Source organism: Macrotis lagotis, chromosome X (assembly GCF_037893015.1).
Source record: "Macrotis lagotis isolate mMagLag1 chromosome X, bilby.v1.9.chrom.fasta, whole genome shotgun sequence".
NCBI classification, from domain to species: domain Eukaryota; kingdom Metazoa; phylum Chordata; class Mammalia; order Peramelemorphia; family Peramelidae; genus Macrotis; species Macrotis lagotis.
In genome coordinates this window covers 48,092,343-48,236,521 of record NC_133666.1, presented here as the reverse complement: position 1 = coordinate 48,236,521, position 144,179 = coordinate 48,092,343, and the positions used below count along the sequence as shown (strand labels likewise).

The 144,179-nt window shown below is 42.3% G+C and overlaps 1 protein-coding gene across 4 annotated transcripts; it reads left to right on the top strand.

Annotated features, from left to right (window-relative positions):
• The first annotated feature begins 62,196 nt into the window (after positions 1 to 62,196).
• ZDHHC15 (zDHHC palmitoyltransferase 15) lies at positions 62,197 to 142,348 on the top strand. Of its 4 annotated transcripts, none has more exons than XM_074207085.1 (12): positions 62,197 to 62,360; positions 73,583 to 73,609; positions 87,702 to 87,796; positions 91,697 to 91,817; positions 94,671 to 94,740; positions 96,002 to 96,034; positions 96,804 to 96,924; positions 105,462 to 105,594; positions 107,901 to 108,027; positions 111,319 to 111,422; positions 129,898 to 129,976; positions 135,351 to 142,347. In XM_074207085.1, the coding sequence occupies exons 1-11, from the start codon at positions 62,225 to 62,227 to the stop codon at positions 129,942 to 129,944; spliced, it is 1,014 nt and encodes a 337-aa protein (XP_074063186.1). In that variant the 5' UTR covers positions 62,197 to 62,224; the 3' UTR covers positions 129,945 to 129,976; positions 135,351 to 142,347. The 4 variants fall into 4 exon arrangements, with proteins under 4 accessions (XP_074063186.1, XP_074063187.1, XP_074063188.1 ...); XM_074207086.1 differs by lacking the exon at positions 135,351 to 142,347 and adding an exon at positions 130,079 to 135,339; XM_074207087.1 differs by lacking the exon at positions 129,898 to 129,976 and having other exon boundaries at positions 135,351 to 142,348.
• The last annotated feature ends 1,831 nt before the right edge of the window (positions 142,349 to 144,179 follow it).

The window sequence follows — 144,179 nt, the reverse complement described above, 5'->3', positions numbered from 1 at the left end:
AAAGAGGCAGGCATAGGAATCATGATCTCAGACAAAAACAGAGATAAGCAGGGAAACTACATTTTACTAAAAGGTACCAGAGACAGTGAAGTAATATCAAAACTTTTTACAACAAGTTTCCTTGAGAAAGGCCTCATTTCTGAAATACTTAAGGCTGTATGGGTCAGATGTATAAAAATAAAAATCATGCCCCAAGGGATATAAATGCAGATTTTGGGTAAAAGAGATAAAAGCTAACTATAGTCATATGAAAAAATGCTGTAAATCACTATTGATTAGAAAAATACAAATTAAAACAACTCTGAGATAGCATCTCACAACTATCATAATGGCTAGTATGACAGAAAAGAAAAATGACAAATGTTGGAAGAGATGTGGAAAAACAGGGACACTAATACACAATTGATAGAATTGTAAACTAGTCCAACTGTTTGGGAGAACAATTTGCAATTATACTCAAAGGGCTATAGAAGTATGCATACTCTTTGACCCAGTAATACTACTACTAGGTCAGAGATCAAAGAAGGGAAAAAAGGACCAATGCGTACAAAATTATTTACAGCAGATCTTTTTGTGGTGGCAAAGAATTGGAAATTGAGGATATCTAATAATGGGGAATGGTTAAACAAGTTATGGTATAGAATTGTGATGAAATATTATTATGCTAAGAGAAATTATGAAGGGAATGGTTTCAGAAAAATCTGGGAAGACCTAGATGAACTGCCATAGAGTGAAGTCAGCAGAACCAAGAGATCATTGTTTACAGTAATAATAATATTGAAATGATGATCAACTGTGAAAGATTTAGCTCCTCTGATCAAGACAATGATCCAAAATGATCCCAAAGGACTCACAATGAAAAATGCTATTCCCCTTCAGAGGAAGAACTGGTGAACTCTGAGTGCAAAATGAAGCAGAATTTTTCACTTTATTTTTCTTGCTTTTTCGTGACATGGCTAATAGGGAAATATATGTTTATCATGATTTCACATGTATAATTGTTATCATATTACTTCTCAATGGGTGGAGGAAAGCTAGGGGAAGGGAAATAATTTGAAACTCAAAATTTTAAAAAATAAATAATTTTAGGATAAAATTTTTAAAAAAGGAAAGAAGAATGAGCTCATCAACAAAGCAATTCCAAAATTTATCACTGACTTTGCACCAGCAGATGTTTGGATAGCTGAAGTCCCACATCACTCTTATATCATGCCTCTTTGACAATTTTGTGATTGCTTCTGGAATTCATCATCCATTTCCTTCTTCTGGCCAGGCAGTCCATAATATATTTCCTACATAATATCTTATGGGTTTTTTCCTTCATTAAACCCTTCCCAAATACTTTCCACCATGCTTGCCCTCTCTGACTCATGGATTTCCTCACAAGAGTATATCTTTTTGTTATATAATACTACTCAGCCACACCTTTTATCTAATAGCTATTATTATTATTAATATATTACTTTTGAATAAGGCATTGCCTTCCATTGCCATATTCTAGTCATGTGTCATATCTCACCAAGTTTCTGTGATAAATACGTGGATCATTTTACCACATCATATCTCTAGTTTACCCTCTTATCCATATCTTGTATATTTGCACATAGATATCTGAGTGCCTTTCACTGGTAATTATCTCCTGTAAATCACTGGTCTTTTCTGCCAATGTTCTTCTTGCTGTATGGTACTTTAAGTACCACAGATACTCTCTGTGGTGTCTAATTTGATGGCTGGATGTAGGCAGTTTCTTCTCCTCCTCGATTTCCAATTTAGTGTTGTTTTGATCACATTCCCTTAGTCTTGAGGCAAACATTTTACTGACTCTTATTAATTCCACTCTGTCCCTGGCCAAGACCCCATCATTCCTATAGCTTAAGCTATGTCCCAGAAAAATGAATTTTGTTCTCGAGCACAACCTTTATAACCAGCTGTTCCCAAATCTGTCTCCCATCAGTCAGTAGCAGTGATGGAAATACCACCTGTGATGTTAAAGCCTTCAATTTGTTTTCTAGGTTCCACATGGCCCATGATTTACCCTCACATGAATCACCACATCTTGGAATTAGTCATCAGATTTGAGAAGTCTTAGAGGCTTTCCATCACATCCTAGACACATGCCCCCAAACACTGTCTAGTTGTGTCATATGACTGTACTAAAGTGACATATGGCTGCACCCAAGAAGATTAGTGCCAAGTTCACTCCCAAGGAAAATGTGAATTTCCAACGTTTTGGAACTCTGCTATGGCAGGTGATAAAGACTGATCCTCAGGAAAAGTCAGATGTGACCAAGTCGCCAACACAAGTACCTCAAAGACTGAACTCTATCCCTTGTATCCCTTTAGCTAAGAGTCAGGTTTGTGACTCGTCTTTTCTAACTATTGGCTATGTGACCTTAGATCAATTGCTTAAATTCTCTAGGCCTCAGTTTCTTTGTAAAATGTAAGATAATTTCTAAAGTCCCTTCCAACTTTATGTACAATGACCCAAGTTCCTCCATCTCTCTGAGTTTCAGTTTCCTTATCTGTAAAATGGGGTTAATCATACTTTACTTGCCTTACAGAGTTTTAGTCAGGTTCAGATGAGATTGGAGGAGTCCACATAGCCTAATGGAAAGCTCGCTGCAATGGAAGTCATGTACCCACCATCCAAGCACATCATTTACCTTCTGTGAGCTTCAATTTTCTCCTCTTTAAAATGAAAGACTGGATTAGATGACCTCTGAGGTATTTTCCACATTGAACAAACTCTATTCTAAGCAGGGGGGGCACAGTTACTAGTTCAGGACATGGTTGCCTTAAGGAATCCCTGGGAAAGTGTTCATCAATTCTTGTATAATAGTTCTGATCTGTACATGTTGATGGACATTGGAGACCCCCAAGAGAGACCTCATGTTTTGAAGTCACCAGCAACATGACTCTCTGTGCATCTGTTCTTGTCTGAGGCCTGACCAAAGACCCCACATTTCCTCAAAAATAGAAGAGGGTTTCCAACCAACTGCCAAAACACTTAACCAGCCTGCATAGAATTTCCCTATGAAAAACTGGCTTCTCTTAAAGTCCAGAATTTGGAAAATTCATTTTGCTGGCTTCTCTTTCTCAGACTGATTTCAGGATATGTTTTTATATAAATATTTTGTTTTCCAATTATATACAATGGTAGTTTCTACCTAACATTTTTTGGTAATGTTTTGAATTTTACAATTTTCCCCCACCCTCCCTTCCCTACCCCCACTCCCCACAGAAGGCCATCTGATAATCTTTACTTTGTTTCCGTGCTATACATTGATCAAAATTGAATGTGCTGAGAGAAAAATCATATTCAGGATATATCTTGAAAGGAAATCATTCTACTTTTGAAATGATGTCAAGAAGTCCTTCCGGAAAGTCTTGTTCTTCCCCATGAGGGAATAAAGAGGATGAAAGTGATGTCTCTCAAGCACATTTGTCTTTTATAAGCAAATGGGGGGTCCCTTCTTCAGGAAGTAAAGTCTGGTCCAGAGAAGGCCTCCCTCTGGGCCCCTTGGAAGGATGCTTCTGAGCAGTCTTGATAATAGACTCTGGCAGGGGTAAAAGAGAAGAGCAACCAACACCAGATCTTTGCATCATTGAGCCTTACCAAAGAGGACACTAATTAAGCCCCAAAGAACACTGAAATGTCTCTGTTTCTTGGAAGCCTCCAGACAAGCTGGGGCTGCAATAGATGAAGTCATAGCCTACCTGGCCATCTGGTGAACTGACTGTTTTATGATATCTAGATCCCAGAACTCCTAAGGTATCATGCTCTTATATATTGTTTAGAAGGGGTTCTATGTGTAGGGATAGGGTGGCTATGGCAACTCCCCCTGCCTTTTATTGGTTATTGAAAAGGAGTTATTAGGATCTTGATGCCGAGTTACTCTACTATTCCTCATCTCTCCCACCCTGCCCCCTCCTCCTGTCCCATTAGACAATGCAATTCCACAAACTTCTATTAAGTGTTTACTATGTGCGAAGAAAACTGTGGTGTTTGAGCATCACATGGGACAATGGAGAGGCACGTGGTTAACAAATCAGGAATGTTAAAGAAAAATCAGGGAAACATTTCATTCAAAAAACCAGGGACTGGCCATACATGAAAGAATAGGGGTCATTAATGGATAGTCACTAGTTCTCCACTTTCAGAAGGATTTTTCAGTAAAGTACTTCAATTTTAATAGAATTTTCCAATAGAGTCCTCTATTTTCAGTGACAGAAGAAATAGAGGAAGGACCCCCTGATGTGAACTTATGGGAGGACTTGGGCAAGGGTCATTCAAGATGAGTGAGCATGAATGGGCTGTAGGCTGCATAATCAGAGGAAATGTCTATATTCATGAGATCAGAGAGTCATCTGACAATGTGCAGGGGACTTTACTGGACTCTAGGGATACAAAGGTAAAAAACCCTAAAGACCCTCCTGCCATGTAGCTCCTAAGGCAAGACCAGGCCATACTAGTAAACTTGGGAAAATCTCTGGTCAGGCACTGGAAAAGATGGTCCTCAGGAGAGGAAGAGGAGGCTAGGAAGAGGAAAGGTGGAAATGCAAAAAGCCAAAGTAAATCAAAAGCCAGGCTGAGTTAAGACACTGAAGTGACTGCAGCAGGGTGCTGGCATTGAAGGGTTAAGTCAAGCAGATGAGTTCATCAAAAGCGGAGGAAATTTGTCAAAGGTTAAGAATTCAAAATAGGGGCTATAGAGAGAGATACTACTTTGTCTGAACTCATGCAACTTTCTAGAAGCTAAATTCTTTTTCTTTAGAAGATGCTCATATATCCATGCTACTTTAGACTGATGCTAATAATGCCTATTCCTTGTAGTACAGGCAAGCCCTGCAGACTCACTCACACACCCTGAATTGTTGGCCCATTCTTTGAGCTGCTATGAAACACTTTGCAAGCTTCCAGAGGAGTAGGTGGACAGAAACCCACACACAGAGAAGTATAGCATAAGGTAGAATGTGATGAGGGCAAAGAAAAGACTCAGAGAAATTGCTCAATTGAGGAGGAGAAAATACTTTCAAAGGGAAATCAGACACATCCCTCTGGGTACCTCTGGGCACAGAATCAAAGAAGACCTTGGAGATCATCTAGTCTAGTTCATTTCTTTTATAGACTGGGAATCTAAGGCACACAGAGAAAAGACTTCCTTCCTCCTTTCCTTTTCCCCTTCCTTCCTTCCTTCCTTCCTTCCTTCCTTCCTTCCTTCCTTCCTTCCTTCCTTCCTTCCTTTCTTCTTTCCTTTTTCCCTTTCTCCCTTCCTTCCCTGCTTTCCTTCTTCCCTCCTCCCTTCTTACTCCCTCTTTTCCAAAGTCATATAGATCATCCTGTAGAGATAGAGAGGATGTAAACCCAGGGCAACCAGTTCCCAGGTCCCATGAATGTTTATGTAAGGAAGCATGCCCCTCACCAAGTTTCTAATCAGCAGATGCAGCACCTTCATTGCTGGGATTATCCCCCACCCTGCCTCTTTTCCCACCCTGTTTCCCATCACTTTGCTCTTTTCTCACAAAAAGTTACCAAAGTAAGAAAATATCACTGCCCTTCCCTCCCCATTCTCTTCACATACACTTCTTATTGCTTTGTCAATGACTAAAAAAGATTAAGACACTGAATTATATGACCAGTCCTAATAATGGTCCCACAGTTGTGTAGTGGATACAGTACCTGATTAGAGGGAAGAAGCCTAGGGCCTGATCCTGGGCCTAGATTTCCAGACCCTAAGACCTGATCTCAGCTTTTCCCTTCTGGATATTTTATGCTCTCTCTGGACTCCACTACTGTTAGGAACTGTTGTGTGTGGGAGTGCTGCGAACCTTCATCACCTGGTGTCCTTGAACACAAGAGCCTTATTTTACTAAGTGCCATGGGAGTGGGAGTGAATTAGGGACTGAAGAGGATATTTAAGCACTTGTATTTGGTTCAATGAATGGAAACCTTGGAGACCTTGGTATACAAAGGGAGAACTTGTCTTCCTTGTCTCCTGCCCCTTCAATGCTTGCCTGGGGAAAGATTAAGGGAGTCCAGAAAGAGACTCAACATATGGCACCTGTACAAGGACAGGAAGGCAGAGTTATCTGAGTGAAGTCCAGGATAAGGACCAACAGATACAAGCAAGGAAAAATTCCAGGTGACATCCGAAAGACTTTGGAGAAGGTAATAAGTTCAGCATGGGGCTGATGTTAAGGAAGTTGGTACAAGTTGGTGTGGAGGAAAGCAAAGGTAAAGAGAAAGTGTATTCACATCCATGGCCTGAGGCAGAAAAAATAAAGAAATATTATCAAGAAAATCCTAGGATCAACTCTACAGCACCTAGAGAAGAGACTTCAGCAGTGCAAAAGGCCATCAAAAAAGCAAAAGATCAGGGAGACAGTTTGATGGATCTAGCAGCTGAGTTTCAGTCATATCCTGTTATTGAGGAGCCAGATCCTTTTAATCCAACAAATCTTAGGCAAAAACATAAGTCACTAGATGTAAAATCAGTCAGAGATTTAAAGATTTAAATAAGGCAGTGGGGGCATGCGGGTCAAGATCACCTTTTGACCGGCTACAATTGGATACGCTTGCATACTCCATATTAACACCTAATGATTGGAAACAGATAGAGTATGTTTGTCACCCAGAAAATCTGTTCTTTGGATGATGGAGTTTATAGAACAATGTAGACAGATGATTTTGAGGCATGCACAAGATGCCAATGCCACCACATATTATGAACAATTAAGTGGCACAGGTCAATTTTTCAACAATGCAGACCAACTATATTATGGGTTAGAGACATGTGAAAGAATTACTACCTGTGTAAAGAATGCTTGGGGACATATTCCAATACAAAATGATAAGAAAGGGGGTGGCTAGGTGGCTCAGTGGATAGAGTACTGGTCCTGGAGTCAGGAGTACCTGAGTTCAAATCCGGCCTCAGACACTTAGTAATTACCTAGCTGTGTGGCCTTGGACAAGTCACTTAATCCCATTTGCCTTGCAAAACCTGATAAGAAAGAACCATTTGTACTTATTAGACAAAGAAATGATGAGGCTTTTTATAGATTTCTTTGCCTGGTTACAAAAGGCAGTAGCAAGAACTTTAGGAGATACAGCAGGGCTAATGCAAATGCTGATTGTCAGAAAGCAATGATTGACTTAAGATTTTTTTCTGGGATTGGGAAATTTAGATTTTGTCTTTCAAATGAAGCCTGTGCTGTGGGAATATTGGTTTTTACTATTGTTTAATTGACATTTGTTTATACTATTTTTGAACTTTTGTTTACAACTTATGTGGCATTTATTATGTAATATGTTTCAAAAAAAAGACAAGGGGGATATGTTAGGAACTGTTGTGTGTGGGAGTGCTGTGAACCTTTCATCACCTGGTGTCCTTGAACACCAGAGCCTTATTTTACTAAGTGCCATAGGAGTGGGAGTGGATTAGGGACTGGAGAGGATATTTAAGCACTTGTATTTGGTTCAATAGATGGAGACCTTGGAGACCTTGGTGTAAAAAGGGAAAACGTGTCTTCCTTGTCTCCCACCCCTTCAGTGTTCATCTGGGGAAAGATTGAGGGAGTTCAGAAAGGGACTCAACACTCTACTTCTACAGGTCAATAGTTCTAGTAAAGACTAAATAAAGATTTATTAAGCATCTACTTTATACCAGTTTCTGTGCTAAGCTACCAAGATTATACATTAGCAACTAACCTTTGAGGTAATAAAAGAATCACTACAGTATTCTTAAGAGAAGAGGAATATCAAAAAAGAAATCAACAAACACAGTGGATATTGTTCTCTGGGAGAAAAACTATATAGCAGGAATGTTCATTGATAACATTCTCCAACAGAGGAGCTAAAGAAAATGGGGAAACTGAGGCACAATAAATGAAACTACTGTCTGAGATGACTTCATGGTCCCTCACTGGATGGGTCTGCAGGTCTAGAGAGTCTTTGTTCCATATTTTGGCACAAATTCAAAGAACGGTTGTCCCAGCCTCTAGTCTGGGTGGTAAAGGAGAAAGAGAATTGGACCTAGGATACTGAGCCCTGGATTCAAATCTAAATGACAAATTTATCTTCTAACTGTGTGACCCTGGAGGCTTCTCTGAGCCTCTTTCCCCATTTGTACTCAATGTTCTCTAAGACCCTTTCCAGTTCAAACTTTCATGATCTTAAGTCACTTAACCTGTCTAAGCCTCCTATTTCTCCTGGGGATAATATGTAGATTGCCTACTTCACAAAGTGGTTTTGAAGAAAATGTTTTGTAAATCTTAAATTACCTGAGAAATGTTAGCAACAATCTGGGGAAACTTGATCCATCATTGTGGAGAACTCCCAATCACCAAGCACTTAGTAAGTGCTGACATTGAGTCAGACACTGGGAATACCAACACATGTGTTGTTGTTCATCTTTCATTCTACAAGAAGACCAATGACTTCACAAGAGGGACATCTTGACTTGCAGAGCTGTGCAAGGTCATCAGCCTCACTCTTTCCTCCAGAGTCACCAAAGTCCAGTGATAGGACATAAATCAAAACAACTGGTGATGGCTCAGGAGGCAATAGATGACCTTCACCTTTATAAGCTGAGGTCTTTCCCAAGAGGCCTCAACTTGTCTAGGGCAAAGGTTTTGAATTGAAGGACTGAAATTTGAACCAAGGCAGCTTTAGATCCAGTTTGGGTCCAGGGCTACTTCAAGGTATTTACATTCTAAAAGACATCAACACATAAAGGAAATTGAAAAATGGAGGAGGAGGAGGAGGAGGAGGAGGAGGAGGAGGAGAAGTATCCACAGAACTTTCTGTGGGACATTACAAAGTGAATCAGAAGTGAAGCTGGATATTATATTCACTTTTTAAAAACTTCTTTTATGTTTTTCTTTTCTTTCCTCATGATTTTTCTCTCCCTTTGGTTCTAATTTCTCTTTCACAACATGACTAATATGGAAATATGTTAAACACAATTGCACATGTACAACCTATAGCGGAGTGTTTGTTACCATGGAGAAGATGGAGGGAAGGGAGGGTGATAGAAAAATTTGGAGCTCATAAATTTGTAAATGGATGAATGTTGAAAAAGAAAACAAAATTTCAATTAAAAAAAGGTGGAGTTGAGAGAGTAAAGGATGTTAAACTTGGCATATCCTCAAAAAGGAGGGACCTGAGAGCTAAAGGGACCTTCCAGATTGAGGAGAGATATTCCCACTGCAGAATTCTCTCCTTTGGTGCAGGTCAAGAATGTGTGTCTATAACTTCTATTAGCATTAAGAACTCAAAAGTTATCTGACTTACCCAAGGTTACGCAGCTACTAAGTGTCAGAAGCAGACTTAACTTCTTTCTGACTCCGAGACCAGCCCTTTATTACTACTTCACTAGAACATTTCTATCATATTAATATATCATTGGAGTCATGTCCTTGGCTAGGAGGACCCATGCTGCTCTAATGGACCTATATCAGGCTCATCTGATCCTTCAGAGGTATTAATCATAATTGATAAGAGCAGCTGCTATATCTGAAGGAAAAGTCCTTCAGACATCATTGGTCTCCCTGGTCTCCTCCACTTTGGAAGTGAGGAAGCTCATGTCATATCAAGATAATTAGGAAGGAAAAGCTAAGGGGAGACTCAGAGATTCAATGATGAGACCAAGTTGATGTTTTATTAATGTAATAATATTTTGGAAAGGCTTTGGGATCCTGATGAAATAGATTTTTAACTATCCCCCCAACCAAAGACAACATGACCATATATGCCACATAAGATATGAAAGGCCCCATTCTAAATAAGAAGAGGGTTTTTTTTAAGTTTTTTTTGTAAGGCAATGGGGTTAAGTGGCTTGCCCAAGGCCATATAGCTAGGTAATTATTAAGTGTCTGAGTGTCTGAGGCCGGATTTGAACTCAGGTACTCCTGACTCCAGGGCCAGTGCTCTGTCCACTGCATCACCTAGCTGCCCCAAGAAGAGGTTTGATGGGGGTGGATGGAAGGTGGATACATTTGGGCAAAAGTGAAAAGAGCGTCAAAAAAGGAGCCAAGAAGATTACAGTAAATATTTAGAGCAAGGAGAACCCTTAGAACATTGGAACATGAGAGCTGGGAGGGGCCTTAGAATAGGGAATGTCAGAGCTATAAGGAAAGTTACAACTCATCTTGTCCAATGCCCTCATTTTATAGGTGATAATAACTGACATTGGCATTGCTCTTTAAAGTTTGTATCATTCCTTATGTGTACCTTACAACAACCTTTTTGTGATAGCTAAGAATTGAAAATAGAGTAGGTGCCTATCAATTGAGGCTAAACAAATTATGGTGCATAAATGTAATGGAATACTACTATGCTATAAGAAATGATGGGCATGATAGGTACATAGAAGTATGGAAAAATCTCTATGACTTGATGCAAAATGAAGCCAATTCTGATGAGAGTAAGGTTCAAGCACTCCCACCAGCACTTTTCCATATTCCCCTCCACTGGGGCATCTTTTATGTGAGATAATATAGCTCATTTTATCCCCCTTTCCCAGTGTACTTCTCTTTCCCACCCTTTAATTTTATTTTTTTAGATAATCATCCCATCATATTCAACTCCCACCCATGCCCTCTATATATACACTTTCTAACTGTCTTAATAGTGATAAAGTTCTTAGGAGTTATAAATATCATAATTCCATGTAGGAATGTAAACAGTTTAACCTTATCAAGTGCCTTATGATTTCTCTTTCCTGTTTACCTTTTTATGCTTCTCTTGAGTCTTGTATTTGAAAGTCAAATTTTCTATTCATTTCTGGTCTTTTCATCAAGAATGCTTTTAAGGACTCTATTTCACTGAATATTCATTTTTTTCTCCTGAAGGATTATACTCAGTTTTGCTGGGTAGGAGATTCTTGATTGTAATACTAAGTCCTTTGCCTAATACTAACTCCTTTGCTCTTCAAAATATCATATTCCAAGCTCTCCAATCTATCTTGTGTTATACTGACAGTAGCTCATTGATATTTGAATTGTTTCTTTCTTTTTACTTGCAATATTTTCTCCTTAACAGGGGGCCACTGGAATTTGGCTATAATATACCTCAGAGAGATCTCTTTCAGGAGGGGATCAGTGGATTCTTTTAATTTCTATTTTACCCTCTGGTTCTAGAATATCAGGGCAATATTCACTAGATCTTTTTTATCTTGATTCCAGTGCGTTTTTCACTATTCCATGCTATCTCCTAACCATTACTATGTCCTACTTATCTACTTGTCCAAGGTCACATAACTGCTAAGTGTCAGAGATGTGATTTTAACTCAGGTCTCTCTGATTCTAAGCCTTGTGATACTATGTCATGTTGACTCTAAATGAGGAAATTTCAAGTTGAAAGGGATGAAGGAGGATTGAAGAAAATGGTTCAGGAAATTTCTCTTCAGGAAAAGGGGTCGGGAAGATGAAGAAGGTGGGAAGAATGCTGAACTTGGAGTAAAAAGACTTTTTACTGGTTTACTGGCCATGCAACCTTGAAGAAGGCATTTCTCCCCTCTGACCCTCAGTTTCTTCTTTGCTAAACAAGCTTGTATCAAACATAGGAGGTACAAAGACAATAATTAATCAGACCCTGCCCTCCAGGAGCTTCTATTCTTAGAAACAACATGTATATATGTGTACATGTATATTAGGAGTTTGGTATATACCCAGGGTACCTTAAATGTTGAATTCTATGTGGAGATCATCAGGGAGAAGGTGACATATCTCCATATGGAGGAACTGCTTCTAGGAGAATTGTGATGATGCATAAGGAAAGAGTCTTGGGGACAGACTAGGGAGCATGCTACTGGTCTGCTAACCATATGTTGAAGAGAAGTCTCTTTGGCTGTGAAGATACCAGTTTCAGCTGTCTCTTTGCCTCGTTTGATTCTGAGGGAACTTGGTGACTTCAGTTAATCATGACATCTAGTGAAGGAAAGTGTCTCTAACTGTGGGAATTGTGGAAAGAGAGTAAGCCCCAGGAATCTGAGTCCAGGCTGGTTTTCAAAGCCAGCATAGCACTGATGCCCTGAGAAAGAAGGAATGAACTTCAGAAGTGACCACAAAGACACTATCCTAGTAACAACTAAGAAACATACTCATTCAGCAGTATTGCTACAAATGGACATGAACTTGGTGGACCTTATAGGAAAGTTCTAAGACTGCTTCTCCAGTCCCTCAAAACTATCAAGTAGTTCATCTGGTACTGAGTGGAAGGCCAGGGTATACATGTTACATATTTGTGTATACAAGTATATGCCCAATATAAACGAATTCAATACTATATAAAATAGTTGGGGGAGCAATAGCATATAGGAAGATCAAGAAAGGATTTGTGTAGAGTGGTTTTTTGAAGGAAATTAGGGATTCAAGGAGGAAGAGGTCAAGAGGGAATCTGGGGGCAGCTAGGTGGTACAGTGAATAGAGCATTAGACCTGGAGTCTGGAGGTCCTGAGTTCAAATTCAGCCTCAGACATTTAATAATTACCTAGCTGTGTAACCTTGGGCAAATCACTTAAACTCACTGCTTTACAAAAAAAGAGGGAATTCATTCTAGGAAGAGGGAATAGTCAATTCAATGGCTTGAAGATAAAGGAAGAAGGTTGTGTGTGAAGAACGGCAAGAAGTCGTATTTATCTAGGCCACAGAGCATATGAAGGCGAACGATATATAAGACTTGGGAGACAGGAGCTCAATTGAGAAAGCCTTGTAATGCTAAACCCCAGAGTCTGTGTTTGGCCATAGTGGAAATAAGGAGTTCCTGGAGTTTACTGAATAAGGAAATGACAGAGGCAATCCGTGCTTCAGGAATATAGAGTATGATGATAACAATAATAGCATGCATTTATATAGTACTTTAAGATGAGGAAAAAGACTGAGAAAACTTAAGTGATTTGTCCAGGGTCACATGGCTAATAAATGTCTGAGGCAGGATTTGAACTTGGAAATCTTCTCTTCTAATGGAGCACTCTATCTACTGTATTGTCTGCCATTTACAGTCCCTTGGATAACCTCTGCAGTCCTTTCTAATGCTAGCATTCTGGGCTTCTGAGTGGCAATCTCTGGTTAGGCTGAGATCTGAGCTTGTGATGCTATTGGTTTAGGAAACCCCTTCTGCCAGGAAGATCAGCAGCTACTCCACAAATTACAGGCCTCGAGGGTGGCTTAGAGAGGTTAAGTGACTTGCCCAGTATGTGTCAAAGGCAGGACTTGAATTCACATTTTTCTAGATCCAAAGTCTGATTTCTCTCCACTATGTCCTGCAACCTTCTTTTAGCAAAAGTCTATTGTCTCCCATCTAGTGGCAATAGCAAGCCACTGAGGGTTTTGGAGCAAAAAAATAATGTGGTCAAACCATCCAAGTACTGACCGAGTCTGACCTTGCAGAGTTTGTAAGATCAAACTAGACTGAGTACATTCCGAGAGGCAGGACTATAGACAATCCATAGAAATGGATCAAAATCCTCCATCTCTGCTCTATCTAGAAGGGCAGAAAGGACCATGGAAGCAATGCTCACCCCCCACCCCCCACCGCCAGCCCCTCCCCACCTCTTGGGACTGACTTGCAATGGTCACAAAGGTAACAAAGCCGGAACCTTGCATCTCATTCTGAGAATCTCGGCCCCAAGCATTTATGGCTTTAGAGATTGATTAGACTGCACACCTGGAGTCATTCTTGAACAGACAGGTGGCTGCTCTGGACAGCAAAGAGCAAGAGTTCTTGGAACAGCCTAGGTTCCCAGGGGATAAGAAAGGAGGAAACACACCTGGGGCTGGCAAGGGGAAATCCCTGTCTGGAGAGGGCCTTTCCTCCCAGAAGTCTGGGGCCTTTCACTAATATCAACATAGTATGTGCCAGCTACATGTACAAACACAGAGCCCCAGGGAAGGAATTCACCCTGGGAAGGCAAGTTGGAGTTCTCTGGGTTCCTTGGGATGCTAAGGTCATAGGATTTAGGTTCATACAGTATGCAATATAACCTTCCCTCATCTTACAGAGGATGAAATTTAGGCTTAGAGAGGTCTAACTGAAGGTCACCCAGTGGAAATGGAACTCAGTGGCTTAACTCCAAGGTCAGTACTCTTAGAACCTAGCCTAAGGCAGATGCAGATGGGAGGATCAAAGTGATGAATAGTACAGATCAGTTTGAATGGACCATGGAGTTCATGAAGGAGGACTGTAGCATGAAATAAGGCTGGATAGGTTGAGAGGAGTCCAATTGTGAAAGCTCTTGAAAGCCTGGTAAAGGAGTTTCTATTATCTCACAGGCAGTAGGGAGCCACTGGGAATTATACCACCCTGCTGTTGTATAGACAACTTATAGTTCACCGTTTTGATTCTGGACATGACAGGATAAAAAGATGACTGAGGATAGATAAAATGAGAGCAGCATGCTATTAGAGGACTCCTGAGCAGGGAGTCAGGAGATTTATTTAGATCCAAATTTCAGCTCTAAAATTTATGAACTCTGCCATTGTGGGAAAGTCATTTAATTTCTCCAACCCTAAGTATCCTCATCTTTAAAATGGGGATCACATTTATATCCCTTATTACACAAGACTGTGGGGAAAAGAGTGCTTTGTAAACCTTAAAGTCCTAAAGAAATGTATGATGGTGAAATACCCTCAGATTTTTCAGGTTGTGCCTCTGATCCTTATGCACTATGAACTATAGATTGTCTTGTAAATGGCCACAGAATGTGTAGTTGGGAAGAACCTTTGAGATCGATCTTGCCCAACCCCTTGATTTTATAGATGGTGCTGAGATGTTGTTGGAGGTACATTGACTGGACTATGAGACCTCTAGAACATGAGAGAAAGGGAGTAGTGAAGCACACAAAGATGTTTTACCAAATTAAACTACACCCTCCATCAGGGACCTAGGAAATGGGCAAGTTCCAAAGGGTAATCTTCCTTCATGGATAACACTGAACTATCAATGCATGTCAGTAGAGTTTGAGTTGGGAGTCTCAAAATCAACCATCCCAGCAGGAAAGATGTAAGACCTAAGGCTTGCCTTAGAGATTTCTCTAGCTCTAGTGCATGGATCATCCAGAACACTGAACTCCATCTCGATGGCCATATTGAAGCAAGCCAAACTGAATGGAAAACCACAACCCACTCAGCCTCCAACTAAACCCAAAGAAATCCTTTTGGTAGTATCAGAGGATTTTGAGCTGGATCTAAAAGCCCTCTAACTCAACCCTCTCATTTTATAGAAGAGTGAACTGAGGCCCAGAGAAGGGAAGGGAATTGCCCAAGGTTATTGGCATCAAGTTAGTGGCAGACCCAGAATTGAGATGTTATCGTCTGACTTCAAATACAGAGGGGACTCTTTCCCTTACACTCCTGGATACTTCCAGCTTTGAATTCTTAAGAGATAATGTACCTCTTTCTAATGGAGATACTATCCCAGACTTTGGTTGGGAAGAAGCCCAGAGTTCAAAGAAAGACATTTACATTCTCACCATGTCACCCAAGGCTGCTGAGTATCCTTCATCAATAACATGATGACCTTTAAATATGTCAGAAAGGCAACTGGGATGGGGGAGTTAACTACCGTGGAGGGACTTCCCCAAAGCAGATTGCTCTTTTCAAACCATGGAGTAGTTATTCACTTGGATCAAGATGTGCTCTTCATTTTGAAATTTTAGCTGGAGATCTTAGAAGGAAAAGAAGAAAGAAATCAAAGGACTTCAACCTCACTTGGGGGCAACTGCATTGTTCACCAGGGGCTGGACTACAGCAAAATACACACATACCATATAGACACACACCCACACCCACACATCTACACAGACATACCCACCTTGACATCTGCTACTCCGATCATTTCCCTTTAAGAATTTGTTAGCAAATAGTAACAACTCTATCGCTGCATTTTATGAAGGGGCCAGACTGCCTCACTCTTTAACGTCTCTTCCAAAAACTCCACTTGCTTATGCATTCCCAGAAGGTATTTTTTCTTCTGTAGAAAGGTCAAGCAAAAACATTGATGTAAGGCCTGTTTATGGTGAGGCAGGGTGATTTCCAACAATTACAGTGGAACATCGTTATAACTGAAGTATGTTTTCCTCTAGAGGAATACTATTAGTCAAAATATGTTTTCTCATATTTCCAGAGCACAAACACAAATATGGCTGGAGAAGAGTGCTCTGGGGATTGGAAGCCCTTCAGAATAGCATCTCAAGGATGCAGGAATAGCAGGTGGGATTGGAGAGGGGGAATATCATAGAAGGGACCTCAGAAGCAAGAGAGTCGGACCCTTTCTTCTTAGAAGAAGAAATTGAGGCCTATAGAAGTGAAATGATTTGCCCATGGTCACATACATAAAATCAGAGGATTAGAGCTGAAGAGGACCTCAGAGGTCATCTAGTTCAACTACCTCATTTTACAAATGGTGGAAAGGTGGAAAAGGTCTAGGGAGGTGAAATACTTTACCCAAGGTCATATGACCAATAAACAGCAAGCATAGCGGGCTCAAATAATCCCCTTCTCCCTAGGCTCCGAATATGCTGCACAAAGGGACACCAAAGACCCAGGCACTTCAAGATATCATGTCCCAGAATTTCTACCCCCATCACGGATTGCCTTGGGAAAGGACTGAGAGCATTGATTCAAAATGGAAACTTAATGACTACTGTGGCCAAGTCCCTTTCCCTCTCTGAACTGTGGTTCTATGTCTCTGCAGATTGGGGAGATTGGATTAAATGGATTCAAAGTTCCCTTTCGGTTCTAAGTCTAATGATTATAGAGCTGGAAAAGACCTCAGTGGCCACCAACTATAAACTCATTCCTGAGATAAGATAATCTTGACACTGGTCATCCATTCTTTTCTTAAGACCTTAAAGGAGGTAGAGCTCTGGAACTCACCACCTCCAGGGTTGGCCCAGTACACTCTCAAGCAGAACTCCTTGTTAGGAAGTTTGGATGACAAGCCTAAATGGATCTTTTTCTAGCTTTCACCCATGGCCCCTGGCAAGAGCCTTTCAAGTATTTGTAGATAGATTACAATGCCCTTTCAAGTTTTCTCTTCTCTCAGCTAAACAGCCCCAGTTATTTCAGCTCATTCTCATATGGCTCATCTCAGTCCCTCACCATCCCTATCCTGGTCACCCACTTTTGAATTCTCTGTTTCATCAATGTCTGTCCTAAAATGAGATGTTGAGAATTAAGCATGGTACTACTGCTTTGCTCTAGTCAGGGAAGAGGACAGAGAGATCATCACCTCCTTATTCCTATAGGCAATATCTTGCTCAAGGGTCCCAGCAGTTTTTGAAATCTACTGAAACATCCAGGTTTCTTACACATGAAAGGGACTGCTGCCTAGCCATGCCTCCTCCATCTTGTACTTGTAAAATTGAGTTTTTGAACCTTTGTGTAAGTCTGGAATTCAACTTCGTCATTTAATTTGATTGTGTTCTAACTGGTCGACAATTTTTTGGACCCTTTAATCCAAGTCGTGGATAAAATATATTGGGTAGCACAGGGCTCAGGATTGATCCCTAGGATGCTCCCCTGGAGACTTCCTTCCCAATTAATGTTGATCCATTAACAAATACTCTTTGGATCTGACAATTCTGAAATTGTCTAAATTGTACTTCCATTTTGCCTGCATATTGCCATCTTTTCTAGAGTATGAACTACTTTACCAAAGACTTTGTGCAAATATAACAGCTCCCTGATCTACAAGTTTTGCAACCCTGGCAAGAATGGCAAGGAGAAGGGGCAGCTAGGTGGCATAGTAGATAAAGCACTGGCCTTGGAGTCAGGAGTACCTGGGTTCAAATCCAGTCTCAGACACTTAATAATTACCTAGCTGTGTGGCCTTGGGCAAGCCACTTAACCCCGTTTGCCTTGCAAAACCTAAAAAAAAAAAAGAATGGCAAGGAGATTAGTATGGCCTAATCTGTTCTTGCTCAAGCCATATTGGCTCCTGAGACTCACAGTCTTCCTTTCCAGTGGTATGCCATTCATTCTTTTCATTAAGACACTCTAGAATCTTGCCAGGAATTGAAGTCATGATGATGATGATTGTGAATAGGGAAGCTGGAGAATAGGGCTGCTAGTTGATGGTAATACTGGTTCTTAGTTGAATCTGTTAAAATCCCCAGGAAAGAGGGCACAGCTAGGTGGTATAGTAGATAGAGCACTGACCCTGGAGTCAGGAGGATCTGAGTTCAGATCTGACCTCAGACACTTAATAATCACTTGGGCAAATCACTCTTAACCCCATTGCCTTAAATAAATAAAATTTTTAAAAAAAAGTCTCCTCAGCTCAGCATCCAAGGACCTTCCCAGGTAAGTCAAAAGCTACCTCTCCAATTTTGTTGCCAACTTCCCCTCAACATAAATCTATCATTCCAGTCAGACTAGTCAAACACACCAAAATTTTCCTGCCTCCTCTTCTTTGCTCTTCTTTTTTTTAGGTTTTTGCAAGGCAAACAGGATTAAGTGGCTTGCCCAAGGCCACACAGCTAGGTAATTATTAAGTGTCTGAGATCGGATTTGAACCCAGGTACTCCTGACTCCAGGGCCAGTGCTTTATCCACTGCACCACCTAGCCGCCCCTAATACCACCTAGCCAGCCCCTCATCTGTCAAGGGCCAACTCAAGTCCCATTGTCTCTCTAAAGTCTCTCCTGTGTATCCCCACCATGACTTCACCCTTCAAACTTTTATAGAGGGAAAATTGATGTGGTGCATTACTTTCTGTTCATAGAGAACATACAATCAATGCAGCCTCTGAGACTGAGTTGCCAAACAATATGGACTGACTACTGCTTGTGCTCATTTTGGCCAATTTCTCACTCCAAGAAAATAGAAATTCTCCATCAGCCAGCACCTTACCATCCATAGGTAGAACCATCGGTTACAGCAAATGGAGAAGTTTTGCATAGTTGGATAAGTTCACTTCCCTTGGCAGGGTCCTTTCCAGGGAGGTACACTTTGATAGTGAGGTTGACACACACATTGCCAGAGCTAGCTCTGTGTTTGGGAGGCTCCTAAAAAAAGCTTGGGAGAGAAAGAGGTATTAGACTGACTACTACCAAACTGAAGGTCTACAGAGCCATTGAGTTGGCCTCATTGCTCTATGCCTGTGAAACCTGGACAGTCTACCAGCACCATGCCAGGAAACTGAATCGCTTCTATTTGAATTCTGAAAATTACCTAGAAAAATACAGTACCAGAAATTAAAGTCCTTTCCTGAGCGAAACTGCCAAGCATTCAGACTCTACTGAAGAAAGTACAACTCTGAGCAACTGGTCATGTTGTTGGCCAAACATACATTTGCCTAAAAAGACTTTTTTTTTTTAATTTTAAGCCAGTTCTTGTGTGGAGGCCAGAAGAAGTGATACAAGGACACACCCAAGTTCTCTCTGAAGAACTCTGGAATAGATTGTGAGACATGGGAAACACTGGCACAGGACCACCCAGCAGGGAGTGCCCCCATCAAAGAAGGTGCTATACTCTATGAGCAAAGCAGAATGAGAACAGCTCAAAAGAAATATGAGTTGTGCAAATTTAGAGACATCTCCACTCCAGATGTTCATAGGGACTATTTGTGCCCAAGTTGTGGTAAAACCTTCTGAGCACTTCTTAGTCTCCTCAGTCACAACTGGATACACTATATACCTTGACCCCAATAATAGTGATGTGGTTTGGGGCCTCTTCAAGAAAAGACAACAGTCTAGTGAGAGCTAGTGTGGCAGAGTGAAGAAGGTGCTGGACATCACTGAACTCAAACTGTATTTACTCATTATATAAGCTGGGATATTACTTTATCCTTCTAATCCTTCATTTCCCCATCTGTAAAAGGAAGGTAATAATACTCCATCTCACTTGATGATTGTAAGGAAAGTGCTTTGCAAACAATAAAGTGCTTCAGAAATCTATACTGTTATTATAAATCCATGGGATCCCTATAGTCAAGTGACAACCAGAAGGGGAGGTATCTTAGTAGTAGTAATGGAATGTCTAGCCTGGTGACCCTGTTCCTTCCTCCATGGTCAATGAGGAAAGGCAAGTATTTGGTTTTCATCTGAGAATGTAGTTACAAGGAGAATGAATAGACATCTGAAGAGCTGAAGTGTAGATAATATGAATACACCAGTATTTCTTCATCAGTTACTATGTGTGAGACACCATGCTAAGCACTGGGGCAAAAACAAAACATTCTTGCTCTCAGGAAGCTTATCGGGGGAAACTACAAGTGTACCTATAAATAAATTCCACATCTCTATAAGAGGAGGCCATTTCAGAGGGGAGCCACAAGAAGCTGGAGGGGCATTACTTGAACTGAATTTCAAAGGAAACAGAGATTCTAAATAGTGCAGATATGGAGGGAGTGCATTCCTAGATCTAGTCTGGGACAGTCTAGGCAAAGGCATGGAGACAGGGCATAGAATGCTATTATGGACAGGGAAGCCCAAGTAGACCTTTTTGACTGGAATGTACAGTAAAAGGAGAACCAAGAGTTCAAAGTTCAAGAAACCTAGAAAAGGGGAGGTGGAACCAGGCTGCAAAGTACTTGAAATTCCAGACAGAGTAGTTTGAATGTGCTCCTAGAGGTCACAGGGAGCCACTGACACTTAGTGAGCAGGAGAATACCCTGGTAGTACCAAGCAGCTTTGTGGAGTGGACAGTGAGAGCATTTCCATTCCAGAAGCTTTAAAAGTCCCCTAGTTTGGGGCAGCTAGGTGGTACAGTGGATAGAGCATCGGCCCTGAAGTCAGGAGTACCTGGATTCAAATCCGGTCTCAGACACTTAATAATTACCTAGCTGTGTGGCCTTGGGCAAGCCACTTAACCCCATTGCCTAGCAAAAACCTAAAAAAAAAATAAAGCACTGTCCCTACCTTCAAGCTGATTACTTTCAAGGAGAGAGATAAGACAAGATTATTGTTGTTTGTCCTTCTTCCAAAGAGGATCAATGACATCGTGGTGATAACTTGACTTTCCCATGAATTAGATTTAAGTGAGGCAGAGTTGGGTGAATTTGTCAGCCTCACTCTCTCTTCTAGTCATTGAAGCTGAATAGCAGTACAAAAGTCAAGATGATGGGGCTGACCTGCGATGCAGGCTATCTTGGATGTCTGACCAAACTCTAATATCTCTACAGTCACCTTTGTGGCCATTGGAACAAATTGTTCTCATTCTCCTATTCTGCTGGGGGAAGTCCTCACATACTTTGGGTAGACATCCCCCTGACTCAATTACTGGTTACTCTCAACCTGCCCTTCTTCCTAGACAGTTTTACCGGGTGTGGCCAATGTGCATGCTACAGCTTCTTGGAGTCACAGGTGAGAGGCGGGTGACAGATGGACAGCAAACATGGATGAGCAACCCTGAAAAGGGCTCAGCAGCCAAAGCCCTCACCCCAGAGGCACTAGTTCTCTGAATACCTCATATACCCCTAAGATATGGTAACTAATACAGAATTTGAAGTGGTAAGGGTTTTATTAAAAGGGGGCAGGACTGAAGGAGAAGATCATTCTCAAAACAGCAAGGGATGGGAAAAGAGGAGGCAACCTGTCCATTGGCCTTTAAAGGATCAGTAGGAATTCCAGTTGAAAGGAAAGACCTTGGGACTAGCATGAGCAAAGAAAGGGATAAAATGTGTTTGTAAAGCAGAGGAAATAATGGAAGCCCAGAGAGGGGATGTCACTTATTCAAAGTCACACAGTCAATTAGCTACCAGAATCCTCTTCTTCAGACCCTTAGTCCAGTGTTATTTTCACCATTTAGTCTTTCCTATCCTTAAGGAGTGAAGCATGTCTGCCTTGGAAAATATATGGCCATTTGTCAATGAACCTAAAGAATAGCCCATATTTTTTTCCTCAAAGAGTGAGGAGAATGAAAAATGTACTAGCTACTAGTCAGGCTCCAACCATCCTTCACCTTGTCTTTAGATCTGTTGGAGTTGGTGTCCCTGAACCCCCCCCCACACACCTTCTACCCTTTGCCTATATGGGTCCTTCTAGCCCTGGTTGCTTCTCTGGACCTATGTCTCCCACTTAATAGATCTCTAGTGTCAGGTAGACTCCTCTTGCCTAACCAGAGCCCCATTCCAAGTTCCTCCTAGAGAATATTGCTACCATCTCTAACACCACCACCATCCCACCATGGGACAGCAAGTCCAACTTCAATAAGCTTTGGGTCCAGGGGCCTGAGCCAAAGAAGCAGCCACCAGACAGATCCTCACATTAAGCCACAATGGTACCATTGCTCCCAGGAAATTAAGCCCCATGGCAACTCTCAGCATGGTTAGAGAGAATTGGTGCTTGATTTAAAAAGTCTGAACCGGGAGGAACCTTAGAATACAGAATGTCAGAGTTTGTAGAGAACTTAGAACACAGAACAAAGAATGACAAATCTGGAAGGCATTTTAGAACAGAGAATGCCAGAGTTGGAAGAGACCTTAAAACAGAAAACATTAGAACTCAGAGGGACCTTGGAACACAGTGTGTCAGGGACAGGAAGAGATTTTATTTTTATTTTTTAGGGGGTTTTTTTGCAAGGCAAATGGGGTTAAGTGGCTTGCCCAAGGCCACACAGCTAGGTCATTATTAAATGTCTGAGGCCGGATTTGAACCCAGGTACTCCTGACTCCAGGGCTGGTGCTCTATCCACTGCGCCACCTAGCCGCCCCAGGGAAGAAATTTTAGAACAGAAAATATCAGAGTTGGGAAAGAACATAGAACACAGAACATTAGAACAAAGTATGTCAGAGCTTGGAGGAGTCTAAGAGTTTGATAGTAGCGCTAGAAGGGATCTTAGAATAGAGACTGTCAGAGCAGAAAGGGCAATGACCACAGAATCCAATTCGCTCATTGTAAAGAGTCAAAAACTAGGGCCAAGACAGGGCACATGAATTGAGCCAAGGCCTACACAGCTAGCTGGTGGACCCCAAAAGCTGGACCCCAAATCCAGGTCCCCTGATTTCCAGTCCTGGGCTCCTTCTACCTCTCTCTCTGGCCCCCACCCACTTTGTGACTATTATGCAGAGTATGACACCCCCTATTCAGCCACTTGAGCAGTCCTGCTGGGGGAAATGGAGGCAAAACCCAAGGGGCCCATCCCCTCTCTCTCTCTACCCCAAATCACTTTGTCCCATCCCTATCTTCATTCTTTGTTCACAGGTGTGTTTGGAAGAGGTTGTTTTGTAAGAGTTGCTGATAGCAAATTGCCAGGGTCATGTTCTCGGGTCTGGAGTTGACCTGGGGTCTCCATGATCCACTCTGCTAGTTTCAAGTTTACGTGGCCTAAGTATTTGTACACCTCCTCATAAGAATACAGACCATGGAGTTCTGAGCAGTACAGTAATAAAGCAAGGGAAATAATTAAATACTTTGGGACTAGGGCTGGCCAAAGCCCCCACTCAGCTCTTCCAAGGCCTGGACAACAAAGCAAGATTTCCCCTCTGACAAGCAGTGATTGGCCTCCCTAGGTCAGAAGCTCTAATGTCCCAACAGGCCTCTGGCACGTGACTAGGCTTCACACACAGAAGGAGCCCATCTTCCCCTAGACAGGGTCCGTCCCTCTACCTGCCCTTTTCCCCATCTCCTGGCACAAGTCCCCACTGTCCAATTCTGTAGACAGAGAAACCAGGCAAAGAGGACAAGCAAGAAGAGAAAATGTTCAGGAGCAGAAACTCAACTGACTGAGATCCTGGGCGTTGTTACCCAGCACACATTAATAAAACTAACTCCATCCTAATGGGGAGAAATGTTAGCCAAGCTAAGCTTAACAGAATCTGCCAGTACATCTGAGGGCTCCTGGGTCTCATCAGTATTACAAGGAAAAAAAGAAAACGTGGGAGCCTTCTGAATTCTATTATGTCCTAAGGTTTCTCAGCCAAAACTTAGAGTCTACTCAGGGCTTGACAAAATTCTTCCAGCCCGGTTCAATCTTTCTTATGATGGTCTTTATTAATCCTTCAGTATTATCTTCCTCTAATGTCTCCTTGTGGCATGTGCCCATGTATTGAAGGTTTTGGCAGATCCTGGCAAGCTAAAAAGGTTTTGATTATAGGCCCAGGATTTACAGCGGAAGGGTTCATTAAAGTCCAGCTGTCTCACTTGGCAGAGGAGGAAGGCTAGACTCATGGTGGCTAAGTGACTAGACTAAAGTCACATAGGTCAGCCCAGAGAAGTGTAGAGAGGGTCATGGCAACAAGGTTGGTTATGAAGTGGTGAATTGCATGTGTTTGTAAGAGTGTGTGTGTGTGTGTGTGTGTGTGTGTGTGTGTGATGGGGTGGGAGGGTACAGTGAGACTCAAAGGAGAGGATTAAGGTATACAGAGTCACTAGTAAACTAGAGAATATTGAAGGATGTTGACTGGGGGTGCTGCTGAAGAAGAAGGAGGAGGAGGAGAAAGAAAATATCTTCTCTTGATAATGTGGTATATATCTGTCCTTTTGCTAAAGCTCTCCTCTGAGGTCTTGTCATTGTATAGAGATGCCTCTGAGCTCTCATGGAAGAGTTGTCCTTTATGATTAATTAAAACAACTCACACTTGGCTAAAAATCTATGATTCACAAAATATTTTCCTCACAATGACTCCATCAATTTGACAGAGGGTAAAAATATCATTTGGGGAGTACAGAAGGTGGTCTTCTGCTCAGAGATACCAACTATTGTTTTAAGCCCAGAGGAAAAGTCTGACTTCCTGCTACTACCGAACTGGAACATTGATAAATTAGTACATTTTGGGGGGCTGGTCAGGAGGACTAGCAACACTGGTGTGAGGGCTTTAGCTGCCACCTTTCACTGGCATTCAACTCTCCCCTGTAGATCCAAGAAACTGAAGCATGTATGGCAGCCATTCCCCAGATGGGCTAAACCAGGTCAAGGGTAAGGGACAGACCTCAAATCTGTTGGTTAATTAGAGGATATCTACCTGAAGCATGAGAAGGTGGATAGAACCACATGTTCTAATAGCCACGAAAGTTTGCTGAAGCAGGTGCTGTTGAGGACTTAGAACTTGGTTAGACATCAAAGCTGCTAAGGGCCATCCACTACACCCTGGGCCATTTCCAGTCATCCTGACTTTTTTCTTGCCTCTGGACTTTGATGACTCTGGAAGAGAGAGTGGGGTTGATGACTTTGGTGCAGCTCTGCCTCATTTAAATTCAATTCATGGGCAAGTCAAGACAGCACCATGTAATATCATTGATCTTCTTCAAACAACAGCAACATTTATTTTGGTTGCCTTTTCCCTCAGCTGTTATGAAGTGTGACCTAGTGCCCACCGATCAGGGCAGCCAGTCATTCTAGGTGGATGGAGCTCAGAGCAACTAAGATTGTTATCACCTTTTGGCAAGATTCCATTATAAAGATCCTAGCATTATTACAGATTGAGCTCTTCTATGGATGCTAGAATCATAGAGTGGCAGGAATGCTCTCTTAAGTCTTATTCTTATGTCAGGTAAGCCTTTAAAAGGGATTGAAACCATCCTTGAGCCTAGGTTGGGGGAGCATGAGGAGCAGATCAGTTGAGGGAGCTTCGTTCAGCTGAATTAACTTTAGGGGTCCTCAATGCCTATCCTTGTTCAATGTCCTTCTGTGACAATGGCTAAGTAAAGCCTATGACCTGTATACATGTTGCTTCCCTCCAGTAAAATGTAAATTCATCAAGGGCAAATAACAACTTCATTTTTGTCTCTGGTTCCCTAGTGCTAGTCCAGTGCCTACCACACACCAGACCCTTGTTGATTAAAGAGACTTGGGCAAGACTATATCTTAGGCTTCTTGAAACTGTGCCACTCCGTGTTTGATTCTGATATTCTCTATTTTATGTCCTTAGTCCCTAACAGCCCTCATAGTCTTTATTCTGAGGACCCTTCTAGCTCTACCACGATAGAGAGGGGAAATGTTCCAAAGGCCCTTCCAACTTTGCCATTCAGTTTTATGTTCCATGGTCTCTTTATACTTCAACATTCCATATTCTTTTCAGGGTTCTACCCATGTTCTATCTTGGTTGAGCTTGTTCAGATGATACTGAACTATGTGATCAACTTGAGTAAAGACTGTAGTTCTTGGAACTGCTAGAAATGACTTGAACTTCTTAGTAGGCATGTCCACATTTGTCAGACCTAAATTTAGTCCTCCAATACCTGAAGGGACCCTCTCAGTTCATCAGTCTGGCAGGAGATGTGGTGGGGGTGGAGAGAGGAAGAGAAAAGTGTGATAGACTGCAAAGTCATTTTCTGATATATCTCCTCACTGGCAAATTTCATAGTCAATCTTGGATTTGGTCAAACTCTCTGTCTTCTTCACCTGTGTGTTTCCTTTCCCTTGTATGCTCTCTGATTTGAATCCTTAGCATCAGCAACCGTCTCCCCAGTTCCAGTGCTTCAGAGACTATAAATCAGAGACAAGTGCAGGCTGCTAACTAGAGTGAAGTGAAAGACTATTGAAATCCTTGCCCACTGAAAGATTTCAGTTGACCTCACTAACAAATAACTATGTTCTGGTCCTTGGAGATCAAAGGATTTCACAATTCTTGAGCAATAAGGAACATGGTGGTTCAGAATCAAGGTAGAAGGTGTGGATACTGAAAATCAGTTGGAAAGATTAAGGTGATATCCAGATAAGCCATAAAGGCAGAACAAAGGAAACAAAACAGAATGATGCAGAAACCTGACTGAGCTTGAAGGGACCCAGAGTACACATGAAAAGTGGGGACATTGGTGTTTATCAAGGGATTGATGCAAGACAGTGGAAAAGAAGCCAGCTAGAAGCAGCAAGGTTGCCAAATGTTTAGAGATCTGGATCTGGAGTCAGGAAGACCTGTGTTCAAACCCAACTTCAGATATTGGACAAATCACTTCACTTTCTGTCTGCTTCAAGTTTCCTCATCTATAAAGTATTGCACCTACCCCCCCCAGGTTGTTGTGAGACTAAATGAGACAACATTTGTAAACTGCTTTGAAAACCTTAAAGTGCTTTGCAAATGATAGCTATTATTAAAAGAAGTGAGTGAAGGGTCATGTAGGGGCCTGCAACGTCCCCTAGGTATTCTATCACCAAGTCACTTCATGAATCAAATGTGAGCTGCCCTTCAGCTCAAAAGATGGGTCTTGGGTTTGAGTCCTAGATCTGCTGTTAACTTATTATGTTCCACTGAATAAGTCATTTACTTTCCTTTGATCTCACTTTCTAATACATGAGGAAACTGAGATTGAGAGTACAGTGACTCACCTAAGGTCACACTGGTGGTAAGTGACAGAAGGAATATTTGAACCAGGTCCTCTGACTCCAAAACCAGTCAGTGTAGAATGAGTAGGCTTAGTTAGATAATCCCTAAGTCCTTTCCAGTCTGTTTTTTTGGTTTTTGCAAAGCAATGGGGTTAAGTGACTTGCCCAAGGTCACACATCTAGGTAATCATTGTCTGAGGTCAGATCTGAACTGAGGTCCTCCTGACTCCAGGGCTGGTGCTCTATCTGCTGCACCACCTAGCTGCCCCTAGATAGTCTATGTTATATGCTCTAAGGGCTGTTGAAGACCTGATATTCTATGTTCTGAGGTGCCTTCCAGATATGACAATCTTTATTTTATGTTCTAAGTGCCCTTCCAGATCTGACAATTTATGTTCTAAATTTGCTTCTAAGTCTGATATTCTATATTCTGTATTCCAAGGGCCCTTCCCCTCCAACATTCTATTGTATTATCATTATTATTATTATTATTATTATTATTATTATTATTATTATTATTATTGTATCTCTTCCATCCCTAACAATCTATTTAGATATGCATGTGTGTAACATAAATACATTTATGTAGTATAGATTTTGGCATATACTCATAGAGAAAGAGGAAATAGATGAAGCTTTAAGTAAACAGATCACAAACAGAGGCATAATATGATTGAGATAAGGAAATTCAATATTCCGAGTCTCACCCCTTCCTTCCTCCTCCTCCTCTTTCTTCACTCTTTTCCCCCTTCCCTTCCCTCCTCCCCCCCAAATCAAAACAGCTGTTAATTCCTTGGCTAGCCTTAATGGTAATTTATTCTTCAAAAAGTGAAGGAACCAATAAGGTGAAATTCAGCTCTGGATCTGATTCTCATTAACAGAGAGAAATTGGGTGCTGGAATAGAAATGATGGTAACCTTGAACATTACCAAGAAATGATGGAAGAACAGGCCTTTACCTTCCCATTTCAGAACATGCAGAAGTATTTATTCTCTGTTTCCTTTCAGCTGCCTATGTGGTGATAGAAAACCTTTTAATTAGCTGATGAGTTAGAACTGAGCATACATCAAAAAGGACTCAAGTGAATGGAAGAACTCTTTCTTCTCTGGTAGCTTTCAAATGAAGAGGAAGAAAAAATACAATAAAGCTCCAAGTGGAAGAAGAGTTAGCACCCACAGAAGTGTCAGTGGTCTAATACCTGCCATTTGGGTTTTTCTCTCTCTATCCAGCTGCCATGTGGCCATGAACATACAGTTCCTCCTTTTGCTGTCTCTGTTGGATGTACTCTTCCTTTATCTGGGGTGAATAAGTATCAAAACAGGCCATGTTATGATCTTGTGAGCTTCAAAAGGCCAGAAGAGTCATCAGAGGTTCAGTAACTGGAGTCCAGAGCCAAATCTAATGATAGGCACAGCAGCCAAGCCAGAAGAGGAGCCAATTCTGAAGAATGAGTAACCTGCTTGACCCAACTCAGCAGTGAAATGGCCTGACAGTCAAGACTTTACATCCAGTAAGCAACAGAGTGACTTGAATATACAACCCCTAGAAGTGAACTTGGTGAAGGGAATGATGGGAATTTCCACTTTAAGTCCACTCTTTCTAGGGACCAAGTAGGTGTGAAGACAGAGTGTTCAAGAGGCTGTTATTGTCATCTGGTTCTTGCTATATATTTTTAGTAAATATCGCTTTGTAAAAACTAATGAATATTAAATTCAGGAAATATCAATTATCAAAATGGTATTGAGGTAGAAATCACTGGTGATCAATATTGGGGAAAATACATTGGATGAGGGCTCTTGAGCTATTATATTAGAGATATACCTCTCAGTCCCTCAGGATTACCCCTCTAGAACCCTGAGGGGGAATATAGTAGCCTCTTTCTTGGGAACTGACCTGCCAGTGGAATATGGATTACAAGAGTGAGCCCAAAATCTATGTACTATACATCCTAAGGAAAGGGATCTTTAGATTATAAAGAAAAAGAGACCTGGAAGAATGACACAATACAAAAAATTCGTTCAGCAAGGCTCTCTTGTATAATAATTTGATTAAAGGCTGAGGAAAAGGACAAGACAAAATGGTGATAAATGTATATACAACTTTGAGTTGGGGTACAGAACATGGGTGAGCCTGCAGTTCAATTGCTCTGACTAGGTGGAACCTTCTAAAGTACTGACAGGGGCAGGGGCCAGAAATTGTCTACTAGAACTCTTACCAGGAGCAAATCCAAAGTTGTGTTACCCAAATCTCAACCCAAAGTTGGAAGCCTACAAAGCTCATATCAGGAGGTCAGCGATCAGACTGCATTCTAGATCAGGTTACTTAGAACACTTAAATTTTACAATTCACTGGTCTGAATTTCCCCTTAGATCCTTAAAGAACACAATAGTCAATACTCAGAGAAAGTAGCAATACGATCCCAGATAACATAAATCAGGATCAAACAAGTCTATATACCATTCCCTCCAGAATGAGCCTAGTCCTGACAATAAGTCTTAGTTCAGGATGTAACACTGAAAAGGTCATAAATAAAAGAAGATAATTATAGAGAAATATTGTGGATCTAATGATGCCCCAAACAGAAACCCAGAAGAGAATTACTCTACAGCATCTACAAACAAAGTCTCAAACAAAATCACAATCTTCAACTAGAATTCTTGGAAGAATAAATCAAGAGGGGGGTGGCTAGGTGGCGCAGTGGATAGAGCACTGGCCCTGGAGTCAGGAGTACCTGAGTTCAAATCTGGCCTCAAAAACTTAATAACTACCTAGCTGTGTGGCCTTGGGCAAGCCACTTAACCCCATTTGCCTTGCAAAAAAAAACCTAAAAAAAAAAAGAATAAATCAAGAGACTAAAAAGTGATATAGTAAGGGGAAGCTAGGTGGCACAGTGGATAGAGCCTCAGCCATGTTCAAATCTGACCTCAGACATTTAAGAATTGCCTAGCTGTGTGACCTTGGGCAAGTCACTTAATTCCATTGCCTTGCCAAAAAAAAACAACCAAAAAAAGTAATATAGTAAATGAAATGAGAACTCTAAAGGAAAAAGTAGTCACCTCCTAAAAAATTGAGAAAATTGAAATTCTCAGGATCATCATAGCAAAAATCTAGAACTTCCAGATCAATGAAACAATGCTTCAAGAAGCCAGGAAAGAAAGAATTTGGGTATCAGATAGTGACAGTCAAGATCACAAGTCTTAGCAGCTACCATTCTAAAGAGCAGAAGAGCTTGGAACACAATATTCCAAAAGACAAAAAGAAAAGTTTTACAACCAAAAACAGTTTACCTGGCAAAACTGAATATAATCCTACAGAGAAAATTAACCTTGAATGAGACAAAGGATTTCCAAGAATTTGTGATTAAAAGACCAGAGCTGAGTAGAAAGTTTGAAATGCAAACACAAGAGTCAAGAGAAACAAAAAGGCAAGTACATTTGAGCAATTGGAAGGAACTGTACAAGGATGAAGTGTTTGCATTCTAATAAGGATTGTTTAAGTGTTCCCTCAGAACCTTAATGTAACCAATGTTCATAGAGGAAACTCAATAAGACAGAGGGCCTGAAATGGTTTTATTATATTTTGATGATCTTAAGAGAAGAAAGGAAAAGAGAAAAAGAATTCACTAGGGAAGAAAAAGGAGGAAGGGGTTGGAACTATAATTGCAAGAGGACTCTACATAATCCCTCTATGGAGACTGAGGAGAGGAGAGAGAGGACTTCACTTCTTCACTTAAACCTTACTTTTCTCTGAAGCAAACAAAGGAAAGTAAAATATCTACTTAAAGAGTTTGGTGTGGAAATACATTCAGTTCAGGGACACAGGAGGGAACTGGGAAAGGGGAAAAAGAGAAATAAGAGGAAAAGGTAGATTCAAAGAAGAATTAGTCATAACAAAACAAATTTCAACCTTGGAGGGGATATCATAAAAGGGATTTAAAAAGATCATAAAGAACAAAACAAAAATAGTTAATAGGAAGTTTTTACCCAATATAAATAAGGAGATAAGAAATCATCTAGCTGCCTTTGATAATTCAAATAACTTGCTCCAGATAAACTACATACATTCTTGGGTATTGCAAGAACTGGCAAATGTGATTACTGAGCAATTGTCAGTGATATTTGAAAGATTCTGGAATAAGAGAGAAATATAGCAGAGCTAAAGAAGGGTAAATATTATCCTAATTTTCCAAAAAAGGCAAAAGAATAAAATTGGCAAACTCTAGACCAATGAGGTTGACTTTGATTTCTGGCAAAATTATAGCACATATTATTAAAGAGATGTTTAGTGAACATCCCCAAAAGGAAATGATGATCACAACAGGCCATGCCAGCCAGATTGGCTTTATTCCCTTTTCTGACAGGATTATTAAATTGGTGGGTCAGGGGAATGCTGTCAATTTCGTTTATCCAGATTTTAAAAAAGCAACAAGACAAAATTTATCATGCTTTTTCTGTGGAAAAGTTAGAGAATTATGAACTAGATAATATTAGATGGATTCAGAATTAGTTGAATGGAAGGACTCAAAGAATCTAATGTTCACTTGGAAAGAGACCTCCAGTAGTGTGCCCCAGTAATCAGTGCTTGGCTATTTGACATCTTTTCAATCACTTGGATCAGGGTTAAGATGGCACATTCATGAAATCTACAAATGACACAAAGCCAAGAGGGGTTGCTAACACGGACAACAGAAACAAGATCCACAAAGATGCTGACATGTTAGAGTGCTGGGCCAAATCCAATAAGGTGACATTCAATAGGGACAAATGTAAAGTCTTACATTTGGGCAGAAAAAAATTACTTCCAAGTACAAGATGGAGAATCTATAGATAATAATTTTAAAATAATTTGAAAACAGTCTGGAGATTTTAGTGGACCACAAGCTCAACTGTCAGAACCTGAAAGTTCTCAGGTTTCTCTCAATTCTTAATTTCTCTCTCCTAAGGAACTACCAGCTCTGCCATTCTTTGTTCTGAGGTCCCTCCCAGCTCTAACATTGTTTTCTGCATTTTTTCCAACACTACCATTTTTCCATTCTGAGATTTCTTCCACCACTGTCCTTCTAAGGTAACTCTACTGACCCTCTTGAAGGACAAGTACCCTTGAGTTGTTTCACTAGGAGTTAGGGATGGTTTGTGGAGAGTCTGCATTTCTGTGTTTCATGTCCCAATTAACAAGATAATTTAGGTAACGCACTTTGAAAACCTTTAAAGGGTTATCTAAATGGTCACTATTATTATAAGAAGCAGCACAAATATATTGGATGGAGAGCTAGCCTTAGAGCAAGGGAAGCCTGGACTCACACCACCTTCTGACACCTGTGGGTGCCATTTAACTCTTAGTACTTTAGCCACTACATGTATAAGGAGTAGAACTGTGGCTTCCCTCTCCCTAGGGGAGACATCTCCTTCTCAGGACTCTTAGATACCTCTGAGGGTTTGGGGCTGTCTTTCTCTAATATTATTGGCTTAAGCTACCCTATTGATATGTCATTCCCCCCACTGCACACACAGCCTATTAACCACTAGTGATTATTGCCCCTGCTCCATTTAACATCAATTAGCTTTTACAAACATATTTACTTCTAAGATATTGTAAGAACATAAACAGAAACACTTCCTCTGATGCTGTTGTTGCTGTTCAATTGTTTCAGTCGTATCTGACTCTTTATGATCCCATTTGAGGGTTTTTTGGGGCAGAGACATTGGAGTGGTTTGCTATTTCCATCTCATTTTACAGATGAGGAAAATAAAGCAAACAGGGTGAAAGTGACTTGCCCAGGATCACACAGCTAGTAAGTATTTGAGGCCAGATTTCACTTAAACTCAAGATGAGTCTTCCCAGATCTGGACTCTCTCTACTATATGCCCTCTCACTGCTCCACAAATCCACAGATCTAATTCCTATTGCTATTATTACTTACTAGAGGCCCTTCCAACTTCAGCATCCCAATTCCTGTATTTTAAGATCCCTTCCAGGTCTGACATTTCATTTTATGTCCTAAAGGCCTTTTAAATGCCAGCATTTGTGTTCCAGGTTTGAAGGTTCCTCCCAAGTGCCATTCTTTGTTCTGAGGTCCCTCCCGACTCTGACAATCTGTTCTCGGGGCCCACCTACCTCTGATTCACAGTTCTCAGGTCTCCCTCAGTTCTAAAATTCTCTTTCCTAAGGAACTACCAGCTCTGACATTCTTTGTTCTGAGGTCCCTCCCAGCTCTAACATTGTTTTCTGCATTTTTTCCAACACTACCATTTTTCCATTCTGAGATTTCTTCCACCACTGTCCTTCTAAGGTAACTCTACTGACCCTCTTGAAGGACAAGTACCCTTGAGTTGTTTCACTAGGAGTTAGGGATGGTTTGTGCTGAGCCATCCCCACTCTCTCCACTAATCGCCCATGTGATAAACAGCAAATTGGTTGGTCATCTGGCCAGGGCTAGGAGGTGCAACCTGTGGCTGGAGAATAGAGATGTGCTCAGTTTGAAATCATGACTCTGCAGGAATGTAATGTGATAAGCACCTCCAAGACCTGGCAGGATAGCTATCCTGAGAAGGGAGTCCAGGGTCTTAGGGTGGTCCCAGGGAATTTAACCAGGAGTGATGGGATGAAATGAAGCAGAGGAAATTTTGGGCTTAGAAGCAGGAAAAATCCAGTGCAAAGATCCATTAAGCTGTAGAAAAGTCTCTCCCTGGGGAAGTGGTGGAAGCCCCGTGGCTTGAGTCATTTCAAATTGGCCCAGGCCAAAGCAAAGCAGAATTGACTTTGGGGAGCAATCCTGAACTGGCTGGGAAATGGACTGAATGAGCTAATAGGGTTTTTTGATCTGTCATGTCTCTGAGCTTGGGATGGATGGAAAGGTCTCCTGGCATGCACATCTGCCTGGATTCAGATTCAGCTGGGTATGATAAGGAAAGAATAAACACGAAAGTGAGAGAGACAAAGGAAATTGAAGGAGAACAAGAAACTGGAGGACAGGGTGAACCAGGGGAAGAGAGTGACAAAAAGGAATGTAGAGAAAGGGGAAAAAAAGAAATAAAGAGGGAAAAGAGAAGCAGAAAATTAGAGCTGGAAGAGATCATGAGACATATACTGTCAGAGGTGGAAGGGCCCAGCTCATCTAACTCCCTCAGCAATCAAAAGAGGAAACTGAGGCTCACAGATGGCAAAAGACTTGCCCAAGAGAGAGGGGAACAAGGATAAATGAAGGTCCAGAGACAGACATACACAAACTGACAGATGAGAAGGATTGAAGCTTGGGGCCGGTCATGGCAGTACACAAGAAGAGATGTCCCTTCCTTCTAGATAACCTCCACCATGTCCTGAGGACCCAAGCCGCCACTCCCCAGAAATCGGTTCCTAGGAGCTGATAAATAAACAAGGTCAGAGCCACAGTCAGACAGAGACAATTTTTTTTTTTGGTAAAAGGAACATCTTTATTTTTTTCTTCCTCTTTACTTCAAATGCTAAACAATGTCTGTTTCCCAGCAACAGCTGTGAGGTGTGGGAGGAGAAGAGCAGTGGTCCCCGCCAGCCTCCCAGTTCATCCTGAGGATCCGGTTCCCTAGCTCCTCACATTGCTTCTCCAGCCAACCCATTTGCAGACTTGAAAGCCCAGTCATGCCAAAGAATGGATATGGGAATTCCATTCCCATCTGGGCTGGGTGCTGGCCCTTCCCTGAAGGCCATAGCACACAGGTGCCATCTTGGGCTTTGGGCACCTCTGCCCTCCAATGGGTTACCATCCTCTAAGCCCACCCTCAAGCATTTCTTAATCACCTATATGGGTAAGCAGTCAGCAAGCCTTTATTAGGCACTTACTGGGTACCAGACCCTATGATAAGGCTAGAGATGCAAAGAAAGATTAAAAAAAGTAAATGACAGAGCCAGGAGCAGAGGCTTCCAGTGGGCAAGGTTCTAATCCCCCTGTACAGAACTGCTCTGTAGACTTGGGAGGGGGGACACTGGCAGGGATGGTGACACTGGGAAAATCATGGGACTTTGATGACTTTTGGTTCATCACTGGATTTTTGGGAGGGGAAGATCATCTTTTGGGATTCTTAGGTTGGGGGCAAAGGACTCTGATCCAGCCTGAGTCACTGCAACCTTGACCTTTACTAGGTGATGGCCTGTGGACCCTGGCATTCTCCTGGAGCCTCCCAGTCTTAGCCACCCAATTGCTTCAGGGAGTCAAGTCACATGTAGGAGGCTCAGTTGATGAGTATGAAAGAGTACTGGTTCTGGGGACAGAGGGCCTGAGTTCAAATCCTGGCTCTGAGGTTTACTACCCAAGTGACCTTAGACCATTGGCTTCTGGTTCCTAGGGGTCAGTTTTCTCCTCTGCAAAAAGGAAAGGAAGGCAGGCTGTAGCAGATGCCTCTAAGACCCCAACAAGCTCAGGAACAAAGGCCCCTGGCTTTAATGCCTGTAGTCCTCCAGAAAGGGGCAACCCTGCACTGTGGAAATGGAAAGGGCCACAGCAAAGAAGACCTTTCTGATGAAGCATTCCTCCCCCTAGTCAGGCACTCAGTCATTCCCATAGATCAGGCCCTCTGCTGAGTGCTGGGGACTCCCTGCCTCTGCCCAAAGGGGGATCAACTTCTATGGAGGAGATGCACACAAGCACCCAGCTGTGACCACACAAGATAAGACCAGTAGGAGAGAGCAGGGATCTCAGAGGGAAGGCACTGGCAGTGGGGGAGGGCCTGGGAGAGGCCTTGGCACAAGTTGGGATTGGAGCTGGGGTGGGGGAGGGGTTTCCTGTTTCTGAATCATTTTTTTGAGATTTACTGCTTAATTTTTACAAGTATTTATCACACACACGCATTCAACTATTAAAAGAAAGAAAAAGAAAACTCCCACTATAAACATGCACAGTCCAGCAAAACAAGTTTTCCCATTAGCCATGTCCAAAACTCTCTCTCTCTCTCTCTCTCTCTCTCTCTCTCTCTCTCTCTCTCTCTGCATCTGAAGCCTATCACCTCTTTGGCAGGAGATGAGTGATGCATTTCATCATCAGGCCTCTGAACTCACGCCTTATCACTGTCTTTATCAGAGCTTAAAGTCTTCCCAAGTTGTTTTTCTTTATAACACTGTTGTCATTGTCTAAATTGTTCTCCTACTTTTAGTTCCCTTCATGTTGCATCACATTTAAAATGTCCATTTTGTCATTCCTTCTGGCCCAATAATATTTCATTACATTAATAAACCATCATTTATTTAGCTACTACCCAATCCAATTGGTAGATAACTAACTCCTTAGTTTCCCGGTTTTACTCCAAAAAAAGAGAGCAGCTGTGAATGTGTTCATACCTCTGGGTCTTTCTACTCTTTCTTTGATCTCTTTGGAGTCTATGTCTAGTAATGGTAGAGCTGGGTCAGAGCATAGGTGCAGGCTAATAACTTTGAGGACCTTGTTCCAAACTGCTTACCAAAATGGCAAATTCCCCAACAAACAATATTTGAATGTGTTCGTTTTCTTGGAGCCCCTCAAACATTTGTCATTTTTCCTCACCTTTTTGTTCAGCCTTATGGATAGGTAGTGGAAGCTCAAAGTTGCTTTAATTTAAATTTCTCTTGGAGCATTTTTTCATATGGTTGTTAATAACTTGTATTTCTTTTGAAATAATTTTGAAAACTGCCTGTTCATATCTATTGATCATTTATTTACTGGGGAATAGCTTGAGTTGAGTCTTTGTGTTTTGGGGTTTTTGTGTGTTTTTGATTTTTTGGCAAGGCAATGGGGGTTAAGTGACTTGCCCAAGGTCACACAGCTAAGTAAGTATTAAGTATCTGAGGTCAGGTTTGAACTCAGGTCCTCATGATTCCAGGGCTGGTGCTTTATCTACTGTGCCACCTAGCTGCCCCCTTGAGTTGAGCCTTAAAGGAAACGAGAGAACCAGAAAGTAAAGGTGAGTAGAGAGAACATTCCAGGCATGTAGGACAACCAATGAAAAAAACACTGATCAGGAAGATGGAAACAGTTTCCTGCAAAAGCAATAGCAAATGGGCCAATGTAGCTGGAAAATACTGTGTAGTGGGGAGGAAGTATAAGAAGACTGGAAAGACAGAAGAGGGCCAGGTTGTGTAGAGTTTTTAATGCCAAACAGGATTTTATACTTGTTCCTTCAGGGAACACTAGAGTTTATTGAGTAAGGGAGTGATCTAGTCAGATTTCTGACTATATAAGAGATATTATGAAAGTAGAAATAACAAGACTTGGCAACGGTTTAGTTATGTGTGAGGAGTATGAGTGACAAATAGTAACAGGGGCATTAGAAAGAGGTGAGGCTATGGAGGGAAGAGATAACAAATTCAGTTTAGGGCATGTTGAGTTCTAGGTGGCTAAAAGGTGATGAGATGGGGCATCAAGAGAGAAGCTTCTCAGGATACCTAGATTTGGGAATCACCTGTATAGATTTGATCATTGAACCCAGGGGAGCTGATGACATCACCAAGAAAGATAGCCTAGAGGGAGAAGAGAAAAGAGACCACAATAGATCACTGGGGGACACTTAAAGTTAGTGGGCATGTCCTGGAAGAAGTTTCAGTCAAGATAGATTTAGAAAGAATAGTTAGAGAAGAAGCAGGAGAGACTGATGAAATGAGAAGTAGAAGAGAGTAGTGCCACAAAAACTTAAGAAGGAGAAATATCCAGGAATGAGAAATCAAACAGTATCCAAGACTGTAGAAAGGTCGAATAGGATGAGGACTGAGAAAAAGGTCATTATTAGATTTGGCCATTTTATGAGATCCTTGATAACTTTTGAAGATTGCAGTTTCAGCTGAATGGTGACATTAGAAGCCAGACTGCAGAGGGTTTAGAAGACAGTGAGAAAAAAGGAAATGGAGACCGTAGATATAGATGACTTTCTCAATGAGATATGGGAATGATGACTGTTAGTAGGGACAGGTGGCTCAAATGAAATTTTTTCAAGGATGGAGGATACATAATAGTGTTTGTAGGCAGAAGGGAAGCAGCCAGTAGACGGGCAGAGATTGAACATTACAGAGTGAGGATGATATTGTTAGAAAAGATGAAAGGGGGGGGTTGGCCTTGGCAAGGAGATAGGCCACCTCTTCATGTGAGCCAAAGAAGGTAGTAAAGGGAGGCATTTGAGTGATGGGAGATGAAGAGGAGGGGAGAACAGGGAGCTCTTGATGAATGGTCTCAATTTTTATCAGTAAAATATGAGGCAAGGTTCCCTGCTGAGGGCAGAGAGAAGGGAAGCTACAGCAGGTTTGAGGGATGAAAACCTTTGAAAACTGCTGTGGTGAATGGGCTGGTGAATGGATTAGAAAACTGTTAGAGGATTGCCTTGCCACAATAAGGGCCCAGTAGAGATTTTGTACCATGAATTTGTAGTGGGTCCAGTCAGTAGAATTTCATTCTTTTCTCCAGCTTTGTTGGGAAGCAAACTGAATGATGGCAACTGAGAGTGAGAGTGCTTCAGGGCTGAGGCTTGGCAGGGCAAGATGAACAAAAGACTAAAGATAAGGGAGCAAGGGATTCAAGGGCAGACAGGATAATTGAACTTATTCTCCAAAAGACCAACATAGGGAAGGGCAGAGAATAGAAGTAGTGTGGGAATGATGACTTGGGAAAGAACTGAGAGCTGGAAGGGCTGGAGGTGATGGTGAGGGCAAGAACAGGAGTAGAGATTGGAAGGCAGAGGGAACATTGGAATGATAAAAGATTTTGATCAGATAAAGAGCTATCAAACTTGGCAAACATGGAAAGGGTGATGGGAAGATCAAGGGTACGGCCATCTCTGTGGGTAGCATGGGAAATGAGCACATTGTAGAACTGAAGGGTGAGGATATTGAGTTTCAGTGTTGGAAAGGTTCAGAGGCTAGAATAGCCCCAAATCAGCCAGCAACACAACAAACTTGTCTAGGGCATAGACTGTTTCAGTAGTCACATCAAGTCAACTAGCTTTTATAGGGCCAAATTGTTGAGTGCCTTGGCTGGGGAGAATGATATAGGACTAGGAGCTATGAGGAGTCTCCTAACAGGTCATCTTTCCTCAAGTCTCTTCCCCATTTCAATTTGTCAGTCAAGCTAATCTTACTCATACATAAATCTGCCTGGATCATGAATCATCAGATAATAGAGTTAAAAGGAACCTCAGAAACCATCTGGTCTAATCCCATCATTTAACAAAGGAGGAGTCTAAGGGAGATTAAGTGATTTGCCCCATACTGTATAGGTAGTAAATTTCAGAATGAGGATTTGAACCCAGATCCTCAGATAACCAATAATTTTGCCATGACATTGCAATGTCTTCTCACTCAAAATCCCATGTTCTTGCTAATGTACTCTCTTCCTTCCCAGTTTGGGCAAACTCCTCTGCCTGGCATTCAAGAATCCTCATATTCTTCATCTACTTTCTGCCATGCTTCTCCTGCCCTGCTGTTGCCAGGAGCACACTCTGAGCCCTGCACACATAAGATAGGCAGCAGAACCAACTGGACTAGTGGCTTCTCCTATCTCCTTCCCTCAGACTGGAATCTTCATGAGATCAAGGACTGTGGTTTTCTTGACCACCTTCCATTCAATGAATAAGCATTTTTTTTTCTCTCGTTCTCATTAAGGACTGTGTCTTATTCAAACTTGGTACCTATTCCAAGCCCAGCACTTGTTCTGATCAGCTCCAATCCCAACTTGTACCTAGGTCTCTCCCAGGCCCTCCCCCGCCCACTGCCAGTACCTTCCCTCTGAGATCCCTGCCCTCTCCTACTGGTCATATCTTGTGTGGTCACAGCTGGGTGCTTGTGTGCATGGGCTGGGTGCCTCAGGCAGAGGCAGGGGGCAGCCCCAGCACTCAGCAGAGGGCTTAGTACATGCTTCATCAGAAAGGTCTTCCTTGCTGTGGCCCTTTCCATTTCCACAGTGCAGGGTTGCCCCTCACTGGAGGACTACAGGCATTAAAACCAGGGGCCTTTGTTCTTGACTGATTGGGACCTAAGAAACATCTGCTGTAGCCTTCCTTCCTTTCCTTTAGCAGAGAAGGAAACTGAAGTCACTGGCCCAAGGTCGCCTAGGTAGTGAACCTCAGAGTCAGGATTTGAACCCAGGTCCTCTATCCCCAGAAGCAGTGTTCTTTCATACTCACCAACTGAGCCTTCTGTGTGTGGCTTGGCTCCCTGAAGCAGTTGGGTGGCTAAGGCTGGAAGGCCCCAGGGGGATGTCAGGGTCCACAGGTCATCATCTAGCAAAGGCCAAGGTTGCAGTGGCTCAGGCTGGGTCAGAGTCCTTTGCCCCCAGTCTAGGAATAAGAATGCCCACTGCTAAGATACCCAAAGGGCACTCTTCCCTACTAACAATCCAACAATGAATAAACTGAAAGTTATCAAAGTCCTATGACTCCCAGGATCACCCAGCTCCCTGCCAGTGTCCCCCAAGTCTACTCAGCAGTACAGGGGAAAGAGAACCTTGCCCAATGGAAGCCTCTGCTCTTGGGTTCTGCCATATATGTATGACCTTGACAAGTCATTAGCCTTCCTTGAGTTCAGAGATTGCACTCAATAATGTCTTTAAGGTTCCTTCAAGTTCTAACTTTTAAAGACCTTGTGTTTCTGGTAAAATCTATGCAGCCTGCAAACAGTCAAAAAATATGAACTTCACGGCATTGTAAATCCAAAGGAATTGGATTACAGACATGGTGTTCTGAAGAACTAGGTTTAGCATGGAACCTATTTGCCTGACGGTCTTCAAACAGGGCCAACCTTTGGAGTAAACAAAGACTCCAGAAGGCTCTGTTACCCCAAGTATTCTTCCCACTAGCTTGATATAAATGGACCCGATTAGCCTGCCACTACAATGGTAATCATAGCTCATACTTCCTTAGTTCTTTACAACTTACAAAGCACTGACCTCAAAATAACTCCGTGAGGTAGAAAGTATAAACATGATTATATCTATTGTACAGGAGAGCAACCTGAGTCTTAAAGAGGTTTGTGACTTACCCAAGGTGATACAACTAGTTTGGAAGCAGAGGTTTTGTGGAGCCTCAACTCTTTCCACTGCTCTTGATTATCTTCTAGGCTCTCAGCAGGGCCCAAGGCCCTTTTTATCTCTTCTCTCTTTTACTTCATACCTCTGGAGCAACCTGGTAGAAATTTCCCATTTCCCATTTATGTTTGCTTTTTGTTCCTCTGGTTCCATTTTCTTTTAGCCACACAACAGAAAATCTCTATATTTTTTCTGCAAAAGACCTTGGAGAGGGGAGAGGAGTGGAAGGGGGAGGTAGCAGAATGAAAAAAAGAGCATTTCAGATATACTAGGAAAGAAAATGGGATTTGAAATCAGAACTCCTAGGTTTGAATCCCAGTTCTGCCATCAACTTGGGACTTGGAGTAAGTCTCTGGGTCTTAGTTTCCTCATTTGTAAAATGGAGATGACAATTATCTGGAGGCAGCACTGTGTGCTAGAAAGTAGATGGGTTCTGGTGTTGGGAAATCTGGTTTCCAATCCAAGCTCTGCCATTTAGTAGCCAGCTAGTATTAAGCAATCACTTCCTGCTTTGGGCCTCAGTTTTTCCATCTGTAAAATGAGGAAATTAGATTCTGTTGTGTCTAAGGTTGTGTCCAGCTTGAAATCTATGATTCTAGATGACACATAACGTCTCTTCTTCCTTTAAAATCCTTTGGTTTAAGAAACCTCTGGATAATCAAGAATTTGAAGAAGTTATCTGATTTCCATTGTTCAGCTAAGCCCTTGCCACTTGGATGTTCACTTTCTTTCTTTCTTTCTTTCATTTTTGTTTTTGCAAGACAATAGCGTTCAATGATTTGCCTAAGGTCACACAGCTAGGTAATTATCAAAAGTCTGAGGCTGGATTTGAACTCAGGTTCTCCTGACTCCAGGGTCAGTGCTCTCTATCCACTATGCCACCTAGCTGTCCCTGGGCATTCACTTTTAAGGCCACAGTTCATTAGTGGAAACTTAGATCCTCATCATTAGCAGCCAACCTTCCAGAATACTTTGCCAATGGCACCATACACCTATCCCTGCCTGTCCCATGAAGCATAACTTGGAAAATCTAGATCAAAATTAATTTAGGGAAAAAAAGATCACTAAGGAAATGTAAAAGTCTTCAGGCTAAATGATGCTATTGACCCCATTGCCCTGCTCCCTGGTACCAGGTCCTAAGTCCAAGGTAGAACATCGGGGAGCCCAATTGCAATAAGCAAACCAAGTACTGATGGGAAATGCAGATCTCTAGCAAAAATCATTTCTCCTCTGCACAGGCCTCCAGCATTCCCCTTTCAGACAAGTGCTGACCATCTCCCAGGAGTCTCAAGGAAAGCAGGCAATGAGCCTAAAAGTGAAGGAATCTCCTTTTGAATCTGAATGTGCCAGGTTTCCATGGGGCTCTGGTTCTGTGGGGGAGTCAGTTGGAGGAACAGGCTAAGCAGGTGGGGAAGGACTAAGGAAGACATTAATGGGAATGTGGGACTAGAGGGAATACAGATGTTCTGGCCAAAGAGAACATGGGAAGATCTCTCCCAAAGCTATGGGCCCAGCTTCCCATGGACATCTTCTTCCCCAAAGACCTGGAGCACTTTAGGTCTAAACCTATGTGCTCAGGTAATACTGAGTTAGTTCTCTCTTGTATTAGTCACTAGTTGTATGGGAGTAGAATGTAAGAAATTTCCCCAGTTCCAAAATGAGGGGGTGGGATTAGGAGATGCTGAAATATTCCTTCCATCTCTGAGCTTCTCTGTTCTCTAGGCCTTCTGAGTTCTGACAATCTCTCTGTTCTATGAGGTAGCATATTGTGGGAACAAGAACAATAGATTGGACATCAGAGTACTTGGGTTCAGATTACTGGTGTGCAACCTACCTCACCTCCCTGGACCACCATGTACTCCTCTGGAAAGGGAGAGAGTTTCATTAGGTGACTTCAGATATAGCTCCCAGCTCTGAATCCTATGATTCCTCACCACAAGGTTCCTGTTTAAAAAAAAGTGCACTGCAAATGAGAGCTTTCATCATAATTACCCTTCCCAGGAGGGCTGGCATTTTAAAAGATGAATAATCTCCAAAGAGAGAGTGATCTGTTGCTAGGGAACATTTCAGGATTCTGTGAGAGAGAGATTTGATGGAAGAAAGCATATCTTCCTGGAGTCTTCAAATCATGTTCCTGGATAACTATTTATGGAGGGGCATGGTATCATGGTGAACAGTATGTTGAATTTGGAAGGAGAAGATCTGAGTTCAAGTCTGTCCCAATTGAAGCATTCAGTAGCGTGAGCTTAGGTGTGACAGACAGAAAGTCTCTACAGTTTGGTTGAGTGATTTGGTCACAACCTGTGGGCCTTGGATAAATCAGGGAACTATTTTGGAATCAAGAATGGGAATATCTAACTGATTAATGGTGGAAACCTCCAGCCATGCCCCTGATGAGGAATGGCTTAGGGAAAGGAGATCTCCTTGGCCTCAGCCTTGGTCTCCTCTCTAGCTCTCTCCCCCTCCACTGAAACTTCAGTTATTTTTCTATCATGTCTGACTCTTTGTGACCCCATTTGAGATTTTCTTGGCAAAGATATTTACCAATTTCTTCTCCAGTTCATTTTACAGATGAGGAAACTGAAGCAAACAGGATGAAGTGACTTGGCCTGCTGGTAAGTGTTGGAAGCCAGATTTGAACTCCGGAAGATCCTGATTCCAGGACCAGCTCTCTAACCTGTGCAGTGCCCCATAGCTGACTGGAGGAAGATCTTGTAAATCCAGGAAGGGCTGGAGGACTAGCATTTTCACTGGGGTACAGGGGCTGGGTAACAGTGACTACTTCTAAAGGCAAGGACAAACTGGGAAGGCAGATTCAAGGCTCTGAGTCGTCCATCAGAAAAGCTATCTCTTTGCCACATGTAATCTAAACTTGAGTCCACTTTCCTTTGGATTCTATATGTACTGGTGGGAAAATATATCACATATTTTTGGGGAAATATAGGTACTCACTATTTCACCATAGTAAATACCTATTTCTTTTTTTTTAGGGTTTTTTTTTTTTTGCAAGGCAATAAGGTTAAATGACTTGCCCAAGACCGCACAGCTAGGTATTTATTAAATGTCTGAGGTCACATTTGAACTCAGGTCCTCCTGACTCCACCGCTGGTGCTCTATCCACTGCGCCACCTAGCTGCCCCTGTAAATATCCATTTCCAAAAGCTAATTAAGTCTGACTAATTTATATTAACTTAAAATCATGGCGGAAAGTACTGTGTACTAATGGGAGTTCATGAGTGATAGAATTAGAAAAGTATTCCCACCCTTGAACCCTTAGGGGACCCAGTACCTAAGTTCTGGTGAGCCAGCCTACCAGTGAGAGTTTGGGTAACAATGGGATCCTATGATCCTTATCAGATTACACCTCAATTTGGAGGCTAGAAAAATTGACCCAAATATTTAGTTCACAGAATTCTAGAACAAAAAGTAAATTTAGCATCTAATCCAACTCTCTTGGTTTTTCTCAGAAGTCCTGTGAGAGAGACATGACAGGATGATTATCTCTATTTTACAAATGAGGAAACAGAGGCATAGAGAGGTGGTTATACAGCTCTCTGGTCCACATTTCCCACATTATAAAAAAGTCCAAGACTTCAGCAACTGATTCAGAATTAAAACATTTTGGCCAAATACAAATTCCTTTTGCACCTTGAACAAGTTTAGCTACCTAATCAGATCCTGTCCCCTCTTGTCACTGAACATTTTTCAGACCCAAGAGAATTGGAGAAACTGGAAAGGTAGAGGGTGGACATCATTGAATCAGCAGAGATTTCGACTCAGACCTTCTTTATTCAAATCCGAGCTTGGTCATCATCCATCTGTGACACTTGGGCAAGTCCCTCATTCTCATTGGACCTCTGGAAAATGAGGAAGTTGGACTCAGAATCTCTGAGTTCTCTTCCAGCTTGGACTCTCCATTCTCCCTTCTAACTCAGATATTCTGGAGACAGCACTCCTATAAACACAGTACTGTGGTGCACTCTAGTGGAAATGTTCAGCCCCAGCCAACTCACTGACAAGCTAAATGGCCCAGGATGCTCAGTAAGGGAGCCAATGTCAAGGTCAGTTAGTGCTGAGAGAGAAGGTCTGCAGCCTTGAAGAGTGGGCTCCAACCCTGACCTTGCCACAAAGAGAACTGAGGATTCTGGAGCAGAACATTCTTCCTCTTTAATATTGCTACCATGTCTGGAAAAGCATACTTTGTACCTGTGTGTGGATATTTGGGAATGTATATGTGGGCGTGCATTTGTGGGAGTGATAGAGGAAAAGGAGAATGGAGAGAATCTCTACAGGTCCCTTTCAGATCTAAAGTGCTAAGATTTTCAATATTATATCATAGTGTCCTGTCACAAAGTCCTGTTCTAATGCTTCCTCATGGCTTAGAAGTTACCCTGGGTTCTTTTTGTTTTAAATAAATTTTTGTTTTTTTATCCTTCCCACTTCCTCCACCCTGAACAAAGGATGAAAGAAGGGAGAAAAGAAGGAAGGAAGGAAAGAAGGAAGGGAGGGAGGGAGGGGAGAAAGAAGGAAGGAAGGGAGGAAGGGAGGAAGGAAGGAGGATAAGGGAAGAAGTAAGGAAGGGAGGAAGGAAGGAAAGAAAAGAGGGAGGGAAGGAGGAAGAGAAAGAAAGAAGAAAGAAAGAAAGAAAGAAAGGAAGGAAGGAAGGAAGGAAGGAAGAAAGAAAGAAAGAAAGAAAGGAAGGAAGGAAGGAAGGAAGGAAGGAAGGAAGGAAGGAAGAGAGGGAAGAAAGAAGGGATAAGGGAAAAAGTAAGGGAGGGAGGGAGGAAAGAAGAGAGGGAGGGAAGGAGGAAGAGGAAGAGAAAGGTAGAAAGAAAGAGAGGAATAAAGGAAGGAAGGAAGGGAGAGAGGAAGGAAAGAAGGGACAAGGGAGGAAGTAAGGTAGGGAAGGAGAAAAGAAAGAATGATGGATGGAAAGAATGAAGGAAGAGAAAGAAAGGAAGGGAGGAAGGGAGGGAGGAAGGGAGGAAGGAAGGAAGGAAGGAAGGAAAGAAGGAAAGAAGAGAAAGGAAGAGAAAAGAAGGAAGGAAGAAATGAAGGAATAAAAGAAGGGAAGGATGGAAACAATGTAAAGACTGGCAATTGCCTTCTGTTGGGGGTGGGGGAGGGAATAAGATTAGAGGAAAAATTGTAAAACTCTAAATAAATAAAATATTTTCAAAAAAGAAAGATTTGAAGGAAGGGAGGGAGAAATAAAAAAGAAAGGAAAGAGGAAGGAAAGAAGGGACAAGGGAAGAAGTAAGGGATGGAAAGAGGAACGAGAATGAAGGAAAGAAGAGAAGGAAGGAAGAGAAAGAAAGAAAGAAAGAAAGAAAGAAAGAAAGAAAGAAAGAAAGAAAGAAAGAAAGAAAGAAAGAAAGAAAAACAAAAGAGGGAAGAAAAAAACCAAGGAGGAATAAAGGAAAGAAAGAAGGAAGAAGGAAAGGAGGAAGAATCACATAAGCAATATTCAAGCAAAACAAATTCCCACTTTGCATGTCTAAAAATGTCTTTCTTATTCTGCATATTAGTCCTTAACCCCTTTGCTATGAAATGAAAAGTACTCTTTCTTATCAGTCCTGTGGAATGTTCAACTGCTACATCGACAACAACAGCAGCAACAATACTAATACTAATAATACTTATTACTGTGCGCTAGGCACTGTGCTAAGCACTTTACAATTATTATCTCGTTTGGTCCTCACAAAATGTTAGTATTTTCTCCATTTTACAGATTAGGAAACTAACTCACTCAAGATCAAAGATCTAGGAAGTATCTGAGGCTAGTTTTGAACTCCAGTCTTCCTGACTCTAGGCCCAATGCTATCTACTGTGCCATCCACCTGCCTCTATTTTGATCGTTGATTAAGTTCTTAAGTCTTTTGTAATTGTTCATGCTTACAATATCGACGTTTACTTCATTCTGCATCAGTTTACAGAAGTGAATTTCCTAACTCTCCAAAACTGTTTCTTTCATAATTTCTTATAGTACAATGGTATTCCATTACTTTTAAATACACATCCTGCCGGTTCCCAATAGATAGACACCCCCACGTCATTTCCAGCTCTTTGCTGCCATAGAAAGAGTTGCCATAAATACTTTTCTACATATAGAACCCCTTTTTTCTTGCTCTCTTTGGGGGATAAACCTAGTAGTGATATCTTTAGGTCCAAAGTTATAGTATAGTAACTTTTTAGACAGTTGCAAATTGTTTTCTAGAATGGCAATGTATCCATTTTGCTTCTGTTCCTCCAATATTTTTCCTTTTTGGGAGTCATCTTTGTCAATTTGGATGTGTGAACCCTCTGATGATGAGGTGAACCTTCAGAGCTGCCTTAATTTGCATTACTTTTATTAGTGATTTGGCACATTTTTTTTTCTATTTGGCTCTAAATAGCTTGAGTTTCTTTCCTGGAGAACTATCTGATCATATCCTTAGACCATTTGTCACTTAGGGAATAGCTTATAAAGTTGAATATGTTCCCCTATGTATCTTAGAAGTAACTTTTATCAGAGAAACTTGCTGCAAGGATTTTTGCCAGGCAATTATTTTCCCTCTAATCTTAACTGTATTGGATTTGTTTATACAAACCCTTTTTAGTTTTATGTGATCAGAATTGTTCATTTTACCTTTTGTGATCCTCTCTATCCTTTATTTGTTATGTGAGGTTCTGAAAAGTTGTGCTGTCTATGCCAGCTTCCATTATGTTGGACAAGCCTCCCTTACTCCCTTAGAATCCTGGTGACAAAGGGGCAGCTAGGTGGCACAGTGTATAGAGCACCGGCCCTGGAGTCAGGAGGACCTGGGTTCAAATTCAGACTCAGACACTTAATAATTACCTAGCTGTGTGGCCTTGGGCAAGCCACTTAACCCCATTTGCCTTGCAAAAAGGTAAAAAAAAATCAAAAGAATCCTGGTGACAAGTGAATCTGCTTTTCTTTTCTTTGTTTTTTTTTTTGTAAGGCAATGAGGTTAAGTGACTTGCCCAAGGCCACACAGCTAGGTAATTATTAAGTGTCTGAGGCTGGATTTGAACTCAGGTCCTCCTGACTCCAGGGCCGGTGCTCTATCCACTGTGCCACCTAACCACCTCAGTGAATCTGCTTTTCAAGAATATCTTAGCCCCTTACCAGTAGGTCGGACACTTGAAGATCCATCTGGTTATGAGGGCAGAGGCTTAAGACTTGAGAGGCCTTGGGACATCCACTAAGTCTTGAGGAACTCCACTCCATTTGAATGCTTCATTTTAATCTCCTTGGGTGACCAGAAAGCTGTGTCAATAAAACCAATGGCCATTAGGAAACTGTCAATGGAGACTGGGTGTAGCTTGAGTCTTAATTCCTTATTCCAATCAAGTCCCAGAAATAGCTTTATTACCTTTCAGTAAAAGAAGTAGCCTAATCCAGAAGGGGATAGGGAAAGCCTTGATAGATACTGATCCTATCACACATGGAAACCCACAAAACAAAAATATGCAAAATGGTCATCAAAGCAGTTCCATTACAATGGAAGCTATTATGAATGAATCGATCAAGAAACATTTATTGCCATCATTATTATTAGCTGATTATTATATCAGTCAATTAATCAACAACCACTGCCAGACACTGGGCCAGGTGAAACACTGCCTTTTCTCAAGGAACTTTCATTCTATCAGGGCAATACTATGTACATAAATAAACGTAGTGAAACCTTGTACTCACTCTCCTAGAACAAGCTTGGTTAGATCAGGAATGGAGATAAACCTTGAGGGTTTGGAAAACCTTTTTCCTAATACTATCAGCTTGAGTCCCCATTCAAGCATACTCTCCCAATATTTAATCATCAGTGATTTGCACCCCAGTTCCATTTAACAGTTAATGAAATTAGTTAACACAATTAACTTACTTTGAAGCTATAACAAGAAGTATAAACATTTCTTCCACTACCTAGAGGGTCCTTCTCTCCTACATCACCTGAGTCCCTGGAGAGAGTGAGCTGAAACCTTAAGAAAGTTTCTATATAGTACTCATCCCACAAGGTTCCCTTTCAAAAGCAGCATAGCCATTGGCTGAGTTTTCCCCTCAGCTGTCACTGGTCTGGGCTCGAGTCATTCCACAGGGCCTCATTCCTGGCCATTAATGAGCTCTTCTGCTAGGCCACTTGGTGGCTCACTCTCCCAACCTTTTGAAATTTATGGGCTCACAACCATCTCCAGTCTCCACCTAAAATTAGGAAAGACTGGATGCAACAGAGACAGAAGTAGTACCAGCAGGGCCTTGTGAGCTTGTCTTCATGCCACCTCTGGCTAAGAAAGGGATCAAGGTCTCTTCCCCACCCAAAGGTCAACAGCTGTTCGTCTGCTTTCTCCAGTGGTTCCCAGTCTGGAAAGAGCCAGAGTCAAAAGACTCTGACTAGTGCCTTATAAATGCATTCCAGGGGGCGGCTAGGTGGTGCAGAGGATAGAGCACCGGCCCTGGAGTCAGGAGGATCTGAGTTCAAATCCAGCCTCAGAAACTTAATAATTACCTAGTTGTTTGGCCTTGGGCAAGCCATTTAACCTCATTTGCCTTGCAAAAACCTAAACAAAAACAAATAAATAAATGCACTCTAGTTTTAACTATGCATCCAACCAACAGTCAATCTCTTCATCACATGGTTAGCAAACCAGAACCAGTTACACAATGTATGAAAGACAAAAAAGCAATTTTAGAAGGTTCGGGAAAGGCCTTATGTAAAAGATGGTACTCAAGTTGAGCTTTGAGGAAAAGGAAGCATTCTAAGAGGTGCAGATGACAAGGAAAAGCATTCCAGGAATCCAACCGATTTATTCAAAGACACAGAGGATAGCTTTCAAGATTCTGGGTTTAAAGGCAGCAAGAGTGAAAGACTCTTCCCAGGGGTGTTGGAAAAAACCCAGGGCAGTGACCTTTGAAGCCCCAGAGAATGCTTGCAGTGCTACAGCACTCAAACTAGGGGGTTTGAGATCCTTAACACTGTATCCTGCCATATTAGATAGGGCCCTGAAGATTTAGCATTCTCAACCTCAAAGATTTGGGCAAGGGGAGCACTACCTGCCAAGGTGGAGATCAGTATAGGAATCTAAGTGACGCAGAGCAAAACCAAGCCGGGGAGACTGTCCTACTCAAAGTTCGGCAAGGGCCAGAGCCCAGGCATAAAACCCTAATTCAGGAACTAAAGCTGGAGAGATTATTAAATCAGAGAAAACACCAATCAGTACTTTAAAAAAAATTATATAGAGATCCCCAAAGAGAGAGTCATTCTAAAATCGCAAGCAGAAGCTCAAAGGGGAAAAAAATGGGAAAAAATCAAGATAAAAAAATCAAGAAAAAATCTGAAAGAACAGGAAGGAGAATAAGTAGCTTAAACCAAAAAAATGGCAAGCCTTACCCAACAAATGAACATCCTGAAAACTAGAAAAAAATTCACCAGAAATCAATAACTCCATGAGCAGCAACAAATATTAGAACATAGCTAAAGGACTGGAAAGATAGAAAAAAAATATTTGAAATCAAAAACAACTGACATAAAAAAAACAGGCCAAGAAGGGATAATCTAAGAATCAGTGGACTCCCTTAATTAAAAATAGATCCTGATTCCTCCCAGAGAGAGAATTAATTAAGTCTGAGTGCAGATTGAAGCATGATTTTTTTTTTACTTTATTTTTCTTGCTTTTTCTTGTTATTTTCCATGGCTAAAATGTTTTTACATGATTTCACATGTCTAAGTGATATCACATTGCTTTCTCAGTGGGTAGGGGAGGGATAGGAAGGAGGAGAGAGAATTTGGAATTTAAAAATATTTAATGAATTTTTAAATAAATAGATATTGTTTTGTTTTAAAATAAAGCCTGGATGCTCTGTTTCAAGAAATCATAAAGGAAAACTGCCCATATCTACTGGAACAGAAGTTAAAGTAAAGATAAAAAGAACTCACTGATCATCTCCAGAAAGAAGTACCTAAGAAAAAGTCCTAGCAATGCCATAGCCAAAATACAAGCTTCCACTTCAAAGAAAAATACTTGAGATTTCAGGAAAAAAACAGTTCAAGTACCAAACAACTACAGTCAAGATCACATAAGTCCTGGCAGCTTCTACAATAAACAAGAGGAGATTTTGCAATAAACTATTCTAAAAGGCAAGAGATCTAGGCACACAACCAAGAACAACTTAACCTGCAAAGATGAGAAAACTCCTACAGGGAAGAAAATGAATCTTTAATGGAATAGAGGGGTTTCAAGCATTTTAGATAAAAAGACTGCATAGGAACGAACTTTTAAATACAAACACAAGATTACATAAATATATTTGAGCAATTATAAGAAGCTGTGTGGTGATATAGTGCTAACATTCTTGAAGAAGGAGAAGAAGGAACAAGTGTCCCTTCAGAATCATGTTGTCTTCAAAAGCTATTATTAAAGAAGTTCAACAAGAAAAACAGATTCTGAGGGTGGATTGAGTCTTTTCTGACAGCTCAAGGAGGGGGAAAGAGAAGTAAAAAGAGGAAAAAGGGAGTAGAACTTATTTCTCATAATTGGGGAACATGAGAAGAGTAAACAAAGTTGATGGGAGAGGGCATCAGATGAAATTTCAATCTTATCTAAAATGGAGAAAGGAGGGTTGAACACCCTCTCACAAAGTTTCATGTAGAAACACATCAAACTTAACCAGAAAAAAGATAGGGAAGTGAGGTGAAGAGAGAGCATAATACAAGGGAGGTAATAGTTAGAAGGAAAATTGATTTCCTGATTCTGACAAGGGGATTAAAAAAAGAAAATGAAAAGGAATTAAAAGACTTAGAGTCTAAGGGAGTGCCTTAGATTGCCTCAGACAATTGGGTAACAGCTGAACAAATTGTGGTATATGAATGTAATGGGATATTATTACACCATAAGAAATCTTGAAAGAGATAATTTCAGAGAAAACTAGGTAATACTGAATTGACATAGAGTGAATGAGCAGAACCAGTAAAATACTTTAAATGAAGATAGTAGCATTGTAAAGAAAAATAATTTTGAGAGATTCTATGCTCTCCATGAGGACCTATTGATGAAGCATGTTACCTATCTCCTGGCAGAGAAGTGATGGGCACAAGATACAAAAAAATGACAGTTTGGGACATGAAAAACCAAAAGAGAAAAAAATTATTATAATTGTTATGCCAACGTCCTTTCCTCCACCCATTTCCCAATTTTTTTGGCATCAATAACTTGTTTGAATAGTTCAAGTTGGAGTTTTACTTGTTCAGCCTTATTCTCTCTCTCTCTCTCTCTCTCTCTCTCTCTCTCTCTCTCTCTCTCTCTCTCATTTTATTCTTTATTCTGGTTTTGCTTTAATTTTAATCTTTGTTCTATCTATATGCAGACTACCAATTCATTACTGATGGTGAATCAGTCAAAAGACATTTCCTGGCCATTAAAACATAATTAATTTTTTAAAAGTTAAACTGACTTCATTTTTAACAGACATGAAATTAGTTATTGATTTGGGAAGAATGTAGAAGCACGGGGGGGGGGGGGGGGGGGGGGGGGCGCAGCTAGGTGGTGCAGTGGATAGAGCACCAGCCCTGGAGTCAGGAGTACCCGAGTTCAAATCCCACCTCAGACAATAATTAATTACCTAGCTGTGTGGCCTTGGGCAAGCCACTTAACCCCATTTGCCTTGCAAAAAAAAAGAATGTAGAAGGATATTCGAACTGTCTGGGTGCAATAAATCCATTAACTGGCTAGAGTAAAGGTCAAAATCAACATTAAATTAGAAGAATAAGGATAAAAAGAAGACACTAAAAGCACATACAACAGCTTTGACCTGATACTGATGCCGGAAAAATGGGAAATTGAAAAAGGCAAAGATAAATGAGCTTGATTGTCACCATATTCTGCAATAATCACATCAAGCAGTTATCATAACAAAGAAACTAAAAAATTCTGGATGCCACCTTGGCCAGAAAACTCTTGATCTTCTTGCCAATCAGAGAGATGGTAGTCAATGGAACCATTGGTTTAAACGCAAATTCATTTGTAAAATTCTATGGAGGCTGGCAGAAGATTATGAGGAGATATTGATTCATAAAACTGTGTAGAACCATGGAGACAAAAGCAAGTCTACAGAAAGCTTGGATTAAAACTTCACTAAGTTTTATTGTTCTAAAAATATTCATCAGTGAAACTAGAAGTAAATTCACAGGCATACAAAAAATTGAACAGATTTCTCAATGCTTCTATAGCACTCTATTTTTATCAGGATTAACACGGGATCAGCAAATTTAGACTATACCACCTCAGTCCTACATAGTCTAGAAATGGCACTTAAGATGATGAGGTTGGGACAAATATCTGAACCAAATCAGGTTCACATCAAGAAAATTCATGTTGGGGCAGCTAGGTGGCATAGGGGCAGCTAGGTGGCAAAGTGGCTAGAGCACCGGCCCTGGAATCAGGAGTCCCTGAGTTCAAATTGGGCCTCAGATGCTTCATAATTACCTAGCTGTGTGGCCTTAGGCAAGCCACTTAACTCCATTTGCCTTGCAAAAACCTAAAAAAAAAATTCATGTTATGGAGGCAACCTAATTTTGAAAGCATTGAGGGATCCCAAGTTAAAAAAAAAAGACAACCAAAAGATTGATGGGAAAATTTTTGAAAACATTATTACCAAAAAAAGACAACTAGAAGGATATCAACATCTACTGACTCATATTTCTACCTTGTCATTATTATAAAAAATTTTGAGAATGATTTGCACAAAAAGTAAGATTATCCACGATGAAAATATGAGTTAAGAACACATAGATTTTTATCAAATGGCTCTCTACACCTGACCACATCTGTACGGTCATACTGTAAATTGAGAAGTAGAAGTAATACTATGTTGTGGTTTATGCTAAATAATTCTATACATCATTACTAACATTTGACTCAGTAGTGAAAAACATAGCCAGAAGGACTCTTCCCCCAATAAGGAATCTCATACAGATGTTAAAATTAGAAAAGTAATCACAGATTACTGTTCAATGTCCTTCTGGTTGTTAAAAATCAACAGAGAGGTATAATAGTAAGAGATATTTTTGCCATTGTCATGGAGAATATTCAGTGCAAAAAATAGCACAAAGGCTATTGAAATGATTCAACAGAAAAGATGAAATATAGGATTGTATATAAGAAGATCAAGGGATAACAACTGGATCACCTTTGAAAGTCTCCATCAGTATCTCTAAAATGTAAAACCTAAGGAAGGCCTGCAGCATATCAGATGGGTGCATCCCCTATAGAAGTTTTGCAAAAGAACGCGGACGTGCCTTGTATGGAATAAGAAGTCTTGGATGGACTGCGAATGGTACCAATACATTTAATACCCACATCCATGGATCTAGTGAGGTACTAAAGAAATAATATAGACCTTCCAGGAAAGATGGTTGCTTGAATGTAAACCTACTCTGGCAAAAACTTCAAAAGCACTCCAAATGGAATCATGATCTAGAAATCTACTTCATCTAGCCCAGAACTGCACAGAAAGTCAGCCAGAAGTCCAGGAACAATAGGAAAAGGAGGCCAGCCAGAAAAGCCAGCACCAATGCAGGCTAACAAGATTAAAGACCATTAGCTTAGACCAGAGACAGTCAAGGAATTTTTGAATCCCCATTGTTCTAGTCTGTATCAAGATGAAACAAAGAAAGAGGGCTCTGATGAGGAAGTTCCTATGTGGTGGAAGTGTATATAGCACTTAGATATTTCAACATCCATGAGGGCAAAGCTAACAGAGGCCCATAGACTCGGGATGCCACAGAGATCCCTTGGGCCTAAAACCTCCAAGCATTTGTACATTATTGTTTGCATCTGAATTTGTGTTGAAAAGAAATTGAAGGAATTAGAATAGGATGTATGGTTGTATTGTTGAAGGAAATTTCCAGTGTGAAAACTTCCATCACTAGTATAGATTACTAGCTCCTCTGTAACTTACTGTACTAGAGAGCTACCTGGGCAGCAAGAGGATTTTCCAAGGATCACACCACACCTAGTATGTCACAGAGGTGTGTCTTCCCAACTCTAAAATTGGCCTCTCTGAAGAATTTCTTTGCAAATAGGATGAATAATTTTGGTTATTTTAAATGAAAAAGGGGGTTTACACAGACACACACACAAAAAAAAACCAAGACAGCCAAGATTAGAAGGAAAACAGGAAACTGGAGGGGCAGGGGGGAATTTTACAGCAAATTTTTCTGATAAAGGTCTTATTTTTGAAATATATAATGAGCTGAGTCAAATCTACAAGAATACAAGTCATTCCTCAATTGACAAATGGTGGAAGGATATCAACAGGAAGTTTTCAGATGAAGAAATCAAAGCTATCCAAAGTCATATGAAAATTAGAGAATTCAAATTAAAACAACTCTGATGGGGTGACTAGGTGGCACAGTGGATAGAGAACGGGCCCTGGAGTCAGGAGTACCTGAGTTCAAATCCGACCTCAGACACTTAATAATGACCTAGCTGTGTGGCCTTGGGCAGGCCACTTAACCCCATTGCCTTGCCAAAAAACCCTAAAAAAATAAAATAAATAAAATAAAATTTTAACTTGTTTTTACATGCAATTGAGAAAAATAAAACTATTCAAAAGAAATTTTTTTAAAAAGTCACTGGATTCCCTGAAGACTATGACAAAAAAGGAAGTAATAGAGTTTTCACAAGAGCATCCTTCCATGCTATCATGGTTGGGCATGTTGGTGAAATTGTTGGTGCTAAGTAATGCCAGGAGATGACAATCATCAGAGCAGGACTAGACTAGGCAAACAAGTCAGTCACTTGATATAGCAGGGACTGAGAATGGAGATGCAATAAGAGACCTTTTAAATATGTCTTCTTATACAAATATATGTTTTTTTCTTTATATTTTTTTTAGGTTTTTTCCAAGGCAAATGGGGTTAAGTGGCCTGCCCAAGGCCACACAGCTAGGTCATTATTAAGTGTCTGAGGCTGGATTTGAACCCAGGTACTCCTGACTCCAGGTCTGGTGCTTTATCCACTGCGCCACCTAGCTGCCCCCAAATATATGTTTTTCAAAACAGTTAAATATCAGAAATGATATTAGAATCCAGGTTCCCTAATTCTACGTCAGCTGTTCTTTCTACTCTACTCCTATGTTTCACTTGATTTCTGACTTCCAGATACCACCCCTGATATTTACTATCTTTGGGACTTGGGGCAATTCCCTTCCGCTCTCTGAGACCGTCTTCTCCTCTGTAAAATGAGGGGGTGGGACGAGAGGAAGCCTAAAGTCTCTTCTAGTTCAAAATCCCGTGATCCAGGCCTAAAGTCTTCAGCAGTTGCTCTCATACCGAAGGCCCAAACTTTGATCAGGTTGCAAAAACATCTTGTCCTTGACTTGCTAATCAACATTTATGACTTCAAGTCATGTGTATATTAAGGGTTAGGGCCAGGGTGGGGGACAGGGAGAGAGAGTCATTTCAGTCTCTTGTGGTCTCTCCTGTAGCAGGGAAAGCAAAAGTACAAAGCAACTCTGGGAACTCATTTGCTATATTCCACACAGGGCTAAACACACACACACACACACACACACACACACACACAAACACACACACTGTCTCACACACCTGTGTTCATCACACATACACACACATATACACACACACACTGTCTCACACACCTGTGTTCATCTACACATATGCTCATTTCCATGCAGGCCTATGCAGACCCATACACACATTTACACATATTCCCACATACCTACTCACACATTCTCATACACATACTCACACATAGACACATATGCATAGACTCAAACTCACACTACTCCCAATGCTCACTCATACTCCCATGTATACACATACATACATGCTCATCCATACACAATACAGATTCACATCTTCATGCATGCATATACATGCTGACATAAACATAGCTGCATGCATGTATGCATTCTCAATGAGCACATACCTAATTATCCACTCACATGCCCATACTCACATATGCACATATTCATATGTGCTCACACATATAGAAACATACTCACACATGCTTACAGAAATATCCACGCATACTTGATCCACATCCATACACACATCTGTGCTCACCTCCATGCGACACATACACATATGAGACACAATGCATCCACACACAGGTGCTCACACACCTAACACATTTATGCACACCTGCACACATGCTCATGAATGCTGACACACATGCACAAATACACTCACATATATTCACATACACTCCCTCACAGAATATCTTATCCAAAGCAATCCAGCAAGCGTTTCTTTAATAATCACCTCCACTATGCCAAGGACTATAGTAGATACAAGGACAATATAACAAATAGCAAAAAAATCCCTGCCCTCAAGGAGTTGACATTCTCCTGAGTGTGTGTGTGTGTGTGTGGGGGGGAGAATGAAAGAACATGTTCACAAAATATAAACTAAGGAAGAACAAGTCTTAGAATCTCACTCAGTCACCAAGCACTTATTGAACTATTCTAAGGCACTATTCTAAGCAATAAGGATCTAAAGAAAGGCAAACACTACCCTCTAGAAGCTCCAGTTCCAATGGGAAAACAATAGGCAAATACCTCTGGTACACACAAGATCTATATAGAATCATTGGAAAGAAATCTCAAAGGAATACTCTATTCAGTCAATCAAAACTGTAAACTAGATGTGAACTCTTTCTTTGTCAATTTAGGAGGAGTAAAATCCTTTGGTCAATGGATGAAGGAGCCTCATGATTGAGAAGATCCAACATACACTGGGGTCTCTATCTCTTACAGTAGAGCAGTTTGGTGATACAGCAAGAGCTTTCTGGGAGAAGATTCCAGAACATCATTGCAGCAACTGGTTAGATGAATGATATTCCAATGAATTACCCTTGTGGGATAGAAGATTGACTTCTCTCTCCTCTGATCAACAGATAACGTGGTGAACTTTGAAAGGCAGCTACTTAAGCTAACTTAAGAATTTTATAAGGATACCATAAAGGGACAAAAACCTTCCAATAACCAAAACCTATTAGCTACCTTTTGGGTTCATGTGCTCTCTAAGCTTGAGCCCATTCCCCCATAGATCCTATTCAAAATTGTGGGTGAGTGTGCTCCAGGCTTTGTATTTGCCATTGTGTACACAGGATATTTCATCTCTTGTTCCAGCACTGGATGTTTCCCATGTCACCTGTACCACTTGGAATCCATTTTACCTTCTGATCAGATAAGTTTCTATTTGATCCTAGAAGTAATAGGGAGCCACTGAAGTTTATTGACTAAAGAAGTGACATGAACAGAGCTGGATTTTAGGAAATTTGTAGAAGCTGTACAGAGAATCTACTGGGCACAGACCTGGAGTCAGAAAGACCTGATTTCAAATGTGGCCTCAAATACTTAGTAGATGTGGGACCCTGCATAAATTAGTTAGCCCTGTTTGCCTCAGTTTCCTCATCTGTAAAATGAACTGGAGAAGAAATGGAGAATCATTGCAGTATCTTTACCAAGAAAAGGGGTCACAAAGAGTCAGGCATGACTGAAAATGACTAAAAAATAACAGAGGGTGGATTGGAGGAAAAGGTTCAAGATGGAGACACTCAACGATAACCTAGGAGAGAGATGGTGAGGGTCTGAACTAGTATGGTGGCTGTTAAGTTGAGAAGGGGTTGATTGCAAGAAATGTTGAGGAAGAAGAAACCACAAGATCTGGCAGTGGATTAGATATTAGAGGATGACACTGAATTTTTGCACCTGGTTGACTAAATAGATGTAACATTATCTCTTGTTATGTCCAAGCATGTATCTACCCCCCTAAACCAATCAGGTCCATCTCCTTATTGGGTGGCCCCCAATTCTTTCTTCCTCTCTTCATGCTGGTGTCCCACTATTTGTCCTGGCAATGGGGGTCCTATAATACTCATTCTTACCTTGGTATTTTTGCTCTTATTGCTCCTTTTATTTCCAATGGTGTCCCTCCTTCACCATACCCATGCTTAAAGATCTAATTCAAGTGTGTCCCTACCCTCTTCCTTCCTTGAACTCTTATTATAAAAAGAGTTGCCCCCTTCAGAACCTCTGTTTATTCATCTGCAAAATGGGAATTTCAGTGAATATACTCCCTCATTGATATTCCTTCTAAGGGAGTCTAATTAAAAGAAAAACATACTAACAGAAACAGATAATATGACTAATAAATCCATCAAGGATATTTATTGACATCCAAGGAGGAATTCTCCCAACTGGCCCCAGTCCTAAATTTTTGAACTTTAAATCATGGTTTTTCTATTGGGGGCTTGTCTTGGAACTTCCCTGGATACAGGCTGAGGGGGGGTGGTCTTCCTTACTCTGCTTCTGTGAGCTACTCCTTTTATAATATTTCCCCATGAGACTTACCTCCCTTCTCCCACTGGTGAACTCTTCTTGAAGTTTCTATTTTGTGTCAGAGCCTAGGCAGATCTGCCTCCATCTCCTCCCCAGATTTGTCCCTGGAAGGCCTTTTGGACTTCAATACCATGTCCTGATCCAAAGGACCTTCCCCCTCCTCCTTCCATTTTGAGTGTTGTCTTCCAGTTGGGAAACTTGGTCCTTCAATAGCCTTTGCTCAATACATCAGTTTGTTTACATCAGTGAACCCTTAGTTGGGTCAGCTGCATGTAAAGCTCTATTTCTGTACCTGAAGCAGCAAGCATTTATTTAGTGCTTAATGTATGCATTAAAGATAGAAATGCAGATATTGACATGATTCCTATTCATGGTGAGCTTAATTCTACCATTCTCAACTTACTAGCTTCCATTTTCCCTTGAAATTCAGCACAGGCCCCACAGACCCTCCTTCTACACATTCTTTTCCCATGATCTATGTCCCTGTTCCCTGTAAGTTCTGCACAATGCATCCATCCCATATGTTGAGGGCTGTCCTCTGGTTCTTTTTATATTCTGGGGGGTAGCAGGGTAGCTGTCAGGGGATAGCCATTAGTCTTATGCTTCTGGACAGAAGTCATTACTTAAAAATATACTGTGCCTTTCCTGGCCCCACAATGTGTCTTCCATTGTCCTTTGGGTCATCTTTGATTTGCTGCCTTGAAGTCTAATTATTTAAGAAGTTTCATAAGCATCCAGCATGGCAGGGGAGGAACATTTTTGGTGAAGACATGGGATGTTAAGGGAGCTAGGTGGTGCAGTGGCTAGGGCATTGACTTTGGAACAAGGAGGACTTGAGTTCAAATCTGGTCTCAGATCCTTAGTAATTAGGTAGCTTTGTGACCTTGGGTAAGCAAAAACGACAAAAAGAAAACATGGGTTTTGTTGGTATTTTTTTTTTAAATCAGGGAACATAATTTCCAGTAATAATCCCATTGGTTTACTTTCTTCTAGATTTGGTGATCTGGTGTTGTTCATTCAGTGTCTTCCCCAGAAATATTTTATTAACAATATTGTATGTGGTTTATAGGGTTACCCTGTAGTAGGGCAAGGAGGAAAATCATCTGGAAAAATAAGGAAGTAGAATTGGTTTAGCAATGCTTAGCAACTCGAGCATTATTGCCTTGCTGTAGAAAATGTGGTTGACCTTGGACTGTACAGATGGGTCAGGATGACTCTGTCCTTGGACAAGTGGCTCTCTTTTTTTACATGTGTGAAATGCTGAGGCAGTGCTGATGTTTTTGAATATTCTTTCCATCTGTAACATTGTGTAATCTAAGCTGCTTTGTTGTTCTTTTCTCTAAGTAAGGGATGTAGACTTTAATTACTGCTGTTTAGTACTTGTGTAGCCTTGGGTAAATCATTTCCTTTTCTGGGCTCAGTTTCCTCATTTGTAAAGTGAGGTCATTCTGCGGTCCCATTTGACTTGAAATTTATACTCAGAGCTTTGGGAGAGGCAGTTGTGTAGTAGATGGCATTGTGGTGTTGGAGTCAGGAGGATCTGAGTTTGAATTGTGTGTCTGAAACGATAGAGAGGGTAACCTCCCTGGGACTCAGTTTCCTCAGCAATAAAATATGAAGATTCAATGATGCTGGAAATAAAAGATCCTGTTAATGAAATGCTGTGTGATTGTCAGTTTAAAAATAAATGATAGCTGCTTTCTCTCTCTTAGAGCCGGGGGAGGCCTGCTGGAAACAGATCTAGAACAGATGAATGAATGGATGAATGAATGGATGGAGGGATGGAGGGATGGATGCCTGGATGAATGAATGAATGATCATCTCCAGTACCTGACCCTTTCAGGGGCTTCCACTGCGCTGGCAAAGACTACATGGATGTAGACCTCTCTTCTGCCATGCATCCCTCCCCTGCTGTCCGTGCTCTGGACCTCAGTTTCCACGAGCCTCAGCTGGGGGCTTGGAGGAAGGTGACGTCCGAGGGTCCTTGAAATCGAGGTCCTTTCTCGGTGTGTCTCCACGCGTGTACAATGCAGGGCTCTCGGAGGTCCCTTCCCCCCCCCCCCCTTGGTATCCCAGGACCCCTCTGGTCGCTCACCCTTACCACCTGACTTGATCATTTCAGTGCTGTGATTCCTCCTGACGCCATTTGGGCTTTTCTCGGCAGAGATACAGGAGTGATTTGGCAGCTCGTCTGACAGACGGGCACACTGCAATATTCCGGGGGGAAGTGACTTGCCCAGGGTCACATAGCTCATGTCAAAGGTCGAACGTGGCTTGGGGACAGACTGATTCCAGGTCGTCGCCTCCGGCCGGAGGGGGCCGTGGGCGTGTGGGCGGCCGTGGGCGGCGGAGGCGCGGGCCGGCGGCGGGGGCGAGCGCGCGCGTGTCCGTGTGTCGGTGCGTGTCTGTGGGTCTGCGGCAGTGTGTGACACAGCCCGGGTGTGATTTGTTTTTTGGTTGGGTTTTTTTTTTTGGCCGCGGCCAGCCATGCGAAAGAGCGGTCGCACGGTGGCGCGCTGGCGCCAGGGGAGCCCCGCCAGGCTTTGCAGTAGAGCGCAGCACCAGGGCGCGCGGCCTCCCTCCCCCCGCCTGCCGGGGCCGCTGGGCGCCGGAGCGGCCAGGCCTGCCGGGCCGAGCTTCGAGCAGAGGATGCGCCGGGGCTGGAAGATGGCTCTGTCCGGGGGGCTGCGGTGCTGCCGCCGCATGCTGGCCTGGGTGCCCGTGCTCGTCATCGTGCTCGTCGTGCTCTGGTCCTACTACGCCTATGTCTTCGAGATGTGCGTGGGTAAGTGGCACGGGCCGGGCGCCGCCCCGCCTCTCGCCTCGGCCCCCGCCCCCGCCCGGGCCCCCCCGGGGCCCCCCAGCGCCCCCCCCGGGGCCGCCGCAGCCCCCCGAGGCCGCCGGGGCTGCGGGCCGGGCAGCTCCCCGTTTCTCCCTCGGTGACCTTGGGCAAGGGAGAGGGCTCGCGCTCTGCGGGCCAAAGAAAGGGGGGCACGAGAGGCTCCCAAGGGCCCCTGCAGCCCGAAAGCCAAGGTCCTGGAACCCTCTGACACGGGGGACCCCGCCGTGTGCCAGCGCCATTCCCCAGCCAAGCCTGCTCACTGGCTTCCCCATGCCCTCACACCGGGCTGTCGTCCCCCCATGCCCTCACACCAGGGTGGCCCCCCATGCCCTCACACCACAATGTCGTCCCCCATGCCCTCACACCAGGGTGTCATCCCCCCATACCCTCACACCAGGGCATCGTCTCCCCATGCCCTCACACCATCGTGGCCCCCCATGCCCTCACATCAGGGTGGCCCCCATGCCCTCACACCGGGGTGTCATCCCCTCATGCCCTCACACCACAGTGGCCCCCCATGCCCTCACACCAGGGTATCATCCCTCCATGCCCTCACACCAGGGTGGCCCCCCATGCCCTCACATCAGGGTGGCTCCCCATGCCCTCATATCAGGGTGTCATCCCCCCATGCCCTCACATCAGGGTGGCTCCCCATGCCCTCATATCAGGGTGTCATCCCCCCATGCCCTTACATCACGATTCCCCCCCCATGCCCTTACATCAGAGTGTCATCCCCCCAATGACCTCACACCAGAGTGTCCTCCCCCCTGTGCCCTCACAACAGGGTGGCTCCCCAATGCCCTCACATGACAGTGTTGTCCCCCCCAATGCCCCCACACCAGGGTGTCCTCCCCCCCATGCCCTCACACCAAGGGGTTAACATGATTTATGACACAAAACTCCCCCCATCCCATCAATCATGGCTGCCATCCCTCTTCCCTATCCCCAATATTTGCAGATACATACAATCCCCTCTCCCTTTCCCCCTACACTGGGGAGAGCAATTTCGGGCACTGGTGGCTTATACACAATTTGGGAAAAATAAGGAGCCAGAAAGAGGCTGCCTTCCTTTTCAGCCTTGATTCTGCTCCTTCCCTACTGATTCAACTCTGTATAGCAATGAAAAAAAATTCCCTCACCTCATTCATGTGTACATATGTGTGTTCCCACATAGATGCAAATTTACACATATACCTTAGGCATCGTATTTGGGCAAATCATTCACTTGTCAAGAAATACCCTCCACCATCAAACTTTCAAATAAAACAAAGGGCAAAGAATTGTTTTACCACAGCAGTACTAAATCACATACTACATCACTTTCATTTCTAATGGTTTACTGTTTATAAACAGAAAGTAAAGATTATATTTTAACTCCAGTCTTCAAGAAAGCAGCACTAGCCACTGGATTTGATCCACATTTTATCATCTTCTGTATGTCAGTGTTTTCATCCCCAAATAGAAACACAGGCCTTGCAAGCAAAATATCTACCTTGAAATCCGACACAGGCCTTGCAGATGCTCCCTCCTTGCAGCTAAACCTTAGCCAAGGACCCCTGCAACCAAATATCAACTTACAAACTGTACATTAACATTAGGCATTTTCTGTTCTGTTTTGATCTGTTTTCTTAAATAGTTCCCAGTTATATTTTATTCTGCTTCTGATTCCATTCTGAACTTGCCTGGGCTGTGTGCTTGATACCTCTGGTTTACATGATTGCAAATGTGTAGATTATTCTCTGGCTTTTGCTTGTTTTTATTCTGCATTGGTTCTTACAGGTCTTTCCATGTTTCTGTGGGACTCTTCCTATTTACTGCTCCTTATAGCACAATAATGTTCAATTATAGACCTATCTATTGGCACATAGGAAGCACTTAATAAATAAAGGCTTCATGCTTTTCATTCATTTCTATACTGTAATTTGTTCCCCAGTCATTGGGCGCAAGATTTGTTTCCAGTCTCTTGATACTACAAATAGTATTGCTATTAATATTTTGGAATGCATGAGACCTTCCTCTCTATCATTGATTTCATTGGCGTAAGAAAGCCATTAGTAAGATTGTCATCAAAAGGCAAGAACAATTTTGTGGTTTTTCTTGTGAAATACCAAATTGTTTTCCAGAATCACTGAACCAGTTCATAGCTCATACCCATAGTGCATTAGTGTACCTGTCTAGTGTAACCCCTCTACCATGATTGTTTCCATCGCCCACCATCTTTGCAAATTTGATTGGTGTAAAGAACTAAGCTCCTTTTTAGAAACATTAGGGAAAATGCAAAAAAGAGCTCTTAAGGAAATCAATCCAATCAATTGCCTTTGTCAGGCATAAAATAAGTTTGGTTTCCATCTCATTGCTGAAATTGAGGGTTTAATCAAGGCTATGCAATAACAGCAGAGATTTTCTATATTCAGATTTTACCGTTTCGGTCTTTGAATGAAAAAAATTAAGACTCCAGAAATCTGGACTGCTATTATACTGTCGACATTCTGTCTAAGGACTATTAACACATCAAGGTAGCTATATAAGGTCTTTTAGAATTTGAGGGTTTTGTGATTTGAGTGGCCATTGCAAAGAAAGCTTCCCCCCCCACACCTTTAAATATAAAACCAAGCTAGAATCACAGTCTCAAAACTGAAAGAGACCTCAGAAACCATCTGGTGCAAAGCATGTGTGCTCAGGAAACCACTTTAAAAACAAATATAACAAGTCCTTAAAACCCTCAAATGAGGGGAAGCCTACAGTCTCCCCAACCAGCCAATAACCCCTTCTACTTGTGGATAGCTCAGATTTTTTTCTTTATATCAAATCTAAGTTTGCTTTTTTTGGTTTAGGTCTTTTGGCACTCCATGCCAAACAGAACAAACTGACAGCACATAGCTATCATGCCCCCTCTGGTCATTGCTTCTCCTGACTACATAGACTCAATTCCTTCAGATGATACCTAGAGGATGTGATCTGAAGGCCCTTCAGCATCATGGTTACCTTCCCCCAAATGTTCTTGAATGGACCCATAACCTTGTGAGCATAACACTCCACATATGGTCAGTCCACAGCAGAATGCAATGGGCCCACCATTCCTCAACCCTAGACATTATGCTTCTCTTACAGTGTGACCTCCTTGAGAGTAGAGACTGACTTATTTTTCTAATTTCTACCCAGTGCTTAGTAGTGCCTTGTACATAGTGATAATTTTTTCATTCATTCATTCTTAATATAATTTTAAATCATATTCCCTTTTTATTGTCATATCATACAGTAGATTCATGTTGATCTCTCAGTCTATTAAAACTCCCAGATCCATAAGAGGACCTCCTATCTAGCCCGACTTCACTCATCTAATACTTATCAAGTTAACTTTTTTTTAACCCAGATATTGAAATTAACCTTTATTCCTATTAAATTTTACCTTCTTAAACTTAGTACAATGTTCAAGCCTACCATGATACTTTGAGATATTGACTCTATCATCTATGATTCTGTTATTTCTCCCTCTAAGCAATGTTAACATCTGTAAATTTGATAAGCATGTCTTTGGAGCCCTGATCCAAGTCATTGGTTAAAAGGTTAGCTAGCACGGGGCCAAACACAGATCTCTGAGGAACTCCACTAAACACTTCCTTCCAAATTGAAATGAAACCATTCATAAACATTTTTTTGGGTTCAGCCATTCAAATAATTCAAAATCTATATAACTATATAGCTTCATCTAGCCCACATCTCTCCATCATGTTCACAAAGACCAACACATGATATTTTGCTTAGTCTTTGCTAAAATAATCTATTAAAGTAAATATAAAAATAAAGCAATCTCCACAATCCATATCCAGAGAACTCCCTTGATCTAACATTCTAGTAATTGTGAGAAAAAGTAAATGACATTGATTTGGCAGGATTTGTTATTTTTTTAAGGTTTTTTTTTTTTTGCAAGGCAATGGAGTTAAGTGGCTTGCCCAAGGCCACACAGCTAGGCAATTATGAAGTGTCTGAGGCTGGATTTGAACTCAGGTACTCCTGACTCCAGGGCCAGTGCTCTATCTACCTCGCCACCTAACCACCCCCATGATTTGTTCTTGATGAAACCATAATGGTTCTTGGTGATCACTTTTTTTCCGTTTTCAGATATTCCTTAATAACCAATTAACATTTTACCAGAAATCAGAGTCAAACTCACAGTTTTAAGACTTCTTTTCTCCTTTTGGAAAGTCAAGACACTCATTCTTTTCTTGCAGGCCTAGTTCACATATCCATGATCTTTCAAAGATGACTAAGCATTGTGAGTGTCAGCAGCAACATCCATGAGCCCTCCCAGTGGTCTGGGATGTGCTTCCTTTGAACTTTGTGATTTGAACTCATCAAGGGGCAACTACATTCTAGATCTGGAGGAAACCATTCAGACAATCTAATCTAATGCCTTCACTTGGCAGAGGAGAAATGAATGGCCACGAAGTGAGCAGAGCTGAGAATAGAATCCTGATGTCCCAAGTCCCAGCATCATATTGCATCTACTACTCCCCATTGCTATGTTACAGTTGTTTCATATTGTGATATGCAATATGAAAAATGGTTTTGTTTGGGTTTTTTTTTTTTTTTGCTGTATAGACCACCTCATTGTTGTGAAACAGGATAAAATAAACAAGTCTTGGATTGATTTTGTTAGAAAAGAGTAAGATGAGGGAGTCCTTTGTTCTCTAAGGGTAGCCTCTGATGTAATCTCCCTAATGTCAAATTATCTAGCCAAAAGCAGGGGGGTTCCATGGAGAACTTTTTCTACCTCTGTCTGTGCTGACCTGCTTCCTTTCTGCAACATAATAGATGCAGAGTCTTGGCCTTGGAATTGGGAGGCTTGACTTCAAATCCCAATGGACTTGTCCTAGCTGCCTACTGTGGGAAAGTTATATCCTTTTGGGACCTCAGTTTCCCTTCCTGTAAAATTGAGCTAGCAATATTGTAATGCTGATACCGTAAGTGGCGTCATGAGCAAAGCGTTTTATAAACCTGAAAGCGCTATTGGAGTGTGGGCTGTGATTGCAGAGAATTAACGGGATCTTGTTGGGCACAGAAATAACTATTTTTGGCTTTTGGAGGAGGGCGGAGAACTACAGTGTCTGTATTGAAAGGAAGAAATAAAGGAGCTGGGGTGTAATCCTACTCAGAGCCCAGAATTATTTGATGAGAAAGGGCACTGATTATGTGGGTTAGTCAGGAAAAATGGAAAGCATCTCTGGAGCAGAGAACCAGGGAAGATTTTCTAAGAAACAAGTTTCTGCAGCTGTCCAACTTGTGAGTGTGAATCATTGCTTGTACTGTATGTAAAACAGGTTTGGGAGTTGCCTTCAGGCCAAGTGGTGAGCTGCTGTATGCCAGAGTTGGGAGCCATTCCCATTAGGGCTCCAGAAGGTCAATGGAGGCACTAAGGGAGGGTACTTAACTGAGTTGGGTCAATCAGTCAAAGCCAGAAAGAACTCAGCTCCCATTTCCTTCTCCTAAACCAGGAGAGCTTAAGAGATAGTCCAGGGCAAGGAAGAGGGGCAGATGCATTTCTACATTATCATTATTATATTCATAATACATAGAATTCTTCAAGGTTTGGAAAATATTGCTCTGAAAATCACTAGTGTAAGTGTGATTATTCCCAGTTTTCAGATCAGATAATTGAGGCTCACAGAGGTTGAGACTTGCCTGGGAATCACACAACCAGGAAGTGCCAGAGTTGAACCTGAACTCAAAGTCAGGTGTTCTTTCCAGTATAATACACTGTGACCTACAGTTTTTCAAATCTGTTATCTTTTCTAAGACAGTTGAATTGCCTAAACCTATTGTAAACACCAACCTCACTCCCAGAAATAAGAAAGTTAAGAGAGAGCCCTGAATTATAAGTGAGCAATTTATTCTATCAGTCTCCTTGTTTTGTTTTTTATTACATTTTATTTTTCTCAGTTCTCATTCATGTATTTTTCCTACCTACACACACACACACACACACACACACACACACACACACACACAGACACAAAAAGACTGGGGAAAAAAGAAAAACAAAACCCTTGTACCAAATATGCATAGTCAAGCAAAACAAATCATCATATCGTTCATGTAGGAAAATGCCTTTCTCCTTTTGCATTTGAATTTGTCACTTCTCTCTCAGGCATCAGTCCTTTGGAATCCTGGTTGATCTTTATGTTGATCAGAGTTATTAAGTATTTCAAAATTGTTCATTTTTACAGTATTGATGTTATAATTTATATTGTTCTCTTAGTCCTGCTCACTTGATTCCACTTCAGCTCATGTAAATCTTCCTAGATTTCTCTAAAATCATCTCTTTATTTCTTCTAGCACAACATACACCTACCTTACATGTGTATATATCCTAATTTGTTTAGCCCTTCTCCAATTTATGGAGAGGTTTAGTTTCCATTTCCCCTTAGTATCCATTTCTTTGCCACTAAAAAGAGCTGCCATAAATATTTTTGCACATAGATGGTCAATTCTGCTATAATGCAAATATGCATTTCCAAAATGCCCTCCACTGTGCAAAATTGCACCAAGAAAATCACAAGGGGGGCGGCTAGGTGGCGCAGTGGTTAAAGCACCAGCCCTGGAGTCAGGAGTAGGTGGGTTCAAATCCCGCCTCAGACACTTAATAATTACCTAGCTGTGTGGCCTTGGGCAAGCCACTTAACCCCATTTGCCTTGCAAAAAAAAAAAAACTAAAAAAAAAATCACAAGGAGGGAAAATAAAGTTAGGAGCACAACACTGAAAGACTTCATCAGTGACATATTAAAAACAGAGTTAAAATGGTGGCTCAATTTTAGACTTGTTAAATGGTTAGAAAACACATAAATACTACAATAAATAATGACCGCATAACAATAAATAAGGGGCCCAAGCTACTGCTCAGTCTGTGCTCCAATTTCCACAAGACCTGGGCAGCCAAAGTTGATGGCCACAGGCCAGAGGGTAGCTTCAGTGGGTGCAGGATGTGGGTGTAGACCACCCTTCTCTGCCTGCACCAGAAGATATACAGACAATAAAGATGGTCTTTCATCTGGAAAAAGATTTAAAGTTTGCTTATAGAAATGGGTGACAAGAGTGATTACTAAATAGCCCCCAAAATTCCCATTATACTCTAATTGTTCCCTTTGGAGTAAATTCACATTTTCAAAACAAACATAGTAGACTGTAAGACCCTTTCTTTCTTTGCTTTCTTGAGGGTCTAGACTTCATAGTGGAATCACTGGCCTCCTGGTTTTATTATTCTCCCATTTGTTCCACATCCCAAAAGCCTTCTGATTTTCCTCACCGTACTTTTTTTGTCTTGTATCCTGAGGATTCTGAGGATTAATGGTCAACCTTAGTGACCTCAGACAGTCTTCCATACACTTACTTCATGGATAAACTCATAGTTGAAAGGGAACTCAGAGTCTGCACAATATACCTGAGGAAGCATCCCTTCTACAAGAAGTCAGCGAGCTATCCATTGATGGGGGAATTAATACCTTCCAGGGCTTGCCCATTCTACTTTTGGATAGCTCTCATTATTTAGGTAGTTCTTCCTTGTATGGAGCCAAAATCAGACCTCTGCTTTTTGTGAAGCCTCTTGAATCCTTTTCTGTTCATCTGAGACAGCCCCCCACCATGGGGGGGGCATCATGAGTTGATGTGTGGGTTTAATACATGGTTTTTATCATGAAAAGTCTTAATTGAAAGACATCCATTCTTCCAGCATCATTTTCTCCAAAGAATCTGCAAATAGATAATAGAAAAGAGTCATGTGCAAAGGACCCTGGGAAGTATCTCCAAATGTCTAAGTCACTAAAAGCAGGCTGAAATTTGAAGGACCAGAGAGGTTGGGTAATTATAGAACTCACCATAGCAGACTGTCATCATGCTTGGAGAATTACCTACAGAATGTTTTAAGTATACACTTAGCTAAGACACGAGTGAGAAAGGATCCATTTTGTAAAAGTTACAAATAAATCTTGTAACTTTTTCATTTTGAAAAGCATTTGTAATGCACAAGTGATATTTTTAACCTCTGTCCTACTGTGTAAAAACCATTAGTTAAAAAAGGGGAGGAAAAGCAGAAATATCAAGGGAAATACTGCAACCTTTTAGAAATGGAAGATTTTTTTTTCTTAGAGACATGCAGTTCCAAAGAATGGAGTTTGCAAGGCAATGTTATTGCTTCAGGTTCATCTTGGCATGTTCCAAGTGCCAGATTGTCCCTTTCCTCGCTGTTAGGACTTTGACAAATAGGTAAGGTGTTCTGTAGCCAGAATACCTATAATTAAAAAGAAAAAAAGCCAAAAAGAAATTAGTGCTTGCTTATTAGGAGAATACTTTTTGACATTGGGTAGAAGAAGATATGCCCCAAGCTTGGAGCTTCTACAAACTGGGTCCAGTCTTGGAGACTTCCCTCCCTACCCCACCCCCAATCCAAACCACCATCTTTTTAAGCTCATGTTGCCACCACCCAGAGTTGATTCTGGGAAATATCAGAATCTAGTTCAAATGTAGCTTGTCCAAATACTTAATATTTGTTTGGGACAAGACAACCTTTATTTTAACCCTTAGAAGATGAAAAGACAGCAGTAAAGACTCAATAGTCCCTAAACAATCTATACAGTTCTCCTTTCCCCTAGCTAGTCCCACTTTTCTCCAAGGTTTAATAGTCCCCCAGATTCATGACAACACCCTGAAGTGACAGGGCAGCCCTGTAGTTTATATTAGCCCTGCCCCAGAAGGGTAACATGCTCAGTGCACTGTCCTCATCACTCTGGATAGTAAGAACTTGATGCCCAGGAACACTCTTCTTGGATGACATGAGCAAAAGCATATGTGGTTCCCATGTGCCTCTGCCCTAAGGTGGTTCTAGTAGCTCCACTGGAGAACATTGAGAACATGGAGAACATTCTCCTGATTCTAGCACCAGATCCCAGACTGTACTCTATCATCAGAGGAGGAAAAAAGCCCAAGTCTTCAATTGAAAACTTCCCTTTATAGGGCAGCAAGGGGAGATGGCTGTTCCCACAGTGGTCTGAGTCAACCAATCCATCCTAATCACTCAGAATTATCCTCCATGAGGAACCACCTAGTAAATTAATATCCTCCTAGGAAAATACAATCAAAAGTCCCAAACAAAAGTTCACCACCCTTTTAATCCATCAAGTTGATCAGGAAACTCCCCTGCCCAATCCCCCAAATGATTGCCATCATGATGTTTCACACGTTTATCAGTTCTCCTTCAGAAAAAGCCCCAATCTCTGTAGGACTTTGAAGGGATCCCTTTCCCCTCAGGAGCAAACAGAACAGATGCCAATCGCCAGGACAAATGGGTGCAGCCCCAGGCTGGCCCATCCAAGCTTCCTGCTTCCTCCCCCTTCTTCACTGTCAGATTTTTGAATGGGCTTCTTTCAAGCAGCTAGACCCAGAGTTCTCTAACTGGGGGGAAGCAAAATCAAGCAGCTGGTGTCAGTGTCTAGGCAGGTGCCTTTGAAAAAGAGAGAAGACATTATCTGGAAAGCTTGCTGCTTCCCACTGGGAGAGCCAACTGTAATTGCATTTGGGTAGGAACAGGAAGTATGGGAAGGCAGAGACAAGCAGAGAAGTTTTAACCAAGTCCTGCCAAGCTGGGCATTACCAGGGCTGGCCGTGGGGGTTGGTTGGTTGATTGGCAAGGTTTGTGGGGCCTTTTCAAAAAAGCTTCCAAAAAAAAGACCTAGATATGAGAGGAGAGAAGCCAGACAACTTGCTTAAAGAGAAAGCCCTGGCACAATGGCCTCTTCCCTGTTTGGAGTTTATTGCTGTTATTAGCAACCCATAAATGTTGGCCATTGTTAAGGAGGAAAAACATCCTGATTTATCAGGTCACAGTTAAGATTACTTCTCTCCATGTAGTCCAGTTTCGGGTTCCAACTCATAGGGGTAGAAAGTCCCTCTTCCATCCCATCAAGGATTCTTCTGTAATTTGTAGCCTTAGAGCAAGTCCCATCTTTGACTGTTACCCCCCGGGCCTCAGTTTCCTCCCTTGAAAATAAAGAGGGTGGACTGGATAGCCTCTGAGGACCCTTTACTCTAGATTTATGACTCAGGAGGCTAATGAGAGTTCTTTGATCACAAGAAGCTTAAGGCTTCCTATTGTTAAGAGAGTCGGTATGGATCAGAGTAGAACTTGTACCCCACTCTTGCTAATTCCAAGACCAAACCTCTGTCCAGGACACCAGGCTGTCCCTCAATGTGTCATCCAACATGGAACGCTGAAGCAGTGAAGAACCAAAACTGGTGTGCTGCCTTTGACGTAGTAAGTAGATTCCTGAAAAGCTGTTCTATTAATTGAGTCAGACTTCAGGTATATCAGGAAGCCAACTAGCTTACTATTTAAAGGAACTAGCACTGAAGCATTCAGACATCTGAATAAGCACATGTGAGTTGCCCAGTACTCCCATGGAAATCCTCCTTGGTGCCTCCTGGTCCCTCCAGGCAGCCCTGGGGTCTCCATATCAAGACACAAGCTCTGGTGGGTACAGCTGGGTGGTGACAGATAGGATTTAGCATCATAGGTGTAGCTCAGCTCAGCTGGCAGAGACTCAGCTTCACTGACTTGGTCACCAAGGGATGAGGGTGTTTTTCCTACGGCATCTCCAGAATCAATCCATTGGAGTAGTGGGATCAGTTTCAAAAAAAAAAAATGAGGTCGCTACATAAAAATCCCTGCAGGCCACATCTTGACTTAGAAAACTATATTAATTTGATCTATATTCTACTATATTTTTATTTATTTTGTTAAGCATTTCTCAATTATGTTTAATCTGGTTCACCACATACTACTCCAGTTATTGCTTGTGGCCTTCAGGCTTCACAGATCCTGGAAAGATTAACGTCATTATCCCCTTTCAGTTCAGATTTTCATATAACTACCTCTTCTGCTTATTTGAAGCATGGGATACCAGGATGATAGGTGGATGAATGAATGAATGAATGAATGAATGAAGGAAGGAAGGAAGGAAGGAAGTTGCTCAATCATGAGAAGGGAGGAAGACTATGGGTGAATGATCCAAGCAGGTTAGTAGGTTCCTAGTTCTCCCTTCAAGAGTGGACTAATGACATGTGTTCTTGGATAAGATACTTAAGTAATACTCATTTTTTTTCTCTTTCTTTTCAGTGACTGTGGCCAACACAGTAGAAAAAGGTAAGATTATATTAACTGTTCAGATAAATTATATTGTATTATATTAATTAATTATATTAATTTGGTCAGACCATATATGCTTTCTCTTTCCATGTAAGAATGGATTGCCTGGGGCAGCTAGGTGGTTCAGTGGATAGAGTATAAACCCTGGAGTCAGGAGGACCTGAGTTCAAATTCAACCTCAGACACTTAATAATTGCCTAGCTGAGTGACCTTGGGCAAGTCACTTAACCCCATTGCCTTAAATAAATAAAAAATTTTTTTAAAAAAAGAATTAATTGCCTATTAGTCAACCTATCAATTGAACAACTTACCCATGATATACTGGAATAGCTAGGAAAAGTCTGACATTATTAGTAGGGTGGACCCTGCCTGAGAAAAACAATCCTTCTTGCTGGGGGGGGGCAGTTGTTTTAGAGGGCATTAAGAAGCCCCCTTTGTGCCAGAGGGACAACTGCCAACACCTAGCCATAGAGGTACTGCCAAGATGTCCTACTGATAAGCCAGAATTCCATCTTGCCCTCTGACCAAGCATGCTGTTTCTAACGAAGTCGGAAGTAAATATCTCCTCACAAGAGGCCGCTTGTTCCCCCCTTCCTCTACCTCCCCATGACTGACAGGCAGGATGAAAATTCCCATTTTAGGGATCCTCATACTATTTTACCACTAAACCATCTGCCTTTATGTAGCCCACCTGTGTTTTAAGAAACACTTCCTAGTTAATCATTAATCCCCTTGTCATAATTACTTTCCTGAGTGAATCAACAGCCCAGCCTTTGACTGCTCCCACATTACAGGCCCGAGAGAGAGAGAGAGAGAGAGAGAGAGAGAGAGAGAGAGAGAGAGAGCCATGTCTTAGAGCCAGTCATAACCTTACACAGAATTGAATCTTCTGGATTCTTGCTTCCTATTCTCTTTTGCAGTTGACCAAGTCTAGTGGCAGAATCCAATATAAGTTGGGGGTTTATCGTAATATCCTAGCTTTAACCCTTCAGATTTGACTCATTCCCATATTTAATTTGATCGTTCTGAGCTCAGGGGTAATCAAGAGGACAAATGAGTGCAGCCTATTTGTAGATTTCCTCATTCATTTGTAGATTTCCTCATTAATTAATATTTGTATTATATATTTCTCATTAAAAATAAAATAAAATTTCATTCTTTCAATTAACCAATTAAGCTTAGAGCCCCCACTAGTTCATAGAGTATTTTTTTAATTAACTGTTGAGACTTAGTTACTCTGTATTATTTAATATTCTGTATTAAATCCTTTAATCTGCTAGAATTAGGTAAATATTAGTTACTGGATAGACACTATATCTACAATGAAACTATTCATAAAACAAAAATATAGATAATGGTTTACAACATTTTAGCTATGAGAACAATTAAAACCAGAGTCATCACAAACCCCCATCAAGGGCATAGTCTCACACTACTCCTTTCATTCAGAATAACAAATAAAATCTCTTCAAAAGAATTCCTTTCATCCTCTTTGCAAGATAAGGATTTTAATAGTTCCTTCAAGAAAAGTTTCCCCCTTCCTCCAACTTCTCTCCAATCATGATAAGAAAACAGTGAATTCTTCAAATAAATATTCAAAGTTCTCCAGTCTATTTGGCTCAATTTCCAGATGGAAAAACAGATCCAGAGAATCACTAGTGGTATGATTTGAGTGCTGTATTGGCATTCACTTCAAATCCTGACTCTGACATTTATTTAATGTATGACCCTGGGCTAGTCACTTAAGCCTCTGTCTGCAACAGTTTCCTCATCTGTAAAATGGGAATAAACCAGGGTTGCTACAGAACTCTGGGGAGATTATGTGTAACATCAGACTTGGCAAACTTTAAAGCCTATCCAACTGTCATTTGTTGGTGTTATTACTTGAACTCCCTAATCTGAGACCTGGAGCTGGTGTAGTAGAGTGAACACTGAGCTGGGAGGCAGATGGCCACGTCTCAGCTCTGCCAGTTAGCAGCTTGAACAAGTCCCACAAACCTCTCAAACTCACTTTGCCCATCTACAATAATATTTGCCCTCCCTAATTCAAAAGAGACTATGTGAATAAAGCACTTGGTAAACTCAACAGTTGTATGTAGATGGGAGCCGTTGTTCCTACAATGATTAGATTTGTCATTTCACATGGTTGTGGTAGGAGCAGATGAAATAATATAGGCGAATCTCTCCATAATCAGTCCTTTATTAGCAATAATAGCCATAGTAATAATTATAAATGTTCTTTTCTCATGGGTCCAAGGAAGAATCCAGCTGAGCCATGACGGTGCATTGATGGGTACACCTTGGAGTCTAGAGCCTCCCGAAGGCATCCTACCTCCCAGGTTCTTTCCCGCTGGCCAGCTCCCTGGGTCTGGCCACTGGAATTGGGGCCCCCTCCACTATATGCTGCTCCCACTGGGACTCCTGATCCTTTTTCTCCCTTATTCCTCAGACCCCTGCTTTTGCTAAAGCTAGAATTCTCAAAGAGGAAATTTCCTAAATCAAAATGATTTTCTGATCACAGCAGGAGGGATAGAAATCAGATACAGGATTATGGGTTCTCATGCTAGAAAGATCCCTAGAGATCATCCAATCTAACCCTCTTGTTATAGGAGAGAACCAAGGTCTAGAGAATGGAGGTCATTCATCCAAGGTAATTTAGACAGTAAGCAACAGATCCTCTGACACCTAATCCAGCTCTCTTTCCATTCCCACCCACTGTTCCTCCAACACAAAGGATTTCCTGATACCAGAACAGTTTACCAAGGGAAACTATCCATTTCCTCCCAAAGAAGTGTTCAACACCTGTCAATCAACAGTGCTTAGGCCTGGCTCTTGTCTAGAGACTGAACAGTAGATTTGGTGACTTGAGATCAGAGGATCATGGCTAGAAAAGACCATAGAGGTCTTCTAATCCAATCCCTTGGATGATTTTAGAGATCATCCAATCTAATCCATAACGCAGATGAGGAAATTGAACCCCAAAGAGGCTTAGTGATTTGTCCAAAATCAAACAGGCAGTAATTTCCAGAGTGGGAATTTGAACACAAGCCCTCTGACTCCAAATCTTGTGCTTATACAAGGTGGAGGGGGTGCAGGGGGTGAGGGAAATCTACTGCAAATGGGAGTTCTGACCAACCCTCTGGCCCAGTGACTTTTTTGCTCTCTCAGCGTAGAGGTTTTGTGTGGATGTTATCGACAATGGGAACCATGCTTAGTATAGACAAAGAAAACACGTGACTTTCACAGGGAAAGCAAGCAAAAGGTCTCAAAGCATATAACCTTTCCCTCAATCCCCAAAGCTCAAGAAAGTCCCAGCTCTGCAGCCTGCAAAAGGCATTCATTATTTTCTGTTCATTTCCTCTCTCGGGTGCTATGTTAATATGCGTTCCCTCTAATAAGCAGAATGTCCCTGTCATGCCTTTCTTCTAAGAAGCGTGAAGCATTTCTCCTACCCTAATGACTCTACTTCCTCTGATGTTGCTGTCACTTAGGCACAGCCCCATTTTATCCATAGGTTAACTGAGATCCAAAGAGGTCATCTCTGTGACCTTTCTATGGTGCAGCCCCTCTGACTCTCAGCCCAGTATATATACTGGGCACTAGAACCACCTCCTGGGCTCCAATTTCACTAGCTTTCACCAGAAATCTGTACTGGGAGCAAAATGCACAACACAGAGAATCTCATTTTGCATTAGAGGGAGGGATTATAACAGGAGTCTAGAGCCATAAGATGACAGCCTAAAGGCACTAATGGGAGGGTCAGGGTTCATTATTATGAGTGGATACCTCACTTTAAGGCCAGTGAACCTCAGTATTTTTGTTTATAAAGTAAATATAATAATACTTGCACCACTTCCACTCAGTGTTGTTGTAGAGAAAACTCTTTGTTAAACCTTGATTCCCTAGAGAAATGGAAAGTATCATTTTCTTTTGGGGGAGGCAGCTGTGATATAGAAGAAAACATGTTGGAATTATGATCAAAAGAATTAACTGTGTGACCCTGGACAAGTCACTTAAGCCTGAGCCTCTGTTTTCCTCATATGTAAAGTAAGGATAGCAATATCTGTGGTGCCTACTTTATTCTGGAAAGAGCATTGGCTTTGGAGTCCCTCCTCTAATTCTGACTACTTGTGTGGTCTGTTTCCTCCTCTGTAAAATGAGGAAGTTGGATCAGAGGGAACCTTTGATGTTCCTCCCAACTCTTTCCCTATGATCGCATGATGACGGGGAACAAATGACGTGATTCATCAAAGAACTTTATAAATGAGGTTTATAGAAATGTCAGCTGTTATTATCATGACTGTGCTTTTCCGCCATGATAATGCCCCCACATTCTCTCAGCATGGCCCTCATCATGTTCCTGCCAGAGCCTATAATATGAGGTCTAAGGACAGAATGTCCCAAACCAATGGAAAGCAGATAGCCTTCTGTTCATTTATATGGTGAAAAGAAGCAAACATACCCCCAGGGCTCCAGGACCAAAGCAATCATCTCTCTGGCCCTTTGGGGCCAGATTTGGGGACAATTTAATGTGTCACGTGTACCCCACAATTATGGGGGAGGCCAAAACAATGGCACCAGACAGCCTCCTGTGACACCTCATTACCAATAAGCTCAGCTTCCAGAAAGAGCACAGAGGGGAAAATCAAACAAACTCCTGGCTTCTGGTTTAAGATGAGAAATCTGAAGCACAGACAGGTTAATTAACTTTTTAAAGGTCACATAGATATAAACAAAATAGGAATAATTCCTTGTTCTTTCAACTCATACTATTCATTCTCCTACGTAATGCTATTCCTCAGTGAGGCCTCCATGAGTACCTACTGGGTGTCTGGCAGGCAGATGACAGTTCTATCTGATCCATATCCACCAAGCCAAAGGCCACAGAAAATCATTACAATGTAGGAAGAAGCAGAGCAGTTGAGGCACTCCAGAGTAGACAGGAGATTAGATGCCCCAAAAGAGCCAATGTCCACAAATTCATGAAATACTGGAAGAAGATGAATAAGAGTTCTTAAAGCCAGAAGGCAAAATGGAACTCAATTGGATTCACTGAGACTCAAGATTGCACAGTACCCTTTGAAAGGGTAGCTTTTAAAAAAACCTACCAAGCGATAGAAAAGATGTACCTCTTCCTTTTCTGTGAAGAGGTGGGAACCATGGGTATGGAATGTCATATAATATGTCTGAATCCTTTGATATGTTAATTGGTTCTACTCTTGTGTAAGGAAAGCCTTGGAAGAAGGGAGGGGACATTGAGAAATAAATGCAATAAGAGAACAAAAAGCATTAATGAAACCTTAAATGTAGAAAATGGTTAAAGAAAAACAAGATCAATAAAAGAGATGGGAGCCAGAGTAGCATTATACTTTAAGAAGCTAAACCCATGTGAGAAATTCTAAGAACCATAAGGGAAAAGTCTGGTGGCAAGTACAATGGTAGAAAGAATTATTCTTTTATTATATTGGTCTTGGAGTATACAATAGACCAGTGGTGTCAAACTCTAATAGAAAAAGATCTCTGCCCACATATGACTTAGAAAATGACATTATTTATTTTGTATTGTATTTTAATTTATTTTGCTAAACATTCCACTTCTTCCACACCCCACCTCACAGTGTGACATCTCCACTATAGACCACCCTAACAGAAAGAGGAAATAGATAAGGAATTTGGGAAGACAAGATATAATAGTGATGAAAGATTCATTTTTTCCAAGTTTCTGTTGAAGCTCTACCTCAGAGTGGAGCAGCTAATAATTTTATGTTTTAGTATTTTCATCTTTTGAAAAATAGAGGAAATTCCATTCTGGATCTGATTCCCACCAAAAAGAAGAAATTGGTGACTGAGTGAAAATGATAGGAACATTGAGGAGAAGCGATATTCCATCTTAGAATTTGTTCTGCAGAAGGAATGAAAAACTTGGAATTGTCTGCCAAACACTCATTTCAGTAGAGCATATTTCACAGGATTTAGAGAAAGGATAGATAGATAGTTGGACTCCCGTGGATTAAAATTCTTTTAGGGAAGTTCGCCCAGGAGGGATGTGACAATTCTCACGAATGAAATTCCAAAGATACTTTGAGAAACAATTTTGAGGAAACAAGAAGGGAGTTGTCTAGCAGGCCTAATGTGAATGCAGATCAATAAGGAAAGTCAGAGCTGCTCAGTCCTTATTTTGTGTTGTATTTTTTCTCTGCTAAAGAGAATGGTCTTTAGATTGGAAAGCACTGAACAGCTGATAGCTAATAGGGAGTTGATACCCCAGGATATATAAGGGCATTGTAAGAGATTGCCTTGCCCTCAATGAGTTTAATTCACCCAACCCCTTCTAACTCAGACTACCTTCTCAGGTACTAAACTGTCATATGGGCTTGCTGAGCCACTCTCCATGACCTTCAAAAGATCTTGGAGAATGAGAGCTGCCATAGAATTGTAGAAGAGCAAGCTCTAGGCAAAGGAACCTCACTCTGAGTCCTGACAGAGTTCTGGAATATGTTATGAAAGAAATGGTTAATGAAAAAGGAAGTGATAATCCCAAGGATGTAGTCTAGTTTCATCAGACAGGTCATGTCAAACTAACCTAGTTTCCTTTTTTAATAGCAGATGAGGGAAATACAATAGATATAGTTTACTTAGACTTCTGCAAAACATTAAATATTGAAGTATTCAGATAGAAATTATGAAGATATGTGAGCTAGTTATTCTTAAAATTAGTAGATTCATAACTAGCCAAATGGACAAGCCCAAATCCAAATCATTAATGGTCGGTGTTCTCCAGTGGGGGTCATTGGCTGACTTCCTTTATAGAATTTTAATCCATGCCTATCTTTTCTATGAACTCTCTGAAATCTCCCCAAATCTAGCATCTATGCCATCTGGCAGAGCATTCCTGGAATTCTGCCTCTTCCCTAATACAAAATTGCAAGGTGAAGTTGTTCCCCTTAAATTGCCTATCATTTCTCCAACAGCTCTTGCTTGTTGGTGAGAATCAGATGCAGTTTAAGATTTCTCTTTGTTGGGGCGGCTAGGTGGTGCATTGGATAAAGCACCGGCTCTGGAGTCAAGAGCACCTGAAAATAAAAAGATTTCTCTTTGTTATATAGAGTCAAGAAATCATGAACTGATCTAATTTTAGCAGAGATCAATCTAGTCAGTGTCCAGATAACTGAAGTCTCCCATTGCTATTCTAACCCATCTTTGTGCTAGAGTTGTTGCCTGTTTCCCAAACTCTTCATCTATTCTTTCCCTTGTGGATCTCCATTCAGATGTTATTCATCGGTCTTTCTCCCCTTTGGAGCGCTAGTTTCTCCAACTCGTTCTCAGACATTATGTATTTTTGTCCAGAGATCTGAAGCCATGGATTTCATTGTTGAAAGGAGTCATCCTTTCTTAGATTTCTGTCTCCTGTTAATGATGATCATAATGATAATAACTGACATTTATACAGCTCTTGCTACAGGTCACCTCTTTACAATTATTCTCATTTGCTCTTCATAACAACCCTGAGAAGGAAGTATTATTATTATCCCCATTTGACAGAAGAAGAAACTGAGGCAAGCAGAGATAAAATGACTTGCCCAGGGTCACACAATGAGCAAGTATCTGAGGCTGAATTTATCTCCAACTCAGTGCTGTAGTCACTATAATAATACCTAGTTGCCCTAGCTATGAATTTTGAAGGGTCTCTAGTGTTCCTGTCTTCCCCACATAAGAATTTGAGAAAGAAAAGATGAAGACCATGGGGCTAGGCTGGGGTGAGAACTTGCTTGAAGACTGCAAACTTGCAAATGGAACAGAACAGTTTTTTGATTTGCTTTGTTTTGTTTTTTTATGCTAGAACTAAGAGGATACCCCTTGAAAGGAAAAAGTTTAGGTTAAAGAATAAAGCATAGTGACTGCATTAGCTGCAGGACTCATTACCCCAACGGGTGGTACATGCTGAAGAAATAAGGAGTTTTAAAAGGAAGTGTGTAAATTTGCACAACCCACATAACAGGTTCTGAAGGTTGGCTCGGTTATTTAGAGGTATGTACCTAATATTTGAGGTAAATGTCAGACTGTATACCTCCCCTCTCCGGGTAGATGATTCACAAGGCTGACTCAGTAAGGCAGTTTTCTCCTGCCCAGAGGGAGCCACCTTTGGCAGGAAGTGGTCTCCATTATCCTTTAGGAGCCAGCCAGCTAGGGAAAGGGGAGGGAAAGGAAAAACCAGCTCTTAGGGAAATAGAAAATGTACTCATATAGAGGTCAGAGAGACCTTCACAAAAGAAGAGGTCACAGAGTACTGCCTCAACAGTAAGTGGCGCTTAGATGGCTCATAATTTAGCCCCCAGTAGATGAGCAAACTAATCTCAGGACCTTCCTTAGCTCAAAAGTTTGTGGACTGAGTGTGCTCAGTTTGGCTCCCATTTATTGAAACTGCAGTGACTTTTCATGTTCTAATGGTAAAGGGTGATTATGAAGCATGTTTGGGCCTCCAACCTTCTCCCAGTGCTTTTAGGCATCAATTTATATAAAAGATGCTACAGAAAATAGAGGGCTTTTTTTTTCCTTTTCAAATCAAAACAGTTCCCAGAAATAGCTTTTAAAGCAAAAGATTTGAAATAGAATTTTCGCAATTACAATCTTTGAATGGAACCTCTAACTGAACAGAGCTGTCTCAAGTACAGTTGCATTACTAGTCATCTTTCTCCCTTTTTGGTATAGCCAGGAAAGAAACTGTTGGTTCTTTTATGGTATCTTGGGCTTCTGCTCATATGCCACTGGTCTAACAGAGTGTGCCTCCTGCTCATCTTACATCACTCAAGGCCCATGATGAGGAGCAAAGCAACCTCTTGTTTTAAAATTTTTAATAGCTTATTTTTCCCAATTATATGTAAAAACAATTTTTAATATTTTTTTCAATTTTGAGATCCAAATTCTCTCTCTCTCCCCTCCCTGAGTCAGCATGACATAGGTTAAACATGTGTAGTCACACAAAACATATTTCCATATTATTTTTTGAAAGAAAATACAGACAACGGGGGCGGCTAGGTGGCGTAATGGATAAAGCACTGGCCTTGGAGTCAGGAGTACCTGGGTTCAAATCCGGTCTCAAGACACTTAATAATTACCTAGCTGTGTGGCCTTGGGCAAGCCACTTAACCCCATTGCCTTGCAAAAAGCTAAAAAAAATTAAACAAAAAGAAAGAAAATACAAACAACAACAAAAAAACAAAGAAAATAAGGTAGAAGATATACTTAGAACTGCATTCAGACTCAATCAGTCCTTTCTCTGGAGGTGGATAGCATTTTTCATTATAAGTCCTTCAGAATTGTCGTAGATCATTGTAGTACTAAGACTAGTTAAGTCATTCATTCACAGTTGATCCTTGTACAGTATTGCTGTTATCATGTACTATATTCTCTTTCAATGGGTACGATGTTTTTTTTTTTTTTGTATCAGTTCATGTAAGTTGTTCCAGGTTTTTCTGAAAGCATCCTGCTTATCATTTCTCATAGCACAGTAATATTCTGTCACACTCATATACCACAATTTGTTCAGCCATTCCCCAATTGATGGGCAATTTCCAGTTCCTTGCCACCAGAAAAAAGACTCGCTATTAATATATTGGCGCAAATAGATCCTTTTTCCCTTTTGAGGGAATCACTTTGGAATATTGACCTGGTAGTAGCATTGCTAGGATCAAAGGGAATACACAAATTTATAACCCTTTGGGCATAGTTCCAGATTTCTCTCCAGAATGATTGCATCAGTTTACAACTCCACTAGCAGTTTCTTAGTGTCTCATTTTCCCGTATCTTCTCCAATATTTGTCATTTTTCTTTTTTTATCATATTAGCCTATCTGATAAGTGTGAGGTTTAATTGAGTTATTTTAATTTCCACTTCTATAATCATTATAGATTTGATTTCTTCATCTGAAAATTGCCTGTTCATATCCTTTGGCCATTTCTCAATTGAGGAATGACTTGTATTCTTATAAATTTGACTCAGTTTTCTATTTATCTGAGAAATTATGTCTTTTATCAGAAAAAAATTACTATAAAAATTTTTTTCCAATTCCCTGCTTTTCTTGTAATCTTGGCTACATTGATTTTGTTTATGCACAACCTTTTTAAATTAATGTAATCAAAGTCATTCATTTTACAATCCCATTATACTGTCTATCTCTTATTTGGTCATAAATTCTAACCTTTTCCATAGATCTGAAAGTCAAACTATTCCATGCTCCCTCAATTTGCTTATGCTGCCATTCTAAATCATGTACCCATTTAGCATGAACTGTTAGTCTATGCCAAGTTTCTGCCAAACTGCAAAACTGTCTTTTAAGAGCAAGTCATTACTATATATTACCTACAAAACCCAGCAGCAAGAGATAGAAGGAATAATTCCATTTAAATTGACTGTAGACAATATAAAGTACTTGGAAGTCTACCTGCCAAGAAAAACCCAGAAACTTTATGAACACAATTACAAAACACTTTTCACAGAAATAAAGTCTGATCTGAACAATTAGAAAAATGGTAATTGTTGATGGGTAGCTTGAGCATAATAGTTCATTTACTTATTCAGTGCCATACCAATCAAACTACCAAAAATTATTTTACAGAACAGAAAAACTAATAACAGAATTCATCTGGAAGAACAAAAGGTCAAGAATATCAAGGGAATGAATTTTTAAAATGTGAAGAAAGTTGGTCTGGCTATACCAGATCTCAAACTGTTTTATAAAGCAGCAATCATCAAAACAATCTGGTACTTGCTACAAAAAAGAATGGTGGATCAGTGAGACAGATTAGGTACACAGTACACTGTGGTAAATGATGTTTGATAAACCCCAGATCAAAGTTTTTGGTACAAGAAACTCATTATTTGACAAAAACTGCTGGGAAAATTGAAAAGCGATTTGGCCGAAACTCAGTATGGACCAGCATCTCAGTCCATATGCCAAGATAAGATCAAAATGAGTACTTGTCCAATTTGCAGGCCTCTGGTCCTCCCCACCCATTCCAGTGACTGTGTAGCATTTGTTGTGTTCTACTGGTGGTGTGGGTTGCATTATATTCATGAATGGCTATTGAATTCTGTATGGAACCCGGGGGGGGGGGGGGGGGGGGTTGGGGCAAGCTAGCCCAGAGGAACTAAAAAGTTAGATAGCCCTGATTTAGATATAAAAGATGATAGATAGGAGAGACAAATTAGGAAAAACATGGAATAATTTTCCTGCCAGATCTATGGATGGATAAGAGAAGACTTTATGACTAAACAAGATAGAGAGCATTGCAGGTTATAAAATGGGTAATTTTCATTTTATTAAAATTTAAAAGTTTTTGTACAAACAAAACCAATGCAGCTAAGATTAGAAGGAAAGCAGAAAGCAAGGGAAAAAAATTTCACATTAAATGTCTCTGATAAAGATTTCATTTCTCAGATAGAGAACTAAGTCAAATTTATAAGACTACAAGTAATTCCCATTTGATAAATGGTCAAAGGATATGAACAGATAATTTTCAGATTAAAGAAATCAAATCTATCTATAATCATATGAAGAAATGCTCTAAGTCACTATTGATTAGAGAAATGGAAATTAAAACAACTCTGAGATACCACCTATACCTATCAGATTGACAGAAAAAAGAAAATGATAAATGTTGGAAGGGATGTGCGAAAATTGGAACACTATTGTACTGTTGGTGGAACTGTGAATTGATTCAACTATTCTGGAGAGCCATTTGGAACTATACCCCAAATGACCAAAAGACTAAAAGTGTGTGCATACCCTTTGATGCAGCAATATCATTATCCAAATATACATACACACACACACACACACGTCTTTTTGTAGTGGCAAAGAACTGGAAATTGAGTGTATTGCCTGTCAGTTGAGGAATGACTGAACAAGTTTTAACATGATCATGATGGAATACTATTGTAGTTCTATAAGAAATAATGAGCAGGATGCTTTCAGAAAAACCTGGAACAACTTACATGAACTGATGCAAAATAACATTATACCCATGGAGAGAGAACATTGTACACAATAACAGCAATATTGTACAGGGATCAACAGTGAATGAATGATTTAACTATTCTCAGTACTACAATGTTCTACAACAATTCTGAAGGACTTATAATAAAAAATGCTATCCACCTCTAGAGAAAGAAATAATGGAATCTGAATTCAAATCCAAACATACTATTTTTTTTACTTTATTTTGTGTGTGTGTGTGTGTGTGTGTGTGTGTGTGTGTGTGTGTGTGACACGAGAGGGGTCTATGTTTTCTTTCACAACATGACTAATATGGAAATATGTTTTTCATGATTGTGCATGTATAACCTATGTCAAATTGCTTGCCTCATCAATGAGTGGAGGGGGAAGAAGGGAGAGAATTTGAAACTCAAATTTTTTAAATGAATATTAGAAATTGTTTTTATGTGTAATTAGAAAAAAAAATTTAAAAGAGCAAGTCCTCATAATTGTCAGGACCAAGATGCTTATGAAGAGGCCTTTAGTTCAACCCCAGTCCTCAAGTTGTTACTAGTGCCATCTTGGCATATGCACATTGTCCCCGAGTACCAAAATTCAAACTAGGGCTTGGGGAAGGGGAAGGGGTGTACATATAGGGAGGGTCCTTGGTCAAGTTTCCAAGGGAGGGGCTGCTTTCTGTCCCTTTCCCCTGGCTGCAAAAATAAATGCAGTATTGGAAGGCTCTGTCTGATTTTCATGTGGAATCTTCTGAAGCTCCATGACTGAGGAGCACTACTGTAGAAGCTAAAAGTTCTGTTGGAAGTGCTTGCCATTTTCTCCTGATGTCTGTGAGTAGTGGTAGCAGCAGAAGACAGTTCACAAGCTGTTTGATTTCTCCAGTTAGCTAAAACCCCACCAGAGCAACTGATTTAAAAATAATCTCTCCATGGTTCTTGCCACATGCAGGATCATTCCAGATGCCAAAGAATTAACCATGCAACAGGGTTAGGGACCATTGGAGGGGTGAGAACCCTCCAATCAGTAACTTGACTTCATAGCACATGATCAGGAAACCCCAAGTTGAGATGCTGGCTTTGTGGTTGTCTTCTTGTCCTGTTTCATTTAGAGAAATTTAACTCAACAAACATTTATTAAACACCTCCTGTATGCAGTAAAACCCCAGACTCACCACTGGGTGCGCCCAGAAATAGATTAGGCTTCCAGGGAACCTGTGATCTAAAATAGGATGATATAATATGTACACCAGGAGGAGTAAGGACCTTGTAAAGGAACAGTCTAGGCAGTGTGTGAAGAAGTGAGCCTTCTGCCTAGGGCTGGAAGGGAAGTACAACAAGGATCAAGAACTCTTCTTTCATTGGGTAGGCAGTAGAGAGTCTAGTCTTTGAAAATTGGAATAGACATTAACTGTTACTTGGACAACAGCATGAAGCTTCCAGTAGAGAAGAAGACTACTGTTGTTTGTAGGCATGGGAAAGTTTGACCAAGTTTCTTTTGCTAGTGTGAGAGCCTTTCTGGCCACCTCTCCCTATTGAACTGACTTCAGATTGAGGCATTATTGTGTAATGGAAAAAAACATTGGATTTGGAAGGAAAGGGTGTGGATTAAAATGCTGGCTCTAATGGTTACCACCTGTCCAAATGACTGTGGGTCAGATGTTATCCCTTCCACCGAGTCTCTATTTTCTTACTTCTAAAATGAAGAGTTTTGAGGTAGCTAGGTGGTGCAGTGGATAGAGCATTGGCCTTGGAGTCAGGAGAACCTGAGTTCAAATCCAGCCTCATATACTTGATACTTGCTAGCTTTGTGACCTTGGGCAAGTCACTTAACCCCATTGCCCAACCAAAAACAAAAAAGGAAATCAAATGAGAAAATTGTAGCAACCCTAAATCCTGGAAATTCTATTGTAAAGAGAGTTGAGTCCCTCAGAGGGGCTCTCCAGGAAGGGGGTTGGGTAAGTGCTGGAGTTAGAAATGGATGGGTCATTTTTTTTAAATCAAGTTAAAAAGTAAATAAATCTTGTGATTAAATAAAATTCTTTTTGGAACCATGAGAACTAGAAGCCCAGAGAGTGGCCATTGATGTTTCTTGTTTCAGTTATCTACCTCACAGTGTACCATGCTCTCTTCGTGTTCTTCATTTGGACCTACTGGAAATCAATCTTCACTCTCCCACAACAGCCTCACCAGAAGGTAAGTAGGGGCTTGGGAAGGTGGGAGATTAGAACTGCAGGGACTTTGAAGGATGAGCCAGGCTGATCAGATCTAGAAGCCCTATGTCCTTTTTTTTTTGGTATGTTCAAGGGCAAGCCAAAGGCAGCAAAGGAAGGGTACTAGAGTATCCTCTAATGCATTTTCTCTCTATGTTTCTCAGTGTCTCTTTTTCTCTCTCATTCCCCTTCTCTCTTCTCCTTTCCCTCTCCCCCTTTCCCTCTTCCCCCCAATCTCTCTCTTAACAGTGGCTGACACCTCCAAACTAGGCCAATCTATCCCCTCTGAACCTGGGACTAATATCTCCAGAAGGACCCAGGGAGGCTATAAACAGGGCTGTCCCCAAAAGCACCAGAGCAAGAAGAGGTCCTGGGGACTGTATGAGAGGCTTCCTTCCAGGACTCAGTGTTTCCTATATTAAGCTGGCACAGAGTCTTTGTAGGCTTGGGACCTCTTCCCCATCCATTTTTGGGAGTTCCTCTTTACCTTTTGTGTCAGGGCATCTCTAAATTTAGGGTAGCCACCATATTGTATAAAGAAGGTCTTTGGGGTCCCCCATTCCTGAGGTAAGATGAGCTGGCTAGGAATGGAAAGTTTCTAGTTTAGAATGTCCTAAGTGTAGTTGTTTCCAGATTTGGGAGGGGGGAGTGAGGATGATGTTGGGGGAGAGCTCTAAAATCACTGAGCAAGAAAGAGAGGGTATGGCTAGAACAGAACTGGGGCTATAAAACAAGAGTGCTAGAATCTTTCAAAAAACAAGTAGAGGCAGGCAGACAAAGCAGACTGCCACAGAGAGCTTGGTTGTGTGCAAAAGGAGGCCTGTATTGGCAATAAGAGGCCATCCTCCAGTATAGGCCTCCTCAGACCCCCAGGGTAGCAATCTCTTCTAGTCTAAATGCAAGAACAGACTATATGTCTGTTCTTTTTTTTCTCGGCCTTTTCAGCTATCCAGTTGAACGCAACGAACTGGAACCATTCAGCTCTAAGTCCATGAAAACTTGCTGATTCCAGTAGCCAAAGAAAGTTCCATCTGTGGCTCAAGGAAAGCCTCCTCAGAGAACTCCTACACAACTACTCCAACCAGTGGCTTCCAAGATGAAGCCTTTTCTCTCTCTCTCCTTTGGGAGAATGTGAGGCCATGGCAGGCACATTCATATGCATGTGCACCCCTTTGGCTCAGGTCCCCAGCCCTGCCCCCCCAAATAAATATGAAGATGAGGCCATGAAGACTCCTAACTTAACCTCTGTTCTCCCCCATACCATCTAGACAGAGATTCAAAGTGCATGGTAGAGAAGATAACAGCATGGTAGAGAAGATAACAGGATGGAGACAGGCGGTGCAGACAACCACCATTAAAGTCCTATATCTTTCATCCTTTGGATTAGTAAAGAGGGATGACAACTCTTTGGGGACCTTTTAACTACAGTGAACATTCATTCCTCTGCATCAAACATGGTTCAGGATGATACCAAATGTTGGGGCCCACGTGCACTGGTGACTCATTGTCTGGCACCTGGTCTTGGACTAAGCTATAGAAATGCTGGGCTGGGCTATCTAAACCTCTCTCATTTTGGTTCCCTTTCTCTTTGTTGGCCTTCTTTAGCCTCTGTCAGTTTGCAATCTTGAATAAATTCCTTTCCCTCTTCCCACCCCCGACTTAGTTTCCTTTTCTGGATGAACTAAATTATTTTTGAAACCCAACAGTAACCTATCCTGTGATTCCAAATGCCCACAAAGTATTCTTCCAAGCAAGCATAATACCCCCTAGGTCCTCAAGAGCACCAAGCCAACAGATCATATCCAGGGCTCTCATGCAACCCAGAATTGGGGACAGACCCACTGCTCCTCTCTCTGGCATGGCCTTATGTGAAGGCAGTGAATTCTCATCCCTTGGTTATACCTTCGATTCTATTTCTTTGATTATCAAGAGCAAGATGGATCTTTGAAACTTGCCTAACTTTCACATTTTTCTATTTATATGCTTCATTCTCCCAAGACAATGGAGTAAACCAACTTGATTGGCCAACTTTTTCTGTCTACTAAGTAGTTTTCATTTTTCTGGAACCTCTTCGTAATAAAAAGTTCTCTCTTCCCCCTTTCCCCCCCACCCCAATCTCTCTCTTAACAGTGGCTGACACTTACAAACTAGGCCAATCTATCCCCTCTGAACCTGGGACCAATATCTCCAGAAGGACCCAGGGAAACTATAAACAGGGCTGTCCCCAGAAGCACCAGAGCAAGAAGAGGTCCTAGGGACTTTGTGAGAGGCTGCCTTCCAGGACTCATTGGTGCTTTTTTCTTTTTGCATACTACTAGTGATAGGTGTCTCAGCCCCTTCCAATGCAACACATTCTTCTTTTGGACAGTTCTAATTATTAGGAAGGGTTTTTTTTCCCCTTTATTCTTAAATGTAGTTGAGATTTGCCTCTGGTCCACCTATTGTCCCTCATCCTATCTGTGGGATTAAACAAAACAATTCTAAATTCTTCTTCCATGTGATCATCCAACAAATATTTGAGTATTGCCAACATGGTTCTTTTAAAGTCTTCTCTAGTCTAGGCTCAGTTTCTATAGTCAATCAGATTCCATCGCCATCTGGGTCACCCTCCACTGGACTTGACCAAGTTTGTGAATATCTTTCATAAAATATGCTGTTCAAAATGGAATACAATATTCTAGCAGCAGCTTGACCAGGACATAGTACAGCAGGCCTCGTGTTTCCCAGTTCTGGATGCTGTGCACCTTCATTATAGTGAAGCCCAGGTTGAGCTAGATTTTTGGATGAACAGCTGATACCATTCATTGACCAATACTGAGCTCTTTAAATAATAAGACACCCAGATCTTTTTTTTCTTTGACCTGTTGCCTAACTATGTCTCACTCATCCTGTCACTGTGGATCCGGTTCTTCTGGTTAATTTTTAAAAACAATCTAACCACATTTTTAATAGTTGAAGAAACTGTAAACCCAAAAGAGACTTGAAATTTCTTAATGGCATCCATTTTGAGCAACAGTATCACCAGTGGCAAAGATTTTCATTCCCTTCAGAGATTTCCCCTCAAGTAGCAGAATTTAGTCACCACTTGCCATTGTATATTTCTCGTGAAATTTGGGGCCATGGGTTTTTTTAAGGTTGAGAATATATAGTATCAAACTCTAAACCAGAAATACCAAATGGTTAAGAGTCTTGAGAAGAACTTGCTTCTTATAAGGCTTCCACAGATGAGGGCATGCAAAGGAGTCCCCCTCCAACCTCATAAAGTTTTCCAAGCATCCTCCAGGAGCCATCCTTGCCACTGACTAGCCAAGCCTACTAGCCATCAGTAGGGCTTTGGCTCATAGCCAGCTGGCAAGCAGTAAAGTGATAGTCTTTGTAACCCAATTTAGCCAGGCTAATGGTTGGCTGAGCAAATAGCTTTATTAAAAAAAAAAAAGGTTCAAGAGTGAAAGGAAAGGGAAAAAACCCAGTGCTGCCTGTTCCCATTTTCTACCCAACTTGAGGTGTTTACAGCTTTCTGAACAAGCCATCCCAGCACTTAATTATCTTTGCAAATGGCATCCGAACTCTTTAGTCCCTTTCTTTCATACTGACCAAATCTTATTTTGTGCTTCAGCCTCCGCTTGCAAGATATCAACCAATAGGATGAGCCTGGAACAACCATTATTTATCTCTTTTTAAAAACCATCAGTGACTCATTTATCCTGCAATCAGGATAATTGGTCAGAAACCATTTCCTTGTTAATTGCACATAAAAAAGCTCTCAAGTCAGATTTGAAGTCGGGACAGGTAATTGGTATTTGCTTATGGATGTGATTTTCAAAAGCTTTTCTCTGTACCCTAGACTAAGTGGATGTATGTTTGTGTTCCTTTTCTTTTTTAGTTTTTCATGTCCTACGGAGACAAGGAACGCTATGAAAATGAAGAAAGGCCTGAGGTTCAGAAGCAAATGCTCCTTGATATTGCCAAGAAGTTGCCAGTGTACACAAGGACTGGGAATGGAGGTGGGCTCATGGAAGAGCCAAGAGGAGGGCTAGAAAGGGAAAGCCAAAATAAGAGTGGGTTCAGAAACAGTATACGGGCCAAATCAGAAGACCACACAACCCCTTTCCCCAGAACTTGCTAGCAAGCATCATGAAGTCCTTCCATTGGTTTCTGATATTCCTCATCTGCCCATTTGCCCAAGAACCAGAATAGCTGAGATCCTTCCAAACCTAGCTGCTCCTACTGTAGTTGATATAGAATAAGGTCCTTCCAGCCTGGGAGGGAAAGGGGCAAGGATGGGGTCCTATTCAACATAGCCCCTTGAAACCAGTGTGCCAGGCTAAAACATTGTAGCTGGTGAGAGAACAAGGGTTTATTAGTTTGGGAGAGGGGAAAGGGAGTCTTGTTCAAAACATACTGCATTGACTTTTGTAATGACTGCATAATTTTCAGAACAAATCAAATATCATGTGCCACTCTACATATTCTGATTAATCAGGGGGGAAAAATTCTTTAGGCCCACACAGCAGAATCTTCACCAAACTAGCAATCTGCCTTGTGTTGAGTCCAAGTTAAGAGCAAATGAAAATATGTGCATTCTTTCTTAGAGTTTCATCTAGCTCATTCCTCCAGGACTTCAAATTCCCTTTCGGATTTAAAGTTTTTCCAACCATCCAAAATGTGGTTAGAATTTTTAAAAAATCAATCATAAGAACCAAAAATACAGTGACAGGATAGTAGACACATAGACAACAGGTCAAGGAAAAAAGATCTGAGGGTCTTAGTGTTTACCGTATGTAGCCCATACTGTACCTTTCTGGATGTCTAGTTTCAGTCTCTACCAATTTAGATTGCAATCCTTCCTAGCCTTAATAGGCAAACTTCATGAATTGCTTGGGTCAAAAAATTCACTCCCAGATAGTCAACTTTGTTGTGGAGTCCCTTTGAACAAAGTTGGGTACACTATCATTGTCCCAGACCCTTGAAGCCTAGAAGTCTCTTCCAAAGCTTGTGCCCTATAAACCTGACTCTCAAGACCCTCAGATCACCACAGTAGAGCCTGTCCCTACCATCCTGTAAGATTATAGGACCTCAAGTTTATTTTATTGAGAAAGATCAATAAAATGAAAAAGAAAGAATCTGAAATCTAGGAAGGCTATGGAAGTAAAAAAAAAGATTTTTTCCTTAATGACTAATCATCTAGTACCATGACCACCTGCTACAGGACCTTTGCTCCAGTTTTGATTAAGCAAAATAGAGGCAAGACCAGTCATCTTTAGGCAGCATACTTTGACATTTATGTTGTTGACTTTCAAACATGATTGCATACAATAGTTCTAATTTTATTCCATAAGTATGCATATTTTATAATAATTAAGCCATGTAATTTGACTTTTGCATATGGTTTCCCTTTACAAATACTGCTTTATGGTGTGTCAGGTTAAAAATAATTAGGAATATAAATCGAATTCTTTGTTAAGAAAATAAATGTGGTAGATTTTTTAAGAAAAGATCATAGGACCCAAGATCTAGAGTTGGAAGAGACCTCAAAGGTCTCAGAATCCCACCTCTTCATTTTGCAGAGAGGGGAAACTGAGGCCCAGAAAAGTTGTGACTTGCCCAGGGTCATAGAGGGAATATGTGTCATGTCTGGGAATTGAATGCAGATCCTTGAACCCCAGATCCAGTTTTCTTTCCCCAATGCCATTTTCCCTCCTTAGCACAGGTAATAGCAATGACAAGAACTATGCTGTCATTTAACAATCACTCTTTGTAGAACAGTACCTAATTAAAATTCAGCCTCTAGGAGCTCCAGAAGTAAATTATTAATCTTTCTTTTTTACAAAGGAAAAACTGGGGTGAAAGAAGGCTAAGTAAATTGCCTTTGGCTAGTAAAATCATTGATAGCAGGGCTTGGTTTTTTAAATAGCTTTTATTGATATATTTTATTTTATATCATCTAGATTTTTCCCCTGTATCCCTCCCCTCTCCTTCCTAGAGAGCCGTCCTGTGTAACAGAGTTAAAAAAAAATGAGCAAAACCAAATAACACATCGAAAAAAAAAATGCAGCATTATATGTGATGCTTCCCAGTAGAACCTCTCTTCCACTCACTTCCCCCAGACTCACCTCTGCCAAGCAGCAAGGAGGAGGCAGCTTCTCAGAGCTCTTCTTTGGAGCCAAACTTAATCTTTTTAATTTCACAGTATTCAGTTTCGATTGGTTTGTGGCTATTGTTCTTTCCATTTACATTGTTGCAGTCATCAGGTATATTGTTTTCCTGATTCTCCTTATATCATTTTGTATTAGTTCATATGATTCTCATTTTCCTTTGGATTCATCATGTTTACCATTTTATTTTACAATGAAAATACTCTATTACATTCATGAGCTAGAGTTTATTTCACCATTTCCCAGCCAATGGTCATTTTCAGTTCTTTGTTCCACAGTGATATATACTATGAATATTTGGGGTATTTATGGAGCCTTTCTTTTTCACTAATGTGTGGGCAGTGTCTCCTTAGTGATACATGTCCAGAAACAGAATCTCTGGGTCAAAGGATGCAGCAGGTTTTGTTTTAAACTAAAAGGGTTCCTGGTTCTTCTCTCTAGAGAATAACCTGCCTGGTGGGGGTCTTCAACACTCTTATACATGCAAGTGTGCTTTGCATACAAACATACACACACACACACACACACACACACTCACACACATGCCATCTTATACTCATCCAATCTTCCATTGGATTGCTAACTCGCAACAATCTGGGTAACACTTGCCCATAGCATTTTTAAAGCAACCATTTGTGTAGGGTAAGTGTAGGCCTGGAAGCAAAGCCTTGACCCTTACTGACCACCTCCTATTTCTTCTAGCTGTGCGATTCTGTGACCGATGCCATCTGATCAAACCTGATCGCTGCCACCACTGCTCTGTCTGCGCCATGTGAGTGACAAGAATATTATTTCCCAAGTGCTAAGCTTGCCCACTGCTAGTTGCCTAGGCAACGAGAAGACTGGTCTTTACATGTGACCATGCCAGGGCATCTTCCTTGAATCGGAGATGTCCAAGTTAAACATGCCCTCACGAATGTGATGCTTTAGGCCAGGGCTTTTTAACTTGGAAGCCATGAACTTGACATATTTTTATAATTTGGTAACTATATTTCAAGGTAATCTATTTTTCTTTGTAATCCTATTTTTTTAAATATTATTTTAAGCATTTAAAAACATGATTCTCAGAAGGGGGCCAGAGGCTTCCCCAGACTACCAGAAGTTAAGAACCTCTGCTTTTGGACAGAAAAGTGAAAGAGGGCCCCATTGGGATGGGAAGGGAAGGGGGAAGTGGGGTGGAGGGGGGTAGGAGAAGGTGAAGAGCAAATAGAATTCTAGCCCTTGCTTTCCCTTGGTGAGTTGCTTTGCCTATTTTCTCTTCACCTATGAAACCCCTTTGAGGTTACCCCACGCTTTGTCTGGGCCATTTACTTAGAAAAGAGAGATATGGACTATGTTGGGGCAAGAAAAATGACAAAGAAAAAGATAGAGTAGCAAGAAAACAGATTGTATAAGAGGCATGGTGAGATAGAAGCAAGAAAGCTGCCCTAGGCCTTGACTTGCTTGTTGGAACCTTGAAGCCTTCCGCCCATTCAAAAGGCTATTTTGAGGCCAGTTATTTGGCTTCAATTTGATCCTATGACATGTCTGATCACTTCCTTGAAAGAGCCAAGGGTAGCGTAAAGGTTGTGTTCTGGGGGAAATGGTATGGGTAGTGTCTCAGGAATGGATCTCTGGGACAGGGTGGTTGCGGTGGTATCTCCCTCCTCTTCCAAATGATGCCTCGCATAGTATAACCCAGCAACAGAATCACCCCTCTATAGTAATGATAATAATATGTCAGCACATCAGGGAGCCTTGGTTTTGACTGTGTAGTCCCCCTTTAGGAACTCCTTTCACCAATGCAGATCTGTCTGTGACGCAGTAGCCAAGTCTAAGGGAGTTGCCAGACACATAGAGGGGATGTAATTTGTCCATTGTCTGTCACATTAAGTATTAGAGGTTGGACCAAGGTCTTCCTGACTCTAAGCCCAACTTTCACTCTGTGCTCTCTAGTGATGATGAGAACAAAAACCGATGGTAGCGATGTTTTGCAAAGAAGTTTCTTTATTAGCTTCTTCTTACTCTGTTCTATTGTATTTTGTCTCTTATAGGTGTGTCTTGAAAATGGACCATCACTGTCCTTGGTAAGTCCTCCCAATTTCTTTCTTACCTTTCTAAATGGTCAAAGTTGCTTATGTGTTCACTCTTCTCAAGCACAGTTGCTTCTGCCCCTGTACTTCATTGGGATTTGGGGGACCCAACTCAATTCAGAGTCACAATGAATAGTTGTAGCTCTGCCCAGTCATTCCTAACGTCACAGAGCAGATCGATTCCTTCCTATTCACTGCCCTTAACAGGTGACCACATGGTGAGCATGAGTCCAATTCTTTTCCACATTTCAGATCTGTTTCTATGTGCCCCAATGAATGAAATTCTCTGACCCAGTATTATACATTTCACCTGCCCTCTTGTCATTCTAGTTTGGCAGACATAGTGGGTCATAGTGGGTCAGATTGGATTATCTCACCATGGGCTAGAACAACCTCCCCCCCACATAAACACACACACACACACACACACACACACACACACACACACACACACAGAAACACTCTCTCTCTCTCTCTCTCTCTCTCTCTCTCTCTCCAGCTGCCTAGATCCACTTTGGAGTGAATTCCCAATAGCAGATTTACTTGGGTGTGTCTGGTAGCCAGGGTATGAATTTCTGGGGCTCCAGATGGAGACAGAAATGGCAATGAAACTTGAATTTGGTTTCTTTCTGGTAATCCTATGGAGGCTTCTCACTTGACCCATAGTAAAGCATCAAGAGAAACCTGTTTCCTTTGTTTTGTCCTTCTCAGTAGCCCCAAATTCTTAACATACTCCAATTCTTGATTCCTTTGTGTTTCTTAGGGTGAATAACTGCATCGGATTTTCCAACTACAAATTCTTCCTTCAGTTTCTGGCCTACTCTGTTCTCTACTGCCTCTACATTGCTGCCACTGTTTTCCAGTATTTCATCAAATATTGGGTGGTAAGTTCTGGAGTCCTGAAGGGTTTGTCCCCTCGTTCACCAATAGCCTCACCCATCCCTATTTATGAAAAGTTTATATGTGCTCATTTTCCTTTATGTTTTAGAAAGTAAGTAAGTTATATTGAGAAGAAATGGATTTATACAGAAAGGTAGATTTAAATAAATAGAGGAAAGGGACTGCACCTTGGATTTCGTTGGTGAAATCATATGTGAAAACTCCCTCCATCAGTGCAGGTCATCACCTTCTTCTTAACTTAGACTCCTCAAGAGTTGCTTAGAGGAGGCAGCTAGGTGGCGCAGTGGATAGAGCAGTGGCCCTGGAGTCAGGAGTACTTGAGTTCAAATCCGGTCTCAGACACTTAATAATTACCTAGCTGTGTGGCCTTGGGCAAGCCACTTAACCCCATTTGCCTTGCAAAAAGCTAAAAAAAAGAGTTGCTTAGAGCATTGAGAAGTAAGTTATAAAATTTAAACTGATGCAAAGTGTAGTGAGAAGAACCAAGTGTTGTGTGATGATCAACCATGAAAGGCTTGGCTACTCTGATCAAGACAATGATCAAACCAATTCCAAAGAAACCATGATAAAAAATGTCATCCACTTGCAAAGAGGGATCTGATGAGTTCTGACGTCAGACCAAAGCAGGCTTTTTTCACTTTATTTCTTGCTTTTTTGATGTTGTTGTTATTTTTGCAGCATAGTTTTTTTTTTTGTTTGTTTGTTTTTTTAGTTTTTGCAAGGCAGTGGGGGTTAAGTGGCTTACCCAAGGCCACACAGCTAGGTCATTATTATGTGTCTGAGGCCGGATTTGAACTCAGGTACTCCTGACTCCAGGGCCGGTGCTCTATCCACTGCGCCACCTAGCCACCCCCTGCAGCATAGTTATTATGAAAATGTGTTATGCACGACCACATGTATAATTGGAATAATTTTGCTTGCCTTCTCAATGTATGGAAAAGGGGTAGGAAAAAGGCAGAAAATTTGGAACTCAGATTTTTTTTTTAAATGTTAAAAGAGGTGACTTACCCAGAGTCAAGTAACTAGTGTGTATCAAAAGCAGAATATGAACTCACCACCCTGGCTTGGGGCCCAGCTCTCCAGTCACTTTTATTATAGCCTATTTCATCAAGGCCTTCAAAATCTTACCACTAAAATGGCTCTTAATGACTTGACCTTCCAGAAGCTACTTACCAAGACCACCCTTACAGAACAGAGAATGTGATGAAATGAAATTCAATTCTGTAGTCAAGTTTTCTATGTAGCATTCCTACTTGGCATGACCACATGCTGAAATCTCCAGAGCTGGAGGGCCTAAAATTGAGAACCTGTATGTGCAGCAAGAACTGGGCTGGGGATCAAGAAACCTGGCATCTTGCTCCTTCTAGCTGTGCCTAATCTTAGGAAAGTCACTTCCTCTCTTCATAAAGTGAGGCCTGCCAAGCTTCCTTGCCTCATCATGAAGTTGCAAAGGTCAAATATAGGGACAGCTGGGTGGTGCAGTGGATAGAATGCTGGTCCTGGAGTCAGGAGGACCTGGGTTCAAATCCAGCCCCAGACACTTAATAGTTGCCTAGGTGTGTGACCTTGGGCAAGTCACTTAACCCCATCGCCTTAAATAAAAATAAAATTAAAAAAAAAGAACAAAACAAAGATCAAATGTAGAAATGCATGAACTGACACTTTCCAGCAATAGAATACACTAACAAATACGATTTTGCCCAAGTCCCCTCAGTATCCCTTTGTTTCCTTACCTTTTTCTTATATGAACAATACCTAATGGTAGTGGAATAAGAATGGGGAGGAACCAGAGCCCTGAATGAGGATTGAGGAGAGATGCACACTAGCCATGTGACCCAGATCACTGATTTTCCTGCCATGAGCCTCAGTTTCCTCATCTGTAAAACAAGAGTATTAACTATCTTCCATGATTGTTTGATGGGAAGGTTTTCGGTAAACTTTGAAGCACTAGATTAATATGACCTTTTGTTATTAACAGTAATAATAATAATAATAATAATAGAGAAACAGTAGTGGAACTAGCTCTGCCACTTACTACCTTCATGGCTTTTGTGAAAGGACAGGTCGTTTGAAGTAGTTCATTGACCTAAATTAGGGGTTGGCAGTCTATGTGGTCTATAGGCCAAGTCCAGTTGAACGAATCCTGTTTTAATATGGCCTGTAGGTCAAAAATGGTTTTTACATTTTCAAATAAAGTGCCATACAAAAACAGGTGGAGGATTTGGCCTGGCAGGCTAGTTGACCCTTCCTAGACTAGATGACCTTTCAATCCCATGTTCTCTAAGTTCACATTTACTTCTTTCTGAAGGGCTCACAAATTACTTTCCTTGCCCTGACCCTGTGAGGTAGGCAGTACAAATATGGTCATTGCCATTATGCAGTGAGGGAAAGCAAGACTTGGAGAAGGGCATGACTTATCCAGTCACCATAACCCAGGAAGTGGCTGAGCCAAACTTTGAAGTCAGGTTTGTGAAGCTTACCCCATTCAGTGTTCTCCACCACTTAGGAACTCAGAAGAAATGCCTCCCTCTGGACTCGGTGACAGTTATGCCCAATACTGTTCACTCCTCTGCCAGCTGCCCACACTGAGCTCTAGTAGCAGGGCCCAGAAAGGTGGTCACAGTTGCCACTTACTACTCTTGAACCCAAGAATTTTCAAAAAGGTTATATGAAGAAAACTGTAGACAGAATAAAGCTCTGAATCAACCAAGGATCAAAGGAACCAGGGCTTCCATGTTAAGAATATTTAAATTGCTCATTAGAAAATTGGATGATAGGGCAGTTAGGTGGTACAGTGGATAGAGTTCTGACCCTGGAGTCAGGAGGACAGAAGTTCAAATCCAACCTCAGACACTTAATAATTGCCTATCTGTGTGACCTTGGGCAAGTCACTTAACCCACTGCCTTGCCCCAAAAAAGAAAGAAAGAGAAGATTGGATGGAGAACTAGTACCTGTTCTCCTCTTATCTGGCTGTTGCCAAGTCAAGCCTTGGACCTCAGGTACTGAATCAAGTCAAGAATCCAGCTGATCCAAGGGCTGATGAAGCAGGTGGAGAAACTGGCTTCCGTAGGACCATGAAGAATATAAGCCGAAGGGAAGTTTTTTCATGAATCCCCTGCTAATGCATTCTGCTGCCGTCCCTCCATGCTGAGCCTCTTGGCAGGGAGTGCCAGTTCCCCTTTGGGTCCTTTCCCCAGCTCTGAATACCTAATCTGCAAGTCCATCTTCTATTACATATTTGGCATTCAGGCCACAGGCAAGGCCCCTATTTCAGGGAAAACCCCAGGAGGCCAAAAAGTCACCTCCTCCAATGAACATGGAACAAGCTAATCTTTACAGTCTGTTCCCTGACCTCACATTATCCCCTGAGCAGCATACTTTCTCCCACAGCTCCCCCACCCATTCATGGCCTCTTCACCTGCTGTTTGAGGCCCCCCACCTTGAGTGATGAACTTTGAAATAACTTTTCACCAATGGAACCATGTCTAATGGAGTCCTAGTCACATGGCTAGGAGAACCCAGTCTCAGCTATAACATCAAGGTCTTCTAAAGCTCAATAAATATGGTTTTTCTCTAATACCCTTGGCTATCCCGAGCTTTGGGGATGTTTTTTCTCACTCTACCTGAGATTGGATATCTTTGGTTTAACAGACCTCCATTACCTTGTTTTAACTTTCAAATTCGTAGGCTTTCTGGGTAGGGCAGACCTCCCTAAAAGGCCAGTCTCCAGCAAGAATCTAGCTCCCTTTGAATAATCTATAGAGAATAGCATCAAATTCCTTATTTCTTCATTAGTTGCAGCATGATCCAGTGAACAGGGTGTTTGATTCGAAGTCAGAGGACCTGGGTTCAAATAGCAGCTCTTCTACTTACTGCCTGTGTGACCTTGAGCATGTCACTTGCCCATTCTGGGCCCTAGCTCTTCATCTGTAAAATGAGGTGATTAAACTAGCTGACCACTGTGACTCCTTCCAGCTCTGAAGACATGCTCCAGAAACAGGAAACTTCAGATTTCCCAGATTTGTGGAATGGGCCCAATGAGAAGGCAACAAGCCATGGAGGCAACATGGTCTAATGACCATTTTTTTAAGCTCCTAAAAACCAGTTTTATTTCAGTACTTAATAATTATATATCTCTTGGGAAAAGAGAACAAGAACAAGAACAACTTGGAATTTTTGTGTATTATTGCCACAGTCTGTTCTTGTAAGCTCTTCTCTAGAACTCTAGAAGTTTAACATGATAGTCTTTGAATGGCTTCACCTGTCATTGGACAATCATCACTCATGAATATATTTTACTTTGAAGAGGCTGGGACATTGGGTCTTTTCTCCATAGGAAGACTAGCTATGTGATCCCAATCAAGTTACTTAAACTCCCCCACCACTGTAAAATGATGTGGTTGGACTCGATGGGCCCTTCCAACTCTAAATATCCGTTCTCATGAAGAGATGATTTTGAAGGCAGGACTCAGAAGGGGAATTCATATTTGCTCTGCATAAGGGTTCAGGAACCTTTCATTGACTGCATAGGTTCTGTACAGCTTTAGTATCTTTAAGGAACACCTAGCAAGCCTGAGGAAGTCAGTTATCATCCACCAAAAAGCTCCCCTAGTCTCCATGTTGTTTTCAGTGGGTCTAACTGTCACTTCTCTGACATTATACACCTTGCAAAATCAAAATACTATATCCTAGGACCAAGAGAGAGAGAGAAAAAGTGCAGCCCCCTCCTTTCTCCTTTCAGCCTGGCCCAGAACCATGCTCATATGCTATACTCTAGCCTCCCTTCCCAAGGTACTTTTCCACTCTCACTTTAGGCCTCATAAGAGACATTCGAGATCCAGTTGGTTCAACCCCTCTCTGAGAGGTCACACGACCCAAGGTCACACAGCACAGCGGGAATCTGAAGCCAGATTTTCCAACTCCAAGCCCAGTGTTCTTTCTAGGGTACCACATATATCATCTCATTAAGTGCCATTCTAGAGAAGTTCAGTTCTCCAAAACCATGATCCCCACAGAGAAGGAAGAAAAAAGTAATGGCTGTTGGCCTATTGGCTCCCTCCCTGGATTGGTTCTCCTCATTGTGCATGCCTTAGGGCCTTGCCACCATTTTTGTTCAGAGGTAGGACTGGAGGAACACCACCAAATGTGCACCTGTAATGAGCAGAAGATTATTAGGCTGTTTAGACACTCACTGGTGTGGTAACCTAGGAAACCTGGCAAGTTTGGACAGTCTAAAGGCAGCTCTCCCATATACCGACTCATTCCATTAACTGTTAAATGCAACAGGCCAACACCTGTGGGGGCTTTCATATTGAAGGCCAACACTGAGAAGGAAGCCATGTTCAAAGTTTTTTGTGCATTCCACATAGGGATATAGCATTGGATCATTTCATTTTTAGAGCCAGAAGCGATCTTAGGACTCACCTCAAGGATTATAGAATCAGTGCTTTAGAACTGAAAGGGTCTAAAAGGGTGTCATGGCCAACATCCTCGTGTTACAGAGGAGGAAACTGAAGCTCAAAGGAAAATGACTTGCCCAGGGTCACACTATGTGGGAGTTAATAATGGCGATCAGCTTCCTCACTCCAAAAGCTGTGCTCTTACCATGCCTGGAAAGTGACTTATTCAAGGTCACACAGCTAGTCAGTAACAGAGATGAGACTAGCGGCCACTTCTGTATCACTTTATTAAGCTTTAGGGATCAAAGTGGCCAAAAGGAGCTCCATGTTTAAAGGACTCAGGAAGTATTTGCCATACTGTGTGACTCAGGATCCTGTCAGCTTCAAAGAGTTACCAGGGTCTGTAGACATATCTTTTTGTTTAACTGATAAATGCATCTTCATTACTCATATTCTCTCTTAAATCAGGACCCAGCTAACCATTTATAGGTTAGGTTGAAAACATTCACAGCCAGAAACAATCAGGAGGAATGTCACATAGTTAACAGGTATAGAGGAAAGACAGAAAGGGAAGAGGGAAGAGAGACAAAGGGAGAGGGAGGGAGGGAGGGAGGGAGAGAGTAAGAGAAAAAAGGGAGAGAGAAGGATGGGGAGAGAGAGAGAAGGAGGAGGGAAAGAAAGGAAGTGAGAGAGAGGAAGGGGAAGAGAAAGAAGAGGGGAAGGAAAGAAAGGGAGAGAATGAATGGGAAGAGAAAGGAGGGGGAGAAAAAGAAAAGGGAGAGAGAAGGGATGGAGAAGAGAAAGAAAAGAGGGGAGACAGAGAGAGGAGGGAGAATAGAAAGAAAGGGAAGAGAGAAAGAAGGGTTAGGGAGAGAGAAGAGATGGAGGAGAAAGAAAGGGAGAGAAAAGAGAGGCAGAGAGAAAGGAATAAAGGTAGAGAAAGAAGAGAGGGGAAGAGAGAGAAAAGGAGAGGAAAGAGAAGAGGCAAAAGGAAAGGGAGGGGGAAGGGGAAGGTATGGGGAGAGTGAGAAAACAGATGAGGAGAAAGAGGAAGGGGAGGGAAAGAAAGAAGGGAGAGGAGAGAGAGAAGGAGGAGGAAAAGACAGAGAAAGAAAGGAAAGACAGAAGGGAGGAAAAGAGAATGAGAGAAGTAGGGGAGGAAAAGAGAGAGAAAGAGTGGAGAGGAGAATAAGGGAAAGACAGAGACAGAAAGGAAGGAAAGGATAGAGAGATAAATGATGGGGGAAGAAAAAGAGACATAATGAAGAAGAGAGAGAAAGGGAGGGAGGGAGAAAAGGGGGAGAGAGAATAAGGGGAGAGAAAGAGAGAAAAGGAGAGAAAGAAGGGATGGGAGAGAAGAAGAGGAGAGAAAGAAAGAAGGGGGAGGAGAGAAAGAAGGTGGAGGGAGAGAAGGAAGGGAAAAAGGAGGGGAAGAGAGAAAAGGGGGAAAGGGAAGAGAGAAAGGAAGGGAGGGAGAGAAAGGATGGGGAGAGAGGAGAGGAGGGAAAGAATAGAGCATGGAGAGAAGGGAATGGAAAGAGAAAAGAGAAGGGAGAGACAGAAGGGAGGGAAAGAGTGAGAGGAGGGGGCAGGAAAGACAAAAAGGAAGGGAGAGAAAAAGGATGGGGAGTGAGAAACAGAAAAGAAAGAAGGGAGAGAGAGGAGGGGGAGAAAAGAAATAAAGGAAGGGAGGGAGAGAAGGGATGGGGAAGAGAGAGAAAGGATGGAAGAGAGAAGGGATGGGGAGAGGGAGAGAAAAGGAGAGAGAGCAAGAAAGGGAGAGAGAAGGAATGGAGAGAGAAGGGTAGAAAGATAAAGGAGGAGGAGAAACAGAAAGGGAGGGAGGGAGGCAAGGGGGGGAAGAAAGAAATGAGGAGTAAAAGAGAAGGGATTGGGAAGTGAAAAGGGAGAGACAGAGAAAGGGAGAGAGAGAAGGGGTGGGGAAGAAAAAGAGAGAAAGAAGGAAAGAGAAAGGAATAGAGACAGAGGAGGGATGGAGGAGAGAGAGAAAGATGAAAGAGAGGAGGGATGGGGGGAGTGAAAAAAGGAGAGAGAAAAAGAGGGAGGGAGAGAGGAGGGAGAGAAAGAAAGGAAGGAAGAGAGGAGAGAGGGAGAGAGAAAATGGATGGAGGGAGGGAGGGAGAGAGAGAGAGAGAGAGAGAGAGAGAGAGAGAGAGAGAGAGAGAGAGAGAGAGAGAGAGAGAGACGGACGAACAATAGTTGGAGAAATTTGAAGTACTACTTCTGTGTTCCAGAGAGTTCTGTGGGTGTTGGTATGGGCACTCTCATAGTCCCTCTTGAATCCAGAGGCAATCTTTCAGAGTTGAACCAGCTAAAAGATTCACCTGCGGCCAACCTGGGGAAGCCTCTCTGAACTTAGCTAGACCCAAAACAACAGGCCCAGGGCCCAGGGCCAGACCTGTCCTTAAAGTTTTCCAGCAACCTGAGTTCTATTCCTAAGCCTTTGAGAGAGAGATCATTTCCTCTGACACTGGAGGAGGGTTGCCTTCTCAATTTTCCACACATAGGAGTCAATTATTAAGTTCAGTCCAGCAAGCGGGCAGTGACTTGGGACTAGAGGTCCACAGAGAAGCTGAGGCTGGAAGATCTCAGGATCATCTGCACAGAGATGATCTTTGAACCCAAGGGAGCTGATGAGATTACCAAGAGAGAGAGCCTCCTCTATGATACAAAGATGGAAGCCAAGGGCTGTGGGATTTGAGGGTAGAAGGATCTTGAATGACTAGAGTGAGGTAGCGGTCAAGGAAGGCTTCAGGGAGTCAAGTGAGAGACATTGAACAATTTTTGACAGAGATATGGTGTCCCCCATCTTGGAGCTCGTTGTGCTGAGGCTGGCCGACCTCTTGTTGGATCTCTTCCAGTGGATAGTATTACCGTGGTAGGTGGTCTCAGAAGTCCCTTCTAGTGCTCAAAGTCTGAAATTCTGGAATCTCTACCAGATTTTGGAGGGGGAAAGATGGCTCCAGGCAGCAGAAGGGGTGGGCGAGAGGATGCCAGTTTCAAGCAGAGGTACAACAGTATGACCAAGGCCTGGGAGGATCAAGACTGAGGTTCACCGGTTTCACCTCTTTCTCCTCTTCCTTGTCTGTTTTACCCACAGGGTGATCTGCCCAACACCCGCTCCAAGTTCCACGTCCTCTTCCTCCTCTTTGTGGCTTGCATGTTTTTCGTCAGCCTGATGATCCTCTTTGGGTACCATTGCTGGCTTCTCAGCAGAAACAAAACGACCTTGGGTAAGCTTGGCAAATCGGGACAGCTAGTGGAATCGCCACTCCACTTAGAGTATTCTAGTAGTCCATCAGACCTTCCGAGGAACCCAAGATAATGGGGCCATTTAGTTACTGTGGCATCACTCTGCTTTGCCGCTGAGCCAGACTGAAGACAGCTTTACTGAATGAAATCCCTGAGAGAAAACCTGCTTGCAAATGGCTCTGTCTCAGAAGGTTGCTGTTTGTAGCTCATATAGGGTAATAGCCCCCCCAGAGTTACCATCCAAAAGATAGCTGACAAGGATGTACACACCCAGTGAGCAAAGAAAGAAAGGGACAAAGGGGGAAGCCAAGCAAAAGATATGACAGAAGAATGACTGTTCAAAGAGAGCATTTCAAAGAGGGGAGAAGAAATATTCAGAAACCCAGCCAACCAAATATTTTAGCAGTATTTCTAGGCTAGAGACAATGTGAGGAAACAGGAAAGCATCAAAGATACAGACCTCACCCTCAAGGAGTTTACAATCAGCTTGCTAAGGTAGAATTTAAAGCCAGAAAAAGCTATATAGCAAAAATAAGAAAAGCCAGTTTAAAGCAACAAGATACATGCTATTAAAACAAGCCAGCCCCTGGTTCTTTGCCACATGAAAGTTCCAGAAGAGCTGCAGAGAGGACTATCCCAGGAGGGGATTGAGTTGGAGTTGCATTTTGCCAGATGGGATATAATTGAGAAAAGGGGAAGAGTTGGGAAGACATCTCAGGGAGGTGAGGGACAGCAGTGATTAGGCCTCTTTGACTGGAACCAAGGGTTTGGAAAGTTGAGTGACTAGAGCTAGTGCTTACAAAGGGTGAAGGCCAGATTATGAAAGACACCAAATGACAATCTCAAGAGTTTGGACTCTATCCAGTTGGCAGCTGAGAAATCCTTAAATGGAGCAAGGAATAGACAAATCCCAAGCTGGGCTTCACTAAGCTCAGTTGGCCAATTTGTACAGGCTGGATGGAAGGAGGACAAGCACCAGTCAGACCTGGAGTTGATTAGGACCTTTACTTGGTTTATGGCAGTGAAAATGGAAAAGGAAAGGGCAGAAATGAAAGATGATACCAAAAAAACAAGGGAACTTAGAAACTGTTTAGATATGATAAAGGAGAAAGACTACTCAGAGGCTCTAAGGCTGCTGTCCTAGGTACAGAAGCTAATCTTTGATCATTTTATGGCTTTTGGGGAGACAAAACACATGCAAATATTCACATATGTTCACACACAGAATTAGCGACATAATGATATCTATAAAATGCCCAAGGGAGCAATTTGGACTGGTAGAAAGATTTGTCATCTGAGAATGTGAGTTCAGATCCCAGGTTTGACCTTGATCCCCTCTCTGAGTCTCAGTTTCCATCTCTGTCAACCTAAGGGATTGGACTAGATGCTCTCTTACATCCTTTCTAGCTCTAAAAACATTCAAAAGTCCCTTCTCGCTTTGATCATCTCTGTTTTAAACTTCTTCCCCAATTTGATAGTCTGCATTCCTTGTTCTTACAGCCGTAACATTGGATTTTCTAAGGTCCCTTCCGCTACTGACATTTTGTATGCCCAGATCCCTCCCAGCTGTAACATTCTCTGAGGTGCCTTCGAGCCTTGACATTCTTTGTTCCAAACATCATCCCTTCCTGCAGATTTTTCAGAAATGAAAATCTATGTCGTTCCCCCTTTTTCAAATGTTATTATTTCTGTAGCAGCTCTAAAGATAGACACTGTTTGGCTGTTGCCATTTGGATGACGAGAAAATGGCCTGAAATGTGTTTTTCCCTCCTTCCTTCTGGAATGGAGAGGCGTGTTGGGCCCTGGCGACCCGCTGAGATTTCTGTACTAATAACAATCCCTCCTGTTTCCCAAGCATTTTCCTCCAACCACCCTATGTGGCAGATAGTAGAAGTGTGTGCCGAGAAGGAAAGTGAGACTTTCACATCAGTGAAGTGACTTCCTTCTGCTTACCTAGCTAAGAAATAGCCAAGTCATACTTGAACCCAGGTCTTGAACCTGTTGTAAATTCTCCACTTGCCTATATTTTCAGCTGTAATATGGTTACAATGCACCCGATTAGCTTCAGCCTAACTTTGTATTGGGAAAGCAATCTTTAATTTACTGAATCATCTCATGCTAATTAAGGATCCAGGTCAGCCCTATGACAGCAAAAAGGTGCCTCAGGACAGTTGAATTCCTTGGTATCTATAAAATCCTTGTTTTTCTGCATGACTGGGGGCATCCCATAATTCATTGTCTTTTGTCCCTTTCTCTCTTGTTTCTTCCTTCTATTAACCCACCCTAGAGGCCTTTTCTGCTCCAGTATTTCTGAATGGCCCAGACAAAAATGGTTTCAACCTTGGCTTCATCAAAAACTTTCAGCAAGTGTTTGGTGAGAATAAGAAGCTGTGGTTACTCCCCATTGGGTCCAGGTAGGTAAACCACCAGCCAAGTCAGACACCAACTCATTTCACTTGGATCCCAGGCTTTATTTTTGTTTTATTTAGAATTTAATCTTTATTTTTGACTACAACATAATTCATCTTACCAATGAGTATAATAATAAAATGTAACAATGCCATATGAATGGGCTTTGAGGGGCTGCATGCAGCCTGAGGGTCTCTAGTTGGACATACCTGCCTGGGCAGGTTCTCCATTATCTTCTCTTCTGTCTGCCTTTTCCTAATTCTCCTTTGCTGGTTTTCATCCAGGTCATGTCCCAGGGTTTATTTCACTAGGAACATTGCTCCCTAAGATGTTCCAGTTGTTTCTACTGGCTTTAAAAAACACTAAGCAAACATAAGTAGAGGAGGGGTCGGAGCTTGGTTTGGGCCTTTGCAGATAGTAGTCCCAGAGAGCAGGAGAGAGTTGTGATCAAAGTACTAGTCACCTGCTCAGGACCATAGCTTGCCTCCAACTTTTATAAAGCTCCCCAACTACACTAGAAGACAAAGAGGCATAACTAGACAACATGTGTTTTCAAAGCTAGATAGGGCGGACTAGGAAACTAACTGAGTTAGACAAGGCCTCTGAGGCCGCTGTGTCTAACCGACACTGGAAGAAGAGTCCTTTACACAATGTTATCTGCTAAGTGGTCATCCTGCCTTTGCTTCCTTCCTCCACCTCTCCTCCCACCCAAGAAGGTCCCTGCCACTTTGGGATACCTCTGATTGTTACTGAGCCTAAAGCTGCCTCTTAACATCTCCATCCAGAGCTCCTAGCTCAGCCCCCCTGGAGCCAGATCAAACAACTCCCCAACATGAGTCCCTTTTGCATGTGGTAGTTCTTCAACTATTTGAAGATAGGTATCCTGTCCTCCTGAGTCTTGTCATTTCCAGGCTAAAGAGCCCTAGATTCCTCTACCAGTCCCTAAATGACATGATCATGAGGCCTTTCACCAGCATGATTGCCCTCCTCTAGACATTCTCCAGCTGATAGTATTTCCAAAATGGGGAACCTCCACCTGAATACAAGGTTCCAGATGGGCTCTGCATCTACCTAGTCCTAGACCACCTATCTCTTTGTGCAGTCTAAGAGTATGTTAGCTTTCTTGGCTGCCATATCCATTTAAATTCAACATACATATATAGTAAACTTATTTAATAAACACATAAACCCAGTACTCTGTGCCAGGTCTGGGGAATACAAAGAGGAGAAGAAAACCATAGAAATCCCTTAGTGTTTTGCATGACTTCATATGGATAATGGGTATCATGTAGGAGGGCAAGAAATATCTGGGGCTCCTGGAGCTGTCCACTGGCAGATTTATCAGACTTGGCTCCAGAGGGCAGAACCTGGAGCTCTGATGTGAAGCAGCAGCTTTAGGTTCAGTAGGACAGATTTCTTAGCAATCAGAGATATTCCAAAGTGAAATGGGCTTTTTTGGGTGGGAGGGAGTGGGGAAGGCTTCTTGCTAGAATCTCTGAGTACAAAGACAGAAAGGAAATGGGGCATGTGGAGACAAGTGAAAAATAATGGAAAAGGTAAGTGGAATCCACACTATTGACTTACATTAGCAGTCTACTATGACCCCAGACCCTTTTTTAGATGACCTGCCTCTCACACCACACTTCCCTCGCCTTGTACTTGTAAAGTTGGTTAAGGCTTTTACATTCGTCCTAATTGCATTTCCTGCTATCAGATTTGACTTAATAAACTCGCCTTTCAAGCCGTGTTTGGATCTTGACTGTCATCTGGAGCACCATCCAAGCCTCAGTCTCAATCTTTGATCAAACTTTGAAACTACACAGGGGCAAATAGGGGCAACTGCAGAGCTCCACTGGGAACCATTAATGGCTACTCCTTGGGAACAGGGCAACTGGCCCTGGGGAACTCCACTGGAAATCATTAATGGCTACTCCTTGGGATGAGCCATTTGGTCAATTCCAAAGTCAACTGTTGCTTGTACTTTGCCTAGTCCATATCTCCCCATCTTGTCCATGAGAACAGACTTCCTCAAATGCTCTGCTTCAGTCTAATTCAATTGGCAGCAGCATGTCATATATCGAGATAGTCTAATAACCCTTCTTCCTCTGCCTCCATGACCTTCCTTCCCCACATAAAAGATGTTTGTTGTGTGTCTATATATGTGTGTGTGTGTGTGTGTGTGTGTGTGTGTGTGTGTGTGTGTGTGTTTTAACAAATTAAGTCATTAAGAGGCAGCTAAGTGGCACAGTGGATAGAACATTGGCCCTGGAGTCAGGAGTACCTGAGTTCAAATCTGACCTCAGACACTTAATAATTACCTAGTTGTGTGGCCTTGGGCAAGCCACTTAACCCCATTGCCTTCCAAAAAAAAATTAAGTCATTAAAATGTCTAGCATTAGAGGCCATGGTAATGACCTATATAACCCAGTAAAGATGCCTACCACCTAGAGCCAGAACTTTGTTTTTCCCATCTCCACCTAGGTGGAAAGTTGGAATTCAACTTTTGTATTATGGTCCTATAAAGTAAATACTGACCATGTTCACCCCCAACTGGTACATACCCTGCTAAAAGCAATAGATTTATTTTCTTTATATGTTACCATGGATAGAGCTGTCAAGTTTCAGGTTTCCACACGATGAGCAGAAAGAGGGGTATGGGTAATACCAAACTCTAAGTGGTCCCGAGTCACCCTTATTTCACTTTGCATGGCAGTCATAGGGAAATGCCCAGCCCCAAGCCCTTCTCAGCTCAGTCATGCTCTGCGGGTCCTGGGTGCCCAGGGCACCATGGACAACCTATTGCTCTTGGAGGCCTTACTCCAGAATTTGAATTGCAGTAAGTACCTCTTCCCAGTTTGATCCCCAGTGCCTATGGCCTTGCTGGCTCATAAGCCAGAAAGAGCATGGGGGATGTAATATGACCAGCAGTTTCTTTCTATCACCAAGCCACAGCTGCTTTCTACTCTCAGAAAAGATTTATTATAACAAGAATTCAGAATCAAAACTAAGACAAAAGGATATGAATGGGTGTTGTTTATTAAACACATGTATGTTGTTAGCTACCATCTAATGCATGGTAAACAAACTTTCAGTCCAGAAAAGCCAACATTGATTCAGCTGTCCCTGGGACATTGAACAGGAAGACTATATGGCAAATACAGGTTGCCTGATCTTTTCCATCCACTAGCCCTAGATTTTTTCCTAGAGATTCTCCAACCTTTTCCTAAGTGAGTTGTTTCTCCTTTAAAAGAAGCACAGTCATCTGCAAATGTTCACTGTCTATATCTCCCATACAGCCCAGGTGATGGACATTCCTTCCCAATGAGGTCCATGAATGAATCCCAGAATCCACTGCTGGCCAATGAAGAACACTGGGAGGATAATGATGAGGACGGTCGAGGTAAGTGAATACAGAAGGGAATCTGCCCAGAAAGGGAGATCCCTGACCCTGTGGCCACAACTGGCACAAGTTCCTAGCATGACAAGCTTCTGTCTAGAAAAAGAAGCCTGTACATCCAACCAAGGATGTAGCCAAGTTCGTTGTAGCAATCAGAGGTGGCCTAGCTGAGGGGAGGCAGCAGCTTGGGAAGACAGCAGCAGCCTAGTGGAGGGATGAGCTCAGTTCAGATCAGATGGCAGAACTGGGAAGACTGGGTGAAAGATGCAAAGAGAAGATTTAAGTTTCTTAATACTAACTGCCATCCCAAAGAGAAAGGAGCTGTCTTAGGAAGCCATGACCTCCGTTAAGCTCTTCAGGTGAAGGCTGGATGAACACTTGCTGGGAATTCTGTAGAGAAGCTTCCTAGTCAGCTAGACGTTGGATTCAGTAACACTTCTAACTCTGAAATTCCTTTTCTAAAACCTTCCCCCAAACCCTATAATCCAGGGAGCTACTGTGCCATCCCTCACCTCTATTTTCATGCCATACTCATTGCCTAACCCCACTCCAACCCACGGCTCTTCAATGATCTCTACATCATTAGATCCAGGGGCTTTTTCTCAGGCCTCATCTTCTTGGCCTCTTGGCAGCATTCAAGTACTCATCCACTCTCCCCTTAAGCTGCTCTTTGCTCTTGGTTGCTTCCTTGATTGCTGCACTCTCCCACACTTCTTTTATTCTTTCCTTCTCCTATTTGTCAGCATTTCCCAAGACTGCCCTCAGCTCCCATCTCTTTATATACTCATCCATTCACATGGGTGATGCCCAAATCGATGTCTCCAAACTTCGGCTCTCTGCCAAATTCAATATTCCTATTTCCTATACTCCACTGAGTGGTAGAGGTCTTCCTTTCTAATCCTTCCCTCATTGTCATGGTTCTGAAAGCTTTCCATGCCCCTCATGTCCTATTACTGTTTGAATGGATCTCCAAATAGTTTTCATTCACCGCTTCCTGTTTCCTCCAAATCAATATCTGGACCCCTTGGCCAAGACAATGACTGCTACCAGAGCTATGACTGATAATCCTAAGCAGCAATTCTCAAGGCTGCCAGTTTTACTGAAGACATTGACAATAACTCTTGCCATAGGTTAATGAAGGTTTTCATTTGAGAGGGACAAACTCTCTTAACCACACCATTGATTGAATAATGACATTAACAGACTCCAGAGATATGTAAGGAGAAAACAAACATAATCCATTTGTGGGGGGAGAACCAAACCCGTACTTGGTACCATCTTCCTTCCTAAGGAGCTAGAAGAGAGTTGCTTTCACATTGACTCAATGAAGTCATTTCAAGTGGTCCATAAGACTCAGGTTGGAGAAACCACTGCTCCTCCCCCAAAAAAGCCCAAAGTCAACTCTGATGAGTTCCACACTTTTTGCAGCACTGTTCTGTAAATGTTTGGTCTGGTTTTCCCTAGATCACAGTGCTTAGTAAATCATCTGTGCCCCAAGTGATCTCAAGAGTCCTCAAGAAGGCAGTGGGGGACACAGGAAACCTGAGTTCTCTACCCCGGGTCACCATGAACAAAAATCACTGTCTCTCTGGACCCCAGTTTGTTGATCCATTAAATGAGGGGGTTGTACTAGATGGCCTTGAAGGCCTGTTCTATCTTCGGGTCTTGACTCACTGTTCCAAGGCTTAGAGGATTCAGTCTCTTCTGTTTACAGTTCTTCAATGCTTGTCTACTAAACTGCTTACATTCAGCCACATCATACTAAGGGAATGGAGTGGAGAGCAAAGAGCATTGACTTGAGAACCAAAAAACCTAGATTCAAATCCTGTCTATGCTCTATCCCACTCAAATGACCTTAGGCATTCCTGGGTCTGTTTCACATAAGCAAAATGAGGAGTAGATTAAATACTCTCTAAGGACAGAGCCTGGTGCATAGGAGGTACCAACTGATTCCAACAGTAAACCCCATAATCGTAATCTTGACCCTGATGAAAAACAATTGGAGCATCCTATGCACAAGGTCACGCTTTGTACCAAACACGGGCACGGCAACCAGATTTTCAGAATGTCTTCTACTTGTTGATCCCATTAGACATTTTAGGAAAAATCCCCAGGTTCAAGTTCATGTATCCTGGACATCTCCAACAAAGATGGAATTCAGTATGGCTTTTGTTTAACCACCACCACATGGCAAGATGAATGAGCATCTTCTGGGTCTAACCACATGACCATAATCCCATGGGACTTATATTAAGGACCTTCTAGTAAAGAATGCATCAATGACTCTATCATCTTATTGCAGGTATTCTCTTCACCACTACACATCACAATTCTTCTCATCATGGAGTTTCTTAGTCCATGGGAATCCTTGACCATCCATCAATACCTCAAAGTCTCATGATTTTTTTCAGTACGAGCACTTTTGCCTCCAATACTGATCACTGTACACATAAAATATGATCTTAGGAATTGCTTCAAGAGACTCAGGGAGACGAAAGTGACTTACTAAAGGTCACCCAGCTAGTAAGTGTTTGAAGTGGGTTTTTGGGGGGTTTTTGTTTGTTTTTTTAGGTTTTTGCAAGGCAATGGAGTTAAGTGGCTTGTGGAAGGCCACACAGCTAGGTAATTAGAAAGTGTCTGAGACTGGATTTGAACCCAGGTACTCCTGACTCCAGGGCTTTATGCACTGCCACCTAGCTGCCCCTCGAAATGGGTTTTGAACCCCAATCTTTCTGGCTAGCACTCAGTGCCACATTTCTTCTCTATCCTTCCACAAACCCTTACCAAAGGATTTACCCATCATGTTGGAGGGTGGATCTTTTCATCAATCCTTAGACATTGTCAACTGCTCAGGCCACCCATCTCTTGCCTCTTACTCTTGCTACATGGCCATCATCCTTGATATCTTCTGGTCCACTTATTGCATGCAAATGCATCAAACATCTGCTCATTATTTGGGGCCAATCCAGTGAGTTCCTCAATCTGGTGAGAGTTCCTCAGTTTGGGATCAGAAAGAGGGTGAGGAGAATAACTCGATTGTGCCAGATAACTAGGTTCTTTCAAGATTTAGGGAAAGGAACCACTTGAAGCACTCAGCACAAGCACTGAATAACATTTAATGGAGATAGTAAAGAAAGGATGTACAAGTATCTGTCCCCCATGAGCCCTGTACGCAGCCCTGAGCACCAGGATACTTGCCTCTAGGTCATCTAGCAGTCCCATCCAATGGGGTGGATTCTGGGCTTTTATGACCCAAGGTCATAAGGCAGCATCAGCTAGTCCGGGCCTCTTGTTGCAGTGGTGATTGGCAGATCCACAAGCAGCCCCTATGATCACTCTGAGTTCTCTGCCTGCCCATTCATCAGTCCCAATGCTATTGAGCAGATGTAGACTTCAGGTCATAAAGTCAGAGATTTGAGGGTTGGAAGGGCCCTCGAACCCCATCTTGCCTAGCTTTCGCATTTTTATGGAGGAGGAAACTGAGGCCCAGGGAGGTGAAGAGACTTGCCCAAGGTCCTATAGGTAAAATATGAAGCCATGTCCTCTGACACCTTTCCACCACATGATATCTTTTCCTATTGGGTTCTAAGTGGCCAGAAAGACTCATGCATGAACCAATAGACTTTTCTAGTGCTGGATAATAGGATATAGATGAACGTAATACTATCATGGGCCACAGCTACATCAAAAGTTAGATGAGGGGGCAGCTAGGTGAATAGAGCACCGGCCCCGGAGTCAGGAGGACCTGAGTTCAAATCCAACCTCAGCCACTTAATAATTGCCTAGCTGTGTGGCCTTGGGCAAGTCACTTTACCACAGTCCCCATTGCCTTGAAAAAAAAATCTAAAAAAAAAGTTAGATGAGAATAGATCATCTAACTCTATAGCAGGTTAAATTGTAATATGGAAATCTGCTGTTACCAAATACCAGGCTGTGGGAGAAGAGCCAATTTGCTATAAGTCATCCCCAACATTCCCCAGCACTTCCTGCCCAGGCCTGAGGCCTATTAAGTCCCTCACTACACGTGACTTCACTAACAAGATGGTGTCCAAACCTTGTTATGCAGCACAGACGATTGACCACACAAAGTCAGAGCCTGTGAACATGATCGTCTTAAACATCCCCATCCCCTGCTTTGACCCCAGTTCACCAGCTGTGATGAGCAGAACAAGAAAGACATTAAAGGATCATGATAGAAAAATAAATGAGCTCCCACAAGCTGGCTGGGAGAGCTCTCAGCTCCAGCTGGGGAGACAGAAAGAGGGCCTTTAATTTACTTGCGTAAATTTGTTCAGTGTCTCAGGAAGGGAATTATTTTTCTTATCTAGTGAAATCTCTGTAAATGCAAACCAAACCCTTCAGTCTCAGTTTCTTCCTCTGTAAAATGAAGAATTAGCCCTGCCAGCTCAATAGCTATGAGTTTGTGATTGCCAGCATAGCTTTCTGGTGGGGAGGATATAAAGAGAGGCAACGTGGTACTGTGGAAAGAAGGATGGAGTCGGAGCCCAAAGACCTGAGTTCCAATGTTATTCCTGCCCCTATACCACCTGTGTCATTTTGCACAAAAGTGATACCACCTTCCTAGCAGTTCATCTGTAAAATGAGGGGTGGGGTGAACTAGAAGGCTTTGAAGACCCATCTAAGCTCTCCATCTCAACTCTCTGATGTCCAAGGCTTGGAGGAATCAGTCTCTTCTGCTTAGGGTCCCAGATGCATGTCTGCAACCTACTAAAGGACAGTGTAGATTGGATTGCAAAGCAGAAGGCTTGGGTTGGAATCCCAGCTCAATCACTTCTGCCTCTGGAATGTTTGGCAAATCACTTCCCTCTCTAGGCTTCTACAGCCTGCCTCTTTCTAAGGGAGGCAGACTAACCTGCCCTAATTGTGCCAGCTGTAAGGTGTCAAACCCTCCGAGTGAATATGGAGATGCCAAAGATGCCAACTTGGTTATCAGTAGGTTTTATTAGGATTCATTAGGTTGATTGGATGTTTAAGGGAGTTGATTCACAAGAGGCCAGTCATTATAGATCCCCACACCAACCCTAGGCCAGGTTAGATATTATATAGAACCAGCACTAAGAAGGTAGAGTGCCGGAATGGCCTGGGGTCAGGTGCAAGTTCGCCCATAGGATAGTTGGATATGCTTTTGCTGTTTCCATTTACTTGAGGTGGTTTACATTTTCTGTGAGGCTCCAGATCATGTTCCCACTCCGGCCTTCCCCAGAATTGAGTAGGCAGCCCTGGATGAGCTCCAGAGTCTTTGAACTCCAAAACCTGCTGCCCCTTAAGTAGATCCCCCAGTGCTTGGGATGGAAGGGCTGAGCAATCGATGTTCCCATTGCTGTTATGAACAGCCGGCTACCATGACTGAAAAAGTTGCTCTTTTAGATATTCTGTGTGACTTGGCCTCTCTGAGCCACAGAATAGGAGCTGACCTGGATTGGGAGAGGGTGTTTTCTTACCTGTGTGTTCCTCATACCAGTGGAATCACAGGATCTAAGGGTCTTAAGGACTCTCTTGTGGAGATAAGCTGTGAAAATTTAGCCAACAGAAAAAGACCCCATATGACCATTTCCTAGAGGTTCTCTCTATCAGCAAGCATTTATTAAGCAACAGCTGTATAGCAGACACAATACCAGGTATTGGAATACAAAAACAAAAATGACCCTCTCTGACCTCAAGGAATTTTTATTGTAGGAAGGAAAGCCACATGTTTCCAGAAAAGTCAGTATAGGACATAAAAGATAAATACAAAATGATTTCAGATTGGAGGGCTGTGACAACTAAGGAAATCAGAAAAGACTTGAAGGAGGCAGCAGGTACTAGAGCTGAGCATTGAAAGGCACTTGAGATTCCAAGAAAGACATGAGGAGAGGGCACTTCAGGCAGGAGGTGCAACCTGTGCAAAAGAATTGTTGTGAAAGTTTGAATGGCAAAGTTGGAGAATAGCAGGTACACCAGTTTGGCTAAGATGAAGTATGCATGAGGGGGAATAATGTGTAAGCGGCTTGAAAAGATAGGCAAGAGCCAGACTGTGAAGGTCCTTAAATGCCCAACAGGGGAGCTTGCAGTTCATCTTCGAGGTGGTAGGGAGTCACTGAAGTTTCTTGAGTCAGGGAGTGTATCAATTACATCTCTACTTTAGGATTATCACCTTGGTAGCTGAGTGGAGGATAGATTAGAGAAAAGCAAAACTGGATGAAGAGAAACCAGTTTAAAAAGGCAATAGGTAGGGGCAGCTGGGTGATGCAGTGGATAGAGCACCGGCCCTGGAATCAAGAGGACCTGAGTTCAAATCCAGCCTCAGACACCTAATTACTTTAACTGGGTGACCTTGGGCAAGTCACTTCACTCCATTGCCTTGCAAAGACAAAAAAAGGCAATAGGTTAGGCAAAAGACAGCAAGTTGTGGTGGGAGTAGAAAGAAAGATAATTTTGAGAGATGCTTAGAAAATGGGCTCAGTAAGACTTGGCAACTGATCGACCGTAGGACACAAATCGTAGTGAAGAGCTGAGGTTATAAATCTGAGTGACAGATATTGATGGTGCCTTTGACAGAAACAGGGAAGTCAGGAGGAAAGATGGCTTGGGGGCGGGGTGGGAAATGAGTTTTGTTTTGGACATGAGTTTGTGGCTGCTTCTGAGATATCTAGGTGGAAATGAGCTTTGTCAGTTTTTGTTATCTGCATAGAAATGAGAGTTCAATTCCAGAGACTCTAAGTAAATAAATAGGAGAGGATGCCTGGGCCTCCCACAGGATCAAAACTGTAGCAGTGCAAAAGAGAGAGAGTTCATTATGGATGAGATGGGCTGGTCAGGGAAACTTCACAGAGGAGGTCCTTATAAAGTGACAGCTAGGTGGCACTACAGTAATTTTTTTTTTTTTACGTTTTTCCAAGGCAATGGGGTTAAGTGGCTTGCCCAAGGCCACACAGCTAGGTCATTATTAAGTGTCTGAGGTCGGATTTGAACTCAGGTCCTCCTGACTCCAGGGCCGGTGCTTTATCCACTGCACCACCTAGCCACCCCATAGGTGGCACTACAGTAGATAAAGCACTAGGCCTGAAGTCAGGAAGACCTGAGTTCAAATGTGGTCCCAAACACTTAAATGAACTGGAGAAGAAAATGGCAAACCGCTCCAGTATCTTTGCCAAAAAAATCCTAAAAGGGAACCATAAAGAGTCAGACATAACTGAAATGACTCAACAACCACAAGAAGATTCAGGTTGACCAAAAAGTGAAAGAGACTATTCTAAGAGGCAGGGACTGACATGAGCAAAAACCCCAAGATAAAAACATGAAAGGCAGATGTGGGCAAAGTGAGAGGTCCAGTGACCCAGGAGCACATTAGGAAGCAGTGAAGGAGAAGCTTGAAAAGATAGGTTGGGCTCAAATTGGAAGGACCTTTGATTGGCAAGCAATTCTTTTGAATCAATGAATGAAAAAGCATTTTTAAACTCTCTGCACACCAGGTGCTATGCTTTACATTCAAAGCAATGGGGCACTATTGCAGTTTTTGAGCAGAGATTTGGGGAGATGAAAGTTGTGTTTGCATAAACTTTTCAAGTACACCACCTCTCCACACACACTCTCCTGCCACTCCCTGAATCCTTCTAAATCGGGCCTTCTGAGAATGGAGAGAACTGCCACTTCTCTGGGAGACAAGTGCTATGGTACCAAGTTAAAGAGGCCTTTCAGATGAAGACTTTTGTTGTTTAGAATTCTCTCCAGGTAATTTTCCAGGCAATCACCTCAGGGTCATAGGCAGCCTTCAAATCTTTCTTGAAGAGAGAATCATTTTCCTAGACAAAGCCCCATGGGGCTAGTCAAGAGCAAGAGGTTGCTAACCTAGGGGGTCCTATCCTAAATTGCTTATTTCATCCCAGGACCACCTACTCCTTCACCTGAACCAAATAGCCTTTGTTTGAGATATTCTCTTTTGGCAAGGGAAGGTAGAACCGTGGAATATTTCTTTCAGGTTGATCTCCAGTCTTGTAAAGAGCTCAGAAATTAATCAGCCCACGCAAAAGTTCCACAGCCTACTCTCTATGCTAGAGGAGATAGTGAAATGAATGGTAGCAGCATCTCCTCAGGGCCAGGAATTCTTACCTGCCTAGATAAGGGCCTCTTTTTATTATGAATTTTTATTTTTTCATTGAGCACAAATTGATTTTCTTTCCTTCCCATTCCCCCCCATTAGACAAAAGGAAAGACAGAACCTCGTAACACATATCATAGTCAAAAACAAATTCCCACATTGGCTGGGTCCCAAAAAGATATGTCTCATTCGGCAGCCCAAGTCCATCAGTTCTCTGTCCCAACCTGGAACATATGTTATGAAGGGCTCTAGCCGAAGAAGGCAGTGACAATCTAGGGTAGAAAGCCTGACCAATGAATCAAAACTAGAACAAGTGAATGAGCTGAAAGGACAAATCAAATTCAAGCACAAACCTGAACATAATGCCTCTTATATGAAAGATATTACTCTGGGCCCTGAAGATAGACATAGGATTTCATTGGTCTAGGGAACTCCCAGGTGAGGAAAGTCCCTCTCCTAATGCAGGCCACTGCCTCCTCTACAACTTTTAGTACTAAAGCAGAGGTTCTTAACCTGCAGCCCATGGACCCCCTCAGAGTCTATGTAGAGATTTCAAGGAGTCCCTATCCTCGGATGGGAAAAGATTGCCATCTTTCTTTTCACTAACTTCTTTAAGTTAATGTAGAATGTTCTTCTTATTTCAAAATGTTATTTTGAGAAAAGGTCCATAGACTTCAGCAGAATGACTCCAAAAAAGGTTTACAACTCCTGTCCTAAAGAATGTTCCAGAGCACTAATAGATGGCGACTTACCAAAGTGATACAATTAGCATCTACACTGACAGGACTTGCCCCTAAGGTTTCCCCAGGCCAGCTCTCAAACCACAGTTTTAGAAAGAGACAAAAAAGTCCCCCCAGGGGCTAGTGGACAAGCCAGGATTCTAATGGAGCTATACCCTATTATAAACAGGCAGCAATATTAGAACTTGACCTTGAGGGATCAGGGAAGACTTCCTGTAGGAGGTGGTATCTGAAATGATAAACCATAATGTGCTGTGTAGATGTCAGCTATCATTGAGTCTAGAGGACAAAATTAGGAACAGAGTGGAAGTTAGCAAGAGGCAGCTCTAAGACCCCATAGGAGGAAGACCTACCCCCAAAACTAGAGTTTACCAGTCCAGACTCAGTTGCATTGGATGGGAGGTCATGTTTTTCCTATCATTGGTGTTGTCAAGCAAAGAAGTTGACCACCTATAAGGGGAATTTCTGCATGAGTCTAGGAGTGGTCCCTTTTCATTCTTAAGAGACTATAATTTCTTACTTCCCTGTATGACCTTGGGCAAGTCACTTAACCCATTGTCTTGCAAAAAAAAGTCTATAATCTCTCTCCTTCTTTCTCCAAATCTGAGTCTAGCTCTCATGAGCACCAGTGGAAAAGGTATCCCTACCTAAAGTCTTTAAGAAGATTTTCTTAGAAAAAACAAATTTTAAAATTGTTTTTATATATAATTGGGGAAAATAAAATATTTTAAAATGTTAGAAAAGAATACTTTCTTACCCTCCATATGTTTTCATACTGAAATAACTTACTGGGCAAAACATCCACATCCTATGCAGAGGAGAGATTATGAAAACAAAGATCAACGCTGGCTTTTTTTTTCCTTTTTAAGTTTTTTCAAGGCAAACGGGTGAAGTGGCTTGCCCAAGGCCACACAGCTAGGTAATTATTTTTTTTTCTTTTTAAGGTTTTTGCAAGGCAAATGGGGTTAAGTGGCTTGCCCAGTGCCACACAGCTAGGTAATTATTAAGTGTCTGAGATCCGATTTGAACCCAGGTACTCCTGACTCCAAAGCCGGTGCTTTATCCACTACGCCACCTAGCCGCCCCGAGTTATTATTTTTTTTTCTTTCACAGCTAGGTAATTATTAAGTGACTGAGACTGGATTTGAACCCAGGTACTCCTGACCTCAGGGCCAGTGCTCTATTCACTACGCCACCTAGCTGCCTCTAAACACTGGCTTTTCAAAGGCCTTTATATTTACTATGATTTACTCTTCAGAGTATACACCTTGTTGTTAAGGTTCAGTCTGAATCAACGTAGACCCAGGCTGGACCTTGGTTGGAAATGATGAAAAAAATCAGTCTTTTCTCTGCTGAAAATGAAGGTCAATGGAGTTTGTTTTGTTTTGAAAATCAAGTTGCCTCTTTCTCACCACTAAAAGAAATGCCCCTGTTAAAACTCAATTGTTCTCTCCCCCACCCCCCACCCCCAATATGATTTGTTTCTGTGCCTCTCATTTCTTCTGGATCCCAGAGAGGAGTGGGTAAAAAGTCTTCTTCTGACTTGCAAGAGGCAGAAGTTGAAAGAATGACAGCAATATGGCGTCATTCAGTAAAACAAAGCTGGGTGGGAAACTTACAAGACATTGCCCCCTAGTGGCCAGTGTAAATCCAGTGTCATTGCCCTCTTCATGAGGTTCAGCAGCCAAATCCCTCCCTCTCTCTCACACTCCTTGCTCCATCAGTCTAGAACATAGACTGGTCAGTCAGGTTGTAGCCAGCCTACTCTAATATTTCACAATGACCCTCACTGTAATTCTGGAACCCACTCCCTAAATGGCAAGGTAGTCCCTTCCCTGATGTCATAGAACAGCTGAATTCAGAGTCAAAAAACCCCAGTTCAAATCCTGTGGCTCTGCTACTTAGTGCTTGGGTGACCTTGGATAAGTCACGTAACTTCTCCAGGCCTCAGTTTTCTGGTATGGTAAATGAGGGGGTTCAACCCAGTGGCCTGTAAGATTCGTTCTTTCTCTAGATCTATAATCCCAACATTGTTAAATCACTGTTGGTGATATTTGAAAGATCATAAAAACAAGAGAGGTACTCTAGGTCTGAAGAAGAAAAACTCCCAAATTTTTTTAAAACAGCAAACAGTCTTCATGCTAATGAGCTTGACCTTGTTTCCTGGGAAAATTCTATGGTTTTTCATTAATGAGATGATTACTGAGTATCTAGGAAAGAAAGAGATAATTCTAAAGAGCCAGAGTAGCTTAATCAAGAATAGGTCATGCTAAAAGAACCTTATTTCCTTTTATGCAGGATGACAAAAATGAGTGATTCAGAGGAATGCTGTAAATAATAAGCATCAGCTAGCATTTACCTAGATTTTAGTGAGGCATTTGATAAAGTTTCTCAGAGTATTCCTGTGAAAAAGATGGTGATTTAATTTTTAAAAAATTATCTTATTTTGTAATTCTGTTATCTCTTATACTTTATTTTTCTTCCTTAAGGATATGATTTCTCTCACATCACATTCAAGTTAGATCAGTGTACAACATGGAAACAATATAAAGACTACCAGACTGCCTTCTGTGGGAGGGTGGGGGGAGGGAAGCAAGATTAGGGGGAAAATTGTAAAACTCAAAATAAATAAAATCATTCTTAAAAAAAAGAAAAAGAAAAAGATGGTGAGATACAGAGTAGGCAGGAATAGAAGCAGAAAAACTCAGCTAGGTGTTACAGTAGATAGAACACCAGCCCTGGAGTCAGGAAGACCTGAGTTCAAATCTGGCCTTGCTGTATGACCTTGCTGTATGACCTTGGACAAGTCACTTAACCCCATTGCTTGCAAAAGCAAAAAAAAAAAAGGAACTTAGAAGGAATTGAATGGCTAGACTTTGGAGCCATAAAAATTCAGTGTCATCGGGATAATAGGTCTCTACTGGCATCTCTGCTTGACCCTGTGCTGTTTATCATTATCAAGGATTTTCCTAAAGGCATTGATCTATGGTACATTCATCAAATTTTAAGGTGCCATGAAGTGGGAAGAGATAGCTAACATGCTGTATGGTAGAGTCAGAATCCAAAAGAACTTGGCAGGCTAGAGCATTGGGCTGAAGCCAGAATTCAGTAGAGCTAAATGTAAACTCTGATACTAGGGTTCAAAAACTCAGAGTCACAAAGTACAGATTAGGAATGGTTAGACAACAGCTTGTGTGAAAATGAGCTGGGGCTTTTAACAGACTACAAAGTCAACATTGCCATAGCAATCAAAAGAAGCTAATCAGAACTTGGGCTGTAGTGAAGGGCACAGGATAAGTCTTCTGCATCTGGCCTCCTTAGAGAGATTGAGAATTACCTGAAAGAACCAAGGTTGTTTAAACTGGAGAAGACTCAGAAAAAGAGGAGAGCTAACTTCAGGTAATTGAAGGGCTATCATGTGGAGAAGGGATTAGATTTGTTTTGTTTGGCCCCAAAGGAAGAACCAGGAGCAATGAATGGGTGGACATTGCAAAGAAGTCAGTTTAGGCTCAATGACTGGTGGGGGGAGGGTGTAGAGCTGTCCCAAAGTGCCAAGGGAAGGCTTTGAGTAGAACCCAAGTGATCACTTGCATTCTGTGTCATGCAAACAAATAGTATGTTACAAAGAATTCCCTTTTGATCTGGGTTACCCTAGTTGCCTTTTATCCCTAACATTCTAACATATACAGATGGTTTTTTAATCATTCACATTTTCAGAAAATGTCTACTTTGAGCTCCTAGTTTAGAAGTGCTGTGAAGGATGCAAAAATCATAAGATGACATCATTCTTGCCCTCAGGAGGCTTACAATATAATTGGGAAGGCAAAACTAACACACCAAAGGAGTCAGAGAACATAGAAGGGCTTAATATAAGGGCAATGAGGGCACAAAACAAAGAGAGATCAGTGTAGGCTGAGCTTCACTACTCAAGAAGACATCAGGAAGGAAATAGAACCTGAGTTAAGGTCTGAAGGATGAGTAGGATTGGATAAGGAAAAAGGAAGAAAACCGTTCATTCCAGGTTGGGGGACAATGTGAGAAAAACTAGGCATGGGAGTTTCACTTTATTTGGGAGGTAGTAAGGAGCCATTGTGGGTTCATAGGCAAGAGAGAAGTACAATGAGAGAAGTGAGGTGTTTTGGTCTCAAAGTGTAGGGCAAAATGGATTAGTTGGGGGAGAGGAGTAACTGGAGATAAGGTCAACGCAGAGGCTATTTCTGAAATCTAGGTGTGATGTTGTAAGAGGTTGTGGCAGAATCAATCAGCAAGTATTTATTAGGTACCTACTATATGCTAAGCACGGGGAGCACAAACCAAAAAAGAATCCCTACTCTCAAGGAACTTACTTTCTTTGGAAGGAGACAGGCCCTGGAGTCAGAAGGACCTGAATTCAAATCCAGCCTTAGACACTTAATAATTATCTAGCTGTCTGGCCTTGGGCAAGTCACTTAACCCCATTGTCTTGCAAAAAAACCTAAAAATAAATAAATGAATGGATGGATGGATGGATGGATGAATGAATGAATAAGTAAATAAACAAACAAACAAATAAATAAATAGAAAAGGGTGATCACCAGAGTCAGAGGCTATAAAGAAATTCAGGAGAATGAAGAATGAGAAAAGAGCATCAGATCTGGCAAGTAAAAGATGATAGTAAAAATAATAATAATTGGAATAGGGACTGGACCAATGAAGGTTAAGGAACACCCAATGAGGAAACTCCTACTAAAACAGGTTGATACCTTCTCTGCAACTTACAGTCTTAAAAAATTGCCTAGGCACTAAGAAGTTAAGTGACTCACCTAGGATCACTCAGCCACTATGTGTCAGAGATGGGACTCAAACCCAGGTCTTCCTGGCTTCAAGGCCAGCTCCCCCTATCCACTATGCAATACCACCTCTAATGATAATATTAGTTAACATTCATAAAACTCTTAAAAGGTTTGCAAAGCACTTGATATAAATTATTTCATTTAATCCTCATAATAACCCTGTGGGATGGATACTATTATCCCCATTGTATCCTTGAAGAAACTGAGGATGAAAATTAATTTGCCCAAAGTCACACAACTAATGAGCATGAGAAGCAGAATTTGAAACTTGTCTTCCTGATTCCAAGTCCATTCACTTTGGAGAGAGTGGTTTCAATTGAATGATGAAGTTAAAAGCCAAACTGGAAAGGGTTAAGGAGTGAGAAGAGAGGGAGCAAAGACAAGGATAGACAGCTTTTTGAGAATGGAGGAGACTTAGAAGTGTCTTAAGGCAACTGGAAAGGAAGCACCAAATAGGGAGAGACTGAAGAGAGAGGGATGATTTCGAGCACAATCTGCTGGGGAAGATATGTGACAGGTTTGGTTTAAGTCTCATCAAACACTGGAGGAAAGGACAGTAGGGGAGGGTGTCAAAGGGCTCTGAGATGAATGAGAAGGAGTTCGTGGTGAATGGCCTTCATTTTCTTCATAAAGCACGAGGCCAGGTCCTCAACCAAGAGGATAGCTAGAAGGGAAAAGGAGGTATAGAAAGCTTGAGGAGAACAAAGAAAATGTGAAACAGCTTTTGTGAGGAGTGGAATAGGAAAACAGAAATGAAAAGATTGCTTTGCTTCAATGAGGGCCCAATTGAGGAGAATGACCAAACCTAGGAGACATTTTGAAGGAAAAAACAACAGGACTTCCTTCCATATCAGTTGTTAAGAATGAAGGAGAAGTATGAATTTGAGTTTCTAGCCAGAAAAACTGGTCAAATTGTGTTTGCACTGACTAGGAATTGTACCCAGTTTAGAAAGAAAACAATTGAAATTCAGTCATGGATGCATGTGGCATTTGACATGATAGTGGCATATCCATTTGTTCAAATCTAAGTCGTTGAAAATAAGGAACTCTAGAGAAAGTGGAAAGTCAGATCTGGAGACAGTGACCATGTTATAGTCATTGAAGACATAGAAATGAAAGAGAAGATCAGGGATGGAAAAGAAATGAAAGGAAATGGAAGACAAGTTGCCAGCATGGTAGGAGAACATTAGACCTAACAACTGAACATTAGTTCTAAAAAGTGCCACAGAAATGTATGTTATTGACCATTGAAGGTGACATCCAGGAGGACCTTTGAAACATGGAACATATTATTTCAGATAGAGAGGAACCTTAGGGATCATCTAGTCCAACACACATTTTGTAGATAAGCATAATGAAGAGAATGGGAGTGATTTTCACCAGGTGACATAGCCAGTTCTGAGGAAACATTCCTGGTCTCTGTCTTTAAGTGTATATGTAAATAAGAAATCAGAGGGGCGGCTAGGTGGCGCAGTGGATAAAGCACCGGCCCTGGAGTCAGGAGGACCTGCGTTAAAATCCGGCCTCAGACACTTAATAATGACCTAGCTGTGTGGCCTTGGGCAAGCCACTTAACCCCATTTGCCTTGCAAAAACCTAAAAAAAAATAAGAAATCAGAAACACTTTATTGCCCCAACAGCTGGTGAGGGCCATAAAGGCACCATGCCCCTTGAATCAGTTGACATCAGGGAAAATATAGCTGCCTTCCTCTGAGTCCCATGGGATAAACCATCCTTGGGATCAGAAGGTAGGCTCAAGAGCTGAAAGAGACCCAAGAGATCATCTAGTCCAACCTCCTTGTTTTATAGAGAAGAAAATGGAGACCCTGAAAGAGGAAGGCACTGGCCCAAGGTCATGTATCTAGGAAATGTCAGACTCAGAAATTGAACCCCAGATCTTATAAGCCCAAATCTAGTGTTTTTTTCTGTTTTGCAAGACTTGTCTTTCATTGATGACAATGATGTTTGTCCTTCATTCTCAAAGAAGACCATGACATCAGGGAGGTGATACCATGACAAGCATGTGAATTGGATTTGAGTGTGTGTGTGTGTGTGGGGGGGGGGGGTTATGCTAAGTCACCAACCTCACTTTCTCCTCCAGAGTCATCTGGGTCCAGTGGCCAGGTAGGAATCAAGACAACTGGAGATGGCCCTGGATGCGAGGCAATCAGGGTGAAGTGACTAAAATATCACATGTGTCTTTCATTAATGACCAGATAAATCACTAACCTGCTCTGGAAAGTCTGACCTCTAGATGAGACTCCCCCAATAGTCTAAACCCTAGAAAATTCTGCCACCTCAGCTGGCAACATCAGTCTACTAATCTTTGGGAGGTCATTCCCACACCCATCTAGCCTTCTTCCCCTGAGAATCTCAAGACCCTTTGATAAGACAACACTGGCTTGCCCTCCTAGTACATCTGAGGCACTTTTTCATTGCTTTAACATGTGCACCCCTCATTTTTCTCCTCTGCAAAATGTCTGACCTCAATAACCTTGAAGGTCTTTTTCAATTCTAAAAACCATGGCCTGACTTGGGGGCATCCAGTTTCAGGAGGAAACCACATGCTGGGTGTTAAAATTGAGGAACCATTGCAGAATTCAGTGTCCGCATTTCAGATCAAATCTGCTTGTGCAAGCAAGCATAAGACGAAAAGCAAAGCCAAGCATGGGTCCCGTCAATGCGCAAGCTTGAGCTTCCTCAGCGCCAGTCACTTCATTCCACTGCAGAAATCCACTAATGCTTAAAGTGCTGTAATAACTGAAGGCCTCGACTGTGTCACGCAGAGCATAATAAGGCCCAGAGAGCTTCCAAGTCGCCAGGCTCCAGATAAATCCCATTAGCAATATGACATGGCGCCTGATGCTGACTGGCGGCCAGGAGCAGGTAGAGAAGAACAGATAATGGCAGCAAATCAAACCATGGTGCTTTCTAGCCCAGCAGGAGGCCCACCCCAGGTTGGAAAACGCTGCCTCTGGCACGTATGACCCAGCCAAGCTCAGCCAGAAAGGGGTCATCCAGCTAAGAACTTCATAGAGGTAAGGAGGCCTTCCATCCACAAGGAAGTCATCCCATAGGATTCAAACTTAGAAGGGACTATGGAGGTCATGGAGGCCAAGTCCCTTGCATTTCTATGGAAAGGAAACAGAGGTTCGGTGTGACTAGTAACTAACACAGCTGGGATGGAAAGTCAAGTATCAGGTATCACACTGCTTGATATGGAGCCGCAGCAGTGCTGTCATTCAGCTAGCTATATGACCTTGAACCAGTGACCTTGTGTTGCTGTCGCAATCCCCTCTACCCCGTTTCCTCCTCTGCTCTCAGTTTCTGATCAGTGACCCTCTACATTTAATGTGTTCCACTGAGAGGGAGATACCTGCATCTCCTAGATGAGAGGGGTTTGGGAAGAGAATGAGTCTTGGAGCCTTGCTGTCCCTAGCCTCTTGGACCACACAGGGCTATGGCAAAGGTTTGTAAATCTGCTGCTTCAGGAAGAAAAACAAGCTAAGGATGGACCATGCCACTCTACCAGATTTGTCTGAAGGCGAGCCATCCTAGTTCCCCAAATTGGGTTTGCTTGAGATCAGAATGAGGCCTATGTGTGTGACTGTGTGTGTCTGGGAGAGCTAGGGGAGAGAATAGATTGGGGTCAGCGAGTGCAAGGAGGCAGATCACTGGGAATTCCTCCCACCACTGGTGATGGAGGAGCAGACCAGCTTCTGCGATGACCTTTGACCGATAACTCTTGAGTCTGAGATGGGGAAAGTCCATTCTCAAGTCTCTGACCTCAGACCGCTGTGGAGCAATCCAGGTACCCCCTGCTATGTGCTTCTGCTGGGGGGAAGGCAGGCATCCCCTACCTCCCTTCACAACGGGCATAGACCCAGTCTGCTCCAGCTGGCTCTTTCTTCTGGATAGGGAAAAAACAGCAAGGACAAAGGTTAAATAGGTTTGGCGTGTCTGCCAATGCCTCTGTCAGGAGCCCATCCTCCTTAGAGGCCTGGCTAACCAGAAGGCTTCAGTCCCTGAACCTCAATCATAAGTTGCCCTTAGTCCTCGCAATAGGGAATGCCCACACTCTGGCGGGGGCAGGAGAATTAAGCTCATCTATCCACTCTACTGGGGGCAAGCTACTCTGCATGGTCAGTCAGTCAGTCGGTCAGGAAGCATCTAGGAAGTGGCTCTATGTGATCGGCTCAGTCAGACAAGTCAGTATACAAATAAAGACAAAAGACAGTCTCTGCCCTTGAGGAACTCACAATCTATAAGAAGGGAGGGAAGGAGGGAAGGAAGGAGGAAAAGAAGGAAGGAGGGAGAGAGGAAAGGAGGAAAGGAAGGAGTTAAAGAAAGGAAGGAATAAAAGAAGGAGGAAAAGAAGGAGTAATAGAAAGAGGGAGGTGAGGAAAGAGGGAAGAAAAGAAGCCCTTATTAAATACCTGGTCTATGGCACATCCTACTCTAGATGCTTTCCAAATATTAAGCCAGTCAGTCTTCGCCAAACCCCGTGAGGTGGACACCATGCTTCTATGTGGAGGAAGAGCCGGGCCCTCCTGTGCCCACCCTATGGAGGCTGGCTAGGCTCCCACAGCCATATTTTATAGGACAAGAATCCCACTCACTCGTTTCTACTGTACAAGGGGGAGAGCTGTGAGCACCCATGTCCATGTTCAATGATTGTTCTGGAGCAATTCCATTTGCATTTGCTTTGTTTCTTTCATAACCATCTCATTCTAACAACATGGCCTGTTTAGGACCAAGCCACTCCATGACTTTGTGCATCTCACCTGTTTCCTTTTTCCACATTTTAGATTTCTTGGAAAGCTCCTCATCGCTTACCATTGAAATGGAGACATAGCACTTCCCCCATCTCCTGCTTCTGTCCACTAGGTCAGTACTCGGGGAGAGTGCTAAAGGAGGACGAAATCTTCAGCCCAGTGAACCAGGGATTCAAGCCATTTCTCTTATGTCATTTGCGCGATCATTCTACAGGTCATTTCCATGAAGGGGATGCTTCGAAGGATGCCCACAGCCCCTCCACTCATCTCACATTCCTCATCCTCAATCGGTTCCAAATCATATGACAAACAGTATGTGGGCTTAGAGGAAGCAGACAGAGAGCTCCATAGCGACATCATCAAGCTGAGATTTTCATAGCAAAGTTTAGTTAATAAAAAGGATTCATTTTTGTGGTAGTTTGTGTTTTCCTAGAATAGTCCTGCTATAAGAACAGTTATTACATCCATTTTACAGACGGGACAATGGAGACTTAGGTGATTTGCCTAGTGTCTCACAGCTAGTAGGTGTTAGGGCTGCATTCCTGACTTCATTACAAATGCGTGAGGCAGCCTTGGAAGGTAGCCTGCTCTTACCCGTCCCCTGGTCTGGAAGACTACAAGAGATCACGAAATAGCAGCTTACTCAACTAGAGGCAGCAAGGGACAAGAGAAAGAGCATTGACTTGGAAGGCAGAGGCCCTGGGTTCAAAAGGCACTTCTTACTTGACCTTTCTGGGCCTCAGTTTCCTCCTCTGATATATGACGGGACAGGATCATATGACCTTTGGGGGTCTCTGGCCACCTTTGAGCCTGGATCCAGTTCAGGGTATTGATTTTCCCACTGTACGTTTCCAACCTCCTCCTAGGACGGCAGCGAGAGCCACTGTGTGAAATGAGAGAGGTTCAATAGAGGGCATTTTCTCCTGACTCCATGATGTCAATTAATCCCATACTTCCACCCACTCCCAGTCAAAGAAGGCCCTCCCCGCATCCCCTGAGCAAATGCTGCCAATGTGTTAACTCACTGCAGGCCAGGGGTTCTCAGTGGAAGGGATTTTCTTAGGGAAGAAGTCAACGGCTTTCTTCTCACAAGACTCCCAAGTCAATAAACCCTGTCTGAGCCAGCAGGGAAAGATGTCATGCTAGGAACAGGTCTGCCACGGAGCTCAGAGTGGCAGCTGTCTGACAGATGCTCAGAGCAGAATGGAGAAACTGCAAGGAACTGGAGAACCAGAGACTGCCAGAGTAGAAAGGAACCAGGAAAACCAGAGAACATCAGAGTAGGGAGGGACCAGGAGAACCAGAGAACATCAGAGTAGGAAGGGACCAGGGAGCAGCTAGGTGGCACAGTGGATAGAGCACCGGCCCTGGAGTCAGGAGGACCTGAGTTCAAAACCGGCCTCAGACACTTAATAATGACCTGGCTGTGTGGCCTCGGGCAAGCCACTTCACTGCATTGCCTTGCAAAAAGCTAAAAAAAAAAAAAAAAAGAATTGAGAGCATCAGAAATGAGAGGAGCCTTAGAAGAGAGATTGTCCCAGCTGGCAGGAACTTTAATCATAGGCTGCCAGAGAATGTTGGCGCTAGTGAGGACCATAGAACAGGGGATGTAGAGCTTCAAGGGACCCATGTACATAAGATTGTCGGAGCTAGAAGAGGCTTTAGAACCCAGACTGTCCCATGTGGTGGGGAGCTTAAGAACACGGACTGTCAGAGCTGAAAGGGAGCTTGGAACAGAAAATGTCTGAACTTGGAAGGGCCTTAGACCAGACAATGTCCAGGTCAGTACTAGAATGTTAGGGCTTGGACAGGCTTTAGAAAAGATCGAATCAGACTGGAGAGAATTTATCATCGAATTTATAAGGTCAGAGCCTTAGTCCTGAAAATGTCCCAGCTAGAAGGAACCTTAGGTCATGGAGGGACTGAAAGAGTTGAAAAGGACCTTAGATAAAGATTATCAGAGCTAGGATCTGGGCAGAAGGGAAAGGAAGTACTTTAGGAAATAAATGGCAGCTTTTATGAATATCATTATGCTAAAGGTCCTTACATTCTTGGGGGCCTACAACCTACTTCTGAATAAATACAGGATCCATACACAATAAATACACAGTGATTTGGTACATTAAAAGGTAGGTCCTTACAACTAGGCTCAAGAGAGGCATCTTCAGTATGTGGGCCTTGGTTGAGCTTCTACACCAGCCAAGGGTTCAAGGACACAAAAATGAAAAAGGAAAGTTGACCAGTCATAAAAGACAGCCTGGAGACAGGAAATGGAACTTCATAATTGCTTAGCCACTTCCTTTCTCTGACACAGCGGAAGTGCCTTAGGACAGGAATTGTCAGAGCTGAGTTTAGAAGAGAAGAATAGCACATCATTATATAGACCTTGGAAAAACCAAAGTCAAAGCTGGGAAGGAATTTTAGAAGAGAGAAGGTCAAAACTAGGAGGGACCTTAGATGTGGTAGCTGGGACCACTTTGAAACAGTGGTCACAGCAAAGAGGGCCTTGGAATCTAGACAGTTAATGCTGAGAGGGACCTGAACAAAGAACAACAGAGCTGAAAAGTCTGTTTGGACAAGGGATCTGTGATTGGGGATGGGGTGGGGGAGAGCACCCTAGAGCAGAAGCCATCAGAACAGGGCAACGCCTTCAAAATGAGAAAGGCTAAGCTAGAAGGTAGACAAGGAGAAATCAGAGCTGGGATGGACCTTCAAACAAAGAATGTCAGAGCTGAAAGTGAACTTAGATCACAGGAGAGGTCCCATGGTCTTTCTGCACTCAGGGGACCTTAGAACAGAGAATGTCAGCACTTAAAGGGACCTCAGATCACAGAATGAGACATGGAAGAGGACTTAGAACAGATCACATCTTGGCGAGGGAATCTTAGGTCATGGACTGACAGGGCTGAGAGCTAGTTTAGAACAGAGAATATCACATATGTAAGGCAGGGAATAATAGACCTTGAAGGGACCCTTGTTCAGTTGTACCCAACTCTTTGTGACCCCATTTGGAGTTTTCTTGGCAAAGACACTGGAGTGATTTGCCATTTCCTTCTCCAACTCATTTTTACAGAGGAGGAAAGTGAGGGGAAACAAGGTGAAGTGACTTGCCTAAGGGTACACAGAGATTGTCTGAGGTCCCATTTGGTCTCAGGTCTTCCTGACTCCAGGCCCAGCCCTTTACCACTTAACGGTCCTTGAAAGGAGCCTTAGTAGGGAATATATCAAAGCTGGAAAGGGACTTCTATTAGATCAAAAAATGTTGCATCTGGGAGGGACTTAGAACAGAGAATGGCAGAGCTGGCCACTCTAGGCTGGCCTTAGAACACAGAATACCAGGCCTGGTGAGTCCCTTACAACAGGAAACACAGCAACCCCAAGCGGCATTAGAAAGAGAAAATCAGAACTAGAAAGGATGATCATTGACCATGGACTTCTAAAGGCTGACAGGGGCCTTAGAAGGGAGAATGCCAGAGCTGAGTGGAACCTTAGTGGAAATCAAAACTGAGAGGGAGCTTAGAAGAGAGTGTCACTTTTGGGAGTTACTTTAGAACAGGGGATGTCAGGGCTTGAAGGGATCTTAGATCAGATAATGTCACATCTGTGAGTGACTCTAGAACAGAGAATATTCTAGGGGGCTCCCTATAACAGATAATGAAGGAGGAAGGAGAAGAGCAGAGTTGGGAGGAACCTTCAAACAGAAAAAATGTCACAGATAAAGACTGTGGAGCATGAATCATCAGAGCTGGGAGGGACCCTACCTCAGATAATGTTGAGGCTGAGGTATGTCTCAGAGCATGCTGATGTAGGGATGGGGCCCTAAGGAAGAGAAAAACTGAGCTAAGAGTAACCTCAGAACAGAGTTTGTTAGACCTAGGAGGGAATATAAAGCAGGGAAGGTTCAAAGTGGTAGCAACCTTTGAACAGTGTCAGGCCTGGGAAGGGCCTAGAACATGCAATGGCAGCTCTCCGAGTGACTTCTGAGCAGGGAGAAGAAATCACAGCATATAGAATGTCACAGCTCAAAGAGATCTTAAAACATCTCCTGGCAATTTGGATGGACTTTAAAATAGTGAAGATAGGGATTGGAGATGCCCTATGCCAGAGAATGAGGCAGCAAGGTGACTCAGTGGATTGAGCACCAGACCTAAAGTCAGAGAAAGTGTGTGACCTTGGACAAGTCACAACTTCTGTTTGCCTTCATCCACTAGAGAAGGAAATGGAAAACCCTGGTTTCCAAGAAAATCTCCCCAAAAAGTAATGGCAGGCTGTGGTCCATGGAATCAGAGTCAGATATAGCCAAACGACAATACCAGAGAAAATAGGAGTCAGGAAAGGCTCAGAGAAAATCAAAGCTACGTGGAACTTTACAATAGAGAAGGTCACACATCTAGAAGGGATCTTCCATAGAGACCAGAGAGGTGGGCAGAGATCACAAACCTTGGAAGGCTCTTAGAACATGGACTCTCAGAGAACGGAGGGACCTCGATGGGTGACGTCAGAGCTGAAACAGATCCTTGAACACAGTATCTATCCCATCTGTTTACAAATCACTTTTGTTTTTTAAAAGATTTTATCTATTTTGAGTTTTACAATTTTTCCCTAATCTTACTTCCCTACCCCTACCCCCCACAGAAGGCAATTGCCCGTCTTTACATTGTTTCCATGGTATACACTGATCCAAATTGGGTGTGATGAGAGAGAAATCATATCCTTAAGAAGGAAACAAAGTATAAGAGATAGCAAGATCAGACAATAAGATATCAGGTTTTTTTTCCTAAATTAAAGCTAACAGTCCTTGGTCTTTGTTCAAACTCCACGGCTCTTTCTCTGGATACAGATGGTATTCTCCATCGCAGATAGCCCCAAATTGTCCCTGGTTGTTGCACCTATGGAATGAGCGAGACCTTCAAGGTTGATCACCACCCCATGTTGCTGTTAGGGTGTACAGTGTTCTTCTGGTTCTGCTCATCTCCCTCAGCATCAGTTCATGCAAATCCTTCCAGGCTTCCCTGAATTCCCATCCCTCCTGGTTTCTAATGGAACAGTAGGGTTCCATGACATACATGTACCACAGTTTGCTAAGCCATTCCCCAATTGAAGGACATTTACTTCATTTCCAATTCTTTGCCACCACAAACAGGGATTGCTTTGATCTCCTCATCTATAAATTGCCTTTGCATATCCTTTGACCATTTGTCAATTGGGGAATGGCTTGTTTTTTTAAAAATTTGACTCAGTTCTCTGTATATTTTAGAGATGAGTCCTTTGTCAGAATCATTATTTGTAAAGATTGTTTCCCAGTTTACTACATTTCTTTTGATCTTGGTCACAGTGGTATAAATTGCTTTTCTTATAAACCCCATTTAACGATGAGGAAATTGAGGCTCATTGAAGTAGTTCGATTTTCTCATAATTTGTGTCAGAGACAAGATCTGACCCACTCCAGGTTTGCTCACCCAAGTATATCTTGTTTTTGTCCTCAGGCCCCCATCACCTCTCCTTCCTTTGAGACTGGCAGTTCGAGATCTGGAGCCGCCCAGTGTTCGAACCAACACCATGGTGGAGTATGATTGGATCCAACCCCCTCACAATCTGGAAATAGCCCATCCCATACTTGACGTGCCGATCTTTTGGGGCTTTCCAAGTCCTTTTTCATGTAGTGACTCAACTAGGCAGGTTGATGGCCAGCTATCCAGGCCCATCGGCCCTCACCTCTTCCCCTTTTATTCCCATTCCCCTGCCCCCCATCAGTGAGGGCCTTAACTCCACACTGGGCTTCTTTCCATTTGCTCCTCAGAGCCCCCCCCCCCCAACCTGGGAAGCCCAGGAAGCCCCCGCATTGTGGTGTGTGAGGGGCATCTAAGTATGTCTACTGCATGCGCCTCTGTGTGTGTGTGTATGTGTGCACATATGCAAAAGTCCATGTATGGGTGCGGGCTGTGTATAGAAACTGGCATTAGGGGAAATGGCTGATCACAGGCAGAACCAAGCTTCCCCAGCCCCACCCCAGATTGGCTGAGCTCCAGAGAGCAATCCTCAGACCTGGAACCGGGCAGGACCTTCCAATTTCTGAGAGACCTTCACATGCTTAAAAGGCCTAAGGAACTAAAGCACTCTGGGAAACCTCGCCAACCCCAGGACCTCAGTGTGAGTCGGGCCCACGAGAGGCAGTATTCTGGCCAATCTGCAGCTGCTTTCCCATCACAGGTCCAAGAGATAGGCCAACACTATGTCCCAGCTACAAAGGACCAGGGACATCATCCTATCCACACATACATTAACCCCCTCCCATCAAAGCAGAAGAAACTGAGGCCTACCCAAATCACATGACTGATGCAACATTTGAACCCAGGGCCTTGGACTCCCAGGCCATTGTGCTTTCCTTTCCACCCTATTGGTCCAGGAGCTAATAGATTAGCTCAGAGCAGATTTAGGGTTAGATGCTCAATCCTCCCTCCCTCCCTTCCCCACAACACGTTTCCCACCTCCCTAGCACATTTCCCTCCCCCCCCCAACCCATTTCCCTGCACACATACACACATGTGCACACCCCATGCTCTTAGACTTTACAAACAGGTTTAATGAAGCCCGAGAAATGATTGGTCTGAACTGTGGGCCATTGGCTTTGAGGATGATTTTTCAATCTCAACCCAGTTCTTTTCCTAAGGAACAAATTTCAGAGCTACCATTAGCCCTAAAGCTCCCAGCACATAAATACTTATGTTTACTCACCAGGGGTTAGCATATAAACATTGATAAGCTGAGCAGTAATATGCCAGTCCTTTCTTTGACCTTTTCAAAGCTTCACTGGGAGCTTGGCCATTAGGATGGCTCAGTGGTTTCCATTCATTACCCTCTTTCCTTCTAATCAGCCTCTCTTTAGTCCTGGTGCTGTGTGTGGATGCTAAAGCTGTTTACCCTCTCCTAATACCTTGGAGTACTGATGCATTCAACTTCCCTGGCAAGCCTCCGGTCCCCAGCTGCTGAGAGGACAGCAAAGAGTGGGCCAAGGCCTCCCGGCCCAGACTTTGAGGCATGCATGGCTGTGGGATGGAGCTCCTGGAGCTGGGTTTTCCTCAAAACTTCCAGTTGTTGGGCCAGTCCCACCGGCGAGAGCCAGTGGTCTCTGGCCCACCCAGAGCCCTCTGACCAAGGCAGCTTCAGGAGCGAAGCTGAACCGTTATGGCGGTGGTTCCCTCTGACTACCATCAGATGTTATATTCTTGGTCCTTCTAAAAGCCTGGAGCCAAGTGACAGCCTAGAAGACTGTGTACTCACAGCTTTGGTATGTCACCCTCCGGGGAGAATGAGAAAACCTCACTCTCTCCTACCTGGGCAGATTCTCCCCTCCCCTCTCCTAAACTGGAAGCCTAGGAGGAAAGGTGGTTGAAGATCCACTGGTCCAGCCTTCCTCTCCTCAAAGGTGGGCAACCAGAGGCCCCAAGTTGGAGATGGTCATGCAGGGAGGCAGCTGAGCCTGGCTCTTTCAATTCCCAGTCCAGTGCCCACTCCACCTTACCATGCTGCCTTTTCTGCCAGTGGTTCTGATGAATCATCTCCTCTCACAATCCCAGGCTAGGTGGTATCTGCCATGCCCTCCCAGAAATCAAGTCACAAAGGCAGTGCCAAGTGATCCTAAGAGAGCAACAACACAGCTAGCCCCTCACAAGAGGCCAAATAAGGCACCTTGGTTCCACTGGCATCCAATCTGGTCCTAACCTTGGCTTTCTAGAGGTCACCTTAAGAGTGGACCACCACATCAAGCTTAGAGGCTCTCCCAAGAAAGAGATAGTCCGTTTGCTTAGAATCCAAAACTGAACAGACTTTAGTTTAGAGCTGGAAGGAAGCTTAGCATAGCGATCATTTGATTCAGCCCTTCTTGACCTGGGGTCCACAAGCTTGTTTTGTGAACATTTTGGTGATTGCCTTTCAGTTCGGTTAGTTTCCTTTGTGATCCTACATATTTTATTTTATGCATCTAAGATGATGGTTTTGAGAAGGGCTTCACCAGATTCTCAGAGGGACCTGTGACACCGCCAAGGTGAAGAACGCCTAGCCTAGTCCAAGCCCACTGGAACAGGCCTGTCTTTCTTAAGGACTTCCTGCCACTCGGTGCTCCAACCATCAACCCTCATCTCCCCCATCTCTGAAACCTAGCCTAAAGCTGAAAGGTGCTAGTCCTCTCTTCTGTCCACTCCTCAGTCAGTCCAATACAGGACGAGAACGAGAAGTTAGACCACCCCAGTATTACTAAATATCCTGTGATCGCGTGAGCCCTTAATGCCTTTCTCCTTTATGGGGCAACAAGACAGGGATGCCTTTCTCTAATTTTTGAGCTAGAGAAAGGATGGCTCAGAGAAGTTAGGAGTTGTCCAGTTAGGCGAGGCTGGCTCATTCGGGAGCATTATGAGAACAGATACATTAAGGGACTCCATGCCTTCTTTCGACGAAGGGCCCCCAACATTCTCTACAGGTGACAATCACCCCCTCTGTGCATTCCTCAACCTCGACTTCTGAGGGCAGCTACTAGTGGAAAGCGTCGGAGGCTTTGGAATCAAAAGTCCCAGGTCCATGGCTCAGTTCTACCATTTCCTGGCTTCGTGACTGGACACTGAGTCTCACTTCCCTCGTTTGTAAATCTGAACTCAGAGGTCGCTTTCAGTGCTAGATCCTAGGATCTCTTGTGATGTCACATCGATGTCGTTTGGTCACGAATCCTCTGCCAAGCCTCCCAAATGAGATGATTGGAATCCTCCACGAGACTGTTTTCTTTGAAAGGTCATGATCCATATCACCAGTGGGAAAGAGAAAATAGCATTAGAGTGTGAAGAGCCATTAGAAATCATTGGGCCCAATCGTGACAGTTAACAAATGAGGAAACTGGCCCAGAGAATGTCAGATGTCACTTGCCTGACATCCCACAGCTAGGAAGTGGCAGCACTGGGATTTGAACCCAGGCCTTCTGCCCCCAAATCCAGGGCTCTTTCCACTATGTCTCAGTTGGCTTTGTAGGCACAGTCCATTTGCATTTCTTTCAACACAGCCAAAATGTACAGCATTAAATAGTAGCCTTTTGCATGCAAATGAAGTGTAACATACCAAGGAATAGGCCCCTCCAAAAAGCACATAACCAATAACCGTTCACTTCCCAGAGAGGGTTGAGGTTGACTTGAGGACCGTACTCCAATTCAGTTCGTGTGCTCCGTGTCTCCGAGTTATGGCACCATCCCTGAAGGCATTAAAGAGAAATGATTAATGTAATGACCAAGAAATGGGCTTTCTATAGCAGATATGGGGCAAGAGGAGATAGTACGGTGGAAATGCCTGCAGGAAATAATGTCCTGCTAGTTCACCAAGCTAAGGGCCCCAGGGCCAGGGCAGGAGGCTCCTGTTCCTTCTCTAACTTGTTCAGTGGACTAGAGAGAACTGCTCCTCTGAGCAAGAAACGCAAGTCACCATTCACTCAGCAATTAAGGTCAGAGTGCCAATTTGCTTCTGATACTCCCGTCCCCCAATGTCTTGGTTTCATCTGTGCCAATGTGACTGTATTGTGGTGCTCTGCCTCTTGCTACCAAGTATTTATTACAAAAGGCTGGCAAACTGTACTTTCCCATGTTAATCTATTAAAAGTACATGCATGGGGTTGTCATTTCTTATAGCCGATACTATGGTCTGTCATTAAAAAGTTTGTCCACTTTCTATCACTTTGCACGAATCCCATTAGATTGAATGGAACACGACGTGGGGTTCATGTGCTCCCAGGTATCTGTCATGCCAATTCCACTTACAGAATCCTAGAAGGGACCTTCGAGTTCACCAACACCAATCCCCTTGTTTTACAGGGAGGAAAACTGAGACCCAGAGTGGAAGTAGTGAGAGGCTGCTAGGCAGCACAGTGGATAGAATGGTGGACTTAGGAGTCTAGAAGTCCAGAGTTTGAAAATCTGCCTCAGTTGACTCCTCTGTGATAGTAATGGCACCTTTCTCCCAAGGTTGTTGTGAAAATCAAATGACAATAAGCGTATAGTACTTTGCAAACCTTAAAGGTCCCGAGAAATGCTAGTTAGTGATTAATATTATCCCCATCGTCCAACTAGCTAAGTCTCTGTGGCTCATCTCTAAAACCCCAAAGTTCTACTGGTTTCTCTTCCCACTTTCAGAATGAAGAAACCTTAGAACTGGCTTCAATTTGGGCCCTTATCTAAATAGAGGCTTTTTAGAAGTCTAGGACAGGCAAGGGTAAATGGAAATATTCATTTCTACCCATCTGGACAGAGGTGTTGTGTACTGGGAATCTGTAGGCTGACACACAGGTGAGGGGTAGAGAGGTGATCACAAAGCCTGGGTGCAAATCCCAGACTAATGCATACTAAGCGGCACTTGGCCTCTCAGTGGGATTGACTTGGGAGGGGGGGCTTCCTCCTCTGAGGCTTCCCGATACCAGTACCCGGCCTCTCTCCCTCTGGACCCACATGACTAAGAAAACAGTATATGCTTCTATTCTTCCAGTTACCGAAATATTTTTTTTAAAAAACCATGTGAATTGGTTTCTCCCCACTACCCCTCCCCCCTCCCCGTCCAACAAGCAGGTGCCAGATTTAAAATCTAATTCTAATCTGGAACACCATTAAAAAATAAGTGATTTCTTTTCTCCTTGACTCATGAAGAGCGGGCAGCCCTGAGGAATCTAAAGGTTTTTCAATAAACCATTTTTAAGAACATGGATTTAAGGGGGAGGATCCTTCACCCTCAAGACACTTTAAGGACTTAACCAATTTGGCCCATTGGCATAGACTCACATGCCCAGCTGCAGAAAATTCTGGCAAAGTCTAAAAGAAGTCCCACTGTGGCAAATGGGAATTGGAATGAAAGTACAGAACAATCTAAGGATTTGCCCAAGAACAGCCAACGCTGTTGGAAATGATGGCAATTGAGAGATATCAGTACATTGGTCAAAAATAAAGTTATTCTCTGGAGGGGTGGGATGGCTTAAAGACCCAAGGGTCATTAAGGAGAACTAGAGGCTAGGCGGAGTTGCTAAAAACTCCCATTTAAGCCATTAGCTTGCAATTTCCCACCCCACACTCAAAAACTTTTCACCTGCCGTGCTCTCAATCTATAAACACTGAAGTTTTAAGGAAGAAAACCACAAATTCAGCCTCTAGAATTCTATTAACTAGGTGAACCAGAGAGGTGACTTCAGATCTCTGCTTCTGGGCCTGGTTATTTCCAAAAGCCTGGACTATGTGCCATTGCTAACCAACCCAAGTTGTTCAAGTACTGTCCTTTCTCCTGGACTCGGAGCTTTCTACTTTCTATTTGCCCAAAGTATTTGGGGGAAGTTAACTTACACGAAAATAATTGGACTTAGCCTAAACCTTGCATTTTTAGAAGACTCTCAAGAGGTGCTGAGAGTTAGATCATGTTTGAAGATTCGCAAAATGCCTTGCAAATATTATCTCATTTAATCCTCAACCTTGGAAGAGATAGGTGCTATTATTATGCCCCATTTTATAGATGAAGAAACCGAGGCAGAGGATAAATGTCTTCCCTGGCTCACGCAATTAGTAACTGTCTGGGGCTGAATATGAACTTAGGTCTTCCTATCCCTGGGTGTAGCACTCTGCATGATGGTGCCACCATCGGCCGGACTGAAGATGGATCCTGGGTATTCTTTCTGGTGCCAGCTAACACAGCTCTCACTATACTAAACTTTCTGCATTACTAATAATCACTGCCATCAGCTATGCCATCTCTGTAGTCAATAGCAGCATGGCAAAACTGGAGAAATGAGGAGGACATTACCTCTCTTAAGGTGTCTTCACTGTGTCCCAGCGTCATCCGATCAGATGCTTATCTGCCCTTGCTCTGTTTCCCGTTTATTATAGGTAGAGCATGTTATCTCAGTTACTCTTTTCAGAACATCCTGTTTACCATTTGGTCATTGACATGGACAAGTATTGGCGTGGACCCCACTCAGGATAAGTAGACTTTGGAGTGTTGTGTACTCCGCGGGTACCCCCACGATCTGCCAGACTGGGGGAACCGAGCACTTCTCCTGGAAGTAAAGCAGCCAAAATGACAGCTATTGAAGTGTTTAGTTCATGTTAGTGATATTTTAGTGCTATTGACACTGGTTTTTAAATATTAAAAACAATGGATTCTCGTGAAAAGTTTTTTCTGCATAAAGCATTACGTTCATCGTCTTCTTGTCAAGCCCTCACCGTTTATTGGTTATTGGATGCTATGTGCGTACGGTTCTACTAGTACCATTACTAAGTTTGTAAGTTCCTGTACTGTATGTATACTATTTCGGTGTCATTTTCTATTGTGTTTGCATTTGTTTCTTCTGTAGGAAACATACAGAGTTTATAGACTCACAGGCAGTTCACTGCATTAAAAAGAATCACATTTTGACTAAATTGCTCAGTTTTTTGAGTTCAGAGTTTCATGGGATCTCAGGGCCACTTGGGGAGCCCTGTGTAAAATGAGCGGGAGGGAGGATAAACAAGATGATGGCCCCTGGGTGGTGGAAAATCTTTGTCAAGCCCCTAAACCATGTCCAAAGTTCCCCAGGCAGAAGGGGCTGGAGGCTCCGTTCAGACCCGGGTTCTCTGACTTTTGAGCTAATACCCTCTTCCTCTGTCAGTTCTCCCAAGCCTGAAGAGTCCAGTAGATCATAACATTTGGTGAAAAAGACTAGTAAAGCAGCCAGGGTGGAGGGGCAGAGGAAGACCCTGGGGAGCAGTTCTCACTGCTTCCCTGGGATACTCAAGTCACAGAAAGGACTTGGGGAGCATCCAGTCCATTTCACAGAAGGAAACTAGACTGGGAAGATAAGCTTCAATTTACTTTGGCCATTAAGGGTCTACTCTGTGTCTGGTTACCAGGACAGTGGTCTTTAAAAGGAGAATGAAAACATAGCTCAAACCCCACCAAGGAAAACTAATTTATCCATAACACAATCACATCAGCCCTTTAACCAATTATTGTTCAAGCCCCCTCCTTCCCTGATCTGTCCCTCCCTTCCACTGCCAACATCCCCATCCCTTGTCTTCCAGATCACCCTGTAGCTACTGCAAGCATCCCAGAGGGCAAGCTGAGTGCCCCCCTCCAGGCCAGTGAGGAATATTCACAGTTCTCCACCTGCAGACGAGGTTCGGTTCTAGGTTGTATCACAAATTTCATCACATTATCATTATCCCCAAACCAACTCCACTTGCCCATGGATCTCTTTTTCAGAGATCATCATCATCCCAGTCTCCCAGAATCCCAAATACTTTATGCCTGACCCCTCATCAGCTGGAACTGTCTCTCACCAGTTACCAAATCCAATCGCCTCCTCTTACTCCTCAGCTTTCTTGACCTCTATAAAGCTGATGACTTTCTCTTCTTGGAGGCTCACTCCCTCTCTGGGTTGATGAAGACAATGTAAATGTGTCACCTATAAAAACTCATCTGCACACTTAAAAGACTTAGGACTGTTAAAAAAATCTTCCAAATGAAGAATTTCACTGAGTTTTGCACCCATTTGTTAGTAATTCAAAATTCATAAATTATGTAATCATATAAATAAGGCATAATTATAAATATAAAACTACAACCATTTTCAATTAGTTTATAAATGATAAATAGAAAGAAAGCTAGAAGCTTAATAGTTGAACTTCAAGAGAAACTTTTGCATAATTGGTGGATGGGAGTGAAAAACGAAGATTATAATTTACTCAATGCAGCCCAGGATGCACTTGTTTTTGTTTTTGCAAGGCAGTGGAGTTAAGTGACTTGCCCAAGGTCACACAGCTAAGTAATTATGGAGTATCTGAGGCTGGATTTGAACTCAGGTCCTCCTGACTCCAGGGCTGGTGCTGTATCCACCGTACCACCTAGCTGCCCCCGCCCATGCTGCACTTCTAATGGAGTTCATGTATCTTTCTGAGTTCCTTTGTTAACTTACAACAGCCACTCATATTAAATAGTAAATAAAGCAACCTCAGGACCCCACCTTCAGATGTGTACAATAGTAAGCCAAGATTTGAAAAAATCCTGAAGCACATTTAATCCCATTGCTTTCACCAAAAATATCATTAATATTTTTAGTGAGGAAAAAAAGGTTTTCTGTACCATTCACAAAGATTTTCAAAATATCATTTCATCTTTATCTCATCCTTTTCAAATTGCTACTTTCTGTGTAAGATTCATAATGTACATAATTACTAGTATAGTTGCAGACATATAATTTATAAATGAGTAAATATTCACATATGGGGGTGGGTGCTCAAAAAATCTTTACTGATGGGTGTGTGTGATCAAAA

What these genes read in the sequence shown, in the direction of transcription:
- ZDHHC15 (XM_074207085.1), top strand. Translation starts at nt 62,225, where the DNA reads ATGCGCCGGGGCTGGAAGATGGCTCTGTCCGGGGGGCTGCGGTGCTGC. An exon ending in CACAAGGACTGGGAATGGAG is followed by an intron (nt 91,818 to 94,670) that starts GTGGGCTCATGG and finishes TATTTCTTCTAG; the next exon opens with CTGTGCGATTCTGTGACCGA. An exon ending in TAATGATGAGGACGGTCGAG is followed by an intron (nt 111,423 to 129,897) that starts GTAAGTGAATAC and finishes TCCACATTTTAG; the next exon opens with ATTTCTTGGAAAGCTCCTCA.